General features: G+C 43.4%; 3 protein-coding genes across 3 annotated transcripts; all 3 read left to right on the top strand.

Moving 5' to 3' along the window:
* The first annotated feature begins 7,898 nt into the window (after positions 1 to 7,898).
* Positions 7,899 to 76,853, top strand: heatr5b (HEAT repeat containing 5B). Its single transcript, XM_056270139.1, has 35 exons — positions 7,899 to 7,990; positions 9,092 to 9,218; positions 18,864 to 19,075; positions 19,146 to 19,254; positions 20,347 to 20,496; positions 20,822 to 20,993; positions 21,487 to 21,641; positions 22,183 to 22,432; positions 24,030 to 24,185; positions 26,069 to 26,319; positions 29,503 to 29,614; positions 30,974 to 31,126; positions 31,220 to 31,319; positions 32,065 to 32,338; positions 33,272 to 33,447; positions 34,928 to 35,033; positions 35,126 to 35,316; positions 36,157 to 36,316; positions 36,799 to 36,988; positions 38,388 to 38,557; positions 39,593 to 39,740; positions 40,042 to 40,221; positions 40,903 to 41,163; positions 42,201 to 42,382; positions 42,480 to 42,548; positions 46,708 to 46,884; positions 47,612 to 47,840; positions 62,579 to 62,806; positions 62,888 to 63,015; positions 65,281 to 65,416; positions 67,079 to 67,345; positions 67,438 to 67,641; positions 71,778 to 71,929; positions 74,198 to 74,411; positions 75,978 to 76,853. The coding sequence occupies exons 2-35, from the start codon at positions 9,093 to 9,095 to the stop codon at positions 76,283 to 76,285; spliced, it is 6,096 nt and encodes a 2,031-aa protein (XP_056126114.1). The 5' UTR covers positions 7,899 to 7,990; position 9,092; the 3' UTR covers positions 76,286 to 76,853.
* Positions 76,854 to 80,990: 4,137 nt separating this feature from the next.
* On the top strand, positions 80,991 to 98,577 carry efemp1 (EGF containing fibulin extracellular matrix protein 1). Its single transcript, XM_056270140.1, has 11 exons — positions 80,991 to 81,349; positions 81,739 to 81,826; positions 82,710 to 82,758; positions 82,885 to 83,124; positions 83,831 to 83,953; positions 85,077 to 85,196; positions 92,648 to 92,767; positions 93,722 to 93,841; positions 95,638 to 95,761; positions 95,843 to 96,035; positions 98,126 to 98,577. Exons 2-11 carry the CDS (start codon positions 81,746 to 81,748, stop codon positions 98,285 to 98,287), a joined length of 1,332 nt encoding a protein of 443 aa, XP_056126115.1. The 5' UTR covers positions 80,991 to 81,349; positions 81,739 to 81,745; the 3' UTR covers positions 98,288 to 98,577.
* Positions 98,578 to 117,783: 19,206 nt separating this feature from the next.
* Positions 117,784 to 118,469, top strand: LOC130103794 (interferon alpha-inducible protein 27-like protein 2B; the record flags this gene model as incomplete). Its single annotated transcript, XM_056270119.1, has 2 exons — positions 117,784 to 118,240; positions 118,325 to 118,469. Coding segments are annotated over 2 exons (543 nt in total), but the record flags the coding sequence as incomplete, so codon positions are not given.
* Between the last annotated feature and the right edge of the window lie 11,079 nt (positions 118,470 to 129,548).

Below are 129,548 nucleotides of genomic sequence, written 5' to 3'. Positions count from 1 at the left end.
CTCCCTGAAGTACAAGTAACGTCACCAAGCGTTCGTTTTTAAACAATAACTTAATCTATACTGTGTCTTAAGTAGGCTATATAAAGTATTAGCCAATAGATATTAACAAAAATTACCATGGTAAACTGATAATAAGATACAATTAAAGTTAGCATTTAATATTTCTTTGATACGGCCAAATCATTTAAGTCTAGTAGCCAACTAGGTGAACCCGGAAATGTTGAGTACACCAAAGTTTTATTGCAGAAATGTGAAGTATGGGTCCCCAGCATACAGAAACTGCTGGATGCTAATTTGCATATGTTGAGCAATTTGCATAATTAGGATTATTAGCTTAATCGTCCATTTTGACCACATATTTTGCACTGTATGGCCAATTTCTACAATATGTGAGTGGTTTTAGAGGTTTTAGAGGATGCTGATTTCTTTTCTGCCATTTTCAGATTTCAAAGAGCTAATTTTATTACATAATTTGATTTATTTAGGCACATTCTGATTACTTTCAGCCATAATTTTAGGTTATTTTTATGGTAAACAAAATAATCTTACATTTCAGAATCATGAGTGCTCTTGTGAATGTTTATGCATTGTTTTCAGGGTGTAGTGAGGCTGAATCCCCTTCTGACACTTTTGAAGATTCAAAATAGCTTTTTGGATAAACGATGAATCTTTGTTAGGCTGCATGTTATGCATTTCTGGAGGAAAAAGCAATGCGGATATTTGACATAACTTGGATCCTGCAACTGTACAATACATATTAATGATATGATCTATTCATATCATTGTCATGTTCAAGAAACCAATTTGAAATGATTCAAGCTTTGTGACATGGTGCATTATCCTGCTGGAAGTAGCCATCAGAGGATGGGTACATGGTGGCCATAAAGGGATGGACATGGTCAGAAACAATGCTCAGGTAGGCCGTGGCATTTAAACGAGGCCCAGTTGGCACTAAGGGGCCTAAAGTGTGCCAAGAAAACATCCCCCACACCATTACACCACCACCACCAGCCTGCACAGTGGTAACAAGGCATGATGGATCCATGTTCTCATTCTGTTTACGCCAAATTCTGACTCTACCATCTGAATGTCTCAACAGAAATCGAGACTCATCAGACCAGGCAACATTTTTCCAGTCTTCAACTGTCCAATTTTGGTGAGCTCTTGCAAATTGTAGCCTCTTTTTCCTATTTGTAGTGGAGATGAGTGGTACCCGGTGGGGTCTTCTGCTGTTGTAGCCCATCCGCCTCAAGGTTGTGCGTGTTGTGGCTTCACAAATGCTTTGCTGCATACCTCGGTTGTAACGAGTGGTTATTTCAGTCAAAGTTGCTCTTCTATCAGCTTGAATCAGTCGGCCCATTCTCCTCTGACCTCTAGCATCAACAAGGCATTTTCGCCCACAGGACTGCCGCATACTGGATGTTTTTCCCTTTACACACCATTCTTTGTAAACCCTAGAAATGATTGTGCGTGAAAATCCCAGTAACTGAGCAGATTGTGAAATACTCAGACCGGCTTGTCTGGCACCAACAACCATGCCACGCTCAAAATTGCTTAAATCACCTTTCTTTCCCATTCTGACATTCAGTTTGGAGTTCAGGAGATTGTCTTGACCAGGACCACACCCCTAAATGCATTGAAGCAACTGCCATGTGATTGGTTGATTAGATAATTGCATTAATGAGAAATTGAACAGGCGTTCCTAATAATCCTTTAGGTGAGTGTACATGCCATACAAGACAGGCCCCGCAAGTCGCTAGGGCAACGCCCGAATGGTTGGTCCTGCCCAGGTTGGTCCGCAAGTCGCAAGATCCAATGTGGACCCAGTTAAAACTCTGCCAGGCGCAAGAGTTAAAACTGAGTCTGGGCAACCCGGGTCAGCCCGCCAGACGCAAGGCTAACCAAGAGGACCTCACCTCCGCACCACACAAAGGACACACTGGCTCCCACCTTCAGGCAAACTGCTATGCCTCACAATTAATTAACAAAAGGCAGCCTCATCATCTTCACTATCCTCGTCTGTTCTGTCATCATCTTCTCCAGACCCTTCATTCCTCTCTTTGTGTTCTTGGTGTTGTGTAAGTATGTTGCAGCATATACCATCATTGCCTTTGCATGAACAATAACTAGTACAGGCCAAACCTGCAGCTGCACAGCTGCACTTTGCTGATGTGCAAGGTTTCAACCTGACTTTGCAACCAAAGCTGACAACATCTAACAAAGCAGGAGGAGCAACTGGACTTGAATCCTGGGTGGGCATAATCAGTTCCTCTCCTTCCTTTAGGCCCATCTTCTTGTCCCATCCAAACAAGGTGATATCCACAACTGGTGGATCAGGCTGGTCTGCTGCTTTCCATAGCAGCACCTGTAGGTGGGCACATCTTCCATGAAGGCGCATATTGCGCTCTGTAGGAGGTAGTGTCTTCAGTGCTGGGGGCATCTAAGGTTACAGAGTTTCTCAGATTGTACAGAGCCAGAAAGAAAGCACTCGTTGCTTTTGTGATCTGTAAATCTGTGGCTTCTGCCTCTCCAATACAGTGGAGAAGCTTACCAGGAACGACTCTCATGGCCTTGAGTGCAGACACCTTTCCCTTCCCGACAAGATATGAGGAGGTATCACATCCCGAAAGATCATGCATGGCCAGAATGGAACCACATTGGCTCACCCAGATTCTCTGCAGTTGCATTTATGCTGAGAACAGTGCCTTTCCATTTTTTCATCTGTAGGTTAGTTGTGATACCAGCCTTCCAACACCAATAAACCATAAGCACAAAGACATGTGTCATCACTGAGAATGTGAACAGTTCAAGCCCCATGTCTGACAGCATCTAACATGTAAGATATAAGTGATATATCGGCCTCATCATGAGTGTCAATGCTGTCAGCTTTACTGACCATCATGATCTTACTTCCTACATTGAAAGTACACAGGAGTTCGCTCAGCCTTTGTTTGTTGTGCTTTTTTTTTCAAGACTTTGTCTCGACTAGGTAGAGGTGTAGTCAGTGAGAGCTTATACTCTGTGGAGCTCTCTCCTGCTCTTCAATGTCTCTCATGGTCCTTGGCAGACACCTGCAAATATCTGTCAAAGATAACAAATGTTTGGGTGTCGAAACAATCAAGCGGACGTCCCATGCTGGCTCCCGTCGTGCTTCACCCTCCTCTTTGTGTCTGTTGGACACAGTCTTCTCTGATGCTAGTGTATCACTGTACATGTCATCCAATGACTGAGAGAGATGGAACTGGATTAATATTCTGAATGTTCTGATCCAATCTGAGCCTGGGTTCTCCCAAGGTTTTTTTTTCTCCATTTCTATCACCTGATGGAGTTTTGGTTCCTTGCCACTGTTGCCTTGGCTTTTGGCTTGCTTAGTTGGGGACATTTAATATTCAACTATATTATTGATCTGCCTTACTTAAGGTGGACGATGACGCAATTTTCTTCTAGAAACAAACTTTGTTGTATTAATTTCATGTTATCACTGTGAAGCTGCTTTGATACAATCTGTATTGTAAAAAGCGCTATATAAATAAAGGTGACTTGGCTTGACTGACTAGATGTGAACATATGCCAAATGATTGGATCCAAACTGCAACCTGCTCAGGGTTGGTTGAAATACCCTTCATGCCTCCTGCTCCCTTCCCTTCCCTTGCCTGATGTATGTCTGCTTCCCAAAACATTTCGGCTCACACTGCAGGTGCACCATCTAAATGGCGGCACACATGACTTCCGGCAAGAAGGTCTCTTTGTTTTGAAAGTACTTAACCCTAGAGTTGAATGGTTAAATAATCCTCCACAACAACTTGAGAAATCAGCAATAACACTGAATATCAACGGTTTTTAATCCTTTCCTTATCAAACCACAAGAAGTCTGAATTTTAAAAAAAGAAGAATCTGAAATTTTAAAATAATGGTAACTAATTTTAGAACACCAGATTCACCCACAAGATGGATCTGACTAGAAATTCACAATGTATTGAACAATACTGTCATTATAACTCCACTTTCTGTCCACTTTTTATCTTAATGTGAAAACATAAGTAATGTCAACATTAAAATGTCAACATTAAACCCATTGACTGACTTTTGTACGAAAATTAAGGCGATATAAGAAAAAATCCCTTCTGATGCTCCCTTGCTTTACAACATACATATTACAACTACAACAGCTAGCTGCAACAGCTTATTTGCATAAAGACATGACCGTACCTCAAGAAATGTAAACAGATTTAGGTTATCAACATTCACATCAAAGAGCAAGAGCTCTTGTGATTCTGAAATGTGAGATTATTGTGTTTACCATGAAAATAACCTAAAATTTTGTCCGAAATTAATAAAAAATGTTTATAAATTTATCCGAATTTGTCTGAAAGTGCCAGAAATGAAATCAGCATCCTCTAAAACCACTCACATATTGTATAAATTGGCCATACAGTGCAAAATATGTGGTCAAAATGGACGATTAAGCTAATTATGCTAATTATGCAAATTGCTCAACATATGCAAAATAGCATCTGGCAGTTTCTGTATGTTGGGGACCCATACTTCACATTTCTGCAATAAAATGTGTGTGTACTCAACATTTCCGGGTTCACAATGGGGCTTTATGGGCTGGCTACTAGACTAATTCACAAAATCGTGCATAAAGGAATGCGCATGCTCAGACCTGAATCGTTTACACCAATAAGATTGTGGTATTATAAACCAATTAAATTGGGGGTGGGCGGAGCGACACGTGTCGCCCCGCCTAAAAGTGTCGCCCCGCCCCATCGTCCAGACTGCACTCTGGGGTACTACCAAAGACCCGCCTTTTTTAGTTACTGTGTGACAAGCCAGGCGGCTCTCACGAGTCACGCACATCATGTTCTCACTCACGCACTGAAAAATACATCGCGGGGCAAAGACTAATGGCCTTTACATAGTCAACGCATCGGTACGCATACGCGTGCGCAAGGCTACACATCGCTACGCTTCGGCCGCCATTATGCGTCGATGCGTAGCCAAATGTGTCATCCTAGTTTTTGATACGCGACGCGCCGATGCGCGCAATACTATGCGTTGTCGGTGGGGGCGACATTGCAAGTAATGTACATAAAAAGGTATATTATTATGTTTACAGAAGAAGAAGATTTGAATACAATGGCGGGCGAAGAGGAAAAGTTATGCGAGCTTGTTCGTATACATCCTTTGTTGCCGCCGATGTAAAATCAGCAATATGCACTCCTCTTCAGTTGCCATTTTGATCTGAATATTACGTGACCCGACTCTAGACTCTACTACCCCCTGCTGCGCGATCGGTGTATTGCATTTCACGCATCGCCGGTGACGCTTGTGTACTATGAAAAGGAGCGCGTAGCTCGCGTCGCTCGCGTTGCTCGCGTTGACTATGTAACGGCCCTAACGTTACACAATTGACTACGAGAGAGAGTTCAGAGCAGCTTACTGTTGATATGAAACAAAGTCTCAACTTTCAAATATTGTAATTTAAATAATTTAAACAATACCGTTTTCAGGTTCAAGTCCACCGACGTTACTGACAGCTTTGTTGTCGGACAAAATTGCATATTCGGCGTTATGATTGGCCAGGTCGCCTGTCAATGAAACCCCCGTGGGCAGCAGGACAGGGCATGGTGAAATGAAACGTCACGTTTTAATTTAACATAATACATTTATTCTATATTTAACTTGTGAACGATCGACCTGCTGCTGCACATAGGCCTATAGATGGCTGCCTGGAGTGCCTGTGCGGCGCCTCTACGCATCAACCAATAAATCGCCTCCACCCTTCACTTCATTCTAGAGTCTAGACTATTTTTTTAAAACACAGCGTCATCGTCAACCCCACAAATTTTCGGTAAGTTTGATTATTAACTTAATGGATGTTTGATCTTGCTTTTTGTGTTTGATCAAACTCTATATTCGCCTAAAGGGCTGGCGATAATATCCGGTAGAAATATGTAAATTTTGCTGAGACATCATGATGTAAGTTTATAAATTAAACGCGTTTTTAATCATTGTGGTTTGGATACAAATTATTTTAAATGATAACTTGAGGCGGTTTTGCACAGCGCACTGGAGTTCCGACTCTGAGGTCTTAAAGTGACAGTAGCTGCTAATAAAGCTGCTGTCGCCATTTGTGTCCATAATGTTTATCAAACATCAGAAAGAGAATAATTTACTGCCCTTGAATGAATCACTTTTGTAAAATTAATAAGAATGAATGTTGAATTTATAGTGAAAACTATGTATTGTATATTTGATTAGCCTACTTTATACAATATAATATTATTCAGTGCTTTAAGTTTTTCAAGGTCGATTTCTGGTGTGCCTTTGTTCTATTGTTAATTGTTGTTACTCTTGTCATCGGTACGCTTGAGATTCTTTTCTTAAGTTACTATTTTTTTGTGTGATATTGAAATTGGTCACAAGAATTGTGAAATGTTAGTGCCATTAAATTTTGATATGATAAAAAATCGTTTTAAAAGTAATATAACTTAACTGTGAAGTATATCATAGATTGATAAAATGACTCGTATAATGATAGAACATTTAGCTCATGTAGTTGGTGACCTGTAGTGGTGGGGGGCCCTGCAGTAACTCATAGCCCCGGGGCCCAGTGAGCTCTTAATGCGGCCCTGTCTACATTACTGCCTGTCTACGTGTTTTATTTGTTCTGTTTACTGTAGAGAATTTATTTCCAGCCTTAACATTATAACTCAAAAGGATGTTTGGCTGCAGTTTTGAAAAGGCTGATCTCTACTGCTCGCTTTAAGTGTGCTATAGACCAATTTTCAGTTGGTAAACATGGTGACGTTTTTCTGTGGGCGGAGCTTACGTGGTGGCAGAACGATCACTCTGGCCGCTTCACTAACGTAAAGTCTGCAAGTTTTGTTAGCTTGTTTTTAACAATGACTGGAGAAAATCCGATTTTATCTTAATGTGCAAGGTCACTCACTGTCCAGGACCGCGATTGTTATTTGCAAAAGTTAATTTTAACGGACGGAACCAGCCGACCCTTACACTCATTGATTGAGGATCTGACAGGATTAACGTTAACGTTAACGCTACCTCCGGTTGAGTGGCCTGACTTCTACACCTATCCGATAGAGAAACAGAGGGCATATACATCTTTAGATGCCTATAACTATGTGCTGAATGGTCAAGTACAAGACTTGTGTGGTACGATCCGCAGTTCTGCCGAGCCAGCGCGATGAAGACGACAATGTAAAGAGTGACATTACGGTGCAATTTTAATGAGGTGAATATTTTCTAGAAATAAAAAATTGCAGATAAAGCATATTCATTTTCCTCCAGTTTTCACTTTGTTCTGCCACCAGCTAGCGCCGTGACGTAACTGTGACGTCGGCTGGAAATTGGTCTATTAGAGAACTAAAAAAAAAAAGTATTTTTTTACGTACCTTTCAGAGATATATTTTACAAAAATTATACTTGTCTTATACTGACAAGTAGGTATACAGAAAGGTTTGCCCTAGTATAGACCTAATTGGCTTGTAGTTGTGCTAAGTCTTTTTCATAGTCGCCTATTAACAGACTCCAGCCTCCCTGCCACCCCCTACAGCTGATGTATTTCATTTTTTTTTTTTTTTACTTTACTTTTACTTTATTCCAGTTTTCGACATGAACTCGCCACTGGTTACGCCGCAGAATGACGTTGTCACGTGGCCTCTGTTACTTTTCTCAGCGTTGGCGGGAGAATCTATGACACACTCGTATGCGATTACAGTGTAGGGATTTCATTAAAAATAATTGCAGTTATCGCTGGGCGGATTTTCATGTTAGAAATAACCTGTAGTCCATCCTATTCATGTCCATTGTCCATACATCCGCGCGCCCCCAGGTGGAAGTTAACATTCACTTCCACGCACGTGACAACATTCTCTCCATTCATTGGCTGTGAAGGCGGAAGTGAGTCGCATTAACCCTTCCGCCAACATCAATACAAACACACAACATCGCCGCAAGAAAACAGGTAAGATAAACGATTACCTCATAAACTAAATCTAGTTTATTATGTCAGCCCGCCGCGTGTCATAATTCACAATCTGCTCTCGATAAGTGTATGCGTCATTTCCCGGTGTTTAGCTGTGAATGTATGTCATATTAGCTGCCCAGTTTAGCATGCCATTCATATGATGTTTGTTGTTCAATTGCACGGAATATCTGACATATTATCATTTTATAATATTAGAACAGGGTGTTCAATCATATAGATGCCACATATGATCATTCTCGTGCGAGGGACCCCATTTAAAGGGCATTTATAAATGTATATGTGTAAAGACTCAATTTGTGACAAATACATATTAGCCTATAAATGTGTAAAATATTATTTGGAAAATAATAGCCTATTTTTTACTCGCTATAGCACTGTGCTGTGTATTGTTTATTTGTTTATTTAATGTTTTATAATTCATTTGAATCTATTATTTATTCATTTCTTAATATGAGGATATTCTAATATTTTTTACTTGTATCATATTTTGTATTTTAATCTTTTTGTTTATTTAATTAAATCTTATTACTTTCTTTTTACAATGTGTGTGTGTGTGTGTGTGTGTCAGCTAGGGCTGGGCAACGATTAATCGCGATTAATCGCATCCAAAATAAAAGTTTGTGTTTACATAATATATGTGTGTGTACTGTGTTTAATTATTTTGTATATATACATACACACACATGCATGTATATATTTAAGAAAAATGTGTTATTAATATATCAAATATTTATATTTATATATAATATTAATTATGTATAAATATATATAAAGTATATACATGCAAATATATACATGCATGTGTGTGTATGTATATATAAAAAATAATTATACACACTACACACACATATATTATGTAAACACAAACTTTTATTTTGATGCGATTAATCGCGATTAATCGTTGCCCAGCCCTAGTGTCAGCATTATGTATTTGTTATTTAAATCTATTTTTATTATTTATTTGAATGTGTGATTTGTTGTTTTATTCAGTTATGAATCTCGTGTTTACTCTTCTGTCTGTGTGTGTGTGTGTGTGTGTGTGTGTGTGTGTGTGTGTGTGTGTGTGTGTGGGGTAAGTATGGAGCTGGCCCACAGTCTGCTGCTGAATGAAGAAGCGCTGGCTCACGTCACCGAGGCCAAGAGAGCCGTCTTCATCTTCGAGTGGCTCCGCTTCCTGGATAAAGTTCTGATCGCTGCTAACAAGGTAAACAATCATGGAGAAACACATGCGTTTGCCACTAAATAATGAGTAATATTTAGCCATTGAATTGATTTTCAGGGCCATTTTTACACATTTGAGGGAAATGTGTTTCAGTAATATTCAGTTTTCAAATATTAAATATCTTAGTAAATTAATTTGACTAAATTCTCATCTGAACAACTATGGCTGTAATTATAAAATCGAATCAACATACATGCACAAACGTGTTTGTAAAAGCACAATTTTTATATAAACAAATACGTTTTGAATGACTGTACTGCTATGTTAAATCAGACACTGCAGATTTGATGAGTCCCTCATGTTTAGTGTCTTCAGACCCGAGGCCGATCATGTTTATTCCCTGCACACTCGTTCAGGAAGTGTGTTTCTGTCGTGTGTTCTGCGGTGTTTCTGCCGATCTGATTTGAGCTCAGTCTAAACATCCTCATTTTCATCTAGTGAAAGAAATACACAAATGAAGATAAAAGCCAACAAATTAAACGTAATGGATGTAGAGATGCACCGATGTGAAAATTGTGGCCGATACCGATAACCGATATTAATATTGCTGTTATGGCCGATACCGATATTTACCGATGTCGATATCTCTGTATAGAAAACACATAGCGAGGATTAGGGCTGCACCATATTGGTAAAAAATGACGTTGCGATATAAAAACAATTTCACCAGATGACTTGAATAGCTCTATTTGGAAAGAATGAATCATTCTAGAATGACTGGGGTGGTTTTGTCATGGAGTAAATCCGCATAGAAACTAATATTAATAGAATGTTAACTAATGTAGTTAACTAGACTTTAATAAATTGAACCTTATTCAGGGTTTCTGCAGGGTTTAGTCAGTCAAATTTAAGACTTTTTAAGACCTTTTTATGACCATTATGATTTAAATTCATGACCTACACGAATTATGAAAAATAACTTCCTTTCAAAAGTCTTTTTTTTATTGACTTTCATTAAAAGTAATAAGTTTAATTATTTAAAGGTTCCATTTTCTTAAGAGTAACAAACTGAAGGCTCCCTTTTCTCAATAAGTCTCAATAACACAGGAACAACACTCAACAATTATCACGATAATATATATCAGTCAATATAGATAATTATCACGATAAATGTCAATTCTTTATTTCTTTCAAGTTTAAAGGCAAATTTTCTTCTCCTAACTGAAAGTTGTAGAAACCAGAGCGTTAATTGTGGTTTTAAACTACTCTTTATTGTCAGAACATATCATGACAAACACTTGCCAAACAGGTAAACATTTCACAAATCTGAGGTAGAACATTCAAACATGTGTAATTTTTCCTTAACAAAATTAATATCTTTATTGGAAAATTAATTTCTTAGTTTCTGCATGTGCTAATGGGGGATATTGTTTCAAGTCTTGAAACAGGTTTGTGTTGCCTGACTTTGATGGCACGTTTCTTCATGAAATGTATGAAAAACAGTATAGCCTAAATACATTAAATACTGTAATTATATTCCATTAGTCCTTTAATACATTGTCTATATTAATAATATAATACACTTCAATATGTATATCCCATATTTCATGGTGCAGTTAATATAATAGGCAAACGTTATAGTAGCCTAAATCCATGGTAATTATGGGAATTTGTAGACGGAAAAGCTTCCGACTGTCTCGTTGCGCACAGTGTTTCTCCTGTTCGTCAGCGCCGTTTCATCTGCCTTTAAACTGGTTTTAATCCCTGAGACATTTGTGTTCTAAGCTGAATTCAAGCGCTTCTCACTGGATCTCGTGAGCGAGACCGATTAGAGTAAACCAGAACGCGTCTGCTCTAGTGAGCTCGCGCTGCCGTTTGGACTTTGAGCCGAGCGCATAAACAGTCCGGGAGGCGCGCGCGGTTCAAATGAGTTTCGTTATAGAGAAAAAAATATATCGCGATAATGAATGAATGAGCATATCAATTTAAGACGTGGCTAAATGTAACTTATGACCTTGTATGGAAAATCCGGACGTTTTTATGACTTTTTATGGCCTAAAATTCTTATTATTAAATTTAAGACGTTTTATGACTTTTTATGACTCCGCGGAAAGTAACCCTGCTTATTGTAAAGTGTTTCCGATTTATGTCTCTTGAGTTCAGTGTTGGACAGATCACAGATCAGTTGTTTTAACCATTCATTAAAGTGAATCGGTTCAAAGGAGTCATTAGTTCGCGAATCGGACGTGTCATTAACGGACCACGGCACACGTTGTGTGATTGTCCCGGCAGTTTAGGACATCGCACAAGATTTGTCTCAACACAGAAAACATTTCATCACTAGATAGATTTTTGTTTTGTTTATTGAAAGTGTGGTTTATGTCATCTGAATGTGTGGAAAGCTTTTCAGAGAAGATAAGGTAACGTTTTAGCACAATTCACAACCAGTGGTAGTTCAGAAAAAAAAACTTCGGTCTTTCGACCTTTTATCATCGTGTATTCTCAAAGATATTCAGTCAACTCAATGCATTAATATGCGCGAGGGAGGGAGAGAGAGCAAAACCGTCTGAAGACGGTGTGCGCGCGACCGGGGCTTTCACTCGCTCTGCTCGTTCCCTCAGTTAAACAAGCGCAGCAGTCGGTCATCTACATCACTCACCGGTCAAATAAGGCTTCGGCGGGACAAAAATACGCCTTAGTAAGGCTGACAGAAAACAGCGTGCAAGTTCCAGTCTTCTTGCGCTTGATGTTTAAACTGACAGGACTTGAGCTTGTAATGAATGCGCTCGTGCAAAAACAAACATCCCCACCCCCGCACTCACATCTACACACGAATGATTATCGGCCTGTTCACATCGGCCCTATTTTGACATCGGAACGATACCGATGTGTAAAAAATTGACCATATCGGCCGATGTTATATCGGCGGCCGATATATCGTGCATCACTAAATGGATGTATATTTATTGATTAATTCACTATTTTTAGAGGGGGTCAAAATGACAATTTTCACCTGAGATTTTGGATTGACTGTGTGTGTGTGTGTGTGTGTGAGAGAGAGAAACTGTTTCTCAAGCTGCCGTGTGTGTTTCACAGTGGAGCGGCGGCCGCCTGTCACAGAGACATCTATAAGAACGCTCGCTCAGAGGGAAAACTCTCCTTTTGATAATATTAGATGAATGCTGAACACATAGTGTTGTGTGTGTGTATGCATGTACAGTGTGTGTTTCCCCTGATGAGTGTGTGTGTGTGTGTGTGTGTGAGCACAGGTGGATGTGAAGGAGAAGCAGAAGCAGCTGCAGTGTTTCCGCTACATTCATTCTGCCTAAAATCATCCCGCCACGGCTGCAGCTTCTCGGTCCGATATTGTGCTATTGTTAAGCTAAAGGCATAAAAAACATTGTAAAGCACCATACATTTTTCGCACTATATTCCAAGACTTCTAAAGTCATTCAATAGCATAATGTGAGGTAAAAATGTATATTTAAGTCGTTAGGTTAAAGATAATGGAAACTCATCTCTCCTCAGTCATTCTCCATTCAGCATTCACACAGCGCGTCGCGTTCGGTTACAATAGTAACACAATGACACTCTCTTCAAGATCAATGTTCCCATTATTATACTTTATTTGTAGATAAAGGTCTATAGTTTCCATAAAATGACTTTATCTTGCTGGAGTTTATAGCGCTTTCTAAATCCTATTCCTTTCTCCCGGGTGTCTGTTAGATTAACGTTACAGCACTGGAGTACAGAGCGCTATGAATTGTTCTTCATGCGCACTGAAACATAGATGTAATACATTGCATAGATATAATACATTAAGCATAGATAGATAAAATCTCTTCGCTTTGTGCTTTGAACTTTTCAAAGCGAAGGGCTGCGCGCTGTGACTCTGCGTTGCTTCAAGTGCATCATTCGCATAATCGCTTTGCCGCACTTGTCGGAGCCTTTCATGTTATAATGCTTAGGAGAGGTTTAAACACCTGGGATAAGGGAGCGTGGCCAATGGGAATATCACTCATGGGCCACGCCCCCTCCCCCATGCGAAATGGTCCTGCCACCACGGCTGATAAAAATCCTAGAGGAAAAACTGAGCTGGTGGAGCAGCTGACGGGGTTGATCAGCAGTGTGTGTGTGTGTGTGAGCGCAGGTGGATGTGAAGAAGCAGAAGCAGCTGGTGGAGCAGCTGACGGGGTTGATCAGCAGTGTGTGTGTGTGTGTGAGCGCAGGTGGATGTGAAGAAGCAGAAGCAGCTGGTGGAGCAGCTGACGGGGTTGATCAGCAGTGTGTGTGTGTGTGTGTGTGTGTGTGTGAGCGCAGGTGGATGTGAAGAAGCAGAAGCAGCTGGTGGAGCAGCTGACGGGGTTGATCAGCAGTGTGTGTGTGTGTATGTGTGTGTGTGTGTGAGTGCAGGTGGATGTGAAGGAGAAGCAGAAGCAGCTGGTGGAGCAGCTGACGGGGTTGATCAGTAGTGTGTGTGTGTGTGTGTGTGAGTGCAGGTGGATGTGAAGGAGAAGCAGAAGCAGCTGGTGGAGCAGCTGACGGGGTTGATCAGCAGTGTGTGTGTGTGTGTGAGCGCAGGTGGATGTGAAGGAGAAGCAGAAGCAGCTGGTGGAGCAGCTGACGGGGTTGATCAGCTGTGTGTGTGTGTGTGTGTGTGTGTGAGCGCAGGTGGATGTGAAGGAGAAGCAGAAGCAGCTGGTGGAGCAGCTGACGGGGTTGATCAGCAGTGTGTGTGTGTGTGTGTGTGTGTGTGTGAGCGCAGGTGGATGTGAAGAAGCAGAAGCAGCTGGTGGAGCAGCTGACGGGGTTGATCAGTAGTGTGTGTGTGTGTGTGTGTGAGTGCAGGTGGATGTGAAGGAGAAGCAGAAGCAGCTGGTGGAGCAGCTGACGGGGTTGATCAGCAGTGTGTGTGTGTGTGTGTGTGTGAGTGCAGGTGGATGTGAAGGAGAAGCAGAAGCAGCTGGTGGAGCAGCTGACGGGGTTGATCAGCTGTGTGTGTGTGTGTGTGTGTGTGTGAGCGCAGGTGGATGTGAAGGAGAAGCAGAAGCAGCTGGTGGAGCAGCTGACGGGGTTGATCAGCAGTGTGTGTGTGAGTGCAGGTGGATGTGAAGGAGAAGCAGAAGCAGCTGGTGGAGCAGCTGACGGGGTTGATCAGCAGTGTGTGTGTGTGTGTGTGTGAGCGCAGGTGGATGTGAAGGAGAAGCAGAAGCAGCTGGTGGAGCAGCTGACGGGGTTGATCAGCTGTGTGTGTGTGTGTGTGTGTGTGTGTGTGTGTGTGTGTGTGTGTGTGTGTGAGCGCAGGTGGATGTGAAGAAGCAGAAGCAGCTGGTGGAGCAGCTGACGGGGTTGATCAGCAGTGTGTGTGTGTGTGAGCGCAGGTGGATGTGAAGAAGCAGAAGCAGCTGGTGGAGCAGCTGACGGGGTTGATCAGCAGTGTGTGTGTGTGTGTGTGTGCGAGTGTGTGTGTGTGTGTATGTGTGTGTGTGAGCGCAGGTGGATGTGAAGAAGCAGAAGCAGCTGGTGGAGCAGCTGACGGGGTTGATCAGCAGTGTGTGTGTGTGTGTGTGTGTGTGTGTGAGTGCAGGTGGATGTGAAGGAGAAGCAGAAGCAGCTGGTGGAGCAGCTGACGGGGTTGATCAGCAGTGTGTGTGTGTGTGTGTGTGTGTGTGTGTGAGTGCAGGTGGATGTGAAGGAGAAGCAGAAGCAGCTGGTGGAGCAGCTGACGGGGTTGATCAGCTGTGTGTGTGTGTGTGTGTGTGTGTGTGTGTGTGTGTGTGTGTGTGTGTGTGTGTGTGTGAGTGCAGGTGGATGTGAAGGAGAAGCAGAAGCAGCTGGTGGAGCAGCTGACGGGGTTGATCAGCAGTGTGTGTGTGTGTGTGTGTGTGTGTGTGTGTGAGTGCAGGTGGATGTGAAGGAGAAGCAGAAGCAGCTGGTGGACCAGCTGACGGGGTTGATCAGCAGTGTGTGTGTGTGTGTGTGTGTGTGAGTGCAGGTGGATGTGAAGGAGAAGCAGAAGCAGCTGGTGGAGCAGCTGACGGGGTTGATCAGCAGTGTGTGTGTGTGTGTGTGTGTGTGAGCGCAGGTGGATGTGAAGGAGAAGCAGAAGCAGCTGGTGGAGCAGCTGACGGGGTTGATCAGCAGTGTGTGTGTGTGTGTGTGTGTGTGTGTGTGAGCGCAGGTGGATGTGAAGGAGAAGCAGAAGCAGCTGGTGGAGCAGCTGACGGGGTTGATCAGCAGTGTGTGTGTGTGTGTGTGTGTGTGTGTGTGAGCGCAGGTGGATGTGAAGGAGAAGCAGAAGCAGCTGGTGGAGCAGCTGACGGGGTTGATCAGCTGTGTGTGTGTGTGTGTGTGTGTGTGTGTGTGAGCGCAGGTGGATGTGAAGGAGAAGCAGAAGCAGCTGGTGGAGCAGCTGACGGGGTTGATCAGCAGTGTGTGTGTGTGTGTGTGTGAGTACAGGTGGATGTGAAGGAGAAGCAGAAGCAGCTGGTGGAGCAGCTGACGGGGTTGATCAGCAGTGTGTGTGTGTGTGTGAGCGCAGGTGGATGTGAAGGAGAAGCAGAAGCAGCTGGTGGACCAGCTGACGGGGTTGATCAGCAGTGTGTGTGTGTGTGTGAGTGCAGGTGGATGTGAAGGAGAAGCAGAAGCAGCTGGTGGAGCAGCTGACGGGGTTGATCAGCAGTGTGTGTGTGTGTGTGTGTGTGAGCGCAGGTGGATGTGAAGGAGAAGCAGAAGCAGCTGGTGGAGCAGCTGACGGGGTTGATCAGCAGTGTGTGTGTGTGTGTGTGTGTGTGTGTGAGCGCAGGTGGATGTGAAGGAGAAGCAGAAGCAGCTGGTGGAGCAGCTGACGGGGTTGATCAGCAGTGTGTGTGTGTGTGTGTGAGTGCAGGTGGATGTGAAGGAGAAGCAGAAGCAGCTGGTGGAGCAGCTGACGGGGTTGATCAGCTGTGTGTGTGTGTGTTTGTGTGTGTGTGAGCGCAGGTGGATGTGAAGGAGAAGCAGAAGCAGCTGGTGGAGCAGCTGACGGGGTTGATCAGCAGTGTGTGTGTGTGTGTGTGTGAGCGCAGGTGGATGTGAAGAAGCAGAAGCAGCTGGTGGAGCAGCTGACGGGGTTGATCAGCAGTGTGTGTGTGTGTGTGTGTGTGCGAGTGTGTGTGTGTGTGTGTGTGAGCGCAGGTGGATGTGAAGAAGTAGAAGCAGCTGGTGGAGCAGCTGACGGGGTTGATCAGCAGTGTGTGTGTGTGTGTGTGTGTGTGTGTGTGTGTGAGTGCAGGTGGATGTGAAGGAGAAGCAGAAGCAGCTGGTGGAGCAGCTGACGGGGTTGATCAGCAGTGTGTGTGTGTGTGTGTGTGTGTGAGTGCAGGTGGATGTGAAGGAGAAGCAGCTGGTGGAGCAGCTGACGGGGTTGATCAGCAGTGTGTGTGTGTGTGTGTGTGTGTGTGTGTGTGTGAGTGCAGGTGGATGTGAAGGAGAAGCAGAAGCAGCTGGTGGACCAGCTGACGGGGTTGATCAGCAGTGTGTGTGTGTGTGTGTGTGTGTGTGAGTGCAGGTGGATGTGAAGGAGAAGCAGAAGCAGCTGGTGGAGCAGCTGACGGGGTTGATCAGCAGTGTGTGTGTGTGTGTGTGTGTGTGTGTGTGAGCGCAGGTGGATGTGAAGGAGAAGCAGAAGCAGCTGGTGGAGCAGCTGACGGGGTTGATCAGCAGTGTGTGTGTGTGAGCGCAGGTGGATGTGAAGGAGAAGCAGAAGCAGCTGGTGGAGCAGCTGACGGGGTTGATCAGCAGTGTGTGTGTGTGTGAGCGCAGGTGGATGTGAAGGAGAAGCAGAAGCAGCTGGTGGAGCAGCTGACGGGGTTGATCAGCTGTGTGTGTGTGTGTGTGTGTGTGTGTGAGCGCAGGTGGATGTGAAGGAGAAGCAGAAGCAGCTGGTGGAGCAGCTGACGGGGTTGATCAGCAGTGTGTGTGTTTGTGTGTGTGAGCGCAGGTGGATGTGAAGAAGCAGAAGCAGCTGGTGGAGCAGCTGACGGGGTTGATCAGCAGTGTGTGTGTGTGTGTGTGTGTGAGTACAGGTGGATGTGAAGGAGAAGCAGAAGCAGCTGGTGGACCAGCTGACGGGGTTGATCAGCAGTGTGTGTGTGTGTGTGAGTGCAGGTGGATGTGAAGGAGAAGCAGAAGCAGCTGGTGGAGCAGCTGACGGGGTTGATCAGCAGTGTGTGTGTGTGTGTGTGTGCGAGTGTGTGTGTGTGTGTGAGCGCAGGTGGATGTGGAGAAGCAGAAGCAGCTGGTGGAGCAGCTGATGGGGTTGATCAGCAGTGTGTGTGTGTGTGTGTGTGCGAGTGTGTGTGTGTGTGTGAGCGCAGGTGGATGTGAAGGAGAAGCAGAAGCAGCTGGTGGAGCAGCTGACGGGGTTGATCAGCAGTTTGTGTGTGTGTGTGTGTGTGAGCGCAGGTGGATGTGAAGGAGAAGCAGAAGCAGCTGGTGGAGCAGCTGACGGGGTTGATCAGCAGTGTGTGTGTGTGTGTGTGTGTGTGAGTGCAGGTGGATGTAAAGGAGAAGCAGAAGCAGCTGGTGGAGCAGCTGACGGGGTTGATCAGCAGTGTGTGTGTGTGTGTGAGTGCAGGTGGATGTGAAGGAGAAGCAGAAGCAGCTGGTGGAGCAGCTGACGGGGTTGATCAGCAGTGTGTGTGTGTGTGTGTGTGTGAGCGCAGGTGGATGTGAAGGAGAAGCAGAAGCAGCTGGTGGAGCAGCTGACGGGGTTGATCAGCAGTGTGTGTGTGTGTGTGTGTGTGTGAGTGCAGGTGGATGTAAAGGAGAAGCAGAAGCAGCTGGTGGAGCAGCTGACGGGGTTGATCAGCAGTGTGTGTGTGTGTGTGAGTGCAGGTGGATGTGAAGGAGAAGCAGAAGCAGCTGGTGGAGCAGCTGACGGGGTTGATCAGCAGTGTGTGTGTGTGTGTGTGTGTGTGTGAGCGCAGGTGGATGTGAAGGAGAAGCAGAAGCAGCTGGTGGAGCAGCTGACGGGGTTGATCAGCAGTGTGTGTGTGTGTGTGTGTGTGTGTGTGAGTGCAGGTGGATGTGAAGGAGAAGCAGAAGCAGCTGGTGGAGCAGCTGACGGGGTTGATCAGCAGTGTGTGTGTGTGTGTGTGTGTGTGTGAGCGCAGGTGGATGTGAAGGAGAAGCAGAAGCAGCTGGTGGAGCAGCTGACGGGGTTGATCAGCAGTGTGTGTGTGTGTGTGTGTGTGTGTGAGCGCAGGTGGATGTGAAGGAGAAGCAGAAGCAGCTGGTGGAGCAGCTGACGGGGTTGATCAGCAGTGTGTGTGTGTGTGTGAGTGCAGGTGGATGTGAAGGAGAAGCAGAAGCAGCTGGTGGAGCAGCTGACGGGGTTGATCAGCAGTGTGTGTGTGTGTGTGAGCGCAGGTGGATGTGAAGGAGAAGCAGAAGCAGCTGGTGGAGCAGCTGACGGGGTTGATCAGCAGTGTGTGTGTGTGTGTGAGTGCAGGTGGATGTGAAGGAGAAGCAGAAGCAGCTGGTGGAGCAGCTGACGGGGTTGATCAGCAGTGTGTGTGTGTGTGTGAGTGCAGGTGGATGTGAAGGAGAAGCAGAAGCAGCTGGTGGAGCAGCTGACGGGGTTGATCAGCTGTGTGTGTGTGTGTGTGTGTGTGTGTGTGTGTGTGTGTGTGTGTGTGAGTACAGGTGGATGTGAAGGAGAAGCAGAAGCAGCTGGTGGAGCAGCTGACGGGGTTGATCAGCAGTTCCCCCGGGCCGCCCACTCGTAAGCTGCTCTCCAAGAACCTGGCGGTGCTTTACTCCATCGGCGACACCTTCACCGTCTTCCAGACACTCGACCGGTGCAACGACATCATCAGGAGCAAAGATGACACCGCTGCTTACTTACCCACCAAACTGTGAGTGCGCTCAATTACACACACACTCACTCTCTCTGTCACATATACTCACACTGACGTGTGTGTGCAGCGCTGCGGTGGCGTGTGTCGGGGCGTTCTACGAGCGTATGGGCCGAATGCTGGGCAGCTCTTTCCCTGACACCATCAACAACCTCCTGAAAGCCCTGAAGAGTGCAGAGGTACAGCAGCTCTGTGTGTGTGAGAGTGAGTGAGAGTGAGTGAGAGTGAGTGAGAGTGAGTGAGAGTGAGTGAGAGTGAGTGAGAGTGAGTGAGTGAGAGTGAGTGAGAGTGAGTGAGAGTGAGTGAGAGTGAGTGAGAGTGAGTGAGAGTGAGTGAGTGAGAGTGAGTGAGAGTGAGTGAGAGTGAGTGAGAGTGAGTGAGAGTGAGTGAGAGTGAGTGAGAGTGAGTTGAGAGTGAGAGTGAGTGAGAGTGAGTGAGAGTGAGTGAGAGTGAGTGAGAGTGAGTGAGAGTGAGTGAGTGAGAGTGAGTGAGAGTGAGTGAGAGTGAGTGAGAGTGAGTGAGAGTGAGTGAGAGTGAGTGAGAGTGAGTTGAGAGTGAGTTGAGAGTGAGTTGAGAGTGAGTTGAGAGTGAGTTGAGAGTGAGTTGAGAGTGAGTTGAGAGTGAGTTGAGAGTGAGTTGAGAGTGAGTTGAGAGTGAGAGTGAGTGAGAGTGAGTGAGAGTGAGTGAGAGTGAGTGAGAGTGAGTGAGAGTGAGTGAGTGAGAGTGAGTGAGAGTGAGTGAGAGTGAGTGAGAGTGAGTGAGAGTGAGTGAGAGTGAGTTGAGAGTGAGAGTGAGTGAGAGTGAGTGAGAGTGAGTGAGAGTGAGTGAGAGTGAGTGAGAGTGAGTGAGTGAGAGTGAGTGAGAGTGAGTGAGAGTGAGTGAGAGTGAGTGAGAGTGAGTGAGAGTGAGTTGAGAGTGAGTTGAGAGTGAGTTGAGAGTGAGTTGAGAGTGAGTTGAGAGTGAGTTGAGAGTGAGTTGAGAGTGAGTTGAGAGTGAGTTGAGAGTGAGTTGAGAGTGAGTTGAGAGTGAGTTGTGAGAGTGTGTGAGTGAGAGTGTGTGAGTGAGAGTGTGTGAGTGAGAGTGAGTGAGTGAGAGTGAGTGAGTGAGAGTGAGTGAGAGTGAGTGAGTGAGAGTGAGTGAGTGAGAGTGAGTGAGTGAAGAGTGCAGAGGTACATCAGCTCTGTGTGTGTGAGTCCAGGTCTTAACTTACTCTCGCTCCTTCAGTTTCTCAAGCTGCTGTGTGTGTGTGTGTGTGTGTGTGTGTGTTTCAGGCTCAGGGTCGAGGCGAGATCCTGCTGAGTCTGCAGAAAGTGCTCAGTGGTCTCGGTGGAGCGGCGGCCTCGTGTCACAGAGACATCTATAAGAACACGCGCTCAATGCTCACCGACAGATCCATGGCCGTCCGCTGCGCCGTCGCCAAGGTGAGCAGGAGGTTCACACACACACACATATTTTGTAGTATTAAACACATATTTATACCGACTTCATCAGACTCGGAAAATTCTTCACAAAGAATGGCCTTCTCAGCTGCCATAGTTGCAACTCTAGCGTCATCAGAACAGTGTGTTCAACGCATCACCGTTTCTGTTTAAAACACGCTGTGCGACGGTTTGTCGGGGGTGAACGCAGCCCTGATGTTTGTTAGAGCTGACTGTGATTGGGCCAGATGATGATGATGATGATGATGTGATTGGGCCAGATGATGATGATGATGATGATGATGATGATGATGATGTGATTGGGCAGTGTCTGCTAGAGCTGCAGAACGAGGCCGTGTTCATCTGGACCACTGAGCTGGAGAACGTGGCCACTCTGTGTTTCAAGGCTCTGGAGGGCTCGACGTACGGTGTGCGTGTCGCTGTGTCCTCACTGCTGGGAACCGCCATGGCCACCGCGCTCATGCCCAAACAGGCCACCGGTGAGACACACACACACACACACACACACACACACACACACACACACACACCTGCCCGGACACACACACACAGACACACCTGCCCGGACACACCATCCTTCTGTCTCACACATGAATTATGTTGAATATCTGTCAGCTGTTAAATTTAACTACACAATTAGATAATACCAGTTTAGCTCAACCAGTGACCAAGCAATGCTTCATGTTGTTCAGTGTGTGTGTAAAAAGAGCATTAGCAGTTACAGAAAACACACTTCAGCAAAACATGATCAGCTCAAAGTGTCTGTAATGTGTATAAATGTCACTGGTAGTCGCTGTCTGAAGAATATTTGTGTATAATATGTCACAGTTTACTTTATTCTGCTCTCCTCACTTACAGAAATGAACTATAGTGTCCTGCACACACTAGAAAAAAATATCAATTAAAATGGTGTCTGAATAACTTTTGGTTTTGACTGAATGCCACGCGTGTGTGTGTGTGTGTGTGTGTCAGTGATGCGGCAGAACGTGAAGCGAGCGACTCTGGAGGAGGTTCTGGAGCTGATGTCCACAGGGTTCCTGCGTGGAGGATCAGGGTTCCTGAAGAGTGGAGGAGAGATGCTGAAAGGAGCCTCGGTCAGTCGAGAGGTGCGCGTCGGGGTCACTCAGGTGAGACTGAAGACACCACACATGCACACACTCACTCACAGTGGCAATTCGTTTGATCTGTCCCTATCATTTTGTTTCTTAGTAAAACAGTTAAACACAAATTCCTATTTAGACTTGTAACCAATCAGATCAACGTGTGATCGTCAACCAGTGGATCTCTTAGCTGAGTGAGTGAGTGGAGGCGGGGCTCATTAGCATATTCATAGAACCGCGAATACTAAATGAGGCAAGGGTGTCGAGTTACATTCAAGATATTTTAAGCCATGAAGACATTATTTTCAGGGGAAAAAAACATTTAAATGTGTCATTTTGATGATCAAAGGTGAGTTTTAAGGGATAAAGTGTTCGACTACAGGGGACTTTGGACAAAAATGTTGATCTCTGCATGATGATTTGTTGAGCTGGTGTTTGGCATCATAACTCATACAATGCTGTGGGTTTATCTCAGCCATGACAGATTTTAAACTCTAAAGCAACAGGAGGTTTTGTTGACTGCATTAGACGTGTCATCATCTGCTCATGGGTGTGTGTCTCCATGCAGGCGTATGTAGTGTTCGTCACGACTCTGGGCGGCCAGTGGTTGGAGCGTAACTTCGCAGTGTTCCTGTCTCATCTGCTGGAGCTGGTGGCTCACCCGCGCGCCACACAGACCCACGTGGAGGCCGTGTACTCCCGCCGCTGCGTGTCCTTCGCCTTGCGGGCGACGCTGGGAGGGCTGCTGGGGGAGAAGGCTCAGATCGCGGCTGCCAAGGAGATCTGCCTGGCCATCAGCAAACAGATGAGAGCCGTGGGTAAGATGGAGATTAGAGGAGTAATGCACAATCCGTGAGACTCGTGTCTGAAATCACTTGTGTCCTCGGTCATCGGGCTTTTTTTTCTAGGGCTGTGCAGCGATTAATTGCGATCCAAAATAAAAGTTTGTGTTTCCATAATATATGTGTGTGTACTGTGTATAATTATTTTGTATATATAAATACACACACATGCATGTATATATTTGAGAAAAATGTTATTTATATATATAAAATATTTATATTTATATATAATATAAATTAGATTATGGTATATATACATGCAAATATTTCTCAAATATATACATGCATGTGTGTGTACAAAATAATTATACACAGTACACACACATATATTATGGAAACACAAACTTTTATTTTGGATCGCGATTAATCGCTGCACAGCCTTATTATATATGAATCTATATATATGAATTAATAAAAATAATAGGATGTCACACTCTTAAAAATAATGGATCCAAATGGGGGTGTTCGCCATTTTTGGTTCCTCAAAGAACCTTTCATTGATCCTTTTGTGTGAAAAACATTTTAATATTTTAAAGAACCTTCTATTTACCTTTTAGTAGATGGCAGCGAGTCACTGTCTTAATATGTGAGTCATTGAATCATTTATACAACCGATTTGTTCAAAAGCCTGATTTGTAAATAACCTTTTTCCACTTTAAAAAAAAAACATTTTATGCAATGGATGTTAAAGGTTGTCCTTGGAACTATCGATGCTAATAAATAACTTTTATTTTTTAAAGTGATTTTTATTTAAAAAATAGAATAAACCATATTAATCTACAATTCATTGTCTTAATAAGTGAGTCATTGAATCGTTCATACAACCGTTTTATTCAAAAGCCTGATTCGTTCAAGAACAAAGCAAGTGAGCGACTGGAATTAATACAATTAGTTACTTTTTTAGGGAGTAACCAAGCGGCAACATTCTAATCTGAAAAATGAAGCCCACCCGGAAGTGCGAAAAACTGCAATACATTGAAAATCCGCTAGAGGGAGGTCCCAAAAGGGAGCAAATCTCCATAGACCCGCATGTTAAAATGTCAGTTTTCACAGCATAAATTCATGTTTTTACAGGTTGGTCCCATGGACTTTTATTGTATTTTTCTATAGGTTCCGAGTGCCTGACAACTGTGAGGGGGGTGAATTTTTTTCTAACTCGTTAGTTTAGATCGTATTTAGATATAAAATGTATGACAAATAAGCGCGTGATTGACAGCTGATAACGGGCTGCGCCGAGTGGAATTCCTGAAATTTGACGTCTCGGCCATGATCTGACACAACACATCATACCACCTCTGTATCCTTTCTGAACATTTGTATTTGAAATATCGTAAGATTTTCCAAGATGGCACCGCCCATACCCCCCATAAACAGCCTCAAAACCGTTCTTCAGAAAGTCTATGGGTGACGTCACAGACGCTTTGTCCATATTTTTTACAGTTTATGGGAGTAACACAATCTTGTAACGCATAACTTTTAAAAGTAACCGTCCCCAACACTGGTCCTGACACGAGGAGTGTTGGATCGCTCCGTGTGCATGCAGACGCTCATGACTGCTCTCTCTCCCACACAGAGGCGGTGGTGAACGACCCGAGCAGCGAGAGCCGCGCCGGAGCCGCGGACGTGTCGGCTAGTCAGCATGTGATGGTGTGCGCGCTGAAGGAGCTGGGCAGTTTGGTCCAGAGTCTGAGCGCCACGGCCTCCCCGCTGATCCTGGAGCCGTCCGTCGGTAGGAGAAATGCACACAACCACAACATGCAGCAGTCGGGTACAAAACCAGACAAACATCCCAGGGTGGCACGCTTATCAAAAGTCTTTGTATATTTATATTTCATTACTATGGATGCTCAAGCTAAATTACACCCTGACACTTAATTTTAATAGCACTTTTCTAGTGCCATTTTTGGCAGAAATACTGTATTTTAGGCATGTGTAATTACCATTGTCTGAGAATCCATGCGTCCCAACATGCTCCATTTCTTTCTTCTGAGCCGTTCCCTTTCCCGGTTTCCTTGTTGCTTGCATACTTTGGGTCATTATCATTTTGAAAGGTCCACTTATGATCCAGCTTTAAAAAAAAAAATATATAAATAGAGATGGTTACACTATTTGGTATAAATATGGAATTTGTATTCGATGTTATGATGACAAGTTTGTCACTGTTTGTTTTGGCAAATGTCCATGTCTCATTCAACCCTCAGTCTTTTCTCATATATTTATACATTACATATATTTAAAATGTAAAATGATGTTCCAAACCCTTAATAGTTTTGTTCATCTTCTAAACTTATGAAACTCATCTTCGATATTTCTGTCCCTCCACTGACAGTCTGTTCACCCAAAACACTGATGCTTCAAAACGAGATGGTAAAATACATCCATATGAATGAAACCTTTTAATCCAAGTCTTCTGAAGAGACACGATCACTTTATATGATTAACCGATGGAATTAAGGCTTATATAAACATAATGTGCATAGAGCTCATGAAATATGGTAAACAAAAGCTTGAGAACTAATGAGGATTGTTGAAGCCAAAAACGGTTGAGCTTCCTTTGTCCATATTAGTTCTTTTACAATCTCTTTGGACAAAGGCGTCTGCTAAATGACTAAATGTAAATGTCTTTATGAACTTTTGCAGCTTGAAGGTTTTGATTACATGGACTTTCAATGGAGGGACAGAAGTGTTTTGGATTTCATCAAAGTCCCCCTGTAGTCAATAATTGTATTCTTTAAAACTCATCTTTGATCACCAAAATTACATATTTAAATGTTTTTAAATGTTTTTTTTTTCCTGTTAATTCTTTTTTCATGCCTTAAAATAGCTTGAACGTAACTCGACACCCTTGTCTCATTTAGTACACGTGGTTCTATGAAAATGCAAATAAGTCCCGCCTCCACTCACTCACAGCAGCTCAGAGATCCACTTGGCCAACTTACTGAGCTAAACGCTGCAGAAAAAGTTTGCTCTTTACAACGTCAGACACATAATGGTAATTCAAATGATTATCCTTTTCCTTGACTATGTTATCAAACAGCTAATAATAATGTGTTGTTAGTGTTACACAAACTATGTTCCCGTTCGCCATCTCAGTCCACATCATACACCTGCTATATGGCTAAATCTACCCGATTTTTTTTTTTTATATTAACAGACATATATACTGGGATAACCTGGCATTTCTCGAGACTCCCCTGCTAGTTCGCTGTTAATGATATGTGAAAGCCTGCCCCCTTGTAACGTGATTGGCTACAGGGTAGTTTGTGACGTCAGAAACACCAGCGATTTCAAACCGTGTTTTTGAGACTGTCTTTGGTTCACTGCAGTTTTAAGGAGGAAATACTCAGCAATGCTGTCGACTTATGAATTTACACATGGTTTGTGTTAAAGCAGATTAAAATCACCTCATTGACACATAAACAACATTTAAAAGCTGGATTTTCACCACAGGAGGTGGCTAAAAAGATGAACGAAAGTCTTCTAGGTTTATAACGATATGCGGTAGAGTAAATGAAGACTCTTGTGAAGACTCTATCCCTTTAATTCATTTATGCCGACACCGTTAGCAGCTTAATCCGCTCACTATCTGGACGCCTGTGATGATGTGTGCAGGTTTTCTGGAGACGGTGACGTCTGTGCTGCTGCACCCGAGTATGGCGGCTCGTCTGTCGGCTGCCTGGTGTCTGCGCTGCGTTTCTGTCGCTCTTCCACACCAGCTCACGCCTCTGCTGGACCGCTGCGCTGAGTGCATCAACAACCTGAAGAACTCGCCCGAGGCCGTGAGCGGGTACAGCTTCGCCATGGCGGCTCTGCTGGGAGGAGTCCATCAGTGTCCTCTGGGCATCCCACACTCCAAGGGCAAGGTCTGAGTCTCCACTGCCTCCCTACCGATCCCAGTCTGAGTCTCCTCCCGATCCCAGTCTGAGTCTCCACTGCCTCCCCTCCCGATCCCAGTCTGTCTCCACTGCCTCCCTTCCCGATCCCAGTCTGAGTCTCCACTGCCTCCCTACCGATCCCAGTCTGAGTCTCCTCCCGATCCCAGTCTGAGTCTCCACTGCCTCCCCTCCCGATCCCAGTCTGTCTCCACTGCCTCCCTTCCCGATCCCAGTCTGAGTCTCCACTGCCTCCCCTCCCGATCCCAGTCTGAGTCTCCACTGCCTCCCTACCGATCCCAGTCTGAGTCTCCACTGCCTCCCCTCCCGATCCCAGTCTGAGTCTCCACTGCCTCCCCTCCCGATCCCAGTCTGAGTCTCCACTGCCTCCCCTCCCGATCCCAGTCTGAGTCTCCACTGCCTCCCCTCCCGATCCCAGTCTGAGTCTCCACTGCCTCCCTCCCGATCCCAGTCTGAGTCTCCACTGCCTCCCTCCCGATCCCAGTCTGAGTCTCCACTGCCTCCCTCCCGATCCCAGTCTGAGTCTCCACTGCCTCCCTCCCGATCCCAGTCTGAGTCTCCACTGCCTCCCTCCCGATCCCAGTCTGAGTCTCCTCCCGATCCCAGTCTGAGTCTCCACTGCCTCCCTCCCGATCCCAGTCTGAGTCTCCACTGCCTCCCTCCCGATCCCAGTCTGAGTCTCCACTGCCTCCCTCCCGATCCCAGTCTGAGTCTCCACTGCCTCCCTCCCGATCCCAGTCTGAGTCTCCACTGCCTCCCCTCCCGATCCCAGTCTGAGTCTCCACTGCCTCCCCTCCCGATCCCAGTCTGAGTCTCCACTGCCTCCCTCCCGATCCCAGTCTGAGTCTCCACTGCCTCCCCTCCCGATCCCAGTCTGAGTCTCCACTGCCTCCCTCCCGATCCCAGTCTGAGTCTCCACTGCCTCCCTCCCGATCCCAGTCTGAGTCTCCACTGCCTCCCTCCCGATCCCAGTCTGAGTCTCCTCCCGATCCCAGTCTGAGTCTCCACTGCCTCCCTCCCGATCCCAGTCTGAGTCTCCACTGCCTCCCTCCCGATCCCAGTCTTAGTCTCCACTACCTCCCCTCCCGATCCCAGTCTGAGTCTACACTGCCTCCCTTCCCGATCCCTGTCCGAGTCTCCACTGCCTCCCCTCCCGATCCCAGTCCGAGTCTCCACTGCCTCCCTCCCGATCCCAGTCCGAGTCTCCACTACCTCCCCTCCCGATCCCAGTCCGAGTCTCCACTACCTCCCCTCCCGATCCCAGTCCGAGTCTCCACTACCTCCCCTCCCGATCCCAGTCCGAGTCTCCACTACCTCCCCTCCCGATCCCAGTCCGAGTCTCCACTACCTCCCCTCCCGATCCCAGTCCGAGTCTCCACTGCCTCCCCTCCCGATCCCAGTCCGAGTCTCCACTGCCTCCCTTCCCAATCCCTGTCCGAGTCTCCACTGCCTCCCCTCCCGATACCAGTCTGAGTCTCCACTGCCTCCCCTCCCGATCCCAGTCTGAGCCAGAGATGCTCACGAGTCTCTGAACTAGAGTCCAAGTCAAGTCTCAAGTCTTTGAGCTAGAGTCCAAGTCAAGTCTCAAGTCTCTGAACTAGAGTCCAAGTCAAGTCTCAAGTCTCTGAACTAGAGTCCAAGTCAAGTCTCAAGTCTCTTGTGGTTATAATAAGTGTTGCATCACGTACAGCGACCCATCCAGGCTGCTTAGAACACTTCATAGCTATATAGGAATTCAAAGCATGTAATGTTATTATGACTCCTTTGATTATATACCTAAATCAAAGCTGATACTGTATGCTAATAGATAGTGTAAACAGGCTATTTCAACATGACAAAAACACCAAGAATGCTTTACTTTTAAGTTAATATCTGCATCTGTAAAAATTGAGGTTCTGAAGAAAAAGGACTCTCATGTCTGTTGCTGAATTACAATAAAAGGCCTTGGGTCCTATTGTGCTGGCTCTGGAGCTGAAGCTATAAGACCAAATATAGAAAATGTTATAGCCTACCTCAAAGCACTAAAATTGACACAGTGCAAAACATCACAGTGTAGCTAAATGCAAAACACTATTGGAACCAAATGATGTGAAATACATGGTTCCTCATACGTTCATATATTTGTGGCGGCCCGCCACAATATCAACACTGGCTGACCGCCACACATTGATTTTCGATTTTTTATTTTATTTTTACTAAGCCTATTTAAAATCGTATTTGATTGCAGAGCGCCGTAACGCATTCGCGCCGCACTACCTCTCGCTCGTCCCTCTCTCTCTCTCTCTCTCTCTCTCTCTCTCTCTCTCTCTCTCTCTCTCTCTCTCTCTCTCTCGTTCACCCATACCTCTCGCGCTCTCTCTCCCTCATGGAATACCATGAGGTGCACGCGCGCAGATACCGCATATTTTGCATTGAGCGCTTCTTTTATTTGGCCCGTCTTGTTTGAAGTTTTTAAACCCAAAGCTTACGATGAATGGCACAGCAGCGGCCGGTGCAGTCGACATGTTTTTTTGCTGTCCTCTCATGTGTGGCCACGCGCACGTAGTACGTGTTATGTAGGCAGGTTTTAGGTAACGAGTCGGAGGGAGGGGAATAACAGAGAGCTCATCAGACGTTTCCTAAAAATAAACATTGTTCACGAGTCCCGCAGCTCGAGTCCGAGTCGAGTCTGAAGTCTTTCGAGGACGAGTCTCAAGTCGAGTCTGAAGTCACTGTGTGTGCGACTTCTCAAACTCGAGTCCCCATCTCTGGTCTCCACTGCCTCCCCTCCTGATCCCAGTCTGAGTCTCCACTGTCTCCCTACCGATCCCAGTCTGAGTCTACACTGCCTCCTTTCCCGATCCCAGTCTGAGTCTCCACTGCCTCCCCTCCCCATCCCACATTTAATAACTCTGAGTTCTTGTAATTTTTTATTACCATTTTCTAAACTATAGCGAATAAACTGATAATGTGAGATATTTTGAAGGTGTCTGAATAAATTTAGTTTTGACTGTACAATGACAATAATACACCACACAGAGCCAGTAGTTTAACATTCCTTTAAATGTACAGCATTAGAAGAATGTGTATTCGTGCAGAAATACGAGACTCCTGTAGAGAAGCACCTGTATCTGACTGCTGTCACAGAGCCTGACTGGGAGTGGTGTGTTTCAGATGGTGGTGAGTATAGCTGAGGATCTGCTGCGTTCGGCAGCGCAGAACAGCCGTATGTCTCTCCAGCGGACTCAAGCCGGCTGGCTGTTGTTAGGAGCGCTCATGACCTTAGGTGAGTCCATCCTCATGAGTACAACAAAGTTTGTTTCCAGTAGAAACTAGTGTCACAGTCCAGCTTAAGTAAGCTCAGTGATGTTTCATTTTTGTTGTAAAAAAGTTATTCATTTAGTTCATTTATAAATATAGTATATGCTGTATAGCTCTGGAGAAAACCGTGATGTCATCGTGCAGCTCAGTTCAGTTCTCATATTATGGTGTCAATCCAGGCAGATCAATAATATTGTTAATTATAATAATAAATTACACTTTACTATATATTCACATATACTATATATTCACTGTGTGGTGTATTTTGATCAAATAAATACAGCCTTGGTGAGCAGAAGAGACTTCTAAATCTTACCGATCCCAAACTTTTGAATGTTAGTTTATATATTTTTAAATAGTTGAGCTAAATTATTTGGCAAAAAGGGCAAACTACAGCTACAGTTTTTATTTTACTGTGCAAAAAAACTGCATAGAAGAACGAAAAGCTGACAGGAAAAAGCAAACATTGACTATAACATAATCCATTATTAATATTGGGTTGGTTCTCTCTTGTTTGTGCTTTTGTTGACAATTTGTCATGTTTCATTGTGTTATGACAAATAAAACAGTCGACTCAAAGCACAACTACGCAATATGCTTGCAAAATCTTGTACACATTTTTAATAGTATCTGAAAAAGGGTGAAGATGTCAAGTTTTCCTAGGCCGGACATCACTTTTCCCCACTACTGTATGAGAATAATTATACATTAAAGCTATTTTATTAGCTTACTAGATGCAAAGCTTCTGTGAAGAAAAAGTTTTGAGCTTTGAGCCTAGAGAACGAACAACTTCAAACAAGACGGACATTTAAAGGATAATTTACGATCTTGGCGCTTATTACACACCACACAAATAATGATGCGGACATTGATTTGAGAAGAAACTTTTCAAATCGTACCCGTTAATTATCTTATAATCCATTATAGTGTACATAACAATCATTCTAGTAACAAGACAAACAGTATATATTTTAATCATTTTAATCTTATCCATTTTGTTGCGAGTGCAGTGTGCTTGCAGAGAGACTCCGCCCACATGCTCTTGTGATTGGCTGATATTTTTGATTGATTTGATTGTGACTGCAGTGCGCCTGCAGAGAGACTCCGCCCACACGCTCTTCTGATGGGCTTTGATTTATTATTTATTTTGTCCCATCTTGAAGTCGTGTTGTATCTGGTGTGGACAAACGGATGTCACTGGAGTCTGATTAGAATCAGGTGTGAAGCAACTCTCCTGATAAAAGAAGAGGCTCAGAAGCACATTGTGTTTCTGGCCTAAAAGCATTTTCACGATGGCAGTAATCGTGTTGTTTCATCTCACCAGGACCGTCTTTAGTGCGTTACCACCTGCCCAAGATGCTGCTGCTGTGGCGTAACGTGTTCCCTCGCTCCCAGAAGGAGCTGGAGGCGGAGAAGGCCAGAGGAGACTCCTTCAGCTGGCAGGTGATGCTGGAGGGCCGCGCCGGAGCCCTGTGCGGTAAAACACCTCACATCATCATTCCTGATGGCTTTCTCTGCTCTGTTTTTATCACACGCATCATGAAGACATCATGTTTCTGCTTCCCCACAGCCATGCGCAGCTTTGTGGCCCATTGTCCAGAGCTGCTGACGGAGGACGTGATCCGCAGACTGATGACGCCCATCGAGTGTGCCATGACCATGATGTCTCAGTGAGTGTGACGCAGTGCAGGAGTTACAGTAAAGACATGCCGGTGCCTTTGCTCAGCACTATTTCTGTTAGTTTGAAAGAAAATCAGCAAGGCTGTGTGTTAAATTGATCAAAAGTGACCGTTTATAAAGTCACAAATTATATTTCAAATAAATGCTGTTCTCTTGAATATTCTATTCTTTAAAGAATCCTGAAAAATAACAATGTATGACAGTTTCCACACAAATCTGTAGCAGCACAACTGTTTTCAACATTGATCATTGTAGAGACTCCGCCCACACGCTCTTCTGATTGGCTGTGATTTATGAGTAATTTGGTTGTGAGTGCAGTGCACTTGCAGAGAGACTCCGCCCACATGTAATCATAAGTGTTTCTTGAGCATCAAATCATCATATTAGAGTGATTTCTGAAGGATCATGTGACACTGAAGACTGGAGTAATCATGCTGGAAATTCAGGAATAAATTACACTTTACTATTATATTCACATAGAAAACAGCTCTTAAATTGTAATCATATTTCACAGTTGTTACTGTCTTTTTGATCAAATAAAAGCAGCCTTGGTGAGCAGAAGAGACTCTTTAAAAGCATTAAGAAATCTCACTGATCCCACTGTACCTTAAACATCAAATTTGTTCTGACTGGCTGTGTTTATGTATCTTCAGGCTGTATTTTTGAGTGAGGACTGATAAATGACCTGACTATATTTTCCACAGTTCTGTGTTTGAGTGTAGTTTTGTGTGTCAGTGTCCCTGCAGTGATCAAGGTTCACGGAGCTCACCTGAAGGCCAGCGCTGCCATGGTGCGCCTGCGACTCTACGATATACTGGCTCTGCTGCCGCCCAAGACGTACGAAGGCAGCTTTAACGCTCTCCTGCGCGAGCTGGTGGCCGAGTTCACGCTCACGGATAACTCCGCCAACACCACCACGTCTCTGCTGCGCTCGCTGTGCCATTACGACGACAGTGTGCTGATGGGCTCCTGGCTTCAGGAAACCGACCACAAGTCCATCGAGGATCAGGTGAGATGCGCCGGTTTGGGGAACTTCCAATCAAAAACACTGAAACCAATCATTTCAAATCATAAGGTTGCACTACAAATGAAGCTGATCCGTCAGTTTCCCTTCATGCTTTATTTTCAGACATCATGAAAATAACGTAACATTTTTATTTTAACGTGACGTTATAAGGAGAATATCTATGGCAGTCGCTGCTTTCTTCTCCTCATGATTATTTAGTTTTTTCCCTTTGCCACTCCGCTGTAATATGAAAAAGGACAACATCGCCTGCACATCTGTGTTCTGTTCTCAGGGTTTAATTTACGATATATCCCACTAATAATTCACTGGAATGCACTAAGAATCTCTCGTTTTTCTCCTCGAATTCTCACGTCTCTTTCCAGGTAAATAGAATTTATTATCTGTCAAAATGACGCATATCACTTTGAAAAAGAGTCACGCAATGCTGAAGTTAATTAACATTTTCGATCAAGGCAACGTATGTTACATAATACAGATACATACATATATATATATATTACTACAGTGATATTTAACCCGTCCGTTATTGCTGTGGAAAGAGTCGCGCTTTTGGGATTATCCATGGTCTGTTGACAGTTCCTTGTTGATGCTTTTACACTTTTAAATGTCCTTTTAATGTCCAATGGTTGAAGGCTGAGTAGAATAATGTCATCTCATTGGGAAAAAGTTTAAAAAGAAAAAAACGTATTATTGCGTTCATAGAGCGAGCCTTTCACTGATTGTTTACAGCTTAACGCAAGTTACACCCATATTTCACGCAGAGCATCATGGGGCGCAGGAATAAGGTGGATAAGGCTGAATATTTTTTGCAGTACACCGTTTTTGGCTTTCGGGCGCAAGTCCACTTTTAGCGGGTCCTAGACGATTTCTAACCGCTTCCCCTTGTGTGTGTGTGTGTGTGTGTGTGTCCCTCAGCTCCAGCCGAACAGTGCGTCGGGCAGCGGCGCGCTGGAACACGACCCGTCCTCCATATACCTGCGTGTGCCCGTGGGCGAGGCCGTGCCCGGGCCGCTGCCGCTCGGCGTGTCCGTGATCGACGCCTCCGTCGCCCTGTTCGGGGTCGTGTTCCCTCACGTCTCCTTCAAGCACAGGTGCGCTCATTCACTGTGCTCAGACACACTGCACACTCATATACTCATACTTGCCGATATTAAGCAACTACATGTATTTACTATAGGGTTAGGGGAGGATTAGGGATTGGTTCAGGGTTAGTTGCATGTAATTATGCATAATTTACTGTTATTACTATGGTAAGGTACTTATAACACAAAGAACACATATGTTACATGTAATTACAAATTCATTACAAGTGTCGTCGAAACATACAAGCAATATTCCATAAGTGTATTATGTTTGAGTAAAAAGTAAATGCTCAGTAATACCTTTGTCTTATTCCAAATACTACAAACTGCACACTTTGTCTTCAATAACAAATGCACATTCATAAACAAATACTTAGATTATACTTAGCTATACTTTTGTACGATATATTATTGTATACTATAATGTATTTTGAAAGTATACTTTGAATGCATTGTTACAAGGATCATTTTCAGCACACAGTCATAAAATACCTAAAATATATTTAGTGGGTTTCAATGGGGACATTATTTGTCCTTAAGGTTCTGAGAGGAACTATTTTGTGTTGCTAGAGTGAAATCGATTTATTAAAGGAAATGGGGGTGAAATAGTGAAATTTCAATAAAAATACACACCTGTGCCTAAATGTATGCTAATGAGGTTAACAAATTGATAAAAAAACACTGAAAAAGACAAAGGGATTAAAATCTTCAAAGTAATAGCGCCACATTTCTTCGTTTTTGTCATATGACATTGTGTTGTGCAACGACATTTTTACCTTCTCTTTCTTTTTGTATTTCATGTGACATTTTGGGTAACGTGAATATTATATAAGTCTATATATACTGTACGTCCAGCTCTATATTAAAGATCAGACACACTACCATTTAAAAGTTTGTGGTCAGTAAGATTATTTGTTTTACATAAATGAATCAAGGACACATTAAATTGATCAAAAGTTACAATAAAGACATTTATAATGTTACAAAAGATTAGATTTTAAATAAATGCTGTTTTTTAACCTTTATTTTCATAAAAGAATCCTAAAAAAATATGATTCCCACAAAAATATGAAGTTAATAATCATAAAGGTTTCATGAGCATCAGATCCTCATATTAGAGTGATTTCTGAAGGATCATGTGACACTGAAGACTGGAGTAATGATGCTGAAAATACAGGAATAAATTACACTTTACTGTATATTCACACAGAACACAGCTGATTTACACTGGAGTAATATTACACTGTTTTACTGTATTTTTGATCAAATAAATGCAGCTTTGATGAGCAGAAGAGACTCTTTTAAATACATTACAACTATTTAAATTGCTCCATTCTTTTGAACAGTAGCGTATGCATGTTCTGCTAGGCTGTGATTGTGCCGCTACAATAAAGATCCAGTGTGTTGGTCGGTGAGATCGTAGCTTTACCGTTCCTCTCGCTGCACAGCCTTGCTTGGGATTTATTTCATGTCCTGTTGTTTCTTCCAGGTTGCAAATGCTGGATCACTTTGCCGAATGCATCAAACAAGCTAAAGGAGTCCGTCAGCAGGCCGTCCAGCTAAACATATTCACTGCAGTGCTGAGCGCTCTCAAGGTGTCAGACGAGTTGTGCTGCTCATAGCCCACAGTAGAGTAGTTTAAGAGTCGTAATAATGGCCGTTGACGGGCTTGTGTGTGTCTGTGCAGGGTCTGGCTGAGAACAAGAGCAGTCTGGGTCCAGAAGAGGTGCGTAAGTCTGCTCTGGCGCTGGTGATGGGCGCGCTGGACAACCCGAACCCCATCCTGCGCTGCGCCGCGGGCGAGGCTCTGGGACGCATGGCACAGGTCGTCGGGGAGGCGTCCTTCATCGCCCGCATGGCACAGCACAGCTTCGACAAGTATGCACACGCATAATCATAAACGCGAAAATCCTGTAACTTTTTTAAGTTCACTTTTTAAAACTTTTGTCACTTCAGCAATAATCTGCCATGTGTCGTCTTTGAAATGAGATCAAACTTAATTCTGTCGCTCTAAAACATTCATTTACGACAGTTCAAGTTGGAAATTTTATTTTCAGGTCTATGCTCAAAAAGTGATTAAATGGAGAGTAAATAGAATTTAGTACCATAATCTCCTAAAAATACAAAATATTAAATTAAAAAAACATTATCGAACTCAAATATAGTACATTCGTTTCATTTAAATAAAGAAATACATTTCGGTCGTTTTTTACCGACACATGAAGAGCACCAGCGGGTTAAGCGTTTTTTCCTTGAAAAAAACGTATTCATGTCTTCTAATATCTTGAATGTAACTCGACACCCTCGCCTCATTTAGTATGCGCGGTTCTATGAATATGCAAATGAGCCCCGCCTCCACTCACTCACTCAGCTCAGAGATCCACTGGTTGACGATCACACGTTGATCTGATTGGTTACAAGGTCGTTTGTGACGTCAGAAACACCAGCGATTTCAAACCGTGTTTTTGAGACTGTCTTTGGTTCACTGCAGTTTTAAGCAGGAAATACTCAGCAATGCTGTCGACTTATGAACTTACACATGGTGTGTCTTAAAGCAGATTAAAAACACCACATACACACATAAACAACATTTAAAAATGTTTTGTTTACAGAGGGAACCGAGGTCAGCGCTGTATCTCTGCTGTTTCATGCGTTTGTTTGTTTGCTGCGGTTCCCTCATGTTGTGCTGTGTGTGTGTGTGTGTGCTCCTCTGCACAGGCTGAAGTCTGCGCGTGACGTGGTGTCCAGGACGGGCCACTCTCTGGCGTTAGGATGCCTGCACCGGTACGTGGGCGGCATCGGGTCGGGCCAGCACCTGAAGACTAGCGTTAGCATCCTGCTAGCCTTAGCTCAAGACGCCACGTGCCACGAGGTCCAGGTGAGCGCCGACAGTGAGGTTTAGTGCGGCTCTGATGAGCTGTGTCGGGGGAACTCATTACATCACTCATGACGTATGTGTGTACGTGTCCTGCGTGTAAACATGATGGTTATTGTAGTTCTAGACTAAATGTGAGCATTTACTCGTGTCACTTGCACAAAAAAAGATTAAATATTCCTCAAAATGAATAAAATCTGTGAAATACAGAATCAGAATACTATTCAAACCTCCAATATCTAAATATGTTAAATAAAATATAATTTTTTATGCATTTAATCTCACTTTATTGACGAATGTACTTGCTTCTGACCTTCGATGATTCATTTAAACTGTAAGCAAAAAATATATTTGTTGTTTTATTGGTGTAGTAAGTGTTAAACTCTCTTCTCCTGCATCTATTGTTCTGTGATCCAGAATAACAGCCGCTGAAAGGTTTGTTTGAGCGTTAACGCAATTAGTTCCTTTTTGCTGTGGTGTTTCAGACGTGGGCGCTGCACTCCCTGGCTCTGATCGTGGACTCCAGCGGGCCCATGTACCGGGGCTATGTGGAGCCCACGCTGTCTCTGGTGCTGACGCTGCTGCTCACGGTGCCGCCCTCACACACAGAGGTGCATCAGTGTCTGGGCCGCTGTCTCGGGGCGCTCATCACCACCGTCGGCCCAGAACTACAGGGTACACGCTGTTATAGCGCTTGAAACATGTCAGGGTTTCCTCAATGTACTCACGGCAAAGTCCTTTTACTTTCTGTGCTTAGGGGTGAAATATGTTTGAAATACCTTTGCAGCGATATTCTTTTAGCAAACATCATGACTCCGCCCACAATTCTTTTATCAAACATCATGACTCCGCCCACAATTCTTTTAGCAAACATCATGACTCCGCCCACAATTCTTTTAGCAAACATCATGACTCCGCCCACAATTCTTTTAGCAAACATCATGACTCCGCCCACAATTCTTTTAGCAAACATCATGACTCCGCCCACAATTCTTTTAGCAAACACCATGACTCCGCCCATAATTCTGTTAGCAAACATCATCACTCCACCCACAATTCTTTTAGCAAACACCATAACTCCGCCCATAATTCTGTTAGCAAACATCATGACTCCGCCCATAATTCTGTTAGCAAACATCATGACTCCGCCCACAATTCTGTTAGCAAACATCATGACTCCGCCCATAATTCTGTTAGCAAACATCATGACTCCGCCCACAATTATTTTAGCGAACATCATGACTCCGCCCACAATTCTGTTATCAAACATCATGACTCCGCCCACAATTCTGTTAGCGAACATCATGACTCCGCCCACAATTCTTTTAGCAAACAACAATGACTCCGCCCACAATTCTTTTAGCAAACAGCAAATATAATGACTCCGCCCACAATTTTGTTAGCAAACATCATGACTCCGCCCACAATTCTGTTAACAAACATCATGACTCCGCCCACAATTCTTTTAGCAAACAGCAAATATGACTCCGCCCACAATTCTGTTAGCAAACATCATGACTCCGCCCACAATTCTGTTAGCAAACATCATGACTCCGCCCACAATTATGTTAACAAACATCATGACTCCGCCCACAATTATTTTAGCAAACAGCAAATATGACTCCGCCCACAATTCTGTTAGCAAACATCATGACTCCGCCCACAATTATGTTAACAAACATCATGACTCCGCTCACAATTCTTTTAGCAAACAGCAAATATAATGACTCCGCCCACAATTTTGTTAGCAAACATCATGACTCCGCCCACAATTCTACAGTAACGTCACGACTCCGCCCACAATTTTGTTAGCAAACATCATGACTCCGCCCATAATTCTGTTAGCAAACATCATGACTCCGCCCATAATTCTGTTAGCAAACAGCATGACTCCGCCCACTAATCTGTTAGCAAATTCTGTCTATTGGTTTATCTTGTCTGTCGCTCATCACCTTCTGCTCAATATGTTACCAAATGTTTGGAAGATGTCGAGCGAGTGAATCTCATGCATGCGCCTCTAGCCCTGGCAGCACTGGGAAGAGTTTTCTCGTTGCTCACTCTGTCTATTCCCCAGGGAACGGCAGCAGCGTGTCGACGATCCGCTCGTCGTGTCTGGTGGGCTGTGCCATCATGCAGGATCACTCGGACTCTCTGGTGCAGGCGGCGGCCATCTCGTGTCTCCAGCAGCTGCATATGTTCGCGCCGCGACACGTCAACCTGTCCAGCCTCGTGCCCTGCCTCTGTGTAACGACGCCCATACACCTCCACATCCACATTCAACAGATACACAAATCATAATACTACAGGAGGAGCTCACTTCAGAATCACAATTTCCTGATAATTTACTCTCCTCCACGTCCTCCAAGATGTTCATGTCTTTCTTTCTTCAGTCAAAAGAAATGAAGGTTTTTGAGGAACACACTCCAGGGTTTCTCCATATAGTGTCTTCAATGGGGTCCAACGGGTCGAAGGTCCAGATGTGAGTTTCAGTGCAGCTTCAAAGTCTCGACACGATCCAGCCGAGGAATAAGAGTCTGATCTAGACAAACCAGCGGACATTTATAACACAATAAACATTTATATACTTTAACCACTAATGCTGGTCTTGCACGAGCTGTGATGCGACACACATTACGTGATCAGGGTGAAAGGTCAAGTGTGTTCCGGTTCAGAAATGTAGAGTAGGGCGAAAAACATTTTCTCCTCCAATTTCAAAATCGTCCGACATCGTTGTTTTACCTTTCATTTTTTTGTAAATGTCGTTTGACTCAGTCTTTGCACGTTCTCTCTGTAAACACTGGGTCTGTTCTTCCTCCTACGTCCCGCTTGACCTTTCACCCTGATCACGTAATGTGTGTCGCATCACAGCTCCTGCAAGACCAGCATTAGTGGTTAAAGTATATAAATGTGTATTTTGTTATAAATGTCCGCTGGTTTGTCTAGATCAGACTCTTATTCCTCGGCTGGATCGTGTCGAGACTTTGAAGCTGCACTGAAACTCACATCTGGACCTTCGACCCGTTGGACCCCATTGAACTCACTATATGGAGATTAATACTGGAGTGTGTTCCTCAAAAACCTTCATTTCTTTCCCACTGAAGAAAGAAAGTCATGATCATGTTGGATGACGTGGAGGAGAGTAAATTATCAGGAAGTTGTAATTCTGAAGTGAACTCCTCCTTTAAATGTGCAAATATGAGTGTATGGAGAGCACATGTGACTTTTGCACAGTCCATAGTTCGGTGCCGGTGAGTGACGTGTGTGTGTGTGTGTGTGCAGGTGCATCTGTGCAGCTCTCACCTGCTGTTACGGCGGGCCGCTGTGGCGTGTCTCCGTCAGCTGGCTCAGCGAGAGGCTCCTGAGGTGTGTGAATACGCCATGAGTCTCGCCAGGAGGGCCGGGGACGCCAAAGACAACTCTACCCTCAGTGCGTGACGCTCTCCGTAACACTCACTCTTTATCTGCTCCAATCACAGCACTGCGAACCTGATGGGTTCTTCTGTATGGGATGAATTAAGTTTAGTTAGTTTGTTTTCAGTTCATATGTTCTGCTTGTCTGCACAAATTAAGCTATATTTTATTAAGTTGTGTACTAAATTTGGTGCTTAAATCACTTTCTTAAGCCGATCACCCTGTCGGGTTTATTCCGAGATAACCACCGGCTGGATGTGCATTATCCCTTACATATTAAATATACTGAGTATTTGACAGTGTCGTTGTTCTTCCAGATCTGAACATCACCGAGACCGGGCTGGAAGGTGTTCTGTTCGGGATGCTGGACCGGGAGACGGATCGGAAGCTGTGCTCGGACATCCACGACACACTGGGTCACATGCTCTCGTCTCTGGCTGTGGGGAAACTTCCTCACTGGCTCAAGCTCTGCAAAGATGTGCTGGCAGCGACTACAGGTGACACACACACACACACACACACACACTGGCTGAAGCTACTGGTGACACACACACACACACACACACACACACTGACTGGCTGAAGCTACAGGTTAGGCATGTTAATATTGCGATCCTCTAAAGCCCCTTTCACACAGAGATTCCGGAAAATACACGGATAAAGCGACCCGTGAGTGGAGGCGGGGCTCATTTGCATATTCATAGAACCGCACATACTAAATGAGGCAAGGGTGTCGAGTTACATTCAAGATATTTGAAGACAGGAAAAACCCCCTTAAATATGTAATTTTGGTGTTTTAAGGGATAACAGTATTGGTTACAGGGGGACTGTATCTTCAGGTGTGTGGACAGCCTAAGATACTGTATTTATACTGAGGTACGTTCAACTGATATCGTACAAAACCCAATTTTGGTAGTGAGCAATACGGTGTTAGAAGCAGTGCTCATTTTTCTATATCTGTAGGATTCTCTTGTTTCGTCTTGCTGCTTCAAAACTTTTCAAAACTGCCATTTCTAAGGTCACCACGAAACTTTCTTTTACATGTTCCTAATAATCAGAGTGCTTCGCCTTAGGAAGAGAGACTACAGTGTGCTTGTGTAAAGAGATGAACAGTGCGCTACTAGCCCAGCTCATAGACTGCTCGATCCGTCGGCCCTCATACGGTGGTGTTGTTGCAGAGGTCGGAGGGACGGTGGCGTCTCAGAGCCGACGGAAGGAGGAGGACGACGACTCCGAGAAGAAGGATGAGATGGATGATGACATCATGTTCACGTCTCTGGGTCAGGATGAGAAGGCCAAGCCGTCCGTGGCGCCGCGCTGGGTCACGCGAGTGTTCGCTGCCGACTGCCTGTGCCGGATCATCCATCTGTGTGAGAATGCAGACAAGGCCCACTTTGACCTGGCAGCAGCACGGGTCGCCAAGACCAAGAACCCTGAAGGTAAACGTCTGAAGGTCTCGGTATACTCCCGGCGAACTTCTTTTCCTCCTTTCCTTATGGGTAAAACTACATTTGAAATACCTTTGCCTAATAAACTGTTGGCGAACATCCTGACTCCGCCCACAATTCTGTAGCGAACCATGTCTCCACCCACATTTCTGTTACTGAACATCCTGACTCCGCCCACAATTCTGTAGCGAACGATGTCTCCACCCACATTTCTGCTACTGAACATCCTGACTCCGCCCACAATTCTGTAGCGAACCATGTCTCCACCCACATTTCTGTTACTGAACATCCTGACTCCGCCCACAATTCTGTAGCGAACCATGTCTCCACCCACATTTCTGTTACTGAACATCCTGACTCCGCCCACAATTCTGTAGCGAACCATGTCTCCACCCACATTTCTGTTACTGAACATCCTGACTCCGCCCACAATTCTGTAGCGAACGATGTCTCCACCCACATTTCTGTTACTGAACATCCTGACTCCGCCCACAATTCTGTAGCGAACAATGTCTCCACCCACATTTCTTTTACTGAACATCCTGACTCCACCCACATTTCTTTTACTGAACATCCTGACTCCGCCCACAATTCTGTTAGCGAACATCCTGACTCCGCCCACAATTCTGTAGCGAACAATGTCTCCACCCACATTTCTTTTACTGAACATCCTGACTCCACCCACATTTCTGTTACTGAACATCCTGACTCCGCCCACAATTCTGTAGCGAATCATGTCTCCACTCACATTTCTTTTACTGAACATCCTGACTCCGCCCACAATTATGTTAGCGAACATCCTGACTCCGCCCACAATTCTGTTAGCGAACATCCTGACTCCGCCCACATTTAGATGAATACGTAAGTATGAGCTGCTCTTTTCTCTCAATAACAGAATAAACACACAATAACAATAAGAAAACAGCGGTTCAAAAAGCATCTGATCATAGTGATGTGGAGATGTTTGCTCCATTTTCAAATATCTTGTATTATTGCCAACCCTACAGACTGTGTGTTGTCTTGCGCAGGGGACTTCCTCGTGCTGCACCTGTGTGATCTGATCCGCATGGCGTTCATGGCGGCGACGGACCACAGCCACCAGCTCCGCATGGCAGGACTGCAGGCGCTCGAGGACATCATCAAGAAGTTCGCCGCGGTGCCGGAGCCCGAGTTCCCTGGTCATGTGATCCTGGAGCAGTATCAGGCCAACGTTAGTTCAGTCATGTGACACGTTCAAATGTGGCATGAGGTGATCAGTGGCACCCAGGGCTCATCAAACCCATGTCCTGATGTTGTGTTGTGTTCAGGTTGGTGCCGCGCTCCGCCCAGCCTTTTCCCCGGACACGCCTTCAGACATCACTGCTAAAGCCTGCCAGGTGAACCTCACAACACACACACCTACTAATGTTACACTGGTTTTTTAGAAATTTTTTTTTTTCATCAGAATGGTATGAAACTTGGTAAAGGGTTTGGCACTTGCTGTGTGAACACACACAAAGATCATGAACATGATTTTTGAAAAGGTTAAATGGTCCTGATAACAACAGTCACACTTGAGCTCCTCGCGGTCAGACACGAGCGCATTGGAAATAAATGAGAGACGAGTTTCCTCTAGTAAGTAAGAAGTAAGAAAACTTTATTAATCCCTGTAAGGGGAAACTCATTCGCCACCATTGCACATTACAGACACCACAAACAAATAAACATTAAAAAACAACAACAATCACTACAAGAAATTACACAATTTCATTGAACAACCTAACTGCATTCGGAATAAAAGACCTTCTAAATCGCTCTGTAGAACACAGAGGCATTACCAATCTTCCACTAAATGAGCTCCTAAGTCCACTAAAGGTACAATGTAGTGGATGACCTTTGTAACACACAATAATTTTAAATTTTGCCCTTGTTCTCTTTTCCACAGTAATCTCAATTGAATCAGAATTAAGGCCAATAACCGAGCCTGCCTTTCTAATCAATTTATTAATCATATTTCTATCATACAGTGATACTACATCCCCAACAGAGCACTGCATAAAACAAAACACTAGCTACGATTCCCTGATAAAAAAAAAAAAAGAAGCTTCCTACTTACTCCAATAGAACTCAACTTCCTAAGAAAGAATAGTCTTGATTGCGCCTCTAGTGGAAACGTTCGGTACTGCAGCCGAACACACTCTCACTGAACGCTCATTTACTGAGACATCAAGATCACATGCGGAACACAACTTGTTTATATGTATTGCTTTGATTTTCTTGGAGTTTTAGAGTAAAACATGATTTTGAAAATATATATTTCATATAAAAATTGAAAATAGTATTTTTGCACATTTTTTATAACAATAAACTTAATACAAAAATATTTTTATTATGATAAGATACTTTTATAATAGAAAGATATTACTTTCACAAACATCTACGTCGCAATGTGAAATATTAGCATAATGCTTCCCAAAGGCGAGGCTTCAGTGAATTGTAGTGCTGTCATCATGTTTGATGTGAAACTCACGATTATGGTAAGGGGCCTTACATTTCTGACACACGCTTAAGGTGTTTGGCCAATCAGAATACACTGGGTCAGCTGGCCAATCAGAACACACTGGGGTTTTCAGGGGGAGGGGCTTTCAGAACTCAGTCAGTGTATTTCAGAACAAGACAGAATCAAGCAATGCGTGCCTGAAGAAAGAGTCTTCAGCTGTCAAATGGGCTATTTATTTACCCCAATAACTTTTGGGGATAACTATGGAAGCTTGTTTCCACCACAGAATGAAAAATAAAAAAGGTAATTGCGACTTTATATCTCGCAATTCTGACTTTTTTTCTCACAATTGCGAGATATAAAGTTAGAATTGATTGATATAAAGTTGCAATTGCGTGTTGTAAAGTCAGAATTGTGAGAAATAAACTATTCCAATTCCCTTAAATTGGCCTGATAACTCACAATTGCGAGTTTATATCTCACAATTCTGAGAAAAGATGTCAGAATTTCGAGATATAAACTCACAATTGTGTTATAAAGTCAGAATTGCGAGATGTAAACTCTCAATTGTGAGAAAAAGTCAGAATTGTGAGATTAAAAGTCACAATTCTGTCTTTTTTTCTCGCAATTGCGACTTTATTTCTCATAATTGCGACTTTATATCTCGCAATTGCGACTTTATTTCTCAGAATTGCGACTTCATATCTCAGAATTGCGACTTCATATCTCGCAATTGCGACTTTATTTCTCAGAATTGCGACTTCATATCTCGCAATTGCGACTATTTCTCAGAATTGCGACTTCATATCTCGCAATTGCCACTTTATTTCTCAGAATTGCGACTTCATATCTCGCAATAGCGACTTTATTTCGCAGAATTGCGACTTCATATCTCAGAATTGCGACTTTATTTCTCAGAATTGCGACTTCATATCTCGCAATTGTGACTTTATTTCTCAGAATTACGACTTCATATCTCGCAATTGTGACTTTATTTCTCAGAATTGCGACTTCATATCTCGCAATTGCGACTATTTCTCAGAATTGCGACTTCATATCTCGCAATTGCGACTTCATATCTCGCAATTGTGACTTTATTTCTCAGAATTGCGACTTCATATCTCGCAATTGCGACTATTTCTCAGAATTGCGACTTCATATCTCGCAATAGCGACTTTATTTCGCAGAATTGCGACTTCATATCTCAGAATTGCGACTTTATTTCTCAGAATTACGACTTCATATCTCGCAATTGCGACTTTATTTCTCAGAATTGCGACTTTATATCTCGCAATTGCGACTATTTCTCAGAATTCTGACTTCATATCTCGCAATTGTGAGATAAAAAGTCGCAATTATTTTTTGTTTTGTTTTTATTCAGTGGCGGAAACAAGCTTCCATAGATAACTCCCGTTTTCATACACAGCCCAATTTTACATCACCAGTAACAGCCCATGTTCCTCATGAAATTATTGACAAATTCCTTGAAAAAGCCAAAACAGAATGAACAGTGAGTAGGTGAAAGGGACAACACATTAGTCAAGAGAGAATATTTAATAGTAATAGAAGATCATCACAAAATTAACTAATAAAATTGGTGATGGTAAGTAGATCACCACATCATTTCTGCCTGCAATACACACTACAAACCAAACATCGTGCAAGTGCAGGGCACACATTTACTACAAATAGACTGACAATGGTAAGTATTAGCTGTTCTATATGTTTTAGTCTTTAGTTTTATTATAATTTAATTCATCTTGACTGATAAAAACTTTGTACAACGCATGTTACATTTGAAACAGAAAGAGAGAGTTAATGTACAGATTTACAGATGATTTGGCTTTAAAAATGTTCTGTTTGGGCTGTGAGATTTGTCGATTTTGGGTCCGTAATATATGCTGGATTCTGACTCTATTGAATAGTTTCACCATGTATACAAGAGTGTTTTTTGCACTTTTCTTTGTCACACACAACTTCCCTGCACTCACTGTTGTACACCTCCATGCCGCTATTTAATAGCTTCCTTCCCAGACCAACTGTGTGGATGACTGACCTGAGAAGCCCATTTCCAGTCTTGACTCAATTTCGACCAAATACATAACGTTAGCTAACTGTTACTGCGGTTATGGGATAGCTTACATTAACGTTACAGCACCTGTTATCGTTGACGTTAGCTCACTTTAACGTTAATAAAAACTAGGGCTGTCAAATGATTAATCGTGATTAATCACATCCAAAATAAAAGTTTTTTTTAGATAATATATGTGGGTGCACTGTGTATAATTATTTTATATATATAAATACACACACATGCTTGTATATATTTAAGAAATATTTTCATGTATATACTGTATATAGATTTATATATAATTTATATTATATATAAATATAAATATTTTATATATAAATAATATTTTTTTCTTAAATATACATGCATGTGTGTGTATTTATATATATATACAAAATAATTATACACAGTGCACCCACATATATTATGGTATATCGTGATTAATCATTTGACAGCCCTAATAAAAACCTTTTGTACTTTACCTCTCTGGATCTTTGGGGAATCTATGAAATGCTAGTTAATTGGTTGTACACTGGTAATTTGATGGCAGAACACTGTTTTCTTTGTTTCCAGTTATTTCCAGACATAAAGTTAATGCTGTATAGTTATGCTAACGGTAAAGCCGTTGGTTCAGTCCAAAATGGCGACAGCGCGACAGCAGCGCCATCTAGCGATTGTTGTCAAAACTGCCACGGACTTTCGCCTCTTGGTACTTCTATACTCTTTGTTGTAACTAACAGTAAACAAATATATACAGACTTTTTAAGCTCGATCACAAACAGTGCTACTCATCCATCCTCGAGTAACAACATTTTAGCAAAACCGGTGTTTTGTATTGTCCGTTTGTATTTGGCTTGTTCTGAAACACTGCTAATGATTTATGGGGAATTTAAGAATTTGCATAATAGGAGCCGTTTAACATGTTTGCTCCTCTCAGCTGTGGTGTCCTGGCTCATGTGTGACTCAGACCTGTGTGTGTGTGCAGGTGTGCAGTGCGTGGATAGGCAGCGGTGTGGTCAGTGACCTGAACGACCTGCGGCGCGTACACACTCTGCTGGTGTCGTCGCTGGACAAGCTTCAGGCCGGCCGGTCCTCCAGCCAGCTGTACAGCGAGAGCGCCACCACCATGGAGAAACTGGCCGTGCTGAAGGCCTGGGCCGAGGTACATCTGTGCAACATGGGCAAACATTCCTTTAGCATTGCTCTCAATCATCAGCATGATCTGATAAACCCGTCACACACACAGTCTCCTACAGTCCTTCGGTGTCTGACTGATGGTTTACACACTTTAAAAATCTTAAATCTTAAAAATCTTTAATGATTTTTATCAAGTAAATGTAAGAATATCTGGTAACACTTTATTTTACAGTGTCCTTGTTACATATGTGACATGTACTTTCCATAGTAATAACAGTAGATTATGCATAATTACATGCAACTAACCCTCAACCAAACCCTAATCCTCCCCTAACCCTATAGTAAATACATGTTGTTAATTAATATTAGTCAGTACTTATATATAATTACACTGTAACAATGACACTTTAAAATAATGTATAACCGAATAACTTTTATATTGTTAATAATGTTTCAAGATGACTGATGCGACTTCTGTTTACTTGATTATCGTACATCATTTTATAGGAAAATCATGAGTCTGAAATATTCAATAAAAAAGAGTCAGCGTCAATAAAAAAACTGAGCAGTTTTTTCTCACTATGTATCAAATATGACAAAAACACACATTTTACTTTAGATTTTGTCTGAAGGATCAATGAACTGTTTCATTTTTTTTAAATATATATTTTCTTACTATTATTTTATATGTCAGGCTTTACGGGGTTCAAATTAATTCCATCATTATGATGATTATTGCCTCTGTGGTTCAGGTGTTTGTGGTGGCTATGAAGATAAAGCAGGAGTGTGAGTCTGGGCCGGCGCGTGCCGCTCCTCAGGGTGAGGATGAGGATGATCAAGGAGATGTTCTTCCTCCAGACAGCCTGATGACCCTCGTCCAGCCGGAGCTGCCGTCTCTGAGCCGTCTGTGGTTGTCGGTGCTGAGAGATTACGCTCTGCTCACTCTCCCTGCGGAGTTCTCCAGTCAGCTGCCGCCCGAAGGTACACTCACCAGCTCACTCAATACCCCGATCTAATTCAAGAGCTCAAACACCTGCTCACTCAATACCTCGATCTAATTCAAGAGCTCAAACACCAGCTCACTCAATACCCCGATCTAATTTAAGAGCTCAAACACCAGCTCACTCAATACCCCGATCTAATTCAAGAGCTCAAACACCAGCTCACTCAATACCCCGATCTAATTCAAGAGCTCAAACACCAGCTCACTCAATACCCCGATCTAATTTAAGAGCTCAAACACCAGCTCACTCAATACCTTGATCTAATTCAAGAGCTCAAACACCAGCTCACTCAATACCCCGATCTAATTCAAGAGCTCAAACACCAGCTCACTCAATACCTTGATCTAATTCAAGAGCTCAAACACCAGCTCACTCAATACCCCGATCTAATTCAAGAGCTCTAACACCAGCTCACTCAATACCTTGATCTAATTCAAGAGCTCTAACACCAGCTCACTCAATACCCCGATCTAATTCAAGAGCTCTAACACCAGCTCACTCAATACCTTGATCTAATTCAAGAGCTCAAACACCAGCTCACTCAATACCCCGATCTAATTCAAGAGCTCTAACACCAGCTCACTCAATACCCCGATCTAATTCAAGAGCTCTAACACCAGCTCACTCAATACCCCGATCTAATTCAAGAGCTCTAACACCAGCTCACTCAATACCCCGATCTAATTCAAGAGCTCAAACACCAGCTCACTCAATACCCCGATCTAATTCAAGAGCTCAAACACCTGCTCACTCAATACCTCGATCTAATTCAAGAGCTCAAACACCAGCTCACTCAATACCCCGATCTAATTCAAGAGCTCAAACACCAGCTCACTCAATACCTTGACCTAATTCAAGAGCTCTAACACCAGCTCACTCAATACCCCGATCTAATTCAAGAGCTCAAACACCTGCTCACTCAATACCTCGATCTAATTCAAGAGCTCAAACACCAGCTCACTCAATACCCCGATCTAATTTAAGAGCTCAAACACCAGCTCACTCAATACCCCGATCTAATTCAAGAGCTCAAACACCAGCTCACTCAATACCCCGATCTAATTCAAGAGCTCAAACACCAGCTCACTCAATACCCCGATCTAATTTAAGAGCTCAAACACCAGCTCACTCAATACCTTGATCTAATTCAAGAGCTCAAACACCAGCTCACTCAATACCCCGATCTAATTCAAGAGCTCAAACACCAGCTCACTCAATACCTTGATCTAATTCAAGAGCTCAAACACCAGCTCACTCAATACCCCGATCTAATTCAAGAGCTCTAACACCAGCTCACTCAATACCTTGATCTAATTCAAGAGCTCTAACACCAGCTCACTCAATACCCCGATCTAATTCAAGAGCTCTAACACCAGCTCACTCAATACCCCGATCTAATTCAAGAGCTCTAACACCAGCTCACTCAATACCTTGATCTAATTCAAGAGCTCTAACACCAGCTCACTCAATACCTTGATCTAATTCAAGAGCTCTAACACCAGCTCACTCAATACCTTGATCTAATTCAAGAGCTCAAACACCAGCTCACTCAATACCCCGATCTAATTCAAGAGCTCTAACACCAGCTCACTCAATACCCCGATCTAATTCAAGAGCTCTAACACCAGCTCACTCAATACCCCGATCTAATTCAAGAGCTCTAACACCAGCTCACTCAATACCCCGATCTAATTCAAGAGCTCAAACACCAGCTCACTCAATACCCCGATCTAATTCAAGAGCTCAAACACCTGCTCACTCAATACCTCGATCTAATTCAAGAGCTCAAACACCAGCTCACTCAATACCCCGATCTAATTCAAGAGCTCAAACACCAGCTCACTCAATACCTTGATCTAATTCAAGAGCTCAAACACCAGCTCACTCAATACCCCGATCTAATTCAAGAGCTCAAACACCAGCTCACTCAATACCCCGATCTAATTCAAGAGCTCTAACACCAGCTCACTCAATACCCCGATCTAATTCAAGAGCTCAAACACCAGCTCACTCAATACCCCGATCTAATTCAAGAGCTCTAACACCAGCTCACTCAATACCTTGATCTAATTCAAGAGCTCAAACACCAGCTCACTCAATACCCCGATCTAATTCAAGAGCTAAAACACCAGCTCACTCAATACCTTGATCTAATTCAAGAGCTCAAACACCAGCTCACTCAATACCCCGATCTAATTCAAGAGCTCAAACACCAGCTCACTCAATACCCCGATCTAATTCAAGAGCTCAAACACCAGCTCACTCAATACCTTGATCTAATTCAAGAGCTAAAACACCAGCTCACTCAATACCTTGATCTAATTCAAGAGCTCAAACACCAGCTCACTCAATACCTCGATCTAATTCATGAGCTTTAGCACCAGCTCACTCAATACCTTGATCTAATTCAAGAGCTCAAACACCAGCTCACTCAATACCCCGATCTAATTCAAGAGCTAAAACACCAGCTCACTCAATACCTTGATCTAATTCAAGAGCTCAAACACCAGCTCACTCAATACCCCGATCTAATTCAAGAGCTCAAACACCAGCTCACTCAATACCTTGATCTAATTCAAGAGCTAAAACACCAGCTCACTCAATACCTTGATCTAATTCAAGAGCTCAAACACCAGCTCACTCAATACCCCGATCTAATTCAAGAGCTCAAGCACCAGCTCACTCAATACCCCGATCTAATTCAAGAGCTCAAACACCAGCTCACTCAATACCTTGATCTAATTCAAGAGCTCAAACACCAGCTCACTCAATACCCCGATCTAATTCAAGAGCTCAAACACCAGCTCACTCAATACTTTGATCTAATTCAAGAGCTCTAACACCAGTTCACTCAATACCCCGATCTAATTCAAGAGCTCAAACACCAGCTCACTCAATACCCCGATCTAATTCAAGAGCTCAAACACCAGCTCACTCAATACCCCGATCTAATTCAAGAGCTCAAACACCAGCTCACTCAATACTTTGATCTAATTCTAGAGCTCAAACACCAGCTCACTCAATACCCCGATCTAATTCAAGAGCTCAAACACCAGCTCACTCAATACTTTGATCTAATTCAAGAGCTCTAACACCAGTTCACTCAATACCCCGATCTAATTCAAGAGCTCAAACACCAGCTCACTCAATACCTTGATCTAATTCAAGAGCTCTAACACCAGCTCACTCAATACCCCGATCTAATTCAAGAGCTCAAACACCAGCTCACTCAATACTTTGATCTAATTCAAGAGCTCTAACACCAGTTCACTCAATACCTCGATCTAATTCAAGAGCTCTAACACCAGCTCACTCAATACCCCGATCTAATTCAAGAGCTCAAACACCAGTTCACTCAATACCTCGATCTAATTCAAGAGCTCAAACACCAGTTCACTCAATACCTCGATCTAATTCAAGAGCTCTAACACCAGCTCACTCAATACCTTGATCTAATTCAAGAGCTCTAACACCAGCTCACTCAATACCTCAATCTAATTCAAGAGCTCAAGCACCAGCTCATTCATTACCCCGATCTAATTCAAGAGCTCTAACACCAGCTCACTCAATACCTCAATCTAATTCAAGAGCTCTAACACCAGCTCACTCAATACCTCAATCTAATTCAAGAGCTCAAACACCAGCTCACTCATTACCCCGATCTAATTCAAGAGCTCTAACACCAGCTCACTCAATACCTTGATCTAATTCAAGAGCTCTAACACCAGCTCACTCAATACCCCGATCTAATTCATGAGCTCAAACACCTGGGGCCTCATTTATAAACGTTGCGTACGCACAAAAGAAGGCGTACGCCGCTCTCTACGCAATAATTGGTATTTATAAAAAGCAAACTTGACGGTAAAATGTGCGGTCCTTCACGCAAGCTCTGACCCAGGCGTACGCACAAAAACGGGTGAAATGAGAAATGGCGACACCGTCGGCAGATGGAAGAAACACGTGAAAGTGTGTGAAACTGTAGACCGTTGTGTAAAATAAATGGCAATACTGCCTCTCATAAATAACACGAAGACGTCACAAAGCAAGTATTACAATTAACAGCCTACACGAACACCCGTTTGATCGATCTGCAACAGAAATGCAAATTAACACATATTTGCAAAAAGAAAAGTGAAATGTTCTGCAATAATATTGGCATGTTATACAATTCATCCTCATAAATAAGATGGTAAACAGAACGAAATAATGTACAAAACTGATATTCTCGCCAATGTGTCCGTCTGGCGGAGCAGATATAGCTAGATAGTCAGTCAGATAGATAGATAATTAGGGAGAGATAGATAGATAAATAGATAGATGTATTATTTGTCCACTGGGGAAAGTTGTTTTCATAGTAAAAATGTCTTTATCAGCTACGGAATCATGGTATTCATGCAGGTATTTCATGCATATGCCTTTAGTTTGTTTTATTTTTGATAAAATAACGTATGACGTATGTCTCAACCATTCAGAAAGCTGCAAGAAATTACATTTGCGCTGAACTATTTCCCATTTCCAAGTAGATTATAACCGACATCTGTAGCTTGTCATTTCTTTTTTATTTCGGCCACAGTCCGAGGTTGTGAGGCCACAGCATACGGCGTCTGCAACCTTTTGCCACTCAAGTGCCTTTTTGGCATTAGTAGGCTAATGCCCACACTGTGCCCTCCAAACAACATTTTTTCTCCTCTTTTCCACCTCGCCAACGATAACTTCTACTTCACATTGAATGAAGTAACGTTTTTTTGATTTCCTCTCTATGTTTGCCATGATTTCGCAATCGATGAATATTAACTTGTGGGCGTTTCACGGACTATTTATGGGCAACTATGGGCGTGACATGAAGCCGCAAAAGCTGCGCTACATTTAGAATTCATTGTGATTTATTAAGGGGAAAATGCGTAGGATGTGCGTGCGCACGGTTTTATAAATCCGAATATTTCTGTGCGTACGCATGTCCTATGTTTCATCCGTACGCCACTTCTGACGCAAATCCTACGCAAAGTTTTATAAATGAGGCCCCAGCTCACTCAATACCTTGATCTAATTCAAGAGCTCAAACACCAGCTCGCTCAATACCCCGATCTAATTCAAGAGCTCAAACACCAGCTCACTCAATACCTTGATCTAATTCAAGAGCTCTAACACCAGCTCACTCAATACCTTGATCTAATTCAAGAGCTCTAACACCAGCTCACTCAATACCTCAATCTAATTCAAGAGCTCAAGCACCAGCTCACTCAATACCCCGATCTAATTCAAGAGCTCTAACACCAGCTCACTCAATACCTTGATCTAATTCAAGAGCTCTAACACCAGCTCACTCAATACCTCAATCTAATTCAAGAGCTCAAGCACCAGCTCACTCAATACCCCGATCTAATTCAAGAGCTCTAACACCAGCTCACTCAATACCTTGATCTAATTCAAGAGCTCTAACACCAGCTCACTCAATACCTTGATCTAATTCAAGAGCTCTAACACCAGCTCACTCAATACCTCAATCTAATTCAAGAGCTCAAGCACCAGCTCACTCAATACCCCGATCTAATTCAAGAGCTCTAACACCAGCTCACTCAATACCTCAATCTAATTCAAGAGCTCTAACACCAGCTCACTCATTACCTCAATCTAATTCAAGAGCTCTAACACCAGCTCACTCATTACCTCAATCTAATTCAAGAGCTCTAACACCAGCTCACTCAATACCTCAATCTAATTCAAGAGCTCAAGCACCAGCTCACTCAATACCCCGATCTAATTATAGAGCTCTAACACCAGCTCACTCAATACCTTGATCTAATTCAAGAGCTCTAACACCAGCTCACTCAATACCTTGATCTAATTCAAGAGCTCTAACACCAGCTCACTCAATACCTCAATCTAATTCAAGAGCTCAAGCACCAGCTCACTCAATACCCCGATCTAATTCAAGAGCTCTAACACCAGCTCACTCAATACCTTGATCTAATTCAAGAGCTCAAACACCAGCTCACTCAATACTCCGATCTAATTCAAGAGCTCAAGCACCAGCTCACTCAATACCCCGATCTAATTCAAGAGCTCTAACACCAGCTCACTCAATACCTTGATCTAATTCAAGAGCTCTAACACCAGCTCACTCAATACCCCGATCTAATTCAAGAGCTCAAACACCAGCTCACTCAATACCCCGATCTAATTCAAGAGCTCAAACACCAGCTCACTCAATACCTCGATCTAATTCAAGAGCTCTAACACCAGCTCACTCAATACCTTGATCTAATTCAAGAGATCTAACACCAGCTCACTCAATACCTCAATCTAATTCAAGAGCTCAAGCACCAGCTCACTCAATACCCCGATCTAATTCAAGAGCTCTAACACCAGCTCACTCAATACCTTGATCTAATTCAAGAGCTCAAACACCAGCTCACTCAATACCTTGATCTAATTCAAGAGCTCAAACACCAGCTCACTAAATCCCTATTCTAATTCAAGAGCTCTAACACCAGCTCACTCAATACCTCAATCTAATTCAAGAGCTCAAACACCAGCTCACTCATTACCCCGATCTAATTCAAGAGCTCTAACACCAGCTCACTCAATACCTTGATCTAATTCAAGAGCTCAAACACCAGCTCACTCAATACCTTGATCTAATTCAAGAGCTCTAACACCAGCTCACTCAATACCCCGATCTAATTCAAGAGCTCTAACACCAGCTCACTCAATACCCCGATCTAATTCAAGAGCTCAAACACCAGCTCACTCAATACCTTGATCTAATTCAAGAGCTCAAACACCAGCTCACTCAATACCTTGATCTAATTCAAGAGCTCAAACACCAGCTCACTCAATACCCCGATCTAATTCAAGAGCTCAAACACCAGCTCACTCAATACCCCGATCTAATTCAAGAGCTCAAACACCAGCTCACTCAATACCCCGATCTAATTCAAGAGCTCAAACACCAGCTCACTCAATACTCCGATCTAATTCAAGAGCTCAAACACCAGCTCACTCAATACCTTGATCTAATTCAAGAGCTCAAACACCAGCTCACTCAATACCCCGATCTAATTCAAGAGCTCAAACACCAGCTCACTCAATACCCCGATCTAATTCAAGAGCTCAAACACCAGCTCACTCAATACCCCGATCTAATTCAAGAGCTCAAACACCAGCTCACTCAATACCTTGATCTAATTCAAGAGCTCTAACACCAGCTCACTCAATACCTTGATCTAATTCAAGAGCTCAAACACCAGCTCACTCAATACCTTGATCTAATTCAAGAGCTCAAACACCAGCTCACTCAATAGGCTATATGCACGCATAAGTTCCGCATTTGACGCAAGGATGCTCGTCAGTTTCCGGTTGGGGAGATTAAAGCGGAGGAAAACCGAGGAAAACGGGATTATGGCAGAGTCTTCAAAATTTACTGTCCTCCCGTCTTTGAAACGAAACTTTCATACGTTTAGATGTAATTTTATATATAGTTATGTTTATTTAATATAATTTTAAAAAGAAGCATAAACACAACGAGGTGTGTCTGTTTTGTCAGTTTTTGTGACTAACGCTTCTTTAGTATAACCATGGAGTATACAATTCAATATAAATTCTCGGTATTGCATTGGACTCTATGATCGGCGGAAGTTATCGAGCATCCTTGACCTTCACCGGAAATACCGCCGTGCATAGAGCCCATACCCCGATCTAATTCAAGAGCTCAAACACCAGCTCACTCAATACCCCGATCTAATTCAAGAGCTCAAACACCAGCTCACTCAATACCCCGATCTAATTCAAGAGCTCAAACACCAGCTCACTCAATACCTTGATCTAATTCAAGAGCTAAAACACCAGCTCACTCAATACCTTGATCTAATTCAAGAGCTCTAACACCAGCTCACTCAATACCTTGATCTAATTCAAGAGCTCAAACACCAGCTCACTCAATACCTTGATCTAATTCAAGAGCTCTAACACCAGCTCACTCAATACCTTGATCTAATTCAAGAGCTCTAACACCAGCTCACTCAATACCCCGATCTAATTCAAGAGCTCAAACACCAGCTCACTCAATACCTTGACCTAATTCAAGAGCTCTAACACCAGCTCACTCAATACCCCGATCTAATTCAAGAGCTCAAACACCAGCTCACTCAATACCCCGATCTAATTCAAGAGCTCAAACACCAGCTCACTCAATACCCCGATCTAATTCAAGAGCTCAAACACAAGCTCACTCAATACCTTGATCTAATTCAAGAGCTCTAACACCAGCTCACTCAATACCTTGATCTAATTCAAGAGCTCAAACACCAGCTCACTCAATACCCCGATCTAATTCAAGAGCTCTAACACCAGCTCACTCAATACCTTGATCTAATTCAAGAGCTCTAACACCAGCTCACTCAATACCCCGATCTAATTCAAGAGCTCAAACACCAGCTCACTCAATACCCCGATCTAATTCAAGAGCTCAAACACAAGCTCACTCAATACCTTGATCTAATTCAAGAGCTCTAACACCAGCTCACTCAATACCTTGATCTAATTCAAAAGCTCTAACATCAGCTCACTCAATACCTTGATCTAATTCAAGAGCTCTAACACCAGCTCACTCAATACCTTGATCTAATTCAAGAGCTCTAACACCAGCTCACTCAATACCCCGATCTAATTCATGAGCTTTAGCACCAGCTCACTCAATACCTTGATCTAATTCAAGAGGTCTAACACCAGCTCACTCAATACCCCGATCTAATTCAAGAGTTTTAACACCAGCTCACTCAATACCTTGATCTAATTCAAGAGCTCAAACACCAGCTCACTCTATACCTTGATCTAATTCAAGAGCTCTAACACCAGCTCACTCAATACCCCGATCTAATTCAAGAGCTTTAGCACCAGCTCACTCAATACCTCGATCTAATTCAAGAGCTCTAACACCAGCTCACTCAATACCTTGATCTAATTCAAGAGCTCTAACACCAGCTCACTCAATACCCCGATCTAATTCAAGAGCTCAAACACCAGCTCACTCAATACCTTGACCTAATTCAAGAGCTCTAACACCAGCTCACTCAATACCCCGATCTAATTCAAGAGCTCAAACACCAGCTCACTCAATACCCCGATCTAATTCAAGAGCTCAAACACAAGCTCACTCAATACCTTGATCTAATTCAAGAGCTCTAACACCAGCTCACTCAATACCTTGATCTAATTCAAGAGCTCAAACACCAGCTCACTCAATACCCCGATCTAATTCAAGAGCTCTAACACCAGCTCACTCAATACCTTGATCTAATTCAAGAGCTCTAACACCAGCTCACTCAATACCCCGATCTAATTCAAGAGCTCAAACACCAGCTCACTCAATACCCCGATCTAATTCAAGAGCTCAAACACAAGCTCACTCAATACCTTGATCTAATTCAAGAGCTCTAACACCAGCTCACTCAATACCTTGATCTAATTCAAGAGCTCTAACATCAGCTCACTCAATACCTTGATCTAATTCAAGAGCTCTAACACCAGCTCACTCAATACCTTGATCTAATTCAAGAGCTCTAACATCAGCTCACTCAATACCTTGATCTAATTCAAGAGCTCTAACACCAGCTCACTCAATACCTTGATCTAATTCAAGAGCTCTAACACCAGCTCACTCAATACCCCGATCTAATTCATGAGCTTTAACACCAGCTCACTCAATACCTTGATCTAATTCAAGAGCTCTAACACCAGCTCACTCAATACCCCGATCTAATTCAAGAGTTTTAACACCAGCTCACTCAATACCTTGATCTAATTCAAGAGCTCTAACACCAGCTCACTCAATACCCCGATCTAATTCAAGAGCTTTAGCACCAGCTCACTCAATACCTCGATCTAATTCAAGAGCTCTAACACCAGCTCACTCAATACCCGATCTAATTCAAGAGCTTTAACACCAGCTCACTCAATACCTTGATCTAATTCAAGAGCTCAAACACCTGCTCACTCAATACCTCGATCTAATTCAAGAGCTCAAACACCAGCTCACTCAATACCCCGATCTAATTCAAGAGCTCAAACACCAGCTCACTCAATACCCCGATCTAATTCAAGAGCTCAAACACCAGCTCACTCAATACCCCGATCTAATTCAAGAGCTCAAACACCAGCTCACTCAATACCTTGATCTAATTCAAGAGCTCTAACACCAGCTCACTCAATACCCCGATCTAATTCAAGAGCTTTAACACCAGCTCACTCAATACCCCGATCTAATTCAAGAGCTTTAACACCAGCTCACTCAATACCCCGATCTAATTCAAGAGCTCAAACACCAGCTCACTCAATACCTTGATCTAATTCAAGAGCTCTAACACCAGCTCACTCAATACCCCGATCTAATTCAAGAGCTTTAACACCAGCTCACTTAATACCTTGATCTAATTCAAGCGCTCAAACACCAGCTCACTCAATACCTCGATCTAATTCAAGAGCTCAAACACCAGCTCACTCAATACCTTGATCTAATTCAAGAGCTTTAACACCAGCTCACTCAATACCCCGATCTAATTCAAGAGCTTTAACACCAGCTCACTCAATACCCCGATCTAATTCAAGAGCTTTAACACAGCTCACTCAATACCCCGATCTAATTCAAGAGCTTTAACACCAGCTCACTCAATACCCCGATCTAATTCAAGAGCTTTAACACCAGCTCACTCAATACCTTGATCTAATTCAAGAGCTCAAACACCAGCTCACTCAATACCCCGATCTAATTCAAGAGCTCTAACACCAGCTCACTCAATACCCCGATCTAATTCAAGAGCTTTAACACCAGCTCACTCAATACCTTGATCTAATTCAAGAGCTCAAACACCAGCTCACTCAATACCCCAATCTAATTCAAGAGCTTTAACACCAGCTCACTCAATACCTTGATCTAATTCAAGAGCTCAAACACCAGCTCACTCAATACCTTGATCTAATTCAAGAGCTTAAACACCAGCTCACTCAATACCTCGATCTAATTCAAGAGCTCAAGCACCAGCTCACTCAATACCTTGATCTAATTCAAGAGCTCAAACACCAGCTCACTCAATACCCCGATCTAATTCAAGAGCTCAAACACCAGCTCACTCAATACCCCGATCTAATTCAAGAGCTCTAACACCAGCTCACTCAATACCCCGATCTAATTCAAGAGCTCTAACACCAGCTCACTCAATACCTTGATCTAATTCAAGAGCTCTAACACCAGCTCACTCAATACCCCGATCTAATTCAAGAGCTCTAACACCAGCTCACTCAATACCTTGATCTAATTCAAGAGCTCTAACACCAGCTCACTCAATACCCCGATCTAATTCAAGAGCTCAAGCACCAGCTCACTCAATACCTTGATCTAATTCAAGAGCTCAAACACCAGTTCACTCAATACCCCGATCTAATTCAAGAGCTCTAACACCAGCTCACTCAATACCTTGATCTAATTCAAGAGCTCAAACACCAGCTCACTCAATACCTCGATCTAATTCAAGAGCTTAAACACCAGCTCACTCAATACCTCGATCTAATTCAAGAGCTCAAGCACCAGCTCACTCAATACCCCGATCTAATTCAAGAGCTCAAACACCAGCTCACTCAATACCCCGATCTAATTCAAGAGCTCAAACACCAGCTCACTCAATACCCCGATCTAATTCAAGAGCTTAAACACCAGCTCACTCAATACCTCGATCTAATTCAAGAGCTCAAGCACCAGCTCACTCAATACCCCGATCTAATTCAAGAGCTCAAACACCAGCTCACTCAATACCCCGATCTAATTCAAGAGCTCTAACACCAGCTCACTCAATACCCCGATCTAATTCAAGAGCTCTAACACCAGCTCACTCAATACCTTGATCTAATTCAAGAGCTCTAACACCAGCTCACTCAATACCCCGATCTAATTCAAGAGCTCAAGCACCAGCTCACTCAATACCTTGATCTAATTCAAGAGCTCAAACACCAGCTCACTCAATACCCCGATCTAATTCAAGAGCTCTAACACCAGCTCACTCAATACCTTGATCTAATTCAAGAGCTCAAACACCAGCTCACTCAATACCTCGATCTAATTCAAGAGCTCAAGCACCAGCTCACTCAATACCCCGATCTAATTCAAGAGCTCAAACACCAGCTCACTCAATACCCCGATCTAATTCAAGAGCTCTAACACCAGCTCACTCAATACCCCGATCTAATTCAAGAGCTCAAGCACCAGCTCACTCAATACCTTGATCTAATTCAAGAGCTCAAACACCAGTTCACTCAATACCCCGATCTAATTCAAGAGCTCTAACACCAGCTCACTCAATACCTTGATCTAATTCAAGAGCTCAAACACCAGCTCACTCAATACCTCGATCTAATTCAAGAGCTTAAACACCAGCTCACTCAATACCTCGATCTAATTCAAGAGCTCAAGCACCAGCTCACTCAATACCCCGATCTAATTCAAGAGCTCAAACACCAGCTCACTCAATACCCCGATCTAATTCAAGAGCTCAAACACCAGCTCACTCAATACCCCGATCTAATTCAAGAGCTTAAACACCAGCTCACTCAATACCTCGATCTAATTCAAGAGCTCAAGCACCAGCTCACTCAATACCCCGATCTAATTCAAGAGCTCAAACACCAGCTCACTCAATACCCCGATCTAATTCAAGAGCTCTAACACCAGCTCACTCAATACCCCGATCTAATTCAAGAGCTCTAACACCAGCTCACTCAATACCTTGATCTAATTCAAGAGCTCTAACACCAGCTCACTCAATACCCCGATCTAATTCAAGAGCTCAAGCACCAGCTCACTCAATACCTTGATCTAATTCAAGAGCTCAAACACCAGCTCACTCAATACCCCGATCTAATTCAAGAGCTCAAACACCAGCTCACTCAATACCCCGATCTAATTCAAGAGCTCTAACACCAGCTCACTCAATACCCCGATCTAATTCAAGAGCTCTAACACCAGCTCACTCAATACCTTGATCTAATTCAAGAGCTCTAACACCAGCTCACTCAATACCCCGATCTAATTCAAGAGCTTAAACACCAGCTCACTCAATACCCCGATCTAATTCAAGAGCTCAAACACCAGCTCACTCAATACCTCGATCTAATTAAGGGCTCTCATTTATAAAACTGTGCGTAGGATCCTTACTAAAACTGTACGTGCGCCGAAAGCCAAAAATGGCGTACGGCAAAAATATATTCAGACATATAAAACAATGCGTACGTCAGAGCTTGCGCGGAATTCAGTTTATAATCCCAGTCAGCGTAAGATTGTTCACATGCGTCTCCTCCCCGAAATAACAATATATGATTACAACGCCTCGTTTTACTATGCATATCCTCATCTGCATATCATTTGCATATGATTATTCATCCACGTGATAACATGTTTAACGGTACAAGATATTAGGAAAATATGAGATACGCATGTGCGTCACATTACATTAATAAAATGATTTAGTAGTCTATCATTGCCTTGTTTTTGATTAAATAAATCAAATAGTGTAAAATACATTTCAGAGTAAGTTTTTTTTTTTCAATCTTTTCCACTGGCCAAATAGTATTTTAATTGATTTATATTTTTAATGGAAACATAGACCTTATTGTGCATTATTTGCACAAAACTATTTTATCAGACAATCTGCTATTATCATGATCAGCAATTATCTCTGTAGTTAAAACATTAAAACACAGCATGCCAGAGGAAAAGTGTTCAAAAGCATCGCATCCACAACAAATATTGCTATTTATTAAATATAAAAAATGTTGTAACTTCTCAGTAATGATTTTGTGTACTTAAGTGTTAACTCCATTAGAGAATGGTATATTTAATCTAAATGTTTATATCAGAAGTAAAACATAGTTTAAATCATTCTTTTATTTATTTAAAGTGTAATGGTGAACATGCATAGTATTTATGATTAGGACTCATAATGAAGATTTACGGTTTCCTTCATCTGCTGTTAGATAGGATATATATGCGTCAGTTTCACTAAACGGCCCAACGCGCTCGCCGGCACGGACATTTAAGAAGGAATGGATATTTGCTACAAGTGATAGGTTTGGTGAGTGAAATTATATTTGTATAATTTTCTTTAGATTTTCTGTCTTAAAGACATTAACTCCAGCTCACCATCGGTGTCGCCAAACTGCTCCGTCTCCAAAACGTTTGTATGCATGTGCTTGCAGGTGCAGGTTAACATTTTGCCTATTATATTGCGCGATGGGGCCTGTACAACAAGCAATCGAAGGCATTTAGTGAGCTGATGTTTTGAGTGAACTCTATTGAACGTGTTAAATAACACTCTTACTCTTTCCTTCCCTTTTAAAGTCACCATGAAATCAAAATGGAGACACACACACACACACACACACACACACACACACACACACACACACACAAGCTCTTGCATTTAAAGAGACACAAAAACGACGCATTTCGATTTGTTCACCTTCAAAAAGTGACAACTTTAACATGCTATATAAAAATATCTGTGGGGTATTTTGAGCTAAAGCTTCACACACACACTCTGGGGACATCAGAGATGTATTTTACATGAGTGAAAAGGGCATTATAGGACCCCTTAAACTCTTTATTGTCATCCTTTATTGTTGTACTTGCTCAGTGTAAGCCTGTGATAACACTGATGTCTGGTTGACCAGGAGGGGCGTTTTACACTCCTGAGACGATAGACACGGCCAGGCTTCACTACCGTAGCTCGTGGGCCTCTGTCCTGCACGCCGAGGCTCTGTGGCTCAGCAGCACCGGCTTCGGCACCTGCACCGTCTCCGGCACGGCTGAGGACTGCACCGAGAGCAAGAGCGCTTCCACCACGGCACCCGGCGGAAGCACTGATGATCTGGTGAAGGACCGATTGCACCTCCTCCTGGGTAAATGATCCGCAAGTGCATGTGGATGTGTCACATTTGCTCCCCCAGTGTGTAAAGTGCCGTTTTGTCCCGTTGTTCCAGGCATCAGCATTGAGTTCCTGTGCTTCCCTCGGGCCGAGGAGCCCATAGAGGACGTGATGTCGTGTCTGCACGCGCTCTGCACGCTGATGGACTCGCCCAGCGCTCGCACACACATCGCAGAGGACCAGGTCAGCATCGCCTCATGTGTTTTACTTCAGACAGTGGGAAACAGGGTTCAGTACCGCTTGAATTTAAACAATTCCGATTTATATTCTACTTATGGATTCCTGATTTCCATTCCAATACGGTTAAAAAAAATTGGATATCGTTCTTATTTAGTCTTATTGCAAAACGTTTAATTTTAGCTGAATACCATAGAAAAACAACTAGCCTAACTAATATAAATTGCAAGCATTATTAAAGACTAGTAAACACTCAGGAATTACAAAAGAAACTAGGAACTGGGGTCCTAGAACTTTGGTCCTAGAACTGGGGTCCTGAAACTGGGGTCCTGAAACTGGGGTCCTGAAACTTGGGTCCTAAAACTGGGGTCCTAGAACTGGGGTCCTGAAACTGGGGTCCTAGAACTGGGGTCCTTAAACTGGGGTCCTAGAACTGGGGTCCTGAAACTGGGGTCCTAGAACTGGGGTCCTGAAACTGGGGTCCTGAAACTTGGGTCCTAAAACTGGGGTCCTAGAACTGGGGTCCTGAAACTGGGGTCCTAGAACTGGGGTCCTTAAACTGGGGTCCTAGAACTGGGGTCCTGAAACTGGGGTCCTGAAACTGGGGTCCTTAAACTGGGGTCCTTAAACTGGGGTCCTAGAACTGGGGTCCTGAAACTGGGGTCCTAGAACTGGGGTCCTGAAACTGGGGTCCTAGTACTGGGGTCCTAGAACTGGGGTCATAGAACTGGGGTCCTGGAACTGGGGTCCTGGAACTGGGGTCCTAGAACTGGAGTCCTGGAACTGGGGTCCTTAAACTGGGGTCCTGAAAGTAGGGTCCTGAAACTGGGGTCCTGGAACTGGGGTCCTGAAACTGGGGTCCTAGAACTGGGGTCCTAGAATTGGGGTCCTGAAACTAGGGTCCTGGAACTGGGGTCCTGAAACGGGTCCTGGAACTGGGGTCCTGGAACTGGGGTCCTGAAACTGGGGTCCTAGAACTGAGGTCCTAGAACTGGGGTCCTGGAACTGGGGTCCTAGAACTGGGGTCCTAGAACTGGGGTCCTGGAACTGGGGTCCTAGAACTGGGGTCCTGAAACTGGGGTCCTGGAACTGGGGTCCTGAAACTGGGGTCCTGGAACTGGGGTCCTAGAACTGAGGTCCTTAAACTGGGGTCCTGGAACTGGGGTCCTTAAACTGGGGTCCTTAAACTGGGGTCCTGGAACTGGGGTCCTAGAACTGAGGTCCTTAAACTGGGGTCCTGGAACTGGGGTCCTGAAACTGTGGTCCTTAAACTGTGGTCCTGAAACTGGGGTCCTGAAACTGGGGTCCTGGAACTGGGGTCCTGGAACTGGGGTCCTAGAACTGGGGTCCTGAAACTGGGGTCCTAGAACTGGGGTCCTTAAACTGGGGTCCTGGAACTGGGGTCCTGGAACTGGGGTCCTAGAACTGGGGTCCTTAAACTGGGGTCCTGGAACTGGGGTCCTGGAACTGGGGTCCTAGAACTGGGGTCCTGGAACTGGGGTCCTAGAACTGAGGTCCTTAAACTGGGGTCCTAGAACTGGGGTCCTGAAAGTGGGGTCCTGGAACTGGGGTCCTAGAACTGGGGTCCTAGAACTGGGGTCCTAGAACTGAGGTCCTAGAACTGAGGTCCTTAAACTGGGGTCCTAGAACTGGGGTCCTGGAACTGTAGCCTCCGGTTGTGCAGGAACATACTACTGGACTTCACAGATTCTTATTCTGTAACAAGAACAGCTCGTTCAGTGTGTCACACGTCATCACGCTATTTCTACGTCAGCGCACATGCAGTCCTTTCAGTTTCGGTTCTCAATCCATTCAAGTGTTCACATGTTCTCTGGATCAGATTAGAAAAGGAATAAACACCGCTTTCAATCCGATGGACGTCTCATTGGGATCGAGCTCACTCGGGTCGATGAAGGCGTTCACATGAAGGCTTTCAGTCCGTCAATCCCATTACTGACGGATTATTTGGTTGCATGTAAACGTAGCCAGTGACAAATGTGTGATTATATTTAAATATCAGAAATGTGTTTAAAAATCATATCACCTCATTGAAAAAATGTATATCGCAATATATTTTGATATTGAATTATTGTCCACCCTTAAGTCGACTAGAAACATGTCTAGCCCTAGAATATTGTGATGAAACTGACCGAATGTGAAGTGTGTGTGACTGTGTTTTGAGGTGTGTGTGGTTGTGTGAGGTGTGTGTGGTTGTGTTTTGAAGTGTGTGTGACGGTGTTTTGAGGTGTGTGTGGTTGTGTTTTGCTGCAGTTGCTGGCTGTGGAGCTGCTGAACGTGCTTCACCGGCTCCTGCTGACCCGTGACCCGCAGAGCATGCAGTTACAGGTGACGACGGTGGTGCAGAAAACCATCCGCGCCGCACAGGAGCACCTGCAGCACATCAGGAGTGAGTCCACATCACACACACATGTTCAGTTCGGACTGACCAGCTCATCTGAAGCGTTAGGAAGCAATCTAGAAAATAAGCGTCTCCTAATCTGTTGCCTGACACTTCTATCCATCTTATTCCTGATCTTACTGTGTTTTGAATTATGGGTGGCACTTCCGGTTTGGGGAACTTCCATTCAAAAACACTGAAACCAATCATTTTAAATCATAAGGTTGCCCTAGAAATAAAGCTGATCCGTCAGTTTTCCTTCATGCTTTATTTTCAGACATCATGAAAATAACGTAACATTTTTATTTTAACGTGACCATGTTATAAGGAGAATATCTGTGGCAGTCGCTGCTTTCTTCTCCTCATGATTATTTAGTTTTTGTCCTTTGCACTCCGCTGTAATATGAAAAAGGACAACATCGCCTGCACATCTGTGTTCTGTTCTCACGATTTAATTTACGATATATCCCACTAATAATTCACTGGAATGCACAAAGAATCTCGTTTTTCTCCTCGAATTCTCACGTCTCTTTCCAGGTAAATAGAATTTATTATCTGTCAAAATGACGGATATCACTTTGAAAAAGAGTCACGCAATGCTGAAGTTAATGAACATTTTTGATTAAGGCAACGTACGTTACATAATACAGATACATACATATATATATATTACTACAGTGATATTTAACCCGTCCGTTATTGCTGTGGAAAGAGTCGCGCTTTTGGGATTATTCATGGCCTGTTGACAGTTCCTTGTTGATGCTTTTACACTTTTAAATGTCCTTTTAATGTGCAATGGTTGAAGGCTGAGTAGAATAATGTCTTATTTATATCTAATAATTATCTTATTGTACCCAGTTTTTTATAAAAAACGTATTGCGTTTATAGAGCGAACATTTCACTGATTGTGTTTCGTGCTGTGTTTGCATACTTCACCACAGCTGAAGTGAAATAAATGCAATATTTGTCAAATACACAGACTTTTCAGAGGTATTTTCATTCAATACTTCATGTACTGCTTAATACAGCGTCTGTTTGTACAAGAATAACGTTCAAAATAAGCCTATACTATTTATAAACCAATGTAGTGAGGTCTACGTTTTTTAAATCAGTTTTATTTTGATAAACATGACACAATATAAAATCACGACTACATGAAAAGAGATTTTACGGTTATAAAACAGATTTGTGCGCATAAGTGGAACTGAAGGTGTTCGAATAAACACGAAACACACGTGATCGCTGTCATGCGGTGGATTCGGCCAATCGGGGATCAGCTGTGTCGTCACCAGAGCTCGTTCGTCGCGCTGACTGAGTCCTGCGGCGGCTCTCGAATCGCTCTCGCGCTACTTTGTTGGCATACGTCACAGTCACGGGGCGTCGGCACTGTATCAAGTCGGACACAATTTCTAACCAGCATGCACTGCTTCGAGTCAGCCGCGGACCGGTCTGCGCAGCGCTGCATGAAGACGAACAAGCCTTTGGTGTCAGCTGAACCACTGGAACCAGCCGCGAGCCTGTCAGTGTTTGCATACTTCACGACAATTGCCCAGCTGTCCCAAGCTGGCGTTAGCCTATAAGATTTCAACTAAAGTGGAGAAGGGAGGAGTTGGATGCGAGATCAATCGAGTGGTAGCTGATGATAATAACTGTGTGTGTGTGTTGTGGCAGCTGTGGAGGGGGACGAGGAGTGTGTGTCAGTGCTCGGGGAAGGAGGCGACACCGGCGAGCTTGTGCCAGGTAAATCTCTGGTGTTCGCTGCGATGGAGCTGCTGGTGTTTATCCTGGTGCGACACCTTCCTCAGCTGAAGGAGGACGAGAGGAAAGAGGAGGAGAAGGAGAGACGCACTCCTCAACACCTGAGTGACGACAGCAGCAGACTGGTGGCAGCGTCAGTTACAGCCCTCGCAGAACTGCCCTCACTCTGCTCACCCGCAGGTACACACACACACACACACACATAGAGGCCTTAGGATGTAACATATGAAACATGATAGCCAGTGTATCTTAGTATGTGTGTGTGTGTGTAGGGAGCATGACGATCCTGCCCACGGTGCTGTTCCTGGTCACTGGAGTTCTGCGAGAGACGGCGGTTCAGACGATCGATCACTCCGTCCCGGCGCCGGTGTCTGCGGCTCTACAGGCCATCAAGACCCTCCTCAGCCCTCGAGCGGCCCGGAGCCCTGCGCTGATCCGCAGCAGCCTGGCCTCTGTGCTGGAGTTCTCACAGCCCGGTGAGAGTGAGTGTGAGAGTGAGTGTGAGAGTGAGTGTGAGAGTGAGAGTGAGTGTGAGTGTGAGAGTAAGTGTGAGTGTGAGAGTGAGAGTGAGTGTGAGAGTGAGAGTGAGAGTGAGTGTGAGAGTGAGAGTGAGAGTGAGTGTGAGAGTGAGAGTGAGTGTGAGAGTGAGTGTGAGTGTGAGAGTGAGTGTGAGAGTGAGTGTGAGAGTGAGTGTGAGAGTGTGAGAGTGAGTGTGAGAGTGAGTGTGAGAGTGAGTGTGAGAGTGAGTGTGAGAGTGAGAGTGAGAGTGAGTGTGAGAGTGAGTGTGAGAGTGAGAGTGAGAGTGAGAGTGAGAGTGAGTGTGAGAGTGAGTGTGAGAGTGAGTGTGAGAGTGAGTGTGAGAGTGAGAGTGAGTGTGAGAGTGAGAGTGAGAGTGAGAGTGAGAGTGAGAGTGAGTGTGAGAGTGAGTGTGAGAGTGAGTGTGAGAGTGAGAGTGAGTGTGAGAGTGAGAGTGAGAGTGAGTGTGAGAGTGAGAGTGAGAGTGAGTGTGAGAGTGAGAGTGAGAGTGAGAGTGAGTGTGAGAGTGAGTGTGAGAGTGAGAGTGAGTGTGAGAGTGAGTGTGAGAGTGAGTGTGAGAGTGAGTGTGAGAGTGAGTGTGAGAGTGAGTGTGAGAGTGAGAGTGAGAGTGAGTGTGAGAGTGAGTGTGAGAGTGAGTGTGAGAGTGAGTGTGAGAGTGAGTGTGAGAGTGAGAGTGAGAGTGAGTGTGAGAGTGAGAGTGAGAGTGAGTGTGAGAGTGAGAGTGAGAGTGAGAGTGAGTGTGAGAGTGAGTGTGAGAGTGAGAGTGAGTGTGAGAGTGAGTGTGAGAGTGAGTGTGAGAGTGAGTGTGAGAGTGAGTGTGAGAGTGAGTGTGAGAGTGAGTGTGAGAGTGAGTGTGAGAGTGAGTGTGAGAGTGAGTGAGAGAGTGAGTGAGTGTGAGAGTGAGTGAGTGTGAGAGTGAGTGAGTGTGAGAGTGAGTGAGTGTGAGAGTGAGTGAGTGTGAGAGTGAGAGTGAGTGAGTGTGAGAGTGAGTGTGAGAGTGAGTGAGTGTGAGAGTGAGTGTGAGAGTGAGTGAGTGTGAGAGTGAGTGTGAGAGTGAGTGAGTGTGAGAGTGAGTGTGAGTGTGAGAGTGAGAGTGAGTGTGAGAGTGAGTGTGAGAGTGAGTGTGAGAGTGAGTGTGAGAGTGAGTGTGAGAGTGAGTGTGAGTGTGAGAGTGAGTGTGAGAGTGAGTGTGAGAGTGAGTGTGAGAGTGAGTGTGAGAGTGAGTGTGAGAGTGAGTGTGAGAGTGAGAGTGAGTGTGAGAGTGAGTGTGAGAGTGAGTGTGAGAGTGAGTGTGAGAGTGAGTGTGAGAGTGAGTGTGAGAGTGAGTGTGAGAGTGAGTGTGAGAGTGAGTGTGAGTGTGAGAGTGAGTGTGAGAGTGAGTGAGGAGTGAGTGTGAGTGTGTGGTGTGAGTGTGAGAGTGAGTGTGGGTGAGTGTGTGAGGTGAGTGTGAGTGGTGTGAGTGTGTGGTGTGTGTGAGTGTGAGTGTGAGGGTGTGTGTGAGGTGTGTGTGGAGTGGTGAGTGTGTGGTGGTGTGGTGTGTGTGTGAGGTGAGTGTGAGGTGAGTGTGGGTGAGTGTGTGGTGTGTGTGTGGTGGTGTGTGTGAGTGGTTGAGTGTGGGTGTGGTGGTGTGGAGTGGTGAGTGTGTGGTGAGTGAGTGTGAGAGTGTGTGTGTGGTGTGAGTGTGAGAGTGTGTGTGAGAGTGAGGTGGTGAGGTGGAGTGTGAGTGTGGGTGGTGTGGAGTGGTGTGAGAGTGAGTGTGGTGTGGTGTGGTGTGAGTGTGGTGTGAGTGTGGGTGAGTGTGAGTGTGAGTGTGAGTGGTGTGAGTGTGGTGGTGTTGGGTGGAGTGTGAGTGTGAGTGTGGTGTGAGGTGGGTGTGTGAGTGTGAGTGGTGTGTGAAGTGTGAGTGGTGAGAGTGAGTGTGAGAGTGAGTGTGAGAGTGAGTGTGAGAGTGAGTGTGAGAGTGAGTGAGTGTGAGAGTGAGTGAGTGTGAGAGTGAGTGTGAGAGTGAGTGAGTGTGAGAGTGAGTGTGAGAGTGAGTGTGAGAGTGAGTGTGAGAGTGAGTGTGAGAGTGTGAGAGTGAGTGAGTGTGAGAGTGAGTGTGAGAGTGAGTGAGTGTGAGAGTGAGTGAGTGTGAGAGTGAGTGAGTGTGAGAGTGAGTGTGAGAGTGAGTGTGAGAGTGATTTTGTCTGACCTGGGCCCGTATGTATAAAACTTCTAAGAAATGCTCTTAAGAATAGTATTAAGCTTTGACTTAAGTGTCAGAAAATACTTAGTAAAGAGTAGGACTTTTCTAAGAGTAGGAGACTTTTATCAAGCAGCTAAAAGCAACTTTCAGTAAAGTATAAGACTGATTCTTAAGTGCTGACTGAAGTGGGACTTAAGTGCTGCAAACTAACGACTACAATGATGTCAACGCAAAATGGCCGCCCTCACCCTCTGAATCAGCCAATAGAGAGCCTGCAAGGGTGAGGTCACAGTAGCATGACACCAATTATTTAATGTAATTATAATAAAATAATTTAATTAAGACACTGAAACTTTAATATTTAAATGTATTTTTTTAAATTGCTTTGCATTGTGCAAAATTATCACAAAATTAGTATTGAAGGAAAATTGTCAGATTCACCCTTTACTCAAATAGTATTAAAAATGTGTTAAATATTTTGTAAGCGTATTGTGTAGTTGTGCCTGGAGTCAATTGTTTATTTGTCATAACACAATAAAACATTCCAAATTGTACAGACATCATTTTTAGCCAGCCTTTAATACATATAAATTATAAACAGGTGAAAAAACAAGAGAGGACAATGAAATGTTAAGAAATGATTATTTTGCAGACAATGTATGATTTTTTTTTCTCCTGTGAGCTTTTTAATTTTTTCTAAAACCTGTAGCTGTAGTTTGCCCTTATTTGTCAGTTAATATTTTTAAAATAATATTGATCTGCCTGCAATGACACCATTATATGAGAACTGAACTGAGCTGGACGATGACATCACTGTTTTCTCCGGAGCGGCTGTAGAGATAAATTAACTAAATAGATAACTAATGATTTTTTACAATGGAAATTAAAGCTTAAGTTCTGCCAGGAAGACTAAATTGTCACGTCACCCGGGGGTCCTTCATCTCTCCATACCTCATTCCTCCCGGGGGTCGGCTGCGCTCCGCCTGCGTCTTCATGCAGTAAAAACAGACTCCGTTACCCTCGGATTGCGAGCTACGGACAGGGCCTACGCAACAGAACTTTATAACACATTTATAACTTACTTAAGCAGGACAATGACACTATTTTCTTCTAGAGCTGCTGTACAGCCAAGACTAACTTTGTTGCATAATTTTCCTGTAATCTCAGTAAAGCTGCTTCTGTATTGTAAAAAGCACTAGAAATAAAGGTGACTTGAAATAATTTTGTCAGATAAATACTTTCACTAAGTTTAGTGTTTTGTTCTTCCCTCATATTTTAAAATATTAAAAAAATATTAATATAAAAATATTTTCCTCATAAAAGGTTGAAGCAAACTTGTAGGGTCATTAAAAAAAAAAAAAAAAAAAAACTCTGCACATCACTTTTGGCCACCACTGTATATTTGGTGTGGTCAGTGTCACAATAGTGCTATTCAAGAGCCTATAACTGTGGACTGAAGGGCCCGAGTCATCACCGGTGCACTGCTGCATTCCAGTCTCCAAAAATATAATTATTACTTTAATTTCATTGCTATAAAACTTTTTTAAAAGGTAAGATACAAAAAGAATACCTTGATGATTAAACCTTTTTATTGTTTGATCAACTCATTTAACTACAATACATCACATTTTCGTTGAAAAGTGCATGGCCTAACCTCTCTGCTGCCATCTTCTTACTCCTAACTAGGTTAGGAGACCTCCCAAGGTCTCTTAAAGAATTTAGGAGCTGAGACCAAGTCTTAACACTTAGGAACCTTTATGAATCACGCTTATTCTTAAGTTTAGGAATAAGAGTAAAATTATGTAATTCTTAGAATTTTGACAGACTTGAGACTAAAATTTTACTCTGAGTGGCTTTATACATTCGGGCCCTGTTCTCTCTCTCCTGCAGAGGCGTGTGTGGCCGGTGTGGATGAGGTCAGTCTGCTGACGGCCGTCACACTGTTCCTGCTGTCGGCCAGTGATGAGCTGATCGGCGTCTCCGTCCTGCAGAACGGCTGTATTGAGCGGTTCAGACACGGACTCTCTTCTGCAGACCCCTGGGTGAGTGACACACACACACACTGACACTTTATTTAGATGTGCTATTCATAGTACCGTCTGCAACAGCGTGTCACTGTAGAGTACGTTTGCTCTGATAAGTAGCACATATTTAAAGTGCTTCTATTATGTGATTCTGAAGGTTCATAATGTGGTTTTGGAGCAGGTTTACATTCATCCAGTGTCAAAAAACACTTTAATGTCCTCATAATCTCCACTGCAGCATCAGCTCTTTCCTCTCAGTGTCTGAAGCGCTTCGATCAAGGATTCAGTCTCTCTAAGCCCCGCCTCTCTGAGAGCTGCTCTGCTGTGATTGGTCAGATGACTCAGTCTGCTGTGATTAGTCGGAAACCAAACGCTCATTATCATATCTGAATCTCAGCTCTTGATCACAGTGATACGAACAGTAATGATGGCGTGGGTTTCACCGTATCACTCTCAGACAACAGCGTCTTCTCGACATGAACAACACGAACCAACTCTTCCAGTCTCAGACAAACACTGATAAACTAATCAGTGATCAGTTTATCAGTGATCAGTTTATCAGTGATCAGTTTATCAGTGATCAGTTTATCAGTGATCAGTTTATCAGTGATCAGTTTATCAGTGATCAGTTTATCAGTGATCAGTTTATCAGTGATCGGTTTAATCAGTGATCGGTTTAATCAGTGATCAGTTTATTAGTGATCGGTTTATCAGTGATCGGTTTATCAGTGATCAGTTTATCAGTGATCAGTTTATCAGTGATCAGTTTATCAGTGATCGGTTTAATCAGTGATCGGTTTAATCAGTGATCAGTTTATCAGTGATCGGTTTATCAGTGATCGGTTTATCAGTGATCAGTTTATCAGTGATCAGTTTATCAGTGATCAGTTTATCAGTTATCAGTTTATCAGTGATCGGTTTAATCAGTGATCAGTTTATCAGTGATCAGTTTATCAGTGATCAGTTTATCAGTGATCAGTTTATCAGTGATCAGTTTAATCAGTAATCACTAACACTGATAATACACTTGATAAACTACAGTGTTTGAGGGCGGGGCTAAGAGACGCTGTTCAGCCAATCAAGACCAGAGGCTGGCATTATGCTAATTAGTTACAAACCTAAGTGCACTGGCGTTTAAAAGTTTTGGATTGGTACGATTTGTAATGTTTCTGAAAGAGTCTCTTCTGCTCATCAAAGCTGCATTTATTTGATCCAAAATACAGTAAAACAGTGAAATATTACTCCAGTGTAAATCAGCTGTTTTCTATGTGAATATACAGTAAAGTGTAATTTATTCCTGTGATCAAAGCTGTATTTTCAGCATCATTACTCCAGTCTTCAGTGTCACAAGATCCTTCAGAAATCACTCTAATATGAGGATCTGATGCTCAAGAAACACTTATGATTATTATCAGTGTTGAATTGACAATGTTGTGCACAATTTTTTTTCAGGATTCTTTGAAAAAAAGAAAGTTCAAAAGAACAGAATTTATTTGAAATAGAATCTTTTGTAACATTATAAATGTCTTTACTGTCACCTTTGATCAATTTAATTAATCCTTGCTGAATAAAAGTATTAATTTCTTTATTTCTTTCCTCCAAAAAATTAAAAAAAAATTCTTACTGACCCCAAACTTTTGAAAGGTAGTATTCAATGTTACAAAAGCTTTCGATTTCAGATAAATGCTGTTCTTTTGAACTTTCTATTCATCAAAGAAACCTAAATTAAAAATGTAAAGAACTGTTTTCAACACTGATAATGATCATAAGTGTTTCTTGAGCATCAGATCCTCATATTAGAGTGATTTCATGTGACACTGAAGACTGGAGTAATGATGCTGGAAATACAGGAATAAATTACACTTTACTATATATTCACATAGAAAACAGCTGATTTACACTACAATAATATTTCACTGTTTTTACTGTAGTTTTTGTATTTTTAATCAAATAAACGCAGCCTTGGTGAGCAGAAGAGACTATTAAAAATCTTACCGATCCCCAACGTTTGAACGGCAGTGTGCGTTCATCAGGAAGTGAGACTGAATTACTGACGACTCGTTTCAGTTCAGAATCACTTCTTTCTTTTGAGAGACAAAACCTCCTTTTATCTGCACCTTACAACATTGATCTGCTCTTTTAACTTTGAAACTTTGCAGATCTTTTACTCTCACAAACATCTCTATTACACACTACATGAAAGGGACTATCAGGAACAGCACAACAGAGGCACTTTAAAGCATGGATGTTTCTTCTGTGTGTGTGTGTGTGTGTGTGTGTGCTCAGACTCAGGCGCGCTGCTGTCAGCTGCTGCTGTCGGTGTTCCAGCACCCGTGCCGGGCTCTCTCGGCTCCCTACATCCACTCGCTGGCCCCGGGGCTCGTGGAGCAGCTGAGGAGCGTGGAGCAGAACCGGCCCGCCACCCCTGCCCAACTACAGGCCGTACAGGACGGGGTTAAAGTGCTGGAGAGCCTCGTCGCCATGGCAGAGGAACACAGCCGTAAGCGTTACCCTGTAAAGCCTACTGTATCATATTTGATACGCAAACACCTTTACGATAAATTATCTGGAGGGTATTTTAAGCTGAAATTTCAAGTCAAGTCATCCTCATTTATATAGCGCTTTTAACATTGTAGATTGTTTCAAAGCAGCTTTACAGAGATAAACTTAATATAATTTAAGGTAACAGAGATTGGTTTGGTTTTATAGCGGTTCTTGAATAATGTTATTTTCCAGCTAAAGTTAGTTTTGATTGATTCACTTCTGTTGAAATGATCATTTGTTATTAAATTAGGGGCCGCTAAGACGACACCGTTCTCTCTACACAGACTTTAAACTGAACCTGTGATAAACACTGATGGCGTTCACATGCGCATTAAGAACTGATTCTATAGTTATGTGCGTTTGAATATATGTGCGCAGGTTTGTAATTCCCTACAAACCATGTCTAAACAAACTACTTGTCTTGCCTATAAATTTTGATACAGAATTTTATTTTATCACTTCGGGGTTGGTACGTGAACCCTAATTTCCACAACGCTTTATCTGTAGAGTGGAATAGGGATCCTCCATAGACACATTCTGGGCACACCATAGACAAGATTCATCTAGTGGAAAGGGGCGTAATATGTCACCTTTCCTCTGGGGTCCTTCATTTCAGAGTCACACTCAGGACCTTCGGGTCCAAATGGGCCGGAAGGGTGGGATTAATATTTATTAAAAAAAATCATCTTTTTTTTTTTACTTGTTTTTATAATATTTTTTCTTTTCTTTTTTGGTGTTTTGAGATAATTTCAAAAATAAAAATGCTTTATAATTAATATTAATGCAATAATTATGACCCATTTTTTCCCGATTGAATATAAAGGAAATTTTTTTTTTTGTTTTTTTTTTTTTTACAGCTGTATTTCATTTTAGAGTCAAGCCTAGGCCTCATGAAAGCAATTTTTGAAATGAGATGGATGCCATTTGGTGGACAAACTGAGCATTTTAAAAATTCAAAACCCATATGTAATCTGAATTTATTAGTGTGTATGTGTATAAAAGTGTGTGTGTGTGTGGATGTGTCTGTTTTGCACTCTTGATGTTTTATAGATTCACCCCTTCACTGTTGTGTGCTTTTTTTCTGAATCGTGGCTGATTTGTAGATTGTACGCACAAAAAAACTCTATTTTCACATTTTTGCCAATTTCCCATTCATTTCCTATGCGGGTCCACTTGGACCCGAAGGTCCTGAGTGTGACTATTTTTTTTACAACCACTTAGACTATTCAAATCCTGTCCCCAATTTTTTTGGGTGTTCATATACCAAGTACCAACAAAGTCACCAAATTTCGGACCATTCCGATGAAGCTATGATTTAAAAAAATATATATATTTAAATGCTTCGGGTCCATTTGGGCCGAAGGACCCCAGAGGGTTAAATGGTCAATACTGCTGTAAAACCTTTTAAAAACACTAAAGCCAATGTATACTGTGTGCCAGTTTGATCACTATATTAGCATAAAAATCATGTCATGTCAGCTTCATGTCAAGTTCTTCCCTTAACCCGGTCTGTGTCCCGCAGGAGTTCAGTTGCTGGCTCTGCTGGTGCCGACGCTCATCTCATACTTGCTGGACGAGACGAGCTTCTCCACGGCCCCCAGCTGCTCCACAGGCCTGCACGAGTTCGCCCTGCAGAACCTGATGCACATCGGCCCGCTGTACCCCGCGGCCTTCAAGACCGTCATCGGGGCGGCGCCAGAACTCAAGACCCGGCTCGAGGCGGCCATCAGATCCACACAGGCCAACAGCAGAGCCAAGGCGGCGGCCAGACAGGCTCAGCCCAGTGTGCAAGCGGCGCCCACCATCAAACTCAAGACCAGCTTCTTCTAGTCCATCACCTGGGTGTCTGTAGAACGCTGAAGCGAATAAAAGTTACAGTGACACTGTCATAAATCATAAGGATCTGTTACAAGCATTACATCTTGTTTGTTTTTATGGGCACATTTGAAATGCACCTTAAGTCAAACTTAATAACCTACTTTTGAAAGCTCACGTTACACTGGTGGAAATAGACATTCCCATTTACCTGAATATTTCCATGAACACATTCCCATGTTGTTGTTTTTTTAACTGTGTTGCTTTTTATTATTTTCTATCTGATCATAATTTAAGCCTCATATTATCATATTTATCAATTTTCCAGAAATTTCACAAAAGTGTGTGGTTTTTGGTCAGTAATGATCATTGTTTTAAAGATTCAAGTATAAACTACTTGACTTCTGCTGTGATTGTCTATGAATTCGGCTGAATCGCTGTTTAAATGTAGTTGCGGACTGGGAGTCTATTGAATATTTTAGAGTTGCTCAATGCTGGAGTTCTTGTTTGAGCTTTTAATAACTTGATTATGTCTGCCTTTCATTGCCTGTCATTCATTAAGTAAAAATATGTAATATATGCACCATTGCCTGTCATTCATATATAAATAATGTCCCAAAAGCCATCCATAAGAGACTAGATAGTTGATCTGCACAGGTGTTCTTATGTATTCAAGCTATCGGGTGTAAAACCTAAGATATAAGCTTGATTCCCCCGACCTGCAGCTGATCTCACTGGTTAAGGCTAGGTAGGGTGAGGGATTAGTGTTTGTAGACGATCAGGAGTGCCTAAATGGGCGTGGCCTAAGCCTATAAAGATCGCTAATTTTGGCCAAAATACCAGGTTTAAATAGACTGAAGCGACACATCCTGGCAGATTGCAGTAGTGCGGCAGGCTACCCAATACTCGTTCCCTTACTCTCAGGGAACCGAGGTTACGTTAGTAACCGAGTACGTTCCCTTTCGAGAACGGTCACTTCGTATTGCGTAGCTATTACGCAGTGGGGACGCAATGTAAAACGCTGCACATTAGCAACTGGCTGAATTACCTGGAGCCTAGGGAAACACCCCGAGGCTCAACAGAACAGGCCATAATCAGTCTCCCAGTATAGTGACACTAACCAGACAGAGTCGGGTTCATGAATGAAACCGGGGCTCCTAACCGTCCTAGGACTACTTGTGCTAGACAGTACATGCTAGACAGATAAAAAAACAGACACTGTCGGGTTAATATCACACTGAGAGGACCCTGGCCTGCAGGCAAGACCTCCAGATTATAAAATCTGACAAATGTGGACGGTGAGGACCAGCCGGCCGCTGCACAAATGTCTTGAATTGGCACACCACTGGACCAAGCCCACGAGGAGGCCATGCCTCTCGTGGAATGGGCTTTAGCGCTTATGGGACAGACCTGGCCCACAGAGGCGTATGCCAGCGAGATGGCGTCCACTATCTATCTGGATAGTCTCTGCTTCGTGACCGGAACCCCTTTGGTGCGGCCGCCGAAGCAAACAAAAAGCTGTTCTGACTGCCTAACCGGCGCAGAACGCTCTAAGTATATCTTTAGAGCCCTAGCGGGACACAGCTGATTAGCGCCGCCATCATTTTCTGAGGGTGGAAGTGCTAACAGAGTAATGAAAGGAGTGATTGTGTGCACATCCCATCTTCTGGCAGGTGCAGGACAAGAAGAAATAATGAAGTAAAAGAAAATGTAATGTCTGCAACACTGCTTTATGCTCCCATATTTAATAAAAAAGCAACGTTTTGACCCCACTGGATTTTCTTCAGGCAAATGGTGGACACATTTAATACAGGGATATAAATAGGTCTCACAATCAACTGACCCACTAAGTGATTTCAATTCATTTAATTAGCTAATAGCCCCACCCATAATACAATTAAGAGAACACTCATATAAGAATACTCAACAAACCCATAACCAACATAACACACAACATTACAAAAAAAAAGAAAAACGGACAGAGTAATGACCTGAGCTCTGAACGGAGTTGAGATCACCTTAGGTACATAACCGTGCCTTGGCTTGAGAAAGACTCTGGAGTCATTTATCCCAAATTCCAGGCAGGATGGGCTCATGGAAAGCGCCTGCAAATCTCCCACTCGCTTGACTGATGCCAAGCCAGCAGCAGAGCAGTCTACAGTGAAAGTGGTTTGAGGTCGACCGTCTGTAGCGGTTCGAACGGGGGGTGCCATCCTAAGGACCCGTCCTAAGTAACCCCAAGGACCGTGGAAAGGTCCCACGCCGGTATAGTGGGAGGCCTGGGGAGGTTCAACCTCCTGGCTCCTTTGAGAAAACGAACGATAAGGGCGTTTCTCCCCAGCGACTGGCCAGCCACAGGAGCACGGTGAGCTGCCGTGGCCGCCACTTACACTTTGAGCGTGGTTTGGGAGCGACCCGCATCCAGGAGCTCTTGTAAGAAAGAGCACCACTGACACTTCACATGAGTGGGGCTCAAAGTCTCTGGCTGAGCACCAGCCAGCGAATACTGGCCACTTTAAAGCATAGAGGCGTCTTGTAGACGTTGCTCTAGCCACAGTGATGGTGTTTAAGACCTTTTCTGGAAGGTCCCTGAAAACCAGTTCAGGGGCCATACATGGAGTCGGGGCGAGGGTGCCAGATCGTCCCGTTCGCCTGTGTGAGGAGGTCCTTCCTCAATGGCACTGGCCAGGGAACAGTGTCCATCATCCGTGCCAGCTCTGGAAACCACACCTGGGTTTGCTCTCCTTGATCCTTCTGATGACCTTAGGGATCATAGAGACCGGCGGGAACGCATACAGCGGGCGTCTGGGCCATGGGTGGCCATCTGGGCCAGCGCGTCCCTGTTCTTTGAAAAGAACGTTGCGCAGTGAGTGTTGTTCCTGGAGGTCGACCTCTGCCCTGCCTAACACACTCCATTTCAGACGAACCGTCTCAGAGTTGAGACCACTCGCCTGGAGACAGCATGTCCACATTTTGGACTCCTGGAACATGCGCAGCTCTCAGGGAGCGTGGGTTGGCATGCCACCAATGAGGGGCTTTCTGAATACTTGAAATGTGATTTTTACAAATCCGTTTTAAGCTACATCCATATGTGGTTTGAAATCCTATTCAAATTGCATTTCTGGAAATCCATTTCAGCCTGTCTGCTCTGATAGGATTTTGTGTGGTTTATGTGACTTTCTCAAGCCACATAAAATGTAAACATCAGACGTTGTTATGGGAAACAAGGTTGTGTTGTTCCAAAGTGCGGCACAGCAGAAAATGACAATATAACGGAGACATATTTTGAAACCGGTGGAGACAATAACGCGAAAAAAAGCCACTCATCCCAGCCTCCGGTTCTGCGGCTGGAAGAGCATAGTCCAGTGCTCAGCTACACATTTCCATGTTTAAATAAGACAACATCTGTATCGCAAACCCCTACATGTTGCGGTTAGTGTTGTTTTAGGTGTATACTTACCAAACGCAACATCGTTGCCATGAAAACCGACAGGACCGACACCCTGCACAGGGGCCCCGGAGACCCGACACCCTGCACAGGGGCCCCGGAGACCCGACACCCCGCACAGGGGCCCAGGAAACCCGACACCCCGCACAGGGGCCCCGGAGACCCGACACCCCGCACAGGGGTCCCGGAGACCCGACACCCTGCACAGGGGTCCCGGAGACCCGACACCCTGCACAGTGGCCCCGGAGACCCAACACCCTGCGCAGGGGCCCCAGAGACCCGACACCCTGCCCAGGGGCCCCGGAGACCCGACACCCTGCCCAGGGCCCCGGAGACCCGACACCCTGCACAGTGGCCCCGGAGACCCGACACCCTGCGCAGGGGCCCCAGAGACCCGACTCCCTGCGCAGGGGCCCCAGAGACCCGACACCCTGCCCAGGGGCCCCAGAGACCCGACACCCTGCCCAGGGGCCCCAGAGACCCGACACCCTGCCCAGGGGCCCCGGAGACCCGACACCCTGCCCAGGGGCCCCGGAGACCCGACACCCTGCCCAGGGCCCCGGAGACCCTAGCTGTGTGCGTCAGTGTTCCGAAGAAAAGAGTGTGTGTTTGTTTGGACTCATTGAGACTCAATGGTTCTCACGGTCTCATTTCCATCACCTGTGCTTCATGTCCTGTTTGTATGTTCAAATAACCTGACGGTTCATTCAGTCTCATTAGCTGAGCTCCGTTTCCCGTGTTTCCTGGTATTGTAGGTTTGATTATGGCTCTATATGCAGCTCTTGTGTTTATGATTGCATTTTGGATTCGTTTCTTGTTTTGTGGATTGTTGTCATGTGTTTTGACCCAACTTAGACTCTATTTAGTGTATGAATCATAATATTCTAATATTGTACATGTAATAAATACATGAATGAATATATTCAATATGCTTTTTAAACAGTTTTTGAATGCAATATTGCAACATAAATGATCTTGCAAGTTTCACATGCATCACAAAACCTCATTACAGTTTTTTTTTAAATGCATAAAAAAATCAAATCCAATGCAAAGTCAGGGAAAATCAGTTCTGCAACTGCGAATTTAATCTGGAGAGGTGCTTGATCATAAAATGATCAAGTGCATGGCTTCGTTTACTGCTCTTTGCATTGGATTTTTTTATTTTTTTAATCTATTTAAAAAACTGTAATGAGGTTTTGTGATGCATGAGCATGTGCAAATGCAAATGTAATGTGGAGGGATGCTTGCATAAAGTGATCAAGTGCATGATAGTTTACTGCTCAGATTCTAGAGGACATTTATGATTAATGCATTGAAACAATATGGACTCGAATGACATTACAAACTGACCTATTTCGAATGTGAGCACAATGCCTGGCATCAGTGAGTTTATTAAACAGCCTGTGGAGGGAGACACATCCTCGAGCCCGAGCAACAAACCCATCAAACTCCCGCAGCGGGAAACAACGGTAACGACCTGTTCTCCGCTCCCACATTCCTCCGCGGCGGCGATGATGACGTCACGAGGTCTTCCTCAAACATCCCTGGCACTCCGGACCCGACACCAGACCCTCCTCATCCTCTCCGGACCCGACACCAGACCTCATCCTCCCGGACTCACACCAGCTCAGGTGAGTTTCAGCAATATGAAGTATTAGCTTCGATAAAATCCAAACATTATGATTTATTAGAACATTATTTAATAAAAATGTGTTAAACAGTGATGTCTTTGCGTTTTGGGTTTGAAGTGAATTCATAAAACAGACTCTTGTGCAGAAACAGTTTATAATATCGTACAGTAAGTATGCGACTGATTGATATGCGCTGAAAGCGTTGTTTAAGTGTTTAATGGCGGCGTGTTATTGCATTTTTAATAGTTGCTTTAACTTTAAAAGACATTTCTAGAGAAGTATGCGCCTGGAGCTGAGCCAATGAAAGCAGAGAGAAGTGTTGTCACATGTTCAGCTGTGATGATGTACTGTGGTGTGAAGTGTTGTTCTGATGTGTTTAACCCATGTAGAACCAGTATGATGCTGGGAATCTTCCTGATAATGACAACTGTTGCCTGTGCTGTTGCTCAAGAGGCAGAAGAGCCCGTTTCATATACGGCGAGTGCATTATTAACCTGTCACGATTATTGATTCATACATCATCATAGATGATTAATGTAGAAACATTTCAAGCGACCAATCAGATTTGAGAGGCAAGTTTACTGTGTAGATCAAGTTTAGTCTTACAACCAGGGTTAGTGCTTCTACATCAGTGCGATTCACCATCAGCTCCCTCTGATTTGAGGGATAAGTTACGGTTAGGGTTATGGATAAGTTATGGTTAGGGTTAGGGTTATGGATAAGTTACGGTTATGTTTAGGGATACTTGATACGGTTACACATTTTCAGACAGGAATGTTGTTCCAGGATCTACATAATATGTTGATTTAGGAACATGTCTTATTTGGCAAAATCATGTTACCATTAATCGCCTGATCATGTTTATTCAATCTAATTGCAATTATTTGAGATAACTGCAAAAATTACCTTTTGCCATCTAAATAAGGGGATTTTAAATGATCATGAAATGGCATCAGATGTCCACGCTGAAATACAGCTAAAAGCACCCTAAACTGGTTGGCCTGTTTTAGCTGGTCTTCAGGCTGGTTTTATTAGAGGGGTTTGAACAAATTTTTATTTTTATTTTTAACCTTCCAGGGTGGTCAATCTGGGAGACCAGCTTAGGGTGCTTTTAGCTGTACTTCAGCGTGGACATCTGATGCCATTTCATGATCATTTAAAATCCCCTTATTTAGATGGCAAAATGTAATTTTTGCAGTTATCTCAAATAAGGGGTAGTAGGGCTGTAAAAACACTTCCTTCATTTGAAATGAAAATGACAGGCCTATTTACATCAGCTAAATAACAGGTGTGATTGTTTTGTTATTACAGCTCATATATGTGTTAAACTGACTGGTAAAACTAATGTTATTGTTCACAGCAGTGCACAGAAGGCTATGAATATGATCCCATTAAAGAGGTATGCAAAGGTAATAACATAGTATTGTTGATATAATACTCTCTCTCTGGCCTTGTATGGACAACTGTTGTGTTTCTGTCTTTGAGAAGGACACCGAAGCCCACAGTAACAGCAGTTTCTCTCCGTGTCTGAACAGATGTTGACGAGTGTGCCCTTGTTTCTGACGCCTGTAAAGGGGGCATGAGGTGCATAAACCACTACGGCGGATACCTCTGCCTCCCTCAGAACGCACAGATCTTCGTCAGCGATGGGGACGACTCCTCACACTCATCAAACCCTGTGAACCCACTGACCCCACAGACCCGCTGGAACCCCAGAGCCGGAGACGCGCGGTGCTCGCCTGGGTTCACACGCGACGGGCAGAACGTCTGTCAAGGTACGGCAGCGTCAGCCTCGTGTCTGAGGGACAGGCTCATGAGGGACATATGCACATATACATGTACAGGGAGAAGCTTAATGTGCAGAAGAGATACGAGTATGTACAGTACTAGGTGGCAACATAATATAATCAGAGATTTGAACAGGAGATAGAGTTGAAGACTGGACCGGAGGAGGAGAAGGCCGTGTATCGTAGCGTTTGATAGAAGTTAGTGAAGACACCCGAACGGCACTGATCTAGTCCAGCGAACAGGGAACGTCCTGGCAAGTTCTCTCAAAGTCATGAACAAACGTTCTTCCAGTAACATTGATAGAACGTTCATTCAGAGCTATCTGTTCTTTAAAAAAAAAAAACTACTTACTAATTTAGAGAACATTCCGAATTAATGTTCGCAAAATTATACAATGGAATGTTTCCTTAGTGTTCTCATATCTAACAAAAATTAATAAGTAAATAAATATTTTTAAAACGTTTAAATAAGTTTAAAATGAAAGTCGAGAGAACATTCAAAAATAACGTTTTTATATCTAATGGGAACGTTAGCAAAACATTCTTAGAACATGTTGTTGTTGCTGGGCTGAGCTTTAACTCTGCGTTTTTACCATCATGTAAATCAGATTGATGATGCTTTCTGATTTAGAATTGATGACGTAATTAAAGAACATTTTTGTGTGTGCATGTGCGTGCGTGTGCGTGTGTCCAGATGTAGACGAATGCGCTCAGGACACACACACCTGCAGTGCAGAGCAGACCTGCTTCAACACCAGAGGCTCTTACACCTGCCAGTGTCCTCCTGGACTCCAGAAACACAGAGAGCAGTGTGTGGGTGAGTGCAGACAGAAACAGCACTGGTCTGGGAACAGTGCTCGTGTGATCTCACTGGTTAAGATATTAGAGGGTCAGCTGGTTTTTGTTGGTTATTTTAACTCTAGCATGTAATATGTTTCTGACTTTCAATTATCTTCTCTATTGCCTCTCATGTCTGCAATGTCAAATAAATACTGCGGTTTATATTTAATTTATATCTCATGTTTCCTCTAAATGATAAGCTTGTAAAAGTAAAATAAATTAAGATAAATATGGTCTTTCAAAATAGTCTCAGTGATGCCCCAAAATTAAAATTCTTGGCCAAAAAAAGAGACACATTTCTTTACTTTTTTTTTTTTTCTAAAAAAAATTTGCCAAATCTTCCCCATAATGAATGAATGGTTGGTTGGTAACAATGTTTGCCAGCATTTTCTGTCATACACACTAAAGCGCTCATTGTGTTCAAAACAGACATTCTTGTTTATACTTATGCATTTAGCAGATGCTTTTATCCAAAGCCACTTGCAAAAGCAGTTTGTCACACAGTATTCATAATATACATTGCCAATTCTGTTAGCTAGATTAGGAAGCAAACTAGAGCAGAGGAGGAAGCAGAGAAGAAAAAGATGTTTTGCAGAAGATGTGTATTTTGATCTGCTTTTTGAGAGATGTGAAGTTCTGCGTCCATCAGAGAGGAGCGGAGAGAGAGAAGGTTCTGGATAGTGATGTGTGCCTCGTTGTGAAGGAATAGAAAGGCCTTGTGTGTTCAGTGACTGCTAGCGGTGGGAGTGTACTCTTGTCTCGAGGAACAATATTAGAACAATCAGCTTTGCATCTATATGTGCATTAAATTACAGGACACATTCTTCCGGTGCGTGCATTCCTGTGTATCTGTGTATCTGTTGCGTGCATGTGTGGAAGGTTCAGTCAATATATTTCTCATCAACCATCAACGTGAACTATCCGACTGTTAAGACTGAGGTCCCCCTCAGAATTCCCAGAAACCCCTGCAAATGTTTCATCAGATTTGGTCTATCAAACAATAATCAAAAACAAAAAGGAGATGTTACCATTATCACCCTGCAAATCTGTCAAGAATCCCATCGGTTATATGAGCAGTGTTTGTGTAAACCTCTTTGCAGACAGAAACGAGTGTCTGCTGTCACACTTCTGCATGCACACGTGTGTGAACACCGCTGGCTCTTACTACTGCGAGTGCAATGATGGATACCAGCTCGCCAGCAACAACCACAGCTGTGTAGGTGAGTTAAAGACCAGACCTGTGCGTGTGTGTGTGTGTGTTCCTGTTTTGGTGGACAAATCCTGTCCTTAACAACATGCATTTCTAATCTACTGCTCTTCCCTCTCTTTATAAGAAATACATTTGATTGAGCCAATGGGTTAAAATAGCATGGATTTAAAGGGGATTGTTGGAGTTAAGATTGCGGTCAGTGCTTTTAAGTGTTAGATTCACAGTAGAATATTCAATATTGGGCAACATACAGGAAGCTCCCTATATTTTAGAGTAATAGATTAAATAATAGACACAGTCGGTTACTCTTATGATCACTGTGTCAATACCATAAAGTGAAATAGATGTCCTTATGATAAATGGGCAAGAAGTCTCTCAGATTAGCTTGCTTCAAAGTTCTGCCAAGAATTTGATTTCAGATCTTTCACAAAGCAAGAGGAGGAGCTTCAAATTAAAGGTGAATCTGTTAGCACAACATATTTTAAAAGGAGAGCGAGAGCATTTGGGCTCAATCCCAAGGTTTCAAAGCTGTCATTTGCAAATCAACATTGTTCAGTTGTTCTGAGAACAGCAAGGAATGTGAAACTTGATAATGATGCCTAACTTGTGAATCAAAGCATGAACATCTTTGCCAATAAAATGTGTTCTTTGATCAACAACATGATAAGGAATTCCTTAGTGAGGAAAGGTTTCCTGCTAAAGCATTTGTATATGGAAATCATGCACTCAGTGGAAACTGAAGAACATACTGATAAGAATGGCTCTTAGAACCAGTACAAATACACCGAATGTGTCCAAGGTCCTGCGGGGAAAGATTTTATTGAGCCTCATGACAGAAGAACAGAAGAATGTTTTATAATCAGTTCAAAAGATCCATGTGTTGACCAACTGTAACTAAAAAACGAGGAATCTCGATTTTGCTTCTAGACTTGGTGAAGAAATACACTAAAGAACAACTTGAGAAAAAATGGCCATGTATATATGTGGACACCCCCTACTAATCAAAAACCAGGACGGAGATGGAGTACCAGAGGAGCAGGACCATGCTGCAGGATTGGAGAACCAAGCTGGATCCGGGGGATCGGAGGACCAAGGTGGAACCAGAAGATCGGAGGACCAAGGTGGATCCGGGGGATCGGAGGACCAAGGTGGATCCGGGGGATCGGAGGACCAAGGTGGATCAGGGGGATCGCAGGACCAAGGTGGATCCGGGGGATCGGAGGACCAAGGTGGATCCGGGGGTTCGGAGGACCAAGGTGGATCCGGGGGATCGGAGGACCAAGGTGGATCCGGGGGATCGGAGGACCAAGGTGGATCCGTGGGATCGGAGGACCAAGGTGGAACCAGAAGATCGGAGGACCAAGGTGGATCCGGGGGATCGGAGGACCAAGGTGGATCCGGGGGATCGGAAGAAAGAGGTGGAGCAGAGCAAAAGGTGTGAAGGTCTGGAAGTCCAAGGTGGAACCAGAAAATTAAAAGGCGAGGCCGGAAGGATGAGGGACTGCTGTGGAGCCAGAAGGGTTTGTAGGGTCAAGGCGGAATCAGGGGATCAGAGGGCCGAAGTGGAGGTCAAAGGTCCTAGGCTTAGGCCATGATTCGGAAGACTGGGAAGCCAGGGAATAGGAGAGAGCCGGTAGAGCATTAGGATGATGAGATGGAGGAAGGGCTAGGAACATGGGGGTGGAACTAGGTTAAATGAGAGCAGTGTCTAAGCAGATGGGAGAAGTGTTAAACTATACTGATCCAAATTTTATTATCATTAGGTATTAGTGCAAAACTTAATGTTACTACTGCAGTGTGTGAGTGTAGCTGCTGCTCTGATTTGAAGTGATGACACTCTAGCCACAGCATGTTTTAACTGATCTACAGGAATACTGATATTAATCTAAATATGGCATTGTGTGTGTTGCCCACAGTGCTTAAGCCTGATCGCAAGGATATTTCTATTTGCCAAATGTGAAACAACATTGAAAGTCAACACACTAGTGACTAGGTGGTACTTGAATGTTCTGGTTGGTTTGGGAACCACTGCTTTCATCTGATTGGCATTTCAAGAGTGCTGATATTTGTCTAAGCCAATAGCCGCGTGGGCAGCGCTCTGACATAGCTCAACTGTGTCTCCGGCGACCTGACTTCGACTGTCGGCTCGAGGTCCTTTGCCGATCCCGTTCCCCTCTCTCTGCCTCATGCTTTCCTGTCTGATCTGTAACTGTCCTGTTCAATAAAGGCATAAAAAGGCCAAATATATATATCTTAAAAAAGAGAGTGCTGATATTTAGTATTTATTTAAATTTCTTGTGGCATTTTTACCTTTATGAGTAGGGTTGGGTACCGAAACTCGGTGCCAATAGGGAACCGGTTCCGACGTAAACGGTAGTAACCAGACCGAATAAGAACGAAAATTTCGGTGCCTGATTTCGGTGCCTAACTTCATTAGGCACACACGCGCACACACACACACACACACACACACACACACACACACACACACACACACACACACACACACACAAGGTCTCTCGCTCTCTCTCTCTCCGCCGTGCGTGTGCTACACAGTTTGGAGCACAGTTCTGTCTCGCATGCGCGCTCTTTCTCGCAAGGTTTGGCTGCATTTCACGTGTGAAATTACGTGTCAGAACGCCCTCTGGGTGTGCCGATAGTCTGAATCCCATATAGAATCAAGCCAATTCATTGGCTGATGGCGCGGGCGCCGCATCGACGCACTTACGTCGTCATATTATGTTGGCGCGCGTGCGCCATCTGCTCCTCAGATTTCTCTGCCGAAAAAGGAAGCTGGTCGGCAGCGAGAGGAGCTTGGCAGCGTCCCGTTCCCTATTGAGAGCTATGTTACACCAGTAACCAGAGATGTTCTCTTTCATAGGTTCACTCAACGCTGCGTAGCTAAGAAGCAGTGGATTTGTAGGCTGCTGTATCACGTGCCGTTTGAACTGACGCGCTACAGCGATCTGTCACATTTCAAAGAGCCAAAACGTTATTTATTGTGTGAATCTCGTAAAAATATTGACAGAATCTGACAGCTGTGGATTTGTTCCATATCAAAAGTAACCTTCTCTGTCTTGTCTGTCGGTGTCCTCTTTGTCCGCGATTTTTCTGCGTGAAAAGGGTCATTTGCGTGAGTCTCACGGTCAATGCGTGAGAGTTGGCAGCTCTGCCTGCTAGTAATCTCTATTAATCTCCAGTATTATTACATTGTTTGATACAATATTGTTTCATTTGATATTATGTAAATATGAATTTTTATTTTATATTGGTTTTATTATTACCATATGTTACTTGTATTTATATTGTTTAAAGATTTAAGTTAATATTGTGTCCAGTTTGGCCCTGTAAATTAAAGAGTATTATTTTTTGATAAAGTGTGTGCGGTTTCATTTTCTTAAGTACCGATTTAAGAACCGTTTAAGCACCGGAACCGTTTAAAAAATACCGAGTAGGTACTGGAATCGGATAAAACCCAAACGATACCCAACCCTATTTATGAGAGTACATTTTTCGGAACCAGGAAGTCGTCAGTGCCGGATGGAACCAGTGAAGGATAAACGGCTTTAGGGGTGGGGATAACATGCCACATATTTTAACCAAAATATTGACACAGCAAAACAAGAACCAACAAAGGACAACTGAAACAAAGGGTTATATTATACACAGGCTAAGGATTAACTAAACTAGACACAGGTGAACATAATCAGCAGCTTAGGAAACAGATCACACACAGAAAGTAATCAACAGAAACTTTGAAATCTAATACAACAGAACAAAATACAAACTAAGAGTGCTTGGACATAAACCAGATATGACGTTAGCTTACTCACTATTAACTTTTTGTTTATTAAACGGTCATATAAAATATCACATTTGCAATTGTGCCCATTTTCAAGAAAAACAGCACTCTTGCTCATATGATATTGCATAACTACATTGTATCATATAAATGCAAGATGTTATAACAATATAGGTGTCATGGAACAGAAGATGCAGAAGATCGGTAATCTGAAGGTAAGTAGGCTGGTGGAAGTTCAGTGTTAAACGATGAGACCAGATAACTGTGACGAGGAGCGTGACTGCTTATGTAGGGGATGAGCCTGTGCAATGGAGCCATCACTGGACTCTGGTCAAGAGCTGGAGCCATCACTGGACTCTGGTCAGGAGCTGGAGCAATCACTAGACTCTGGTCAGGAGCTGGAGCCATCACTGGACTCTGGTCAGGGGCTGGAGCCATTACTGGACTCTGGTTAGGGGCTGGAGCCATCACTGGACTCTGGTCAGGGGCTGGAGCCATCACTGGACTCTGGTCAGGAGCTGGAGCCATCACTGGACTCTGGTCAGGAGCTGGAGCCATCACTGGACTCTGGTCAGTGGCTGGAGCCATCACTGGACTCTGGTCAGGGGCTGGAGCCATCACTGGACTCTGGTCAGTGGCTGGAGCCATCACGGGACTCTGGTCAGGGGCTGGAGCCATCACTGGACTCTGGTCAGGGGCTGGAGCCATCACTGGACTCTGGTTAGGGGCTGGAGCCATCACTGGACTCTGGTTAGGGGCTGGAGCCATCACTGGACTCTGGTTAGGGGCTGGAACCATCACTGGACTCTGGTTAGGGGCTGGAACCATCACTGGACTCTGGTTAGGGGCTGGAGCCATCACTGGACTCTGGTTAGGGGCTGGAACCATCACTGGACTCTGGTCAGGGGCTGGAGCCATCACTGGACTCTGGTCAGGGGCTGGAGCCATCACTGGAGTCTGGTCAGGGGCTGGAGCCATCACTGGACTCTGGTCAGGAGCTGGAGCCATCACTGGACTCTGGTCAGTGGCTGGAGCCATCACTGGACTCTGGTCAGGGGCTGGAGCCATCACTGGACTCTGGTTAGGGGCTGGAGCCATCACTGGACTCTGGTTAGGGGCTGGAGCCATCACTGGACTCTGGTTAGGGGCTGGAGCCATCACTGGACTCTGGTTAGGAGCTGGAGCCATCACTGGACTCTGGTCAGGGGCTGGAGCCATTATTGGGCTCTGGTTAGGGGCTGGAGCCATTACTGGACTCTGGTTAGGGGCTGGAGCCATCACTGTACTCTGGTTAGGGGCTGGAGCCATCACTGGACTCTGGTCAGGGGCTGGAGCCATCACTGGACTCTGGTCAGGGGCTGGAGCCATCACTGGACTCTGGTTAGGGGCTGGAGCCATCACTGAACTCTGGTCAGGGGCTGGAGCCATCACTGGACTCTGGTTAGGGGCTGGAGCCATCACTGGACTCTGGTTAGGGGCTGGAGCCATCACTGGACTCTGGTCAGGAGCTGGAGCCATCACTGGACTCTGGTTAGGGGCTGGAGCCATCACTGGACTCTGGTCAGGGGCTGGAGCCATCACTGGACTCTGGTTAGGGGCTGGAGCCATCACTGGACTCTGGTTAGGGGCTGGAGCCATCACTGGACTCTGGTTAGGGGCTGGAGCCATCACTGGACTCTGGTCAGGAGCTGGAGCCATCACTGGACTCTGGTTAGGGGCTGGAGCCATCACTGGACTCTGGTCAGGGGCTGGAGCCATCACTGGACTCTGGTTAGGGGCTGGAGCCATCACTGGACTCTGGTCAGGAGCTGGAGCCATCACTGGACTCTGGTTAGGGGCTGGAGCCATCACTGGACTCTGGTTAGGGGCTGGAGCCATCACTGGACTCTGGTCAGGAGCTGGAGCCATCACTGGACTCTGGTTAGGGGCTGGAGCCATCACTGGACTCTGGTTAGGGGCTGGAACCCACGTGTGTGCAGCCCACACTTCTAAAATGGCTGTGGGCATAATGGTCAGCTCTGCATTCTCAGGAGCTGACACTGGGGTGGGAACAGGCTCTGGAATTTCTCTCACTGGAACAGACTGGAGAATTCCTCTCATTCATACAGACTGGTGAATTTCTCTCACTGGAACAGACTGGTGAATTTCTCTCTCTTGAATAGACAAGGTGAATTTCTCTCACTGGAACAGACTGGTAAATTTCACTGACTGGAATGGATTTGGAAGTGGATTCTGGATGTAGGGACCTGAGAGGGGAAGATTTCTTCAGGGCCTTTCAGACGGAAATAACTGCAGGCCACTTTCGCTCCCAGGTTGGCACTGTTCAATACCAACTTCTGTGCTCGAGGGAAGACTGGAGACTCTGGCTTGGCGGCCATGACGGCTGGTGACACTTGTGCTCGCACGAGGAGTGAAGATGGCGAAGGACTTGGAAGGAGACTGGTGGTGTATGATCGCTTGATGGACAAAACCTCTGATGGCTGGAGTGGACTGGAGAGAAAGTGACTGAATGGAACTGGTGTCTTCTTCAACCTCGCCAACAGAGAGGGAAGAACCACCTAGCCACAGCACATGATCAATGTAGCTCTTGAGGGAACAAGTGGTAGCTGACGCCGGTATCTGGTGATAAAGATGGTCATCTAATCCACCCCAAAACATGATCTTCATGGTACCATCATTCCATGGAACCAAGTTGGAAAGTTCAGGAAATTCTCTTACCTAATCTTCAATTGGATGACCATCTTGAAAAATGGAGATGAGCAGATTCGCTGGATCTCTAGAGGTGAGGGAAAGGCTCATAGTGCGGCTTTTGTTGTTGTTGTTTGGTCTGGTCTTCTGTCATGGAACAGAAGAATGCAGATACAGGTAACGTCTGAACAGAGTCTTTTGAATAACACACATGAAGTTAGCAGGTAAGTCTCTGGATAGCAGATTTTTATGGTGATACTGGCCAGTGAGTGACAGGTCTTATCTGTTGCAGGTTGAGATGAGAAGTGACCGGAGGACTGAAGTCAGGCAGACGAGGATACACAGAAGACTGAAGAAGACGAAGGGCTGGACAGTTCGATGCACAGGTAGGTAATCCGAAGGCAAGTAGTCAGGTGGAAGTTCAGCGTTCAATGACGAGACCAGATAACTGTGATGAGGAGCGTGACTGCTTAGGGGATGAGCTGGTGCATGGGTGATGAGTGATTATCTGTGGAGGTGTGATAATGGCTGACTGAGGGCAGGTGGGGACCAGACGGGATGCTGGGAAGTGTAGTTCTGGTGACTGGGCTGGTGACTTGGGACAATAGGCATTTTTGCTCCCATATCTTGATTTTCAGTGACATTCTAATAAGCTTCAGTGAAAGTGTGCACTATTAAGGCCTGTTTTTTTTGGGCGCCGGGGTGGGGGAGGTTGGGGGGGGTTGGGGGATAAAAGTGATTGACATAATTGATAATATCAGCTCACACATCATTAAAACAACAATTACAATATTATCCTAGACGATACATATCGCATACTCCTGCTTGATGCTTTGACTTGTTTTGGAAATGTTTTTATTGTGGGAGAGGAAATTTATGAACTAACTGGCCAAATAATGTCTGAAATATATCTTGCTATTAACTGACATTAAAAAATATTATTTCAATTTTGGATTTGGCTTGTGTTTCAGATGTGAATGAGTGTGATCTGGCTCAGCCGTGCCAGCATCAGTGTTTCAACCTGCTGGGCTCGTACATCTGCCAATGTGATCGGGGTTATGAACTCGCCCCGGATTCAGTCTCTTGTGTGGGTAAGTGTTTATTCTGCATGTTCCTGTGCTTGATTTAAATATGCTTGATCTGAGTACACTGCCTACTTTCTCGAAGGCATTAGTTAAAGCAGTGAAACACGCTCCGTGCTTATATAGCGATGAGAGCTGCCAAAAGATCCTAAAGAAATTATTTCACTTAGATAAGTGTACACCACATTTTGTAAATCAGCAGTCCACAAGAGGGCGTTACAAATATTAGTTGACAAGAAAGTGCTGAATTAAACCAGACATTCAAACATTTTATATATTAATTTAAATATGCATCAATATTTAAAAAAATACCCTATTGTAATAAAATATAATGAATTATTTATGGGCCAGTTGTTTAATGTCTGTGATCCATTGCGTTGTTATGTGAAGATCGCATTCGTAACATGACATTCTGACTAGCACATAACATGCATATTACATATTTGATTTGTATATTTGTGATTAATTTCATATGTTTGGGTTGAGTTAGTTAACCTGCTTACAAAGTGCTTAAGTTTACCGATGTTCATTTACTCAACAAAACCAAAATGCATTTGAATGTGCATTTTTATCTAAAATTCACCAAATGTTCGATTTCCACATTTTAATTGGACCGCAGCACAAAATGTCATTCTTCATCATCAGCTAGATTGTTCTCAGCCTTGTTTTAGACAAAGATCACGATGCCTTAAGTCAAGTCACCTGTAGGCAATTTCCAGTTCAGCTGTAAAGCAGCTCTAAAAGACAATAGTGTCATCATTCAGATCATATCAGTTTAGTGTTGATTCAGTTCAGTTCAATAACTGAGCAAAGGTCATCAATTATGAAACAATAGTGTGGTTATTCAGCTCAAGTCAGTTCGAGTTTTGTTCTCATCTGACAGTGTCAGTGCAGTCAGATCAGTAAATCGCTCCTTATATGTGACGGTTGGTTGAGTTGTATGTTGTTCTGGTGTGTGTCCAGACATCGATGAGTGTGCGTTCTCCAGCTACATGTGCCAGTATGTGTGTATGAACAGCCCGGGTGGATATTCCTGCTCCTGCCCAGACGGATATCAGCTGCAGAGAACAAGAATGTGTCAAGGTATCGGCCTCCTCCTTCATAAGATATAATGCTTGTCTTTGCCTGGCCTTTTTTCTCTCCATCCACACCCAGATATTTCACATCAGAGCAAGATGGCCAGGAATTCCCAAACACATCATGGAAACAATGCTGGGCTCAAATGTTGCTTCACCCCCTGTTATTTTTATTTCTTTAATCGATATGCATGAAACAAAAAGGCTGTTTATTTGTTCTAAACCGAGGGAAAGATATTAGCTTACGGTTGTGTTTGTGTGTGTGTGTGTGTGTGTGTGTGTGTGTGTGTGTGTGTGTGTGTGTGTGTGTGTGTGTGTGTGTGTGTGTGTGTGTGTGTGTGTGTGTATCTTGCTACAGTCTTGTCATGGTGCCCAACAATAGGTGTGCTCATGTAAATGGAATTTCCATTGGCAATTTTACACTCTTAGGTAAAAAAAGGTTAAATGGAGTTCTAAATAGACTTTACGCCAAAAGGGTTCTATGTATATAAGGAGCATTTTTTTAAATGATGGCATAATACTTTCAGGTTATTTAATTTTTTTGTAATTAAAACCAAAATTAATTCATTATAACTAAAGCCACAAAACGATCTCATGATGGGAAACCCCAAAATGTTCTATATATGAAGTGCCCTTTAAGGTTCTAGAACCTCTTTTTCTAAGAGTGTACTTCTGTAATTTGACGCATTTCTCATAAATTACAAGACAGCAGTGCAATCAAAGCAACATAAGATAGCACATTAATCAGGAAAAGCTCATTTAAAGAGATGAGTTTTAAGAAGAGATTTAAAAGTAATAAGACAATTGTGCAGATTTATAAGTTAAAAGCTGAATCACGTACTAAACGCGATATTTATAAGTAAGCTAGTGTAATTGATGAAGAACAGGAGAGATGTGCTCAATGGAAGTGGTTCTAGTAATTATGCCGGTGGCTGAGTTCTGGACCATCTGAAGTCTATGGAGAAGTTCGAGAGATAGCCAAATAGGAGAGAGTTACAGTAATAGATGTGTGAAGAAACTAGAGCATGTACAAGATGCAACTGGAATGGACAAAGACAACTGATGCTCGTATGTGGGAGTATGCTGAGCGAGTGACATTATCAACGTGTGTTTCAAACGACAAGCCACTATCAATGGTGACTCCCAAACTCTTAACCCTAGAAGACGGGGAAATTATAGAATTATCAATGTTAAGTGAAAAGCTGTCCAAATTGGATTTAGTGCCAACAAGAAGAACCTTAGTTTTATCTGTATTTAGCTTGAGAACACTTTCACAAGCACCAGGATTTGATCTCATCTACACAGTCCAAGAGGGAAGAAGAAAGAAGAGTAAAATTAGGCTTGAAGGCCCAATAGAGCTGAGTGTCAGCCACATCGCAGTGGAAATTAATACCAAATTTCCTACAAATTTGCCCAAGAGGTAATAGGTAATAATAAAAGAGGGCCCAAGACGGAGCCTTGAGGAACACCAGGGGTAACAGATGAGGAATGTGATCTGAAGTTTATTCTGAAGACAAATTGAGTGTGACCGGAGAAATAGGATCTAAACCGAGTGAGAGGGACCCCAGTAATACCAATAGAGATTAATTTATCAAAAATAACTTGATAAAAATTGGTATTAAAGGCAGAACTTAGACAAATAGACAAGTTAAGTTTAGAGTCCAAGATGCCAGATTTCTTAGCCATTCGAGTTATTTGATTCGAGTTGTTTGGAAGTTGTAAGATCTGCATTCTCATATATTATATATATATATATATATATATGACATATTGCTAATCACAATCTTTTCTCTGGAATGGAAGACATCAATGAGTGTGACACGGGCCATGAGTGTAGGGAAGATGAGATGTGCTGGAACTATTACGGAGGGCACCGCTGTTACCCGCAGAACCCGTGCCAGGAGCCGTACGTGCAGACGGCCCAAAAGTAAGTCGGGACCCTTTAAAGCTTTGATCTAACTCATTTAAGCATGGGGAAAAAGAGTAATCTTCTTGCTTTGCTTCCTAGCCGGTGCTCGTGTCAGTCCGCGGCCGCGTGTCGAGGCCTGCCACAGTCTATAGTTTACAAGTACATGAGCCTTCATTCAGAGCGCAGCGTACCGGCAGATATCTTTCAGATTCAAGCCACAAACATCTTCCCCAGCGCGCACTACACCTTCAGGATCAAAGCTGGCAATGATGGAGGAGAGTTCTTCCTTCGGGTGAGTAACAACACGGAAAACTGTCCTAAGCCCTTGCCAAATCAGCCATGGCTTCAGTGCAGCACCTGAAACCACTTCATTATATTATTACTTTCTGCCAGAACATATTCTTGGCTGTTTTAAACATGTTTAACCCTTGTGCGCCCGTATGGACATTTGTGTCTTTTTCAGTTTGTTTGTTTTTTGATCATTTTACCAATGCCAACTGCATACATTTTGGCACAGGTGTGTATTTTTATTTTACCCCCATTTCCTTGAAAAAAAAAACGATTTTGCACTTGTAACACAGAACAGTTTCACTCAAAAATGTCCGCATTGAAAGCCATTAAAACTGCAATCCCAGGGCCATTTAACTATAAAACGATGCAGTCTTTGTCAAAAGACTTTCAAAATTTCAAGGCTTCAAAATTAAAAAATGTACTATTTTTTACCAGATTGTGCCAATTTCTCAGGTTTGGCCTTTAAAGCAAATACTCACTTTATTCCTGACTCACTTTATTATTGAGAGCCCATTGGATACATCATGCAGCTATAATTGTGTGTGTGTGTGTGTTGGTGTGGATGTCAGAGTGTGGTTTGAATGTGTGTAAAAAAATGATGTGTGTGTGCGTTTTTGTACTCTACTGCAAATCACAAATCCAGTTTTAATCTGTGTTTCCGTTTCACAACACAAAGTTTTACTGCGTCTAATGGGGAAATCTGGCACTGAAAGCTCATTTTTATCAACCTCAAATTTGGAACACAGCAGTTTTAACATAGTTTAATCATTTTCATAAACTTAAACCTCTGTTACTTTTGTTTTGTATCACTTTTTCACTTTTTTTTACTTCAGCAATAATCTGCCAAGGGTCTTCTTTAACATGAGACCAAACTCTGCGCTCCTAAGCTTAACATTTTATGACAATATTTTTTGACACGGACAGTTTTGTCCACTATGGACCTACGTATGTGTAACTGTTTTTAAATGACGCACAAGGGTTAAAGTGGTGGCTTCATTTTAGCATTGTCAATTTGTTTTTAGTGGTTTTGAAGCAGAAAGAAAACATAAGCAAAGATTGTTTCAAAGCATGTTTACAGTGATAAGCAGAGAATGATTCAGAGTTGAGTTCGGCTGAGCTCTAGGAGAAAACAGTGTGTGTGTGTGTGTGTTCGTCTGAAGTCAGTTCAACTGTTGTGGTCCGACCACTGGGTGGCGCTGTAAGACAACACGCCATTCATTGGCAAATGCAGAGTTACTGATCACACTGTGCACTCAGTCTTTCCTTCTTATCCCGTTTGAGCAGATAGACAAGGCGGTGTTTATCACGTAATCCAGTGTTGTTTTCCCTGGTCGCACAACATCAAATATTAATGTCTTGATCGTGTTGAACTCAAGTTCAGAAAACAGGAAGACATTAGGCAAGAGCAGAGCGGGATACTTCACACTGGGGAAATAGAGTTAAACTTGGGTTAGTTCAGAAGTGAATGTAATTCCTATGGCTTTCCATTAGAGATATGTAGATCTGTTGAGACGGCGCTGGATCGGGTTATGGGTTTATTTCAGCATTTGGTGAGTAATGTGAGTTTAAAAAGAACGTCACCTTTTAAAAACACTCTTTAATTCAGGTGTGTGTGTGTGTGTGTGTGTGTGTGTGTGTGCGTGTGTCTGATTTGTGTGTGTGTGTCTGATTTGTGTGTGTGTGTGTGTGTGTGTGTGTGTGTGTGTGTGTGTGTGTCTGTGTGTGTGCGTGCGTCTGTGTCCTTGTGTTTGTGTCTGTGTCTCTGTGTGTGTGTGTGTGTGTGTGTGTGTGTGTGTGTGTGTCTGATTTGCATGTGTGTGTGTGTGTGTGTGTGTGGCTGATTTGCATGTGTGTGTGTGTGTGTGTCTGATTTGCACGTGTGTGTGTGTGTGTGTGTCTGATTTGCATGTGTGTGTGTGTGTGTGTGTGTGGCTGATTTGCATGTGTGTGTGTGTGTGTGTCTGATTTGCACGTGTGTGTGTGTGTGTGTGTGTGTCTGATTTGCACGTGTGTGTGTGTGTGTGTGTGTGTGTGTGTGTGTGTGTGTGTGTGTGTGTGTGTGTGTGTGTGTGTGTGTGTTCTCTGCATCAGCGCTTCAGCAGTGTCGGAGCGATGCTGGTGTTGTCTCAGTCTCTGGAGGGTCCACTGGAACTGATCCTGGATCTGGAGATGATCACTCAACACACACTGATGAACTCTCGCTCCAGCTCTTTACTGCGACTCACACTCGTCGTGGGACCCTACGCCTTCTGACACTCCTGCTGCTTCACACACACACACACACACACACACATCCGGGCGCGCGCTGTAAAGAACCGCCAGGAGTCCTCACACACACCGACTCTTACTCAGCGCTCCAGACACACACTAACATGTTGCTGATGTGCCGATCATTTTAAATAAAACTGGTTAAAACAATATTGGTTTCTTCATATTATATCATCAGTCGTGATCGGCTGATATGTAGTTCAGTATTAGTTCATATTTAGCTCTCCTTGATCTGTAATGTGTTCATAAACAGAATATGAGCATGGAATTTTGAACAAAAATACACACTCACACACTCTCACACACACACGGTAACCCTTTACTTGAAGCGGTGTGACTAAGACTGACATGACACACATCATGAATATGAAGGAGGGTTTATGCATGTTTATGATAATTGTCATTAAGTGTCATTCGCTCAATTATGACATTTTAATGCAAATATGACATTGTTTGAGATGTCTTTGTTATGACACCTTGACATTACTAAGACAACACAACCTGTCATAAATATGTCATAAACAGTTAATTATCAAACTTAAGAAACGTTACATTAAACGAGTAAATCAAGTTGTCATGACAAAGACACTGACAGGTTATGATGTATTGGTTGATGTCAAGTTGTCATAACAAAGACATCTCAAACAATGTCATATTTGCATTAAAATGTCATAATTGAGCGAATGACACTTGATGACAGTTGTCATAAACATGCATAAAATCTCCGTCATGTGTCCTGTCATGATTATGAAGGCGTCATGTCAGTCTTATGCACACCCCTTCAAGTAAAGTGTTACCACACACTCTGGATACAGATCACAATCTGGATACAATTACAGACAGCGAAAAGTTTCCTACAGTTCCCGTCACGCTGAAACCTCGTGATTATGAATCATAATGAGAGCTGACTGAGACACTGAGTTCCTCACTCTGTTCTTCTGGCACAATATCACTTCATAATGCTGAGGCTCTCAGGCTGCGTGTTTTAATTGTCCCTGTGTTGTTGACAAACTCTAAAAGTTTAAATGATTCATAATCGATGATTATTCATAAATCTGGAGCCCTGCTAATGTCAGAAACACAACACACATTCTTACAGTATCGTGTCTTTATTAATGTTCCTGCTATGGTTGCTCATAACTCACTGATGTGAAGGTTTACGTGACTGACTTTCTTTTGTTCAACATTTATCCATTGTTTAACAATGTTACATTACCAACACTAGTGTGTAAAAACAAAGCTTTAAAAGGCACAATTTGTTTTTTAAAGATATAAATGGTAAATAGTGGTCATATGTTAAAGCGCACACTTTAGATCTTTTGCTTGATCTGTGAGTAAACACTGTGACCTACAAATGAAAGTTTTCCAGCGCTCAGTATATGTTTCACATTACATTGTTAATATACAGTATGATTTGCACTGATGGCAATAACCTGATTGTGGCTTTGCATTGCATTTTTTTTAATCATAATTCATCTGCTTTTTAATAAACACTTTTGTCTGCAATACCTCTCTGGCTGAAACACAGATGTCCATATCCACATCTCAGAGCCTTTACAAAATACATAAAATCTGTTAATAATAGAACTTTTTATTTTATTAAAATGTATTTTTAATTGTTGACCATGACTTTGTACTCTTGAACCAGAACAGTTCAAATAAAGGGGGAAAAAATCTCATGTTAAGTTTTTTTCATTAATTGTTTTGTTTCTTCATGTAATGGTATAATCTGTGTGAGCGAGAGTTGGCCAGTAAGAGCAGTTCTGCACTGGGTGTGAGTGAGAGTTGGCCAGTAAGAGCAGTTCTGCACTGGGTGTGAGTCAGAGTTGGCCAGTAAGAGCAGTTCTGCACTGGGTGTGAGTGAGAGTTGGCCAGTAAGAGCAGTTCTGCACTGGGTGTGAGTCAGAGTTGGCCAGTAAGAGCAGTTCTGCACTGGGTGTGAGTGAGAGTTGGCCAGTAAGAGCAGTTCTGCACTGGGTGTGAGTGAGAGTTGGCCAGTAAGAGCAGTTCTGCACTGGGTGTGAGTGAGAGTTGGCCAGTAAGAGCAGTTCTGCACCGGGTGTGAGTGAGAGTTGGCCAGTAAGAGCAGTTCTGCACTGGGTGTGAGCGAGAGTTGGCCAGTAAGAGCAGTTCTGCACTGGGTGTGAGCGAGAGTTGGCCAGTAAGAGCAGTTCTGCACTGGGTGTGAGTGACAGTTGGCCAGTAAGAGCAGTTCTGCACCGGGTGTGAGTGAGAGTTGGCCAGTAAGAGCAGTTCTGCACAGGGTGTGAGTGAGAGTTGGCCAGTAAGAGCAGTTCTGCACTGGGTGTGAGCGAGAGTTGGCCAGTAAGAGCAGTTCTGCACTGGGTGTGAGTGACAGTTGGCCAGTAAGAGCAGTTCTGCACCGGGTGTGAGTGAGAGTTGGCCAGTAAGAGCAGTTCTGCACTGGGTGTGAGTGAGAGTTGGCCAGTAAGAGTAGTTCTGCACTGGGTGTGAGCGAGAGTTGGCCAGTAAGAGCAGTTTTGCACTGGGTGTGAGCGAGAGTTGGCCAGTAAGAGCAGTTCTGCACTGGGTGTGAGCGAGAGTTGGCCAGTAAGAGCAGTTCTGCACTGGGTGTGAGCGAGAGTTGGCCAGTAAGAGCAGTTCTGCACTGGGTGTGAGTGACAGTTGGCCAGTAAGAGCAGTTCTGCACTGGGTGTGAGCGAGAGTTGGCCAGTAAGAGCAGTTCTGCACTGGGTGTGAGTGACAGTTGGCCAGTAATAGCAGTTCTGCGCTGGGTGTGAGGGAGAGTTGGCCAGTAAGAGCAGTTCTGCACTGGGTGTGAGCGAGAGTTGGCCAGTAAGAGCAGTTCTGCACTGGGTGTGAGTGAGAGTTGGCCAGTAAGAGCAGTTCTGAACTGGGTGTGAGTGAGAGTTGGCCAGTAAGAGCAGTTCTGCACTGGGTGTGAGTGAGAGTTGGCCAGTAAGAGCAGTTCTGAACTGGGTGTGAGTGAGAGTTGGCCAGTAAGAGCAGTTCTGCACTGGGTGTGAGTGAGAGTTGGCCAGTAAGAGCAGTTCTGAACTGGGTGTGAGTGAGAGTTGGCCAGTAAGAGCAGTTCTGCACTGGGTGTGAGCGAGAGTTGGCCAGTAAGAGCAGTTCTGCACTGGGTGTGAGCGAGAGTTGGCCAGTAAGAGCAGTTCTGCACTGGGTGTGAGTGAGAGTTGGCCAGTAAGAGCAGTTCTGCACTGGGTGTGAGCGAGAGTTTGTGAGCGAGAGTTGGCCAGTAAGAGCAGTTCTGCACTGGGTGTGAGCGAGAGTTGGCCAGTAAGAGCAGTTCTGCACTGGGTGTGAGCGAGAGTTGGCCAGTAAGAGCAGTTTTGCACTGGGTGTGAGTGACAGTTGGCCAGTAAGAGCAGTTCTGCACTGGGTGTGAGCGAGAGTTGGCCAGTAAGAGCAGTTCTGCACTGGGTGTGAGCGAGAGTTGGCCAGTAAGAGCAGTTTTGCACTGGGTGTGAGCGAGAGTTGGCCAGTAAGAGCAGTTCTGCACTGGGTGTGAGCGAGAGTTGGCCAGTAAGAGCAGTTCTGCACTGGGTGTGAGTGACAGTTGGCCAGTAAGAGCAGTTCTGCACTGGGTGTGAGCGAGAGTTGGCCAGTAAGAGCAGTTCTGCACTGGGTGTGAGTGAGAGTTGGCCAGTAAGAGCAGTTCTGCACTGGGTGTGAGTGAGAGTTGGCCAGTAAGAGCAGTTCTGCACTGGGTGTGAGTGAGAGTTGGCCAGTAAGAGCAGTTCTGCACTGGGTGTGAGTGAGAGTTGGCCAGTAAGAGCAGTTCTGCACTGGGTGTGAGCGAGAGTTGGCCAGTAAGAGCAGTTCTGCACTGGGTGTGAGTGAGAGTTGGCCAGTAAGAGCAGTTCTGCACTGGGTGTGAGCGAGAGTTGGCCAGTAAGAGCAGTTCTGCACTGGGTGTGAGCGAGAGTTGGCCAGTAAGAGCAGTTCTGCACTGGGTGTGAGCGAGAGTTGGCCAGTAAGAGCAGTTCTGCACTGGGTGTGAGCGAGAGTTGGCCAGTAAGAGCAGTTCTGCACTGGGTGTGAGCGAGAGTTGGCCAGTAAGAGCAGTTCTGCACTGGGTGTGAGCGAGAGTTGGCCAGTAAGAGCAGTTCTGCACTGGGTGTGAGTGACAGTTGGCCAGTAAGAGCAGTTCTGCACTGGGTGTGAGCGAGAGTTGGCCAGTAAGAGCAGTTCTGCACTGGGTGTGAGCGAGAGTTGGCCAGTAAGAGCAGTTCTGCACTGGGTGTGAGCGAGAGTTGGCCAGTAAGAGCAGTTCTGCACTGGGTGTGAGTGACAGTTGGCCAGTAAAAGCAGTTCTGCACTGGGTGTGAGCGAGAGTTGGCCAGTAAGAGCAGTTCTGCACTGGGTGTGAGCGAGAGTTGGCCAGTAAGAGCAGTTTTGCACTGGGTGTGAGCGAGAGTTGGCCAGTAAGAGCAGTTTTGCACTGGGTGTGAGCGAGAGTTGGCCAGTAAGAGCAGTTCTGCACTGGGTGTGAGCGAGAGTTGGCCAGTAAGAGCAGTTCTGCACTGGGTGTGAGCGAGAGTTGGCCAGTAAGAGCAGTTCTGCACTGGGTGTGAGCGAGAGTTGGCCAGTAAGAGCAGTTCTGCACTGGGTGTGAGCGAGAGTTGGCCAGTAAGAGGCAGTTCTGCACTGGGTGTGAGCGAGAGTTGGCCAGTAAGAGCAGTTCTGCACTCGGTGTGAGCGAGAGTTGGCCAGTAAGAGCAGTTCTGCACTGGGTTGTGAGCGAGAGTTGGCCAGTAAGAGCAGTTCTGCACTGGGTGTGAGCGAGAGTTGGCCAGTAAGAGCAGTTCTGCACTGGGTGTGAGCGAGAATTGGCCAGTAAGAGCAGTTTTGCACTGGGTGTGAGCGAGAGTTGGCCAGTAAGAGCAGTTCTGCACTGGGTGTGAGCGAGAGTTGGCCAGTAAGAGCAGTTCTGCACCGGGTGTGAGTGAGAGTTGGCCAGTAAGAGCAGTTCTGCACTGGGTGTGAGCGAGAGTTGGCCAGTAAGAGCAGTTCTGCACTGGGTGTGAGCGAGAATTGGCCAGTAAGAGCAGGTCTGCACTGGGTGTGAGCGAGAGTTGGCCAGTAAGAGCAGTTCTGCACTGGGTGTGAGCGAGAGTTGGCCAGTAAGAGCAGTTCTGCACTCGGTGTGAGCGAGAGTTGGCCAGTAAGAGCAGTTCTGCACTGGGTGTGAGCGAGAGTTGGCCAGTAAGAGCAGTTCTGCACTGGGTGTGAGCGAGAGTTGGCCAGTAAGAGCAGTTCTGCACTGGGTGTGAGCGAGAGTTGGCCAGTAAGAGCAGTTTTGCACTGGGTGTGAGCGAGAGTTGGCCAGTAAGAGCAGTTCTGCACTGGGTGTGAGCGAGAGTTGGCCAGTACGAGCAGTTTTGCACTGGGTGTGAGTGAGAGTTGGCCAGTAAGAGCAGTTCTGCACTGGGTGTGAGTGAGAGTTGGCCAGTAAGAGCAGTTCTGCACTGGGTGTGAGTGAGAGTTGGCCAGTAAGAGCAGTTCTGCACTGGGTGTGAGCGAGAGTTGGCCAGTAAGAGCAGTTTTGCACTGGGTGTGAGCGAGAGTTGGCCAGTAAGAGCAGTTCTGCACTGGGTGTGAGTGACAGTTGGCCAGTAAGAGCAGTTCTGCACTGGGTGTGAGTGAGAGTTGGCCAGTAAGAGCAGTTCTGCACTGGGTGTGAGCGAGAGTTGGCCAGTAAGAGCAGTTCTGCACTGGGTGTGAGTGAGAGTTGGCCAGTAAGAGCAGTTCTGCACCGGGTGTGAGCGAGAGTTGGCCAGTAAGAGCAGTTCTGCACTGGGTGTGAGGGAGAGTTGGCCAGTAAGAGCAGTTCTGCACTGGGTGTTAGGGAGAGTTGGCCAGTAAGAGCAGTTCTGCACCGGGTGTGAGTGAGAGTTGGCCAGTAAGAGCAGTTCTGCACTGGGTGTGAGCGAGAGTTGGCCAGTAAGAGCAGTTCTGCACTGGGTGTGAGTGAGAGTTGGCCAGTAAGAGCAGTTCTGCACTGGGTGTGAGTGAGAGTTGGCCAGTAAGAGCAGTTCTGCACCGGGTGTGAGTGAGAGTTGGCCAGTAAGAGCAGTTCTGCACTGGGTGTGAGTGAGAGTTGGCCAGTAAGAGCAGTTCTGCACTGTCGGCTGATGATGATCAGATGATGATTATATCCTGTCAATCAAAACAGGGCAGAAAAACGTCAGACTTCAACTCATAAGAAAATATCTCGTGTGATGAATTTAGGGCTGTCGAAGTTAATGCCACAATAATACATTAACGCAAGCTAACTTTAACGCAGTTTAAAAATAGCGACATTAAAACATTTATTGGTTGATTTATTGGTTTATTGTCTAAATACATACATTTTAGCCCTCAGGCTATTAGCCACCGCAGGGTAGAGTAGTTCGTCTCCTCTCTTAAATAATATATTTTTTTAAATGATTAGAGAGTATATAGATTTCTTTCTAGAGACTTCAGATAGATAGATAGATCTTATATCCGGCCCACGGGGCCGTCTGACTTTATTCTATGCTTATAGGCTGGCCCTCACCAGGGCCGCCTCAATAGCTGGCCTAGGCTACGCTAGGGTCAGTGGATGTGTTCTGCGGAAGCATTTCTGCCTCTGGCCGTTCACTAGATGAGTTTAGGCTGTTTAGCATCCCTAGATGACAGCCTCCTCCCAATAGGGAGTCATTCGGCCAAGGCCCGCCCCCTTCTCTGCATTCGGGGGTGAGAAGAGTAATGCAGGTTGGTGTAGAGGCATGACTGATAAAGATCTAGGGTTAGGCCTCCAATAAGGCATCCCCAGTACAATGGGTCTTTCGGGCAGGGCTAGGCCGTCTTTCGCTCTGCCAAGAGATTGTTTTTGGTTTGCCGGATCCCGCCGTGCAGAGCTAGCATATGGACTTGGGCCTCCAGAGTTGGCTCCACTCAGCTCGCTGAGCTACTGCTCAAGTCAAGTCAAGTCATCCTCATTTATACAGCGCTTTTAACATTGTAGATTGTTTCAAAGCAGCTTTACAGAGATAAACTTAATATAATTTAAGGTAACAGAGATTGGTTTGGTTTTATAGCGGTTCTTGAATAATGTTATTTTCCAGCTAAAGTTAGTTTTGATTGATTCACTTCTGTTGAAATGATAATTTGTTATTAAATTAGGGGCCGCTAAGACGACACCGTTCTCTCTAAACAGACTTTACTCCCTGTTATCTCTGGAGGACGAATTACAACCATTAAAGCTGTCAATAATCTCTCTGTGCTCTATGTTTCAGTTTTGGTCATGGTTCCATGCTCCACTGTGTAGTGGTAATACATATGACACTGAAGATTCAAAGCGCGTATCGAGTTCGAAGCGCAATTTCTAATGAAGCTCCGCGTATTGTTTTCAGAGAAACACATGATCAACGAAACACCAAGCCTCACTTTCTTTCCAGTCGCGTAAATGCTTCACTTCACTCGGAATGTTTGAACCCGGACCACTACGCTACAGGTTTTTGGAAGTTTAAGTCCATTTACTAACTTTTTTGTTTTTTTATAGATAAGCTTATAGCCTATGTTACATGATCATATATGCTGCCATATAAACAGCATAGAAACCATAAAATAATTAGAAACCATTGCGTGGGATTTCCCCCTTTCTGGTCAAAGTATCCCTGCCTCTGCTTAATTATTTTTATCCCCGGTGGGGATAAATTTATCCCCCCCTCAAAGTGATCAGTGCTACTACAATAGTGGGGAGACGGATCACAAAACTTATCATGGGTCCTTGGTTTGATTAAAGTACATTTTATTTTAAAATGCGCTCCTTCAGCTGGCTCTGGTATAGCGGCCGCAGCCTCTCTGTAATCACCTCTCTGCAGACATGCTCAATGTCCCGCCCACGGCGCTATCTGATTGGTTACTCCTCACGAGTAATAGCCTATCAACACTTCCGAGACTGGGCTGTGGAGCTGTGTGTCGGAGGCGTTTAGCGCGGTAGACGTGAATTGACACAGATAATGCATCTGTCTTTTCTATCATTTCACTGTAGCTCAGCATCGCGATGTAACGTTAACGTTGTTACTTTAACGGTAGTACAACTGTTTCTACTGTGATGGTTTAACTTTGCAATCAATCCATGGTTCAGCAGACTGATAGAAGTAGCCTAGCCTAAACTAAGTAAAGCGCTGTAATGTGAACTGTCAGAGCGATAGAACAATAAAACCCGAAATGGACCACCCACTGGAAAGCTGCGGATTTTCCCACAGGAAAGCAGAAAAGACTGTTTTCCTAGTATGATGCAAAGGCCTACACTATAGCCTATTTATGTTTAAGTTGACACTACGTTGTGCCATTTAATTTTGCCATTCATAAATAAGTGTTTTGACATGTCAAGCCGAGTGGCACTATCCATGGTACTGGGAGGGGATTTAATTCTTGCGTGTTTTTTCGTTGTGCGTGATCACAGTTCATATAAGCTATTAGAGTAAAAAAAAATTGCGTTAGGCTACTTCATGAGTTAATAAGAAAAAAGATTTTACAATTCCTGCAAATGCAGTGATGAAGTTTATGTTCTCATGATTTATTTTTATGAATAAAACTTTTTCAAAACATCCCCCCCTCTGTTTTTTTCACAAATCGCGCCCTGCCTATACCTATACTCGACCTATACTGGTCCCCTATACCTATACCTAGGGATGTCCTGATCCGATCACGCGATCGGAAATCGGGCCCGATCACGTGGTTTCAGACTCGATCGGAATCGGACGTTACCTCCCGATCAGGACTCGGATATATGTAAATTAGGGGTGTAACGGTACATGTATTCGTAATTATTAAACCGTTTCGGTACGAGGCTTCCAGTTCGGTACGCATACAAACCGAACGATTCCTAGGACCATTTTTCCTGCAGACAAAATCCGCGCTGGCGCGGTCACCACAACGTTGCGCAACATCAAATGGCAAACGTAATGAAAGCGGAACGAAACAGCGCTACTCATTATATTGTGCTTTACGGACCATTATCAGTTCGGACCAGCAACATCTGTGCAGCGCGAGATCAAGCGACACTGTGCTAAGAGATCCAGTGAAGAAAACATTTGAGTTCGCCACTGAAGTAATAACATCACTGCGAGATCTAGTGAGAAGCGTTCACATTTCTCCGTTATTAACCGTAGATCTCTATTAGATCAAACAGCGCTGACGTGGACACCAGGAGAAACATTGTGCCGTGAATGAACATGGATTTAATGTTGCACTTCAAAACTCAAATATTATATAAATATATATTTAAATGTTATTTTTAATGTGATTACCAAAACATTATTTGTTCATCCTTCAAAGATTACCCCCATTTATAAACCTGAAAGTTTCAAGATGTAGGAAAACTCAAACTTATTTAAAAATAGTTTTTCTTTTAATAAATAGGAAATTTCTCTGGCATTTCTTTCTTTTTGCTGTATCGTATCGAACCGAACCGCAAATTTTGTGAACTGTTTCACCCCTAATGTATATATATACACTCACCGGCCACTTTATTAGGTACACCTGTCCAACTGCTCGTTAACACTCAATTTCTAAGCAGCCAATCACATGGCGGCAACTCAGTGCATTTAGGCATGTAGACATGGTCAAGAAAATCTCCTGCAGTTCAAACCGAGCATCAGTATGGGGAAGAAAGTTGATTTGAGTGACTTTGAACGTGGCATGATTGTTGGTGCCAGAAGGGCTGGTCTGAGTATTTCAGAAACTGCTAATCTACTGGGATTTTCACGCACAACCATCTCTAGGGTTTACAGAGAATGGTCCGAAAAAGAAAAAACATCCAGTGAGCGGCAGTTCTGTGGGCGGAAATGCCTTGTTGATGCCAGAGGTCAGAGGAGAATGGCCAGACTGGTTCGAGCTGATAGAAGGGCAACAGTGACTGAAATAACCACTCGTTACAACCGAGGTATGCAGCAAAGCATTTGTGAAGCCACAACACGCACAACCTTGAGGCGGATGGGCTACAACAGCAGAAGACTCCACCGGGTACCACTCATCTCCACTACAAATAGGAAAAAGAGGCTACAATTTGCAAGAGCTCACCAAAATTGAACAGTTGAAGACTGGAAAAATGTTGCCTGGTCTGATGAGTCTCGATTTCTGTTGAGACATTCAGATGTTAGAGTCAGAATTTGGCGTAAACAGAATGAGAACATGGAACCATCATGCCTTGTTACCACTGTGCAGGCTGGTGGTGGTGGTGTAATGGTGTGGGGGATGTTTTCCTGGCACACTTTAGGCCCCTTAGTGCCAATTGGGCATCGTTTAAATGCCACGGCCTACCTGAGCATTGTTTCTGACCATGTCCATCCCTTTATGGCCACCATGTACCCATCCTCTGATGGCTACTTCCACCATGTCACAAAGCTCTAATCATTTCAAATTGGTTTCTTGAACATGACAATGAGTTCACTGTACTAAAATGGCCTCCACAGTCACCAGATCTCAACCCAATAGAGCATCTTTGGGATGTGGTGGAACGGGAGATTCGCATCATGGATGTGCAGCCAACAAATCTGCGGCAACTGTGTGATGCCATCATGTCAATATGGACCAAACTCCCTGAGGAATGCTTCCAGCACCTTGTTGAATCTATGCCACGAAGAATTGAGGCAGTTCTGAAGGCAAAAGGGGGTCCAACCCGTTACTAGCATGGGGTACCTAATAAAGTGGCCGGTGAGTGTATATTCTCATAATTTTTTTAAACGCTTTTAAAACATTTTTATTTTTTGTTTACATGCCTGCCGGGTATTTTAAGTTGAGGTGCTATTTGTTTTTATATTAGACTTTTTCTATATTTACTGTTGTACTAAAGTCCAAAAGTGAAGATTTTATGTTATTTGTTACTTGATTGTTCAAGCTACCTCACAGAAGTGCTCTGTTTGTTAACAGAGTTGTTGAATGTTAAAATAAGGTGAATTAAATAAAAAATAAGGAACATCCTAGATCTGTTTTTTCTCTCTTCTTTATTCTTTTTTTATGTATCATATAAGTATCAGATCGGGACTCTGTATCGGTAGATACTCAAAATCAAATGACTCGGACTCGAGGGCAAAAAAACCTGATCGGGACATCCCTACCTATACCTATACTCGACCTATACTGGTCCTCTATACCTATACTCGACCTATACTGGTCCCCTATACCTATACTCGACCTATACTGGTCCCCTATACCTGTACTCAACCTATACTGGTGCCCTATACCTATACTCGACCTATACTGGTTCCCTATACCTATACTTGACCTATACTGGTCCCCTATACCTGTACTCGACCTATACTTGTCCCCTATACCTATACTCAACCTATACTGGTCACCTATACCTATACTCGACCCATACTGGTCCCCTATACCTATACTCGACCTATACTGGTCACCTATACCTATACCTATACTCGACCTATACTGGTCACCTATACCTATACCTATACTCGACCTATACTTGTCCCCTATACCTATACCTATACTGGTCCCCTATACCTATACTCGACCTATACTGGTCACCTATACCTATACCTATACTCGACCTATACTGGTCACCTATACCTATACTCGACCTACACTGGTCACCTATACCTATACTTGTCCCCTATACCTATACCTATACTTGTCCCCTATACCTATACTCGACCTATACTGGTCCCCTATACCTATACTCGACCTATACTGGTCCCCTATACCTATACTCGACCTATACTGGTCCCCTATACCTATATTCGACCTATACTGGTCCCCTATACCTATACCTATACTCGACCTATACTGGTCCCCTATACCTGTACTCGACCTATACTGGTCACCTATACCTACACCTATACTCGACCTATACTGGTCCCCTATACCTATACCTATACTCGACCTATACTTTTCCCCTATACCTATACCTATACTGGTCCCCCATACCTATACTCGACCTATACTGGTCACCTATACCTATACCTATACTCGACCTATACTTTTCCCCTATACCTATACCTATACTCAACCTATACTGGTCACCTATACCTATACCTATACTCGACCTATACTTGTCCCCTATACCTATACTCGACCTATACTGGTCCCCTATACCTATACTCGACCTATACTGGTCCCCTATACCTATACTCGACCTATACTGGTCACCTATACCTATACTCGACCTACACTGGTCACCTATACCTATACCTATACTCGACCTATACTTGTCCCCTATACCTATACCTATACTGGTCCCCTATACCTATACTCGACCTATACTGGTCCCCTATACCTATACCTATACTCGACCTATACTGGTCCCCTATACCTATACCTATACTCGACCTATACTGGTCCCCTATACCTATACTCGACCTATACTGGTCCCCTATACCTATACTCGACCTATACTGGTCCCCTATACCTATACTCAACCTATACTGGTACCCTATACCTATACTCGACCTATACTGGTCCCCTATACCTATATTCGACCTATACTGGTCCCCTATACCTATACCTATACTCGACCTATACTGGTCCCCTATACCTATACTCGACCTATACTGGTCCCCTATACCTATACTCGACCTATACTGGTCCCCTATACCTGTACTCAACCTATACTGGTCCCCCATACCTATACTCGACCTATACTGGTTCCCTATACCTATACTTGACCTATACTGGTCCCCTATACCTGTACTCGACCTATTCTGGTCTCCTATACCCTCAACCTATACTGGTCCCCTATAACTATACTCAACCTATACTGGTCCCAGTATAGGTTGTAACCCATAACAATCAAATTATACATAAAAGATTTTTTTCCAAAATAGTTTTCTGTCATTTTATGTGGTGTTTATCACTCTGATGTACGTGTAAGTGTTCGTTTTTGTGAAATAAGTTTGGTCTTAGTTATTTGATGCTATAAAAACGTGAATGTGACGTCATGATTGACAGCTGTGATTGACAGCTTCTCTAAACGAAGTAGTCACTGATGCAAGAACAGATATTTTGGGGGGATTTTCAGGAGGAGATAGGAGCTTCAACTTTAATTTCTAATTTCCTTAACTGTTTATTTCACACCAGTATCATGAGTTGCTCTGCAGTAAACTGTACTTTTAAAACATTTTTATTTTTTGTTTACATGCCTGCCGGGTATTTTAAGTTGAGGTGCTATTTGTTTTTATATTAGACTTTTTCTATATTTACTGTTGTACTAAAGTCCAAAAGTGAAGATTTTATGTTATTTGTTACTTGATTGTTCAAGCTACCTCACAGAAGTGCTCTGTTTGTTAACAGAGTTGTTGAATGTTAAAATAAGGTGAATTAAATAAAAAATAAGGAACATCCTAGATCTGTTTTTTCTCTCTTCTTTATTCTTTTTTTTATGTATCATATAAGTATCGGATCGGGACTCTGTATCGGTAGATACTCAAATTCAAATGACTCGGACTCGGACTCGAGGGCAAAAAAACCTGATCGGGACATCCCTACCTATACCTATACTCGACCTATACTGGTCCCCTATACCTGTACTCAACCTATACTGGTGCCCTATACCTATACTCGACCTATACTGGTTCCCTATACCTATACTCGACCTATACTGGTCCCCTATACCTGTACTCAACCTATACTGGTCCCCTATACCTATACTCAACCTATACTGGTTCCCTATACCTATACTTGACCTATACTGGTCCCCTATACCTGTACTCGACCTATACTGGTCTCCTATACCCTCAACCTATACTGGTCCCCTATAACTATACTCAACCTTTACTGGTCCCAGTATAGGTTGTAACCCATAACAATCAAATTATACATAAAAGATTTTTTTCCAAAATAGTTTTCTGTCATTTTATGTGGTGTTTATCACTCTGATGTACGTGTAAGTGTTCGTTTTTGTGAAATAAGTTTGGTCTTAGTTATTTGATGCTATAAAAACGTGAATGTGACGTCATGATTGACAGCTGTGATTGACAGCTTCTCTAAACGAAGTAGTCACTGATGCAAGAACAGATATTTTGGGGGGATTTTCAGGAGGAGATAGGAGCTTCAACTTTAATTTCTAATTTCCTTAACTGTTTATTTCACACCAGTATCATGAGTTGCTCTGCAGTAAACTGTACTAACGGTGAGTGTGTGACTGACAGTCTCCAGCTCGGCGCTCAGTGGCGAGGTTGCATGTAGCCTCAGCATGGCATGTGTTTTGTAAGTTTGCTTAATCGCGCAGCTCTACAAGGAGTCTCTTTATACACTCACCTAAAGGATTATTAGGAACACCATTCTAATACTGTGTTTGACCCCCTTTCGCCTTCAGAACTGCCTTAATTCTACGTGGCATTGATTCAACAAGGTGCTGAAAGCATTCTTTAGAAATCTTGGCCCATATTGATAGGATAGCATCTTGCAGTTGATGGAGATTTGTGGGATGCACATCCAGGGCACGAAGCTCCCGTTCCACCACATCCCAAAGATGCTCTATTGGGTTGAGATCTGGTGACTGTGGGGGCCATTTTAGTACAGTGAACTCATTGTCATGTTCAAGAAACCAATTTGAAATGATTCAAGATTTGTGACATGGTGCATTATCCTGTTGGAAGTAGCCATCAGAGGATGGGTACATGGTGGCCATAAAGGGATGGACATGGTCAGAAACAATGCTCAGGTAGGCCGTGGCATTTAAACGATGCCCAATTGGCACTAAGGGGCCTAAAGTGTGCCAGGAAAACATCCCCCACACCATTACACCACCACCACCAGCCTGCACAGTGGTAACAAGGCATGATGGATCCATGTTCTCATTCTGTTTACGCCAAATTCTGACTCTACCATCTGAATGTCTCAACAGAAATCGAGACTCATCAGACCAGGCAACATTTTTCCAGTCTTCAACTGTCCAATTTTGGTGAGCTCTTGCAAATTGTAGCCTCTTTTTCCTATTTGTAGTGGAGATGAGTGGTACCCGGTGGGGTCTTCTGCTGTTGTAGCCCATCCGCCTCAAGGTTGTAGGTGTTGTGGCTTCACAAATGCTTTGCTGCATACCTCGGTTGTAACGAGTGGTTATTTCAGTCAAAGTTGCTCTTCTATCAGCTTGAATCAGTCGGCCCATTCTCCTCTGACCTCTAGCATCAACAAGGCATTTTCGCCCACAGGACTGCCGCATACTGGATGTTTTTCCCTTTTCACACCATTCTTTGTAAACCCTAGAAATGGTTGTGTGTGAAAATCCCAGTAACTGTGCAGATTGTGAAATACTCAGACCGGCCCGTCTGGCACCAACAACCATGCCACGCTCAAAATTGCTTAAATCACCTTTCTTTCCCATTCTGACATTCAGTTTGGAGTTCAGGAGATTGTCTTGACCAGGACCACACCCCTAAATGCATTGAAGCAACTGCCATGTGATTGGTTGATTAGATAATTGCATTAATGAGAAATTGAACAGGTGTTCCTAATAATCCTTTAGGTGAGTGTATTACAAGGCAGACTGAATGATTTCTATCTAGAAAAAGCAAGTGGTGCCTTTATCAGATCAGGAGCAAAATGGCTTGAGTTTAGAGAGAGAAATTCTGCATATTTGTTTGTCCATGAGAAGAAATACATTTTGACTAAAGACCCTTGTTTGATATCCTCTTGTTTTTAAGTTTTATCAAAAACTATATTTCACTTTATTTGATCCTAGTGATACATCTTTATTCTTTATTCTTTTAAGAATCAATCTGTGATTCCCAAAATTAATGAGTACACCACAGAGCCTTGTGAGAAACCTTTACGATCTTTATAATGTAATATATAACGCTTGCATTAATCACTGGTGATAAAAAGTAAACGAATTAAATTTTTTTAATGCTTTAATCTAAACAGAAAGATGTCTTTGTGACCTTCTCTACAGCACATTGTTGGCTACTGTGGTTTTCAGCAGCATTTCATTGGTTGGAGATTGGAGGAGATTGCTTATGTGATGATCACTGCAGGCTTTACTTCTTTCATTACTACAGTTCTCGACTGAATATACAGTATTCTATCAACTTATATACAGTAATTACCTTTGCACATGTGAAAAAGAAATCCTTGGTTGGAAACCTGGCTAAATGTCTCCTGAAGCCACTGTAAAAACCACTTTTTTTCTTTTCTTTTTTTTACAGTGTATCAATTCGGAATAGGCAGTTGTTGCTCCCATTTTAAAAATAACAAGCCTATCACCAAGCATTCGTTTCAATCAACTATCTAATAAAAGTTTATCAGAAAAATAATGGGAACAACTGCACCCATTTCTGTATATTGCTTAATAATCAAGTCTAAATGGTCTTTAAAAATGAAGTACAAAAAAACATGATACTTGTAATACTTTTTTAATGTATATTATAACATATAATAAAGTTTCGTTTCAAAATGGATGAGGAAAATATAGCACCTTAAAAATCTGTAAATAAAAGAAATAAGAAGAAAAACAGAAGGGAACACCGTTAAACGAAGGAAGGCTGTTGGAGTTTCCAATACTGACAAAAAGAGAATGTTACGTCTGTTTATCTGAATAAATAAAATGAGTCATAAAATCACTATTTCATGGTCAGAAGCTGCTCCTTGACAAATGAAAATCACAAACATGACACTTGTTAATAAAATCATTTTATGAATACAATTTATTAACATGTAATATAAGTTTACCTCAAACAAATTAGGAAAATAAAGGGGGTTGGATCCAAAAAGCTCTAAACTAAAGATGAGTTAAATATATTCCTACACAAATCAAATGTTTAGGTCATTGCATCTGTGTCGGGGGGAAAAAGCATCAGCAGCGATTTTGTGTTTGGTAACACTTTACTTGAAGGGGTGTGCATAAGACTGACATGACACCTTCATAATCATGACAGGACACATGACGGAGATTTTATGCATGTTTATGACAACTGTCATCAAGTGTCATTCGCTCAATTATGACATTTTAATGACAAATTCAATTTGTACCACTGTAGTTGAGGCCAAGAAAAATATTCATGACACAGTTATAATGGCCTTGACAGCCAATGTCAAAACCAACCACATGACAGTTTAATGTAATGTTAATCCATAAAGCTAAAGTTTCTTAAATTTGATAATTAATCTGCTATGTCATGTTTATGACATATTTATGACAGGTTGTGTTGTCTTAGTAATGTCAAGTTGTCATGACTAAGACACTGACAAGTTATGATGTATTGGTTTATGTCAAGGTGTCATAACAAAGACATCTCAAACAAAGTCATATTTGCATTAAAAATGTCATAATTGAGCGAATGACACTTAATGACAGTTGTCTTAAACATGCATAAACCCTCCTTCATATTCATGACATGTGTCATGTCAGTCTTAGTCACACCGCTTCAAGTAAAGTGTTACCTCATGTTTTTGATCGATTTGATGTTTTTGATCGATTTGATCGATTTGATGTTTTTGAACTCCACCAGACTGAATTGGCTTGACTGCAAGATAAAGACTGTTTCAGACGGTTCAGTCCGGTTGGATGAACTGGTTCAGTTCGTTCAGTTCACTAAAAAGAACCGGTTCGAAAGAATGATTCTTTCCCGAACTGGACATCACTGTTAGTTTCGTTTCTCGAAAAGCCTCGCCCTGAGGAGCTTTATCTCAGGCTCACACACACAAGAGCTCATTGCGATCGAAGATGGGGCTGTGTAAGTACCTTATCATATCACTGCAGAATATTAATGTGCGTTTATCAGCATTACAGGAATCTAACCCTTGTTTTCTCTTCTATATTAGTAACGATACTAGCAGCTGGCGCTGGAGCAGGTAAAATCTAACAAACAAACAACATCATTTAATGATCTATAATTACTAAAAATTATTGAAATAGTCAATGAATGTCATACTTGTCAAAGTACTTTCTGGAGGTATTTAAAACAATATTACGATGTTCATCAGTTGAGAGCGGGGAACAACGTTACGCTTTTTGACACACTGTGTAGATAAATCTAGTTTGGGTTCAGAGCATTTATTTTTTCCCACATTCATTTCCCACGTTTCCTACAATTATGTGGTTTTGTTTCATTAATAAAGTGCATCGTTTTTTCTTGATTAACCTCGAAAGAATAACAGTGAAATGTGACAACATAGGAGGCCATATGACAGATTAAAATGATATGATCTAATAAAAAAAAAAAGACAAACTAAAATAATTTTCCCCCAAAAAATACAATTAGTAACCTTTACAATAATGCCATTTTTATTTAAAAAATAAACTAGTTTTTCAGTTTGACAACGAACACACCGGAAAACACAGCTATAGCATTGTTCAAAACATAATAATAATTAATAATTTCTGAACATTGACTCTCAGTCTTTATTCACGTTTTCTGAAGGTTTCTCAATAGAATTCATAAAAGTATAGAATAGAATAGAATAGAATAGTTCTAATAGCGGCTCATTGTAACGCAGTGTGACAACATGCCCCGCCTGAGCAACTGGGATTGTACAACCCCGTAAACCCTGAGATTACTTGTGACATTAGAACAAAATATATGGATATGAGAACAACTAAATTAACGATCTCTTAAATATTTTCTAATTTTACTAAACATTTTTTACTAACAAGTTTCGTGAAAATGTGTATTAAACATGGACCTTTATGTTCATTAAAACTGCTTATTATGCTATTGTAGGTTCATTTTGTAAATATAAGCAACTAATTTAGATGTGCAAACTGGGTGCCGTTGTGATGAGACTGTCGTGCTTGGTTAGATTCGCCTCGAGTCGTTCATCTTCGGACGCGGAGCCGCGCGCTGTTACAGAATCTGCCGTGCGCGAAATAGTTGCGCACTCAACACGCACGGCCGCACACACGCGATGACGGCATTTTTGCTGCGTGCTTCACGCTCGTTGGGACGCGGCGAGTATAAACCTAGCTTTACAGTGCCAGGGCTGCCAACTTTTGAGTTTTGCTTGGAGTGAGGGGGGGATTGTAGGCTCAGGCTGCTGTATCACGTGCCGTTTGAACTCACGCCCTACAGCGATCTGTCACATTTCAAAGAGCCAAAATGTTGTTTATTGTGTGAATCTCGTTAAAATGTTGACATAATCTGACAGTTGTGGATTAGTACCATATCAAAAGTAACCTTCTCTGTCTTGTCTGTCTGTGTCAGTGTCCTCTTTGTCCGCGATTTTTCTATGCGTGAGAAAATGGATGTGTGGCGTGAGAGCGTGTGATAAGGGTCAATTGCGTGTGTCTCACGCTCAATGCGTGAGAGTTGGCAGCCCTGCAGTGCGTATCATATGCACGTAAAAAACTAATTTTTTTGCTATAAATTGCACGATAAATACAATTCGTGCTATAGATACGCATTGTACGCATTGAGATCGTGTTGTAGCGGGTGCGACGGCGGCTGCTCCCGCGGGTCTGGCGACCGTAGGGTTCGCCAGTGCCGGTGTTGTGCCGAATTTCGACCCCCTGCCAAATGATTACCCCCCTCATTGAAGTCAGTACCTGATTGCCTAATCCTAGCTTCTCCCCTAATCCTAACCCCTCCCCCACAACTAATCCTAACTCCTCCCCTAATCCTAACCCCTCCCCTAATCCTAACCCCTCCCCTAATCTTAACCCCTCCCCTAATCCGAACTCCTCCGCTAATCTTAACCCCTCCCCTAATCCGAACTCCTCCCCCACAACTAATCCTAACCCCTTCCCTAATCCTAACTCCTCCCCTTATCCTAACTCCTCCCCCACAACTAATCCTAAACCTACCAATACTAGGGAGGTAATAATTGTGTGTGTGTGTGTGTGTGTTGCAGCGGGTGCAGTGGCGGCGGCTCCGCTGGTTCTGGGGGCGGTGGGCTTCACCGGTGCCGGGATCGCCGTGGGCTCGTACGCCGCCTCGATGATGAGCGCGGCCGCAGTGGCGAACGGAGGAGGAGTCGCTGCCGGGTCAATGGTTGCAGTCCTTCAAGCCGCTGGTAATGCAAACGTCATGATTGATAACTTCATTTTCCTAATGAGTTGGTCTCTGAAACGCGTGTTGTGTGTGTGTGTGTGTGCAGGTGCCGCCGGGATCCCAGTTGTGGCTCAGGCGGCTGTGGGCACGACAGGGGCCGCTGTGGGGACAGTTCTGGCCATCCTCATCTGAGCCGAATCACTGAAACATTCTGTTCAATATACAAATAAAATACTCTTAATTATCGCACAGTCTGACTCTTGTGCTTTTGTAATAATGACTTTAGTCAGCGTCTCTTTACTTTACTCTGCTTACATAAAGATAAGTGTGTGTGTGAGAGGGAGCGTGTGTCTTTGTGTCGAGAGTGTGTGTGTGTTAAGAAATAGGAATAAGAGACAAAACAGTACAGAAATACAGCAATTGTAATATTACACCAATTGTCTGTTTTTTTTAAATGCTAATATATTTTATACACATTTCACAATATACTAAAATGGCCACAAAATATATATTTTTTTAAATATATTTGAAAGTATATTTACATGTTTAGCCAGTTATTTGTATAAATATATATAACAAAAATAATATATATTTTTAAACGTGTTTAAAAATATATCTTGCTCTCCAAATTTTTCATTATGAGAATTTTACATGCCACATTTAAATAATATTCAGCAATTAACATACTTTACAATGTTAAAAAAACAAACAAACAAACAAACATCAACAAAGGCACTCTACCAAACTACACAATTGTTGAGGAATGGTTTGAGGAATGTCATGACACAGAGTTCAGGGTTTGTCCAGGCAGGTGTTTTAATGTTGTGGTTGTGAATCTCCTGATATATTGACATGATGAGCTCTCTTTTTAGCTTTTCTTTCAGAAAGTACTGCACCCGTTCAAATGGCTCTAACTCCTAACAAAGGGATAGAGAGAGAGGAAACACACACACACACACACACACACACACACACACACACACACACACACACACACACACACACACACACACACACACACACACACACACACACACACACACACACACAGACACACACACACACACACACAATACCTCTGAAGACAGAAACTGGTTGCATAAACAGCCATTATATTAAGACAGTGTCTTCAGTTCTAGTATGACCCACTAGCACTTAGTCAGGGGCAGTCAGTGTTACTTTTCAGTATCAAATTAGGCCAATCTACAATTTTATGTAACTGATTTAAAAAAGTTATGAATAGTCTTAAAGAAAAAAAATGATGTCTAACTTGTAAGACTAGTCTTAGGGGTTAATGCAACCGCCTGAAGGTGCGTCTGTTTCACGTGTATTTATAGCCTCTCACAAATCCACATTCCAGTGACGTCATCGTCAGAGGTTATTTAAACCCAAGCTCTTGCTTTTGAGGTCATCCGAAATGGCTCCTGTTTACAGCTGGTATTAAAGATGCGTTTAAGTCGATCGGATCACAAGTGGACGATGTTAAATACAGGTGTAAACGGGGTCTAAAATGTTTTGAGCTTGTCCACTTTTGACCTCTTTCGGAGGTAGTTGGAAAAAATATTTCTTTTTTGCTTATTTGCTTTCGTAGTGTAAACACTCATGTGGTCGAATGAGTACAAAAGACCGTACTCTCCGTCTACTGACCTAATGCGTAGCATTATGGGAAGAGCTCTAGCCAGACGGGATTTAAACTTTGTCGGCTGGAGACCCAAAGAGGAAAAACGTACCAAGCACATTGTTCTCTCACCACTCCTGATTTCTAACACACACTCACCGCCAGTATGTGGAGTGTGACGCGGATCGTGACGCGCTGACCCGGGCGGAGCATGCGCGTGGGCTACTTGTAGTTGTTGTATATCTGTGGTCGCCATTAAAGGCTTAACTAAACTAGTCTCTCGTGTCAGCGACTCATTGTACCTCATCCAAACACTGGCGTGGAGGCAGCGTTACCGTACTCACTCCCCAAAAAGACTGGTGAGCTCATGTCAGATCAGTTCACACTATAGACACGCATAAACAAGCTGCGTTGTTGATTATCTCCGCTGATGAAACGCAAGACTTAAGCCATGGCGAATACACACAGAGCACCGAAACAATGGTGCCTCACAAAAGGTGAGACTGTGAATTCATTTGAGAACTGGCGTCAGAACCTCATCTACACTTTATCTCTGGACACCGAGTTCAGAGAGAACCTCGCTGGTGGTGAGTCAACGCCTGTGATTGTGTGGTTAGATGAGCTTCTCCAGTGTTTTCATAAGGCTCAGCCGGCGTTATCCACTAGTTGCGCTGTGACGATACCGCGACCTGATGATCAGCTTTGGATCGTCACTGACGGTTCTCTCAGGGATCCAGGGCTGGGCGCGACAATGTACGTTACACGGGGGGAAAAGTTGCTGATCGCTGGATATTTTAGCGCTAAGCTTCATAAAAATCAGATTAATTGGCTTCCACGTGAGATTGAGGCCATGGCTATAGCCGCCTCCCTGAAGCATTTCGGCCCATATATTGTTCAGTCATTACAGAAGGCATGTGTGCTCACTGACAGTAAATGCGTGCAGGCCTTTGAAAAGCTGTGCAGGGGAGAATTCCGCTTATTACCGCTTTCTTGTCGACTGAAAGACGCTTCCAGGTCTCTGTTCGTCATGTTGCCGGGATGCTATTCTCCCATCAGATTATGCTAGTCGCAATGCTGCACAATGTGACAGTCCTACATGTCAAGTGTGTAGCTTCGTCCGTGAATCTTTGGTCTCTGTGGTGTGACGTACTGACGTCGCTGACATCTTACGTGGAGCTCAAAAGGTACCCTTTGCCAATAGAGCCACGTGGGTGTCCATTCAGGCAGAGTGTCCGGACCTTCGTAGGGTGCGCCCACATCTTCGGCAGGGTAGGCGCCCTTCCAAGAGAGTTACTAATGTAAAAGATGTGAAACGTTATTTGAACTCCCTTTACCTTGGCAAGAGATGGGCTTTTAGTTGTACGGCGTAACACACCACTGTCGACCACTATCAAGTCCATCATCGTTCCTAGGTCAGTGTTACATGGTTTGCTTATGTCAAAACACATTAGGTTAGATCACCCTTCGGCACACCAGTTGAGACTTATTGTCGGCCGATACTTCTATGCCCTGGATTTGGAGTCGGCCGTCCAGCTTACCAGTAAGCGATGTCACCAATGTGCTGCACTGGCACAGTCCCCAGTGTTCGCAGTGTCCACCCGAGACGGCCGGGTCTAGCTTTGCAGCTGACGTGCTTAAACATGAACGTCAGCTCATCCTAGTCGTTCGTGAGTGTGTGACATCCTTCACAGCCGCTTTGTTGATTGATGACAAACGGAAGGAGACGTTGCGGGATGGTATCATACGCTTGTGCTTTAGCCTTCGTCCGCTCGATGGCCACTTTGCTGTAGTTAGAACGGACCCAGCACCAGGTTTCTCAGCACTGGCCAAGAACACAATACTTGCTCAATACAGGCTGGCCATTGAGGTAGGCGATGCTAAAAATATCAACAAAAATCCGGTGGCGGAAAAGGCTATCCAGGAGCTACAGGGCGAGATTTTGTCTCTAGAATCACATTGCGGGCCGTCACCCCCGTGCTGCTGTCGGTAGATGCCGCTCAGTTAAATAGCCGTGTACGGTCACGTGGCATGTCTTCCCGTGAGATGTTGTTGGAGCGTGATCAGTTCTCTCTCGAGCAATTACTGGTGCGTGACCGGGAACTGATTTCATTGCTGCACGCACAATGCCGTGTTAACGTGTTCCTTGCGCCGTCCTCCCACGGCCCTCGACCTCGTCCTGCTCGCCACATACCCCCATCGCCGGGGTACACATACACTGCGCTCTACTCCTACTTTAATATGTTTGTGTGGCTGTCTGTGATTATACTTGTTCTTCACTCTTGCCTGACTGACATTGTGTCCATGCTTCTTCTTGCTGGTCTCTGCTGTCACTGTGCTTTATTGTATTGTCAGCAGGCGTCGCAGCAATTCACTCTTCTCTGCCACGCTGTCAATGACAACATCTGTACCTAGCACCGTAAGTATTTCCTTCTCAGTTGCCATCAACATAAATGCCTCCAAGTAATCATTGGATATGGTGCTCCTGAGTCGATTGTTTATAAATTTGAGTGTTGAGAAGGTTCTCTCACAAGCTACCTGGGTGACGGACAGGGTGAGTAAGAACTTGTACCCGAGGCCTATAACATGGTAAGCATCTGTTAACAAGTTGTATCGCCGTAAAAGTTGATAACAACACACAGCACAGTTCTGACATGTTGAACAACTTTTATTCATAATCTCTACTTGTTCTTCATTCATTCCATGCATAGGTATCTCTCTCTCACACAATCCTAGTTGTGTACTCCTCCACTGCAGACTTTTTCAGTCATTGACCAGTGAGACTAGTAAGCTCACACTGTAAAGTGGCAACAGTGGCCCGGTTGTCAAACTTTAGTAAGCATGTGCTTAGTTCAATCATGACAACTCTCGGAGTGGATAAATTTCAACAGCACCTTTCGGTATTCTTTGATAGGACTCAATCCATTTATTGGAGGAATGAGAGATTGGAGGCATATCCATCTGAGAATTGAAGAGCACCAACCAAGTTTTGTCCACAGAAATTGTACAGAAGCAAACTTCTAGAGGACCGGCAAAGCAAACATAAACCACCCGTGTTTGCATTTAAGGCTGTATATTTGGTCATTCATGCTCTGATGAACCTATCATATTAATACAGTTTACTTATAATGTTATGTTATTAGTTACTCCTTCACCATAGCAACACAACTTCAAAATAGGTTTCAATGACAATGCATACCAATGAACAATAGATGTAAATTTTTTGAAAAGTGCATCTAAAATTAATTTATAGCACATTTATAGTATTTGTCTTCAGGTCATGCATTCATTTATAGAGGAAATTCACTGTAAAAGCAGATACTTACACAATAGGGGTTTAATTTGCAGTAAAAATATGTCTGAAATATTTAGTGACTCTCAGCCTGAAGACATCATGATGAGATTTATTTCAAGTGGTATCAGGAAACAAACACAGAATATGACCCATACAGAACATCAACATGTGCCAAAACACATTTTTATTATATCTGCACTGGTCTGACGACATAAAGGCCACGCTTCATACAGATGTCTTTGTTGTTTAGTTTTTTTGTCTCTCTCTCTCTTTTCAGTAGACACCGTAGACACCGTAAAAACTACAAGAAATAAAAACATATATTCAAATTATGCATTTCTCAGTCCTTTACAAGTCTCTCGTGCCAATGTCCGAAGATATGCAAGTGAATGAATGTCGCAACAGAAATACGACAAATCCAATCAACATCATTAATAACACCACATCGTGCACATAAAGTAATATAAAACAACATTATAAACATTATAATATATATAAAGATAAATTACCGTGTGCGCCTCTCAAACCATGAAGATTAAGATATTATTTTTCAGACAGAGGAGTGGATAAATTTCAAAAGCATTTCTACCAGAAAGACTTGGGAGAATAAATACTGTAACAATAAATACATTTATTGATAGCCCAGCAAGCAATAAAGTACTTTGGCGTAGGCCCCGTCCATAGCTTGCAATCCGAGGGTCCGGACTCTGCATTTCCTGCCTGAAGACGAAGGCAGTGGCGCAGTCGACCCCCTGTGAGGTATAGGAAGGGACCATCCTGGTGGTGGTGGGGAGGATGGAGGTGAATGAAAGCGTCAGCATCTGCAAACTCAAACATGTGTAAGTACTGGTCTTTTATACCGCAAGTATTAGACGCGATTGGATAGATGAGAAGGGAATAAGTGGCGTACCAATTGAGTCTTCCTGGCAGAACTTACGCTAAAGCTTCCATTTATTGAGATAAAGCATGGAATAAACATAGGCTTGATTTTGGCGGACGAGATCTGCTACGCTGCTGCTGAGCAAATACACTAACATGTTCAGCTTAGTCAAAAATATCGCTCAAACCACATCAGGAGGAGGTATGACATATGTGAAACCACATATGTAAATGTTACTCCTCCCAACAATGGTAAAAAATAAACGTGTGAGAGCGTGTTATAGGATATATGTCATGTTATAGCCAGATGCTCTACTGCAACAGATGATGTCAAAACCAACCACCTGACAGTTTAATGTAATGTTAACCCATAAAGCTAAGTGGATTCTTAAGTTTGATAATTAATCTGCTATGTCATGTTTATGACACATTTATGACAATTTATGTTGTCTTGGTAATGTCAATGTCAGCGTTCAACACCACAGAGGTTACACACGTAACCGAGACATTACTCATATAATGCGTTACACCAACACTGGGGTTAATGTCGCTAATACTGGGGTTAATGTCACCAACACTGGGGTTAATGTCACCCAGTGGCGTCATGCCATTCCAAGTGAGGGGGCACGTGCCCCGGGACAGATTTTTCCTCCCTAGGGTGACCAGAAGTCCCGAAAAATTCGGGACAGTCCCGAAATCTAAGCTGTTGTCCCGAATCCCGAAACCGGCCTTAATTGTCCCGAAAATTATACTAAAGCAAAATCTTGATATAAAATATTAAAAACTGTCCGTGGAAGTTGAGTCGTCCTGCAGCCAGCCCCTTCCAATTGCAGCAGCCGCAGCCGCGAGGACAGTGAATGTGCAGCCAGCCAGTCTAAACTTTAGTTTTTTTACGCGCGTCATTTGCTCTTGACGCATGAATGGATTCAAAGTGTTCACGCGTAGGCTATAACTAGACGCTGTAGGCGCGGATTTGACGCGCTATTCGCGTCTGGTGTGAACGCAGCATTAAAGGAGTGATTGATTGGTCGCGTCACTGTGTGCAAAAAAAAAAACTTCGTCCGGGCCTTATAATGTCTGATGCATGGTCTGATGTCGGGTTAGGCCTACACAAAGCAAATCATCTACAAAATTATTTAGTTTTCCTATTTAATGACCGACAATTTAGTTGTAATAATAATTTTGCCATAAGGCTTATTAGCGTTAGTCTATAGCCTGAAAGGTCTGATTTAGCCTACACACTGTTACAACAGTAACACATTTTTTTTTTCACAATGACATTTGAGTTCATGATTTTAATGGTTGTTTTTTTTGGCAGACTAAAGACTAATGACAGACTTTGATCTTTGAATTAAAAAATATGTTTGGTTCAGGTTTGAAATTCATTATCTTTTAATGTAGTCTAATATCATAGTAGCCTAGGACTACCCCCCAAATCCCTACAGCATAGTTGTTAAACAGATCGCTATACATATTGCATTTGATTTGATTACTTTTTTACATTTCTGTCAAATATTAACCATTTTCAAATAAACGGGGTAGTGTTAACCTTATTCAGCACTGAAATCTGTCAAACTTCTTTCAAAGTCCTTCATCACATATTAATATTAAAATAACTTAATTTCAGAGCACCACAAAGTCAGACCTCAGCACCTTTATGTAGGCTACCTTTAATGTAAGATCGTTCTTAGGTCACATACCAATTTAAAATCATAACATAAAAACTGCAATGGTACTGTTTTTAAAATCATGTGTAGTAGGCCTAAGTGTACAGTAAGTGTGTGCGTAAACATGCTTTAATGAAGTAGACTTGAAAAGCTTTTGAATTTGAGCTTACAGTTCTTTCATCAACCTGTCTTTTACATAAACTTACAAAATAAATACTTTAACTTAGTCCTCAGAATCAGATAGAGGAGTGTTGCTGCTAGCTCCGTTAAGGTATTTCTGTCCCTCCCAAACTGCATTGAAATGGTATGTTTAGCAGCCAGAATTAAAAAAAATTCAGGGGGAGAAACCCCCTGACCCCTCCTAACATGATCCATATCACCCGTCAGAAAACAATTGCAACGTCCCAGATTGTGCCCCCCCAGAATTTTGGCTTGCATGACGCCCCTGATGTCACCAATACAGCGGTTAATGTCACCAACACTGGGGTTAATGTCACCAACACTGGGGTTAATGTCACCAACACTGGGGTTAATGTCACCAACACTGGGGTTAATGTCACCAACACTGGGGTTAATGTCACCAACACTGGGGTTAATGTCACCAACACTGGGGTTAATGTCACCAATACTGGGGTTAATGTCACCAACACTGGGGTTAATGTCACCATCACTTGGTAATATTCTAAGGAAACATGGAATTAGTTTCCATTGTTATGCCGATGACACTCAAATATATATTTCATCACGGCCAGATGAATACGCTAAATTATCCAAATTGACATATTGTGTTAAAGATATAAAAGATTGGATGACGCGTAATTTTCTTTCCCAGGGTTAATGTCACCAACCAACACTGCGGTTAATGTCACCATCACTGGGGTTAATGTCAAGTCAAGTCAAGTCAAGTCAAATATATTTATATAGCGCTTTTCACAATACAGATTGTATCAAAGCTGCTTCACAGTATCAATCAAAACAACTTAACAGTGTTTGTTTATTACTGGAAAAAGACACCCAAGTTTGGTAGAGCTGATCAGTGGTATGATGGGTTATTTAATTTGAATATCCCCAACTGAGCAAGCCAAAGGCAACAGTGGCAAGGAACCGAAAAACTCCATCAAGTGACCCGATGGTGTCCTAAAACTCCATCAGATGACCCAATGGAGAAAAAAAACCTTGGGAGAACCCAGGCTCAGTCGGGGCCAGTTCTCCTTTGGTGTTTATGAAGTAGAGGCCGAATTTACAGTAACTGTAAGATAAAAAATGTATATGAATGCCTGGCTAAATAGATGCGTCTTTAGTCTAGTTTTAAACTGGGAGAACGAGTCTGAGCAACGAACAATATCAGGAAGGCTATTCCAGAGCTTCGGAGCTAAATGTGAGAACGCCCTCCCTCCTTTGGTGGATCTGGATATCCTAGGAATGACCAGAAGCCTCGAATTTAGTGATCTTAAAGAGCGTGATGGATTATAGGGCGATAGAAGATCCGTTAAATAGACTGGAGCTAAACCATTTAGAGCTTTATAAGTCAAAAGCAATACCTTGTAATTAATACGGAACTTTATAGGTAACCAATGAAGTGATGATAGAATCGGTGTTATATGATCATATTTTCTTGACCTAGTAAGAACTCTAGCGGCTGCATTTTGGACTAACTGTAGCTTGTTTATTGAAGATGCAGGACAACCAGCTAATAAAGCATTACAGTAATCTAGTCTCGAGGTCATGAATGCATGAACTAACTTTTCTTCATCAGAGACTGATAGCATATTACGTAGCTTAGCAATGTTTCTACGGTGGAAAAAGGCTGTTTTTGTAACATATGAAATATGCTTTTCAAAAGACAGGTTGCAGTCTAATGTAACACCCAGGTCTTTTACTGTAGCGGATAAAGTAACAGGGCATCCTAATATGTTAAAGTCGTGCTGTGAGAGGTTTTGTGGACGGTTTTTAGAACCGATAAGTATTACCTCTGTCTTGTCTGGATTTAATAAAAGAAAATTACGCGTCATCCAATCTTTTATATCTTTAAAACAATCTGTCAATTTGGATAATTTAGCGTATTCATCTGGCCGTGATGAAATATATATTTGAGTGTCATCGGCATAACAATGGAAACTAATTCCATGTTTCCTTAGAATATTACCAAGTGGCAGCATATATATTGAGAATAATAAAGGGCCTAACACAGATCCCTGCGGCACTCCATAGTTTGCCGAAGTTATGATAGATTTTTCTCCATTTAAGTAGACGAAATGGTAGCGGTCAGATAAGTATGACCTGAACCAGCTTAATGTCCTTGAACACCAATGTAATTTTGTAGTCGATCTAAGAGTATTGTGTGATCTATAGTATCGAACGCAGCACTAAGATCAAGTAAAACTAGTACTGAGATACAGCCTTGGTCCGAAGCTAAAAGTAAATCATTTGTGATTCTAACAAGCGCAGTTTCTGTGCTATGATGCGGTCTGAATCCAGACTGAAACTTTTCATAGTCGTTTTCTTGCAAAAAAGAGCCGAGTTGAGCGGACACAACTTTTTCTAATATTTTTGACATGAATGGAAGATTTGAGATGGGTCTGTAATTTGCTAGGTTATTTGGGTCTAATTGTGGTTTCTTAATAAGAGGTTTTATAACTGCCAGCTTGAAAGTTCTTGGAACATGACCTAAAGATAAATATGAGTTAATAATATTGAGAAGAGGCTCTTCCACTATAGGTAACACTTCTTTCAATAGTTTAGTTGGTATAGGATCTAATAAACATGTTGTTGTTTTAGATGAAGTGATAAGTTTATTTAACTCTTTTTGTTCTATGGTTGTAAAGCATTGTAATTGTTCTTGCGGGGTGATAATTGCGGATGAATTATAAGGCGCGAGCAAAGATTGAGCGTTTACGATTGGGATTCTGATGCTTTCAATTTTCTCGGTGAAGAAGTTCATGAAATCATTACTACTAAATTGTAGCAAAGTATTTTGTTCAGACGACGTCTGTTTATTTGTTAGTCTAGCCACAGTATTAAATAAAGACCTTGGATTATTTCGGTTGTTTTCTATTAGTTTGCTGAGGTGCTCAGCCCTGGCCGTTTTAAGGGCCTTTTTATAACGTGACATACTGTCTTTCCACGCGATTCTAAAGACCTCTAAATTAGTTTTTTTATTTTTATTTACGCTCTAAATTACGGGTTTCTCTCTTTAAAACATACGTAGTATTATTGTACCATGGTGCTATACTTTTTTCTCTGACCTTTTTTAATCTAATGGGTGCAACAATATCCAATTTTCTAGAGAGAATGGAGCTCATAGTGCTAGTTAATTCGTCTAGTTCATCTGTTCGTTTGGGTTCAGGCAGCAGCTGAGTCAGATCAGACAAGCTATTTGAGAAATGATCTATGGTGGATGGAAGAATTGTTCTAACTGGTCGATAACGTGGCGCAGCATGACATATTACAGAAGTACGTAATATGCAAGTTACCATGTAATGGTCCGTGACATCATCACTTTGTGGAATGATATCTATATCGGTTGGATCAGTTCCATATGATATAATTAAAAATCGAGTGTATGATTAAGACGATGAGTTGGTCCGGTGACGTTTTGCTTGACCCCGAAGGAGTTTAATAAATCTGTGAACGCAGCCCCTAACGCATCATTTGAATTATCTACGTGTATGTTAAAATCTCCAACAATTAATGCTTTATCGACGTTGACCAATAGATCTGATAGAAAGTCTGCAAACTCTTTTAGGAAATCGGTGTAAGGCCCTGGAGGTCTATATACGGTAGCCAATGCTAGAGATAATAGGGATTTTTTCTTACATCTAAGAGCGTAAGATTTAGCACAAGTACTTCAAACGAATTAAACCTATGACGAGAT

Source organism: Rhinichthys klamathensis, unplaced genomic scaffold (genome assembly GCF_029890125.1).
Source record: "Rhinichthys klamathensis goyatoka isolate OS25496 unplaced genomic scaffold, OSU_Roscu_1.1 h1tg000297l_1, whole genome shotgun sequence".
In the NCBI taxonomy this organism is placed as follows: domain Eukaryota; kingdom Metazoa; phylum Chordata; class Actinopteri; order Cypriniformes; family Leuciscidae; genus Rhinichthys; species Rhinichthys klamathensis.
Note: the sequence above shows the minus strand (reverse complement) of the source record. Positions and strands in the feature narration are given on the sequence as shown.

Excerpts from the sequence above, each read along its gene's own strand:
- heatr5b (XM_056270139.1), top strand. The coding sequence starts at position 9,093 with ATGGAGCTGGCCCACAGTCTGCTGCTGAATGAAGAAGCGCTGGCTCAC. Across the intron at positions 20,994-21,486 it reads CATGCCCAAACAGGCCACCG|TGATGCGGCAGAACGTGAAG; the intron begins GTGAGACACACA and ends TGTGTGTGTCAG. Across the intron at positions 35,317-36,156 it reads GCACAGCACAGCTTCGACAA|GCTGAAGTCTGCGCGTGACG; the intron begins GTATGCACACGC and ends TCCTCTGCACAG.
- efemp1 (XM_056270140.1), top strand. The coding sequence starts at position 81,746 with ATGATGCTGGGAATCTTCCTGATAATGACAACTGTTGCCTGTGCTGTT. Across the intron at positions 83,125-83,830 it reads CGGGCAGAACGTCTGTCAAG|ATGTAGACGAATGCGCTCAG; the intron begins GTACGGCAGCGT and ends GCGTGTGTCCAG. Across the intron at positions 83,954-85,076 it reads ACACAGAGAGCAGTGTGTGG|ACAGAAACGAGTGTCTGCTG; the intron begins GTGAGTGCAGAC and ends ACCTCTTTGCAG.